At 33.0% G+C, this 136,497-nt stretch overlaps 11 protein-coding genes and 2 long non-coding RNA genes across 26 annotated transcripts; 7 read left to right on the top strand and 6 right to left on the bottom strand.

Annotated features, from left to right (window-relative positions):
- Nucleotides 1–28,335: 28,335 nt before the first annotated feature.
- On the top strand, nucleotides 28,336–30,105 carry LOC123899443 (flotillin-like protein 4). Its single transcript, XM_045950570.1, has 2 exons — nucleotides 28,336–29,360; nucleotides 29,473–30,105. Exons 1-2 carry the CDS (start codon nucleotides 28,434–28,436, stop codon nucleotides 29,977–29,979), a joined length of 1,434 nt encoding a protein of 477 aa, XP_045806526.1. The 5' UTR covers nucleotides 28,336–28,433; the 3' UTR covers nucleotides 29,980–30,105.
- A 1,331-nt stretch (nucleotides 30,106–31,436) lies between these two features.
- LOC123899442 (flotillin-like protein 3) lies at nucleotides 31,437–33,902 on the top strand. The gene is made up of 2 exons (XM_045950569.1): nucleotides 31,437–32,707; nucleotides 33,283–33,902. The coding sequence occupies exons 1-2, from the start codon at nucleotides 31,781–31,783 to the stop codon at nucleotides 33,799–33,801; spliced, it is 1,446 nt and encodes a 481-aa protein (XP_045806525.1). The 5' UTR covers nucleotides 31,437–31,780; the 3' UTR covers nucleotides 33,802–33,902.
- A 1,014-nt stretch (nucleotides 33,903–34,916) lies between these two features.
- Nucleotides 34,917–39,278, top strand: LOC123895736 (flotillin-like protein 4). The gene is made up of 4 exons (XM_045946228.1): nucleotides 34,917–35,255; nucleotides 35,780–36,275; nucleotides 37,296–38,248; nucleotides 38,769–39,278. Exons 1-4 carry the CDS (start codon nucleotides 34,917–34,919, stop codon nucleotides 39,276–39,278), a joined length of 2,298 nt encoding a protein of 765 aa, XP_045802184.1.
- Nucleotides 39,279–40,151: 873 nt separating this feature from the next.
- Nucleotides 40,152–49,380, bottom strand: LOC123897470 (neurochondrin). Of its 2 annotated transcripts, XR_006805027.1 has the most exons (20): nucleotides 49,132–49,372; nucleotides 48,200–48,295; nucleotides 47,921–48,107; nucleotides 47,677–47,839; nucleotides 47,323–47,459; nucleotides 47,072–47,175; nucleotides 46,864–46,959; nucleotides 46,417–46,510; nucleotides 45,511–45,631; nucleotides 45,230–45,429; nucleotides 44,362–44,453; nucleotides 44,228–44,283; nucleotides 43,441–43,530; nucleotides 43,249–43,348; nucleotides 42,895–42,996; nucleotides 42,736–42,808; nucleotides 42,440–42,603; nucleotides 41,555–41,597; nucleotides 40,613–40,720; nucleotides 40,152–40,440 (listed from the first exon to the last, which is right to left on the bottom strand). XR_006805027.1 is itself a non-coding variant. In XM_045948124.1 (19 exons), the coding sequence occupies exons 2-19, from the start codon at nucleotides 48,200–48,202 to the stop codon at nucleotides 40,665–40,667; spliced, it is 1,881 nt and encodes a 626-aa protein (XP_045804080.1). In that variant the 5' UTR covers nucleotides 48,203–48,295; nucleotides 49,132–49,380; the 3' UTR covers nucleotides 40,152–40,664. The 2 variants fall into 2 exon arrangements, 1 of the variants encoding a protein (XP_045804080.1); XM_045948124.1 differs by having other exon boundaries at nucleotides 40,152–40,720; nucleotides 49,132–49,380.
- A 3,868-nt stretch (nucleotides 49,381–53,248) lies between these two features.
- LOC123897274 (homeobox protein knotted-1-like 3) lies at nucleotides 53,249–57,455 on the bottom strand. Of its 3 annotated transcripts, none has more exons than XM_045947852.1 (6): nucleotides 56,049–57,455; nucleotides 55,610–55,730; nucleotides 54,396–54,595; nucleotides 53,994–54,125; nucleotides 53,652–53,788; nucleotides 53,249–53,556 (listed from the first exon to the last, which is right to left on the bottom strand). In XM_045947852.1, exons 1-6 carry the CDS (start codon nucleotides 56,619–56,621, stop codon nucleotides 53,541–53,543), a joined length of 1,179 nt encoding a protein of 392 aa, XP_045803808.1. In that variant the 5' UTR covers nucleotides 56,622–57,455; the 3' UTR covers nucleotides 53,249–53,540. The 3 variants fall into 3 exon arrangements, with proteins under 3 accessions (XP_045803808.1, XP_045803809.1, XP_045803807.1); XM_045947853.1 differs by having other exon boundaries at nucleotides 53,249–53,548; nucleotides 56,049–57,231; XM_045947851.1 differs by having other exon boundaries at nucleotides 53,249–53,562; nucleotides 56,049–57,028.
- Nucleotides 57,456–72,169: 14,714 nt separating this feature from the next.
- Nucleotides 72,170–77,085, bottom strand: LOC123898391. 2 transcript variants are annotated; one of them, XM_045949325.1, is made up of 5 exons: nucleotides 76,188–77,085; nucleotides 73,503–73,565; nucleotides 73,244–73,306; nucleotides 73,080–73,148; nucleotides 72,170–72,985 (listed from the first exon to the last, which is right to left on the bottom strand). In XM_045949325.1, the coding sequence occupies exons 1-5, from the start codon at nucleotides 76,485–76,487 to the stop codon at nucleotides 72,755–72,757; spliced, it is 726 nt and encodes a 241-aa protein (XP_045805281.1). In that variant the 5' UTR covers nucleotides 76,488–77,085; the 3' UTR covers nucleotides 72,170–72,754. The 2 variants fall into 2 exon arrangements, with proteins under 2 accessions (XP_045805281.1, XP_045805283.1); XM_045949327.1 differs by lacking the exon at nucleotides 76,188–77,085 and adding an exon at nucleotides 74,056–74,242.
- A 16,693-nt stretch (nucleotides 77,086–93,778) lies between these two features.
- LOC123898488 (probable receptor-like protein kinase At1g80640) lies at nucleotides 93,779–106,332 on the top strand. 2 transcript variants are annotated; one of them, XM_045949459.1, is made up of 9 exons: nucleotides 93,779–93,975; nucleotides 94,085–94,338; nucleotides 94,573–94,769; nucleotides 94,939–95,035; nucleotides 95,180–95,279; nucleotides 96,073–96,194; nucleotides 96,278–96,367; nucleotides 96,468–96,528; nucleotides 105,902–106,332. In XM_045949459.1, the coding sequence occupies exons 1-9, from the start codon at nucleotides 93,852–93,854 to the stop codon at nucleotides 106,006–106,008; spliced, it is 1,152 nt and encodes a 383-aa protein (XP_045805415.1). In that variant the 5' UTR covers nucleotides 93,779–93,851; the 3' UTR covers nucleotides 106,009–106,332. The 2 variants fall into 2 exon arrangements, with proteins under 2 accessions (XP_045805415.1, XP_045805416.1); XM_045949460.1 differs by lacking the exon at nucleotides 105,902–106,332 and having other exon boundaries at nucleotides 96,076–96,194; nucleotides 96,468–97,254.
- LOC123898489 (60S ribosomal protein L39-3) lies at nucleotides 98,030–98,666 on the bottom strand. The gene is made up of 3 exons (XM_045949461.1): nucleotides 98,548–98,666; nucleotides 98,352–98,455; nucleotides 98,030–98,271 (listed from the first exon to the last, which is right to left on the bottom strand). The coding sequence occupies exons 1-3, from the start codon at nucleotides 98,548–98,550 to the stop codon at nucleotides 98,223–98,225; spliced, it is 156 nt and encodes a 51-aa protein (XP_045805417.1). The 5' UTR covers nucleotides 98,551–98,666; the 3' UTR covers nucleotides 98,030–98,222.
- LOC123898490 lies at nucleotides 102,656–104,887 on the top strand. Of its 7 annotated transcripts, none has more exons than XR_006805322.1 (8): nucleotides 102,656–102,774; nucleotides 102,856–102,971; nucleotides 103,126–103,199; nucleotides 103,678–103,770; nucleotides 103,861–103,956; nucleotides 104,040–104,099; nucleotides 104,250–104,363; nucleotides 104,475–104,887. It is a non-coding gene; the product is annotated as an uncharacterized LOC123898490 (long non-coding RNA). The 7 variants fall into 7 exon arrangements; XR_006805326.1 differs by having other exon boundaries at nucleotides 102,849–102,971; nucleotides 104,250–104,336; XR_006805327.1 differs by having other exon boundaries at nucleotides 102,849–102,971; nucleotides 104,250–104,336; nucleotides 104,459–104,887.
- On the top strand, nucleotides 105,472–105,882 carry LOC123898491. Its single transcript, XR_006805328.1, has 3 exons — nucleotides 105,472–105,565; nucleotides 105,649–105,745; nucleotides 105,865–105,882. It is a non-coding gene; the product is annotated as an uncharacterized LOC123898491 (long non-coding RNA).
- A 913-nt stretch (nucleotides 106,333–107,245) lies between the features above and the next one.
- LOC123897921 (60S ribosomal protein L39-3) lies at nucleotides 107,246–107,876 on the bottom strand. The gene is made up of 3 exons (XM_045948739.1): nucleotides 107,765–107,876; nucleotides 107,568–107,671; nucleotides 107,246–107,487 (listed from the first exon to the last, which is right to left on the bottom strand). The coding sequence occupies exons 1-3, from the start codon at nucleotides 107,765–107,767 to the stop codon at nucleotides 107,439–107,441; spliced, it is 156 nt and encodes a 51-aa protein (XP_045804695.1). The 5' UTR covers nucleotides 107,768–107,876; the 3' UTR covers nucleotides 107,246–107,438.
- A 9,879-nt stretch (nucleotides 107,877–117,755) lies between these two features.
- LOC123895735 (protein PPLZ02-like) lies at nucleotides 117,756–120,040 on the top strand. The gene is made up of 3 exons (XM_045946227.1): nucleotides 117,756–117,812; nucleotides 118,655–118,962; nucleotides 119,139–120,040. The coding sequence occupies exons 1-3, from the start codon at nucleotides 117,756–117,758 to the stop codon at nucleotides 119,632–119,634; spliced, it is 861 nt and encodes a 286-aa protein (XP_045802183.1). The 3' UTR covers nucleotides 119,635–120,040.
- Nucleotides 120,041–128,297: 8,257 nt separating this feature from the next.
- On the bottom strand, nucleotides 128,298–134,718 carry LOC123896561 (uridine kinase-like protein 4). 3 transcript variants are annotated; one of them, XM_045946935.1, is made up of 15 exons: nucleotides 134,575–134,718; nucleotides 133,055–133,212; nucleotides 132,445–132,536; nucleotides 132,216–132,285; nucleotides 131,872–131,984; nucleotides 131,518–131,614; nucleotides 131,114–131,193; nucleotides 130,791–130,985; nucleotides 130,596–130,679; nucleotides 130,458–130,518; nucleotides 130,281–130,341; nucleotides 129,782–129,875; nucleotides 129,621–129,693; nucleotides 128,706–128,788; nucleotides 128,298–128,568 (listed from the first exon to the last, which is right to left on the bottom strand). In XM_045946935.1, exons 2-15 carry the CDS (start codon nucleotides 133,200–133,202, stop codon nucleotides 128,395–128,397), a joined length of 1,425 nt encoding a protein of 474 aa, XP_045802891.1. In that variant the 5' UTR covers nucleotides 133,203–133,212; nucleotides 134,575–134,718; the 3' UTR covers nucleotides 128,298–128,394. The 3 variants fall into 3 exon arrangements, with proteins under 3 accessions (XP_045802891.1, XP_045802893.1, XP_045802892.1); XM_045946937.1 differs by lacking the exon at nucleotides 134,575–134,718 and adding an exon at nucleotides 134,370–134,572; XM_045946936.1 differs by lacking the exon at nucleotides 134,575–134,718 and adding an exon at nucleotides 133,390–133,452.
- Nucleotides 134,719–136,497: the final 1,779 nt, after the last annotated feature.

Genomic DNA, 136,497 nt, shown 5'->3' with positions numbered 1-136,497 from the left:
TTTTGACGTATGTTGTTACATAAGAGCTGGCTTCTGTGGCTGTTGAGTAAGAGGACGTGACCTTGGGTCAAAGTCATATTGGGCCGAGCTCGACGTTGAAACCAGTCATGAACAATTCTAGTAGTTATTGTGATGGAAATAATAAAATAAAACAATTCTAATAGTCATTGAAATTAAAAGGTAAAATAAATAAATTCTACTTAAAAATTCAAATTTATCAATGCACTGTAGCATGGAAACTTAACCTAGAAATAGAAACTCAATTTATATTTAAAGAAATTCATCTTATTGAGGTTTTTCAATTCGTTCAGCTAACTAATTTATCGAGGATATTTGTCCAGACGAACTTTTGATTCTTTGAGTTAATTAAATTTAATTTCATCACACGACATGAATTTAAATTTTGTTGTTGACAATCACATAAAATTAAATGTCCAGTCAAACATTAAAACTTTCTAAGGATTCTAAGGTGCTTTTTCTTTCTTTATTATGTTAGGGTAAGGACATTAGTTAAGGTAACATAAAAGTAGTATTTCCTCATTCTCATATATATATATATATATATAAGCAAAAATAGCTTTTTTAGATTCATCGAAAAAATGATGTATTCAGTCTATATTTTAGACTAAATACATTTATTTTCTAATGAATCTAAAAAAAACTACTTTTGCTTATATATGAGGCCGGATGGAGTAAATTATAAGGTCTTGCTAACGAGTGTCATCGGGGCATTCTTTAAACATTTCATTTAAAAAAATAATTTATTTAAAAAATGAAACATTTTAATTTTCAATGTGTTGATTTCACACGTTTTCATAAAAAAACCAACAAACTTACTATTTAAGATGCTTAAAAAATATCCCTAGGGACACTGTTTAACTTCGACATATGGATGATTGAGAGCAAGGATCCTCTCAATTTTTTCCCTCAATTTTTCTCAATTTGTACATCTTAACCATCGACCAACTTTACTTTACTTTACTTTTCTAATTAAAATATTATCACATGTTTTTGATCCAATAATCTAGATACAAACATTATTTCCTCAATTTTATTTATAATGAAATTCTCGAGGATTGACATAATAGAGTACATAACATGGACACACCTTCAAAACAAAAAGGGTCATCTTGAACATAAATTAGTCATTAGAGTTAAAAAATGAAAATGAAAATTTAGAAGGACAAAAACATTTCATTTTTATTTTTAGGAATTAATTAATATCATAATTCATTATATTTTAGAACTTTTTTTTTTTCAACCCTTTTATTTATTTTCTTAGATTAGGTTTATGACCCAGGTTTTTTATTTTTCTTAAAAAGGTTTTAATATATTTTTTCTCTCTATAAAAAAACTTTTATTTTCGTTCCCCATAAAAAAATTGGTGAATTTTCTTTTCTCTGCACGTAGTCTTAGTCTCTGTTATTAAATTAATGTACATTTTTTTAGTGTTTTTTATGCGTAGCCTGGGTATAGTTAGAAGATATGATTTTAAAATTTGATTTCTATGCTGCGATTTTCGTTATTTTTAAATGAAATTTTTGACATTTAAATATCATTTTTAATTTAACTCATGTTAAAATTTCTAAATTTTGCCAAAATCATGTGGTAGATACTTAAGACCATTAACAATTTAGTCATATTTTTAGACAGTGCGAATGAAAAAACATTTATTGTGTGATATTTTTTCTTTATGGAGAATGTTAACTTATGCTCTTAAGGGCACATATTAAGAAGATAAATGTGGAAAAAATTTATTGAACTTGTGGTATATTCAATTCTCTAAACATTAAATGTTTTCTATCATTAAATGCTCTATTTCTATTTTTAGGTCGCTTAACATGTGCCCTTAGGGCACAAGTTAACATAACCCTTTCTTTATTTCATCTGATCTGTATTGTACCCATAGAATAGAATCTGAGAATATTGGAGTTAGGAACCCCTGGTACAGCCTGGGTGTACTTGTTGTTGGTTCAGTTCTGACTTGATTGCAAAATAGAAAGAAGTCTTTGATCTATATTAGTTGGTGAGACCAAAATTAAATATGAACCAACAATATGTTCCTCAATCAATGCGTACGAGATTGGACTTTCAAATTATTTCATCTCCACACCCGTGATGGTAGGGGTGTATGACAGATGGGTTAGGTTAAATTGTGTGTTATGTATATATAATTCAATCTTAATATTAGCCCTAACCAATTTTTTTATCCCAATCCTCATTAATCCAACCAAAGAAAGCTTGAGGTTCATATGATATATTTACAAAGTACATTTACAAATAGCAATAATATTTACCGTAAAAAAAAAAATAGCAATAATATTGACATAAAAATATATTTACAAATTTATTTGCCATAATTTAGATAAATTAAGGAGGGAATGTATTATGTATCATCACATTCACAACATGCAATGCAACTACTATGTTGTGGATTACAAGTTTCAAATTCAATTAGAGGAGAATAAATTTTGACATAAGATATATGAATATTCTACTCTTAGGACATATAACGTGATCCTTTTGTATTATTAAAAGCAAATTTTTAATTTTAGATAACTTAATATGTACTTTTAAGACATATATTAACATGATCATAACAATCTAATATTATATAGTCAAATATATGAGCCAGTAAAAAAAGAAGTGTACATGAGACAAATTACGAGAATGAGTTCATCTACTAACAATTATGTGAGGGGATAATTAAGGCTATATGAAATAGGATGAGTTCATTACAGATGAGAATGAGATGAGGGGCTACTATAATTATGTTGCCTTTATCTTAGCTAATTAGATCCCGTATTTTTTGTGTGAAGGAGAGCAAGATGAGATTTGACTTTATCTTTTTTTAGAATATTTGAATCATAATTATAACATGTGATGTTGCCTCAAAATATAAAAGAAAAAAAAAAAAAAACAGTTTAGTGCTGTTTAGACAAAAGTGGGTCGATGGATAGCTGTGGCTGTGTAACCATCGCACTAGCATCAAGTGTGACAAGCATCCACATCAAGAAACCAAAATAGCCCCGCATTTTATCGATCGTTTGTTGGTTCGGTGGTGATTAACGTGAATTTGGTAGGAAGAACTACAGTTCAATCCCTGTAACTGCGACCGGGAGAGGGTCAGAACCACTTGATATCAGAACTGACACCCGAACCAGATTAGACGGTCCAATGAATGAGATATCAGTGTTGAAAACTAAAGAAAAATACCCCACATTTTGCTTAATTTGGCTAATCTATAACGGGTTCATAAAGTACCCTCTCATATTGGAGTATTTTTCAAGATCACTAATGTTTGGTATGAAAAATGCAAAAAGAAAAGAAGATAATTAATCCGTACAAGATATGATGTATCCTTCGTTTGCTACATCATGCTTTAAAGGCTGTCTGTCTTCTTAAGCCAGCTAGTTGGTTCATATCTTGAAAACATTAGGTTTAATACTAACTACAAACAATCCATCATGATTTTGCTTGATCAAATTAAATAAGGTTGGGTAACCAATCCTTGTTGTTGTTGGATTGAATCATCCGGGAAACAACTTAAGCACTTCTTCTTTTTTATTTTTATAAATAATTAAATATAACAAATGATAAAAATATTTTTGTAAAAGTATAAATGAATGTAAATTGATAAAACGTTAGTTTAAGATATAGTAAAAAAAAAGATTATGATTTTTTTAAAAAAAAAGTAAATATAGTGAAATCTAAAAATTAAGTAAAATCTGAAATTTAGATTAAAAAATTATAAAACTACAAAAGTTAATTGAAATTTCAAATATTTAAAATTAATTTTATAATTTTGCCACAAGGATGTCCAATTTTTTTAGTTCAATTGGCGTAAATGCCGAAATTGCTAAGTTAGATCTCATGATCAGAGTTCAAACTCCGGTCCTTCATTTTGTGTGTGTGAGATTAATTTGTTTGTGTAAAAAATAAAAAATTTGCCACAAGGATTTTATTTTATTTTTTATAAAAGTAAAAGGTTATATGATTTCAAAATAAGAAAAAATTAGATTCTCGATGAATCTAAAAATTAAGTACTCACTTTTTTTTTATTTTAAGAAAATGTACTCACTCTCTAGTTTTTAATATAAGAAAAAAAATATTACATTTTAGATTCATTTAGTATCTAATATACTTGGTTTATAATATTGACAATGACAAATATATTAGACTCTCAATGAATCTAAAAAATAAAAACTTTCTTATTAAATTCTGGTGAGAGTATTTTTTATTTTATTTTTGAGTACAACTAGTGAGAGTATTTAATCTATTATTTATATATTTAGGAGTTTCTCTCTCATAGTCTTATTCCTATGTGGCACCATTTCCTTGATCCATGTCTTACGTGGCATTCTAATATTTCTCCAATTCCTATGTGGCTAACTATGAAGGCCTTTGCAATTTCTCTAATACATGATGATATCATTTTACTTAGAATCTTTGGCTAATTTGAAAATTCAATCATTTCTCAATTATTGTTTATAAATCGTATTTAATGTTAATTCAAAAATAATTATTCAAAAGGAAACAATTGAATACATTTTAATTTTTTTTTTTTAATAACATTACCAATTCTCTTTAATTTCTCTTTACAATCATTATGAATTATTCTTATTATATTTTTTTTGACCAATCCATTTTTATAATCTTTTTATTCACATTTGATTTTTTTCATAAAAATTAAAATTCGAAATTTACTTTTAAATAAAAAAATTAATGTTTATTTTTCAATAATATTTAAATGATGTTGTAAATAACATAAAGTGTATCCATTTCAAACAAATAAAATAAAATAAATTAATATAATATTATAATATCATAATATTATAATAGTATAATATTAATTATAATATTAATATTAATAAGGCATAATCCTATGGAGATAAGAAAAAACGAAAATAATTAATATGTGATTGAATGGTACATTATTGTTCATTTGTGGCTTTCAATTTGTGTGATTTTGTTTCTAATTTCAAATTCAATTGTATAAATTGATGAGTATTAATTCACAATTACTTTTTTAGGTTTACAGCATGCATAAAATAAGGGGCTAATTATTTTGGGGGTAATTATTTTGATATCTTATATTTTTAGCTATAAATAGTGCAGATTCTCACACATCTCACACCAATTTTGAATCACGGTTGAGTTTTTCAAAAGTTTTCTTTAAATTCTATTTTTTTTCTCTTTGGGTCGTTGCCATTTTGTTGATAGTGTGTTTCTGAAGTTGTTGCAAAGTTATCAATATTAAGAACAGTTTCGTTATAATTTGTAATTTGCTTCATATTATTTTTAATTGTTATTGTAGTGAGTTTGTCATTTAATTTGTTGGTTTCAGAATCATGTAAAAGGTTGATAATATTCCTTATTATGCTATCTATTAAGAAGTTCGCTAGATCATTAGTTCTACATAAGTATATTTATTGATGTTATTATTGATGTTATTTCGCCATTGAGAGAATTCCAACGGAAGGATTCCATTCCCGGTTATATCAATTTTCAGGAATTCCATTCGCTGTTTCATCACGTCTTTCAAATCATCATTGATGACGTTAGTCATTACATGGAAATAAAGACCATTTTCAAGTGTTTTTAGAGGTTTTTGACCTAAATCATGAAGAAGAAGACATTGATTTGAAGCTACATGCGAAGAAAGATAGCAAATGAAAATTGGTGGATTTTATAGCATTTTTACGCCTGGGGCGGAATTCTTTGCGCCTGGGGCGGAAATTTCACTGAAGAAGCTGGTTTGCTCACTGTTTTGCCGTTTCAGGCGAAATTCTTGTGCCTGAAACGTAACTTTTTACGCCTGGGGCGGAAATTCTGTGCCTCAGGCGGAAAACGTTACTTTTGATCATTTTTATAAAAGGGAAACATCAGATCTGGATCATTATCGAATTTTTACGCAAAAGAACAGCTGTTGGAGCGATTTTGGAGGATCAAGAGCGACCAAGCAAGGATTCCAGTGTGGAAACACATCAAGATTCTTCTTGTAATCATGCTTTCTTTCATTTTATTTGATGTAATTTCTGAATTTGCAATGTCTAGCTAAATTCTCATGATTGGTCCTTAGGTGATTCTAATTACTTTTGATCTTGAATTATGTGATTGTCATATGATATGATTAATGAATTACGAAGTTAGTTTCTATTGATTGTTCTTTGTGCTTAATGCTTTGTATGAATTCGCGACTTATATGATGATTGCAATGATTGGTTTTACTATGACGATAGGAATAAATCATCGATCTAGGAACGATTAATCAATTAACTTTCACTTAAGACATTTCGGATTGTTAATTGAGATTAAAAGATTAAAGTTTTTCTTCCTCACATGATCATAGGTCTTACTAAGACATTAGGGATTGATGATCATGAGAGAGGATTATGTTACCAAGACATTGGGCATAATCAATTATGTTTTAATCAAATCATGAAACTAATTTGACTAATTCGTTATCATACATGAAATTACCAAGAGAAATAGTAATTAGATGACCCAAAAAGGACCAATCGCTTTTCTTACATCAATCTAAACACCAAAGCAATTCCAAAGTTTAAAAATTTGAACTTGAAACCAAACAAGAACCCCCTTTTTACAATTTATGTCAATTTACATGAGTATGTCTTCAAATTACAATTGATTTAGAACAATCCCTGCGGAGAGAACGATTTTATTATACTACTTGACGACTATTTGTATACTTGCAAATTATTCATCAAGTTTTTGGCGCCGTTGCCGGGGATTGTTGATTAAATCAACAAGGCAATTGAGTCATACTTTTAAATTTTATTGTTTTATTGATTAAGTTTTTGTTTATTTTAATTATAAATATATAAAAAAAAAATATATAAGTTCTGAATTTTATTTTCATTTTCATTCTTGTGTAGTGCAGTTGCTTCTTAAGGTATTTTCTGGTTGTTTATGCAAGGTAGGAGAGTAGCAAGAGAACTAATCTTTGATCCTGAAATAGAGAAAACAGCTAAAGCAAACAGAAAAGCAGTTCGGTTAGCCCGAGAGGTTGCCCGGTTAGCAGGTGTTGCACAAGAAAGTTGTGAAGAAGTGGTTTCTAGTCCAGACACATCGGACAACGAAGCCAACATCATGGCTGGAAATCCACCACCGCCTCCACCGGTTGTGCCTGAAAGGACATTAGGTGACTATGGCCAAAGAAACAACGGAGAGCTTGCCAATCTGGGTTTTCAACCAAGGAATCATGTGTCATTTGATATCAAGAATTCAGTGCTCAGCGCCCTCAAAGAGAATCAATACTCAGGGGCAGAAACACAATGCCCAAATCTCCACCTGGAGCATTTCTATGAAGCTTGTGACTATACAGACCCACCAGGAGTATCTGAATCAGATAAAAGATTAAGGCTTTTCAAGTATTCGTTAACTGGAAGAGCTAAAGACTGGCTGGACACAATACCACCTAACACCATCACTACTTGGCAAGAGCTAGAGATGAAATTCATGGATAGGTACTTTCCAATTCACAAGTATCTTGAAAGAAGAGCTGACATTACAAGTTTTGAGCAAGGAGACTCCGAAACATTGTATGATGCCTGGGAAAGATTCAAACTGTGCCTGAAGAAGTGTCCTAAGCATGGGCTCGATAGTCATACTCAAATGCAGCATTTCACACAAGGATTGAGAGCTCAAACTAGAATGTTTCTAGATGCATCGGCAGGTGAATCTTTGAAAAATAAAAATCAAACTCAAGCTAGAGAGTTGGTGGAATCCATGGCTCAAAATGAATACAGAGTTGAAAATGATCGTGGTGCAAAGAAGAAGGCAGGCATGATAGAGCTTGATACTCAAACTGCTCTTTTGGCCCAATCTACATTGATGAATTCTCAAATGGCAGCTGTGTTGAAACACCTCACTAGCACTCCTAATGCCCAAATGCCAGTCATGGCAGCTAATGAAGTGAAATGTGATTTTTGTGGACAAGGGCATGCTAATGGCCAATGTTTTCCTGAGGGGTCAGAAGAGGCAAAGTACCTAGCCAACTTCAAAAGGAACAACCCAAAGTATGATCCATATTCAAACACTTATAACCCAGGTTGGAGAGATCATCCAAACTTTGGTTGGGGAGGAAATCAAAACTCAAATCAATCTCAACAACAATCTTCTTCACAAAACTCTCAATAAAGGAGACCTTCTCAATTAGAGGACACACTTACTCAATTCATAAAGGTGACTCAAGGGAACTTCGAAGCTATGAAGGTCAGCCAAGATCAAATGAAAGCCAACCAAGATATTGCCAACAAGAATCATGAAGCTTCAATTAAGAACTTGGAAACTCAAGTTGGGCAATTGTCAAGGCAATTCGCGGCTACTCAAAATAATGGTTTTGAAGGTTCTACAAAGGATAATCCGAGGAATGAAAGTTGCAAGGCGATTAATTTGAGAAATAGAGTGGTTCCTTCACCTGAGATTGTAACGAAGAAAAAGAGTGAGTCTAGTGTTGAGGGAGTGAAAGAAAATGAGACTGAGGGAGAAGTTGAGAATGAGTTAGAGAAAATGATTGAGAGTGAGAAAGAGGAGTTAGTTGAAGAGGAGAAAGATAAAAAAATTGAAAAAGAGAATGATGAGAAGTTAGTTGAAAAGAGAGGCAAGGGTGTAGAGGAGAAAGAAAGTTCTGTCCATGCCAAATTGCCATATCCGCGCAAGAAAAAGGCAAAGGCTAATGATCACCAACAATTCAAAAAGTTTATGAAGATGCTTCATGATCTCCAAATTAACATTCCTTTTGCTGAAGTGTTGGAACAGATGCCTGTCTATGCCAAATTCATGAAAGAACTTATGACAAAGAAGCGGAAACCTCTTGATGATGATACAGTAGAGATGACAGAGGAATGTAGTGCCATAATCCAAAAGAAACTTCCTCAAAAGAAGAAGGATCCTGGAAGTTTTACCATACCATGTTCAATAGGTAACATCTCCGTTGGTCGAGCTCTATGTGATTTAGGAGCTAGCATCAACCTAATGCCATTGTCAATGATGAAGAAGATACCCGGAGCTGTTGCAAAACCCACAAAGATGCAGCTCTCTTTAGCTGATCGTCTATTGTACATCCCTACGGCGTACTTCATGATGTGTTGGTAAGAGTTGCTGAGTTTGTTTTTCCAGCTGATTTCGTCATCCTTGATATGGAAGATGATGCAGATGTAGAACCATTGCTGTTGGGTAGACCATTTCTTGCTACCGGGAGAGCGTTGATTGATGTGGAAATGGGAGAGCTTATGTTAAGGACACATGGAGAACAAGTGATGTTTAACGTGTTCAAAGCCATGAAGCATCATGATGATGAGCCACAATGTTACAAGGTTGACGTGATTGAGGAAGTGGTAGAAGATGTCTTAGTGGAAGAAACACCATCCTTACCATTAGAAAGAGTAATTGTTAATTCCATTGATGATTTGGAAGAGGAATGGGACAAGGAGATTGAAATTTGTCTCCGTCAACTTGAAGCATGTAAAGAAGAAGAAGCACAAAAAGATTTTGAAAATGTGTATGCTGTGGAAGAGAAAGCTAGTGGTAAGGAGGACTTAAAAGTTACTATTCCGGAGTTGAAAGAGCTTCCCCCTCACTTAAAATATGTTTTCTTGGGAGAAGATGCTTCACAACCGGCAATCATAAGTAGCAGGTTGAGTTCTTTGGAAGCAAAGAAGCTAACTAGAGTCTTGCGAGAAAATAAAGAAGCCATGGGTTGGAGCATCTCTGATTTGAAAGGGATTAGTCCCGGATTCTGTATGCATAAAATAAAAATGGAAGATGAATACAAACCTGTGGTGCAACCTCAAAGAAGACTAAATCCAACCATGAAAGAAGTGGTGAAGAAAGAGGTTCTTAAACTTCTAGAAGCTGGTATGATTTATCCAATCTCGGATAGTGCTTGGGTAAGTCCTGTCCATGTGGTCCCGAAAAAGGGTGGTATGACAGTCGTGAGAAACGAAAAAAATGAACTGATACCCACTCGCACCGTCACTGGGTGGCGGATGTGTATAGACTACAGGCGGTTGAATTCAGCAACAAGGAAGGACCATTTTCCTCTTCCATTCATGGACCAAATGTTAGAAAGGCTTGCAGGGCAGGCGTATTATTGCTTTTTGGATGGATATTCCGGGTACAATCAGATTGTTGTAGACCCGGCTGATCAAGAAAAGACGGCGTTCACATGCCCATTCGGAGTATTTGCTTACCGGAGGATGCCGTTTGGTCTATGCAATGCACCAGCTACTTTTCAGCGGTGTATGTTATCCATTTTTGCCGATATGATGGAAAATTCAATTGAGGTATTTATGGATGATTTCTCTGTTTTTGGAAAATCTTTTGATCATTGCTTAGCTAATTTGAATGCTGTTTTGAAAAGATGCATAAGTACCAATTTAGTCTTGAATTGGGAAAAATGTCATTTTATGGTTAAAGAAGGAATTGTGCTTGGACACAAAATCTCTTCAAAAGGCATTCAAGTTGACCAAGCAAAAATAGAGGTTATTAAGGATTTGCCTCCTCCCGTGAATGTTAAGGGAGTGAGAAGCTTCTTAGGACATGCCGGTTTCTATCGGCGTTTCATAAAAGACTTTTCCAAGATAGCAAAGCCCTTAAGCAACCTCCTAGTGAAGGAAAATGAATTTAAATTTGATGATGAATGTTTGAATGCTTTTGTTGTGATTAAAGAAAAGTTGGTCACCGCGCCCATAATCGTTGCACCTAATTGGGATCTCCCTTTTGAATTAATGTGTGATGCAAGTGATTATGCGGTTGGAGCGGTGCTTGGCCAACGACATGCGAAATTTTTCCATGCTATATATTATGCAAGCAAGGTTTTGAATGAAAACCAAATCAATTACACAACTACTGAAAAAGAGTTGCTTGCAATAGTATTTGCTTTGGAAAAATTTCGCTCTTATCTGATTGGATCGAAAGTTGTTGTTTTTTCAGATCACTCGGCACTTAAGTACCTCCTCACAAAAGGCGACTCAAAGCCTAGACTCTTGAGGTGGGTACTACTTTTGCAGGAATTCGATTTGGAGATAAAAGACAAGAAAGGTGTGGAGAATGTGGTCGCGGACCATTTGTCAAGGTTAGAAAATCCAATGGTGACCACAAAAGAGAAGTGCATTAATGAAGAGTTCCCGGATGAAAAATTGTTGATGGTTTCTAAAAGGCCTTGGTTTGCTGACATGGCTAATTTCAAAGCGGGAAATGAAATTCCGGAGGACTATTCCTATCAACAAAAGAAGAAATTCTTTAGAGATGCTAACTTCTATTTTTGGGATGACCCATACCTATTTAAGGTGGGGCAAGATGGCTTGATCCGTAGATGTGTTGATGAGGAAGAGGCACAAAGCATAATGTGGCATTGCCACAGTTCTCCATATGGTGGTCATCACAGTGGTCCACGAACAGCAGCAAAGGTGCTTCAAAGTGGTTTCTTTTGGCCGACACTGTTTGCAGATTGTGTAGAGTTTGCTAGAAGATGTGATAATTGCCAGAGGACCGGCAATGTTTCAAAGCGGGATGAGATGCCTCTAAACCAACTGCTCGAAGTAGAACCTTTCGATTGTTGGGGGATTGATTTCATGGGACCTTTCCCATCTTCACGGTCTAATCTTCATATATTGGTGTGTGTAGATTATGTTACAAAATGGGTGGAAGCTATTCCTTGCCAAGCGAATGATTCTCATACCGTGGTGAAGTTCCTTAAAGAAAATATTTTTACTCGGTTTGGGGTTCCTAGAATTCTCATTAGTGATGGAGGCAAACATTTTTGTAACAAATACTTGGAGAATGTCTTGGAGAAATACAATGTCAAGCACAAGGTGGCCACTCCATACCATCCTCAGACAAGTGGACAAGTTGAAGTATCTAACCGGCAATTGAAACAAATTCTGGAGAAAACGGTTTCTACTTCAAGGAAAGACTGGTCAATGAAGCTTAATGATACACTTTGGGCTTATAGAACCGCATTCAAGACACACTTGGGGTTCTCTCCGTACCAACTAGTTTATGGCAAATCATGTCACCTACCGGTTGAGCTAGAACACAAGGCATATTGGGCTGTGAAATTTTTAAATTTTGATGCAGGTCTTGCGGGTGAGAAAAGATTGCTTAAGCTGAACGAACTTGAAGAATGGAGGATGCAAGCATATGAAAATGCCGTGATTTTTAAAGCAAGGACAAAGAAGTATCATGATAAAGGGTTGGTAAGAAAGGAGTTTAAGAAAGGACAGCAAGTCTTGTTGTTCAATTCTCGTTTAAGGTTATTCCCGGGTAAGCTGATGTCTCGGTGGTCTGGTCCGTTTGTCATTAAGGAAGTTTTTCCACACGGGGCTGTGGAAATTTTTACACCAGGAGAGGAGGAGAAATCTTTCAAAGTAAATGGACAAAGACTCAAGTTTTATAAGGGAGGAGATTTTAATCGCCACAAGGTGGCAGTACTTTTCAAAGACCCTTGAGGTTTCGAGACCGTCAAGCTAATGACGCTAAAAGTAGCGCTGCTTGGGAGGCAACCCAAGGTTTTATTTAACCGTAATAGTTTTTCTTTTGATTTTTTGTGTTTTGCAGGTCAAATTGAAAAAAAGAGGAGTGTGAAAAGTGTACAACCAGGAAATTACGTTTGGGGCGTAAAAAATGGAGCCTGGGGCGTAAAAAAATACTGAAGAAAGTGGCTGTCACTTATTTTTCCGTTTGGGGCGGAAGGGTTTACGCCTAGGGCGTAAAAATTCTGAAGAATTTTGGGTGCTCTCTGTTTTGCCGTTTGGGGCGGAAAAAAGTGTCGTTTGGGGCGGAAATTTATACTGAAAAAAATGGTGCTCTCTGTTTTGCCGTTTGGGGCGGAAAAAGCTGTGTTTGGGGCGGAAATTTTCGTTTTAGGCGTAAACAAACATGAAACCCTCATTCTTTCTCTCAAACTTCATCTTCTTCAACAAACCTTATCCTTTCTCACAAAACTTCATCTCCTTCCTCACACAAATCCTCCATTAACAACCATCCAAACCTTCAAACCCAACACAAATCCTTCATTAAAACAACAACCACAACAAATTCACCCATTATCTTTCACCAATTCTACCCTCAAATCCCAAACCCCTCTTGAACCAAAACTTCCCAAATCTTTCAAAACCCCATTAAAACAACAACCTCTCTCACACCCATAACACCAAACCCACGAAAATTTTTCCATCCAACTCTATTCTTCAAAACCCATCATCAACAACAACCAATTCTTCAAATTTTTCCAAAACCCAAAATCAAAAACCCTTCAAAACCCTACACGAAAATTCACCCAAAAACACCATAAATCTTCATCTTTTCCATCAATCACCCATAAACCATTACCTTTCTCAATCTTTACCTTTCTCACCATGAAGAACATATTCAAAAAATCCTCAAAAGACAAAGAAGTTGAAGTTGGGTCTTCAAAATCAAGGTCAAAGGTGGTGAAGAAAAAGAGAGTGGCCCGAACTCCTACACCGTCACCTTCGCCTTCTCCTCCACCATCACCGCCTAGAGAGCAATCACCACCTCCTCCAACGCCGGTTGTGACTGAAATTCCTCGGTCACGTTTTGTTCGTCCAACGGCCTACAATCGGTACCAGACTCTCAAAAGTAAGGACTTCAAACCTGAAAAGCGTCTCACGGATGAAGTGTTAGCATTTCCCTTAATTGAAGCAGAATTCCGCAACAGGCATTGGTATGAATTTAATTTCTGTCTTCGGTCTGGAAATCGTACTTTAGCATTAGAATTTTTGAGTAATGCATGGCGAGTGAAAAATTTGTCACCACGGATTGCTAAAGTACGCGGGGTAGATGTAGACTACTCCCCGGAAGCTATAAATAGGATATTTCATTTTAATGTTCCTGAATTCTGTGTTCTGAAACATCGACGTGAGAATAGGGCAACCATGGCATCAGATAAGCGTGAGGCTTTAAAATCTCAGCTGACTGCACCCGGAAGTGTATGGGTGAGACCATCTAGACAGCTCCCACCCCAGCGGTTTAAAACCGCTCATTTGTTGGATATTCCACGGATTTGGGCTGAATTTTGGATAAACAACGTGGAGCCAAGTGGGAACAATTCTGAGATTCCTATGGATATAGGGCTAGCACTTCAAGCTATCTTGCTAGGTGAAGACATAGATTTGGGAACAATTCTGAGTGATGATTTGTCTGCAATTATCCAGAAAGATCCCGGGTCATATAGTCTGACACATCTCTGTTTGATCACTAAACTGTGTCTTGATCAAAATGTTGCTGCTTTTGATGATGATCAAATAGAAGAACCTAGGAAAGTCACTACGGCTTTTGTGAGAGATGTGAGAAGGAAAACTTTTGGGAAGACATTCATTCCATTTGCTGATGTGGATGATGTGATGGATTACACGGTTGAGGGAGGAGGTGAAGAAAGGGAGGAGAATGTTGAACATATGATGCACCATGACATACCACAAGGTCCGGAAATGGAGAGTTTTCCAGCTCCGCAATTTGATGCGAATATTCTTGCGGATATGGTGTGGAAGATGGACATGAGCACTCAACAGGGCATTGATATGGCGGACCACTATGACACTTCATCCGCCTTATGGCAAGAATACATGCGTTACCGAGAGCAAGTCCCGACATATTTCTATCCAAGATATCCAATAATGCATGATTTTGATGAAGCTCACAATCATAGAATTAGGAGCATGGCGGCTACACATGAAATGAACCGTGCTACCTACATTCGCCAAAGGAGGGCAGCTGGCCTTCCAGATGAAGGAGGGTCTTCATCAATGCAATTTCCTGGAAATCTGCCTCGTTTTGATCATGATCATAACATGCCTGAGCAGGATTGAGGTTTTGTGCCATTCACCTTTACTGTCCTTCTCCTCTATAAATTCTTTTTGGCCTGTGTATTATGATTCTTTTGTTTAATTTGTTGCATGCTTGATGTTGGTCTATAATAAGTACTTGAGCTAGTCGTTTTGTTTTCTTTGAATGTTTTAGTCTTTTTGAAAACCTCACACTATTGAAATTTGTTTGGCTATCATCTTAGATTCAAAATTGTTGACCAAATGTGTGATATGAATTTGTGATGTTTTTGATTGTTTCGGATGCATCATAGTGATGATTTAGGCAAGGCTTAGGGACTCTCACAAATATTGACCATAGTTTAATTCAGCAAAAACTGTGAGATTTTGAGCCCAAACACTGATTTCTTTTGATGATTATGAGAATTCCACAATTAGCTATGTCTCTAGAATTTGCGCATGTTCTCTTTAATTGATTTATTGTTGTGATGTACACACGAGGCAAGTTGTTTGGTACCTTGAGCCTGTTCTAGCCACCCTTATCATTGCTTATCCTTTGTTTAACCCCTTTTGAGCTTAAAGAAAAATGTTTGTTTGTTATCTGACCCAAGTTATCAAAATAATATAAAAAAAAAATGATTTTCTTGGAGAATTAGATACCTTTAGTGGTTTTTGCACAATGCATGTCACTAAGTTTGGGGTTGCTTTTGGAATTAGCAACAACTTAAGTTTGGGGTGGGTATACTAGAGAACTAAAAAAAATTTATGAAAGAAAAATTCAGAAGTTCACCAAGAAAAGAAGTATCGAAAAAAAAAAAAAGAGAAGAAAAATAAAAAATATATAATCATGGTGATCTTCTTGAAAACAAAAAGGAACTCCTTGAAAGAAAAATTTGTGAAAGAAAATTGTTCTCTAGTATCAATTCTTACAAAGTAGGGTGGGGTGTTGTATCTATTCAATTCAGTGGTATCTGACTTCAAGTTTTTTTACTCACTTACCAAAAAAGCCACCATCCACCTTTTAACCAGGCCACGTTATAACCTTTAAAAAGTCCTCTAATGTGTGTGCTCATGACATGGTAATTGATTTTTGAGAATGTCTGCAAATTTATAGTAGTCTAGTTATGATGTGTTGATTGAGTGATTATATTACCCTTAAACAGGAGAGTCGGTGAGGGTGTGAAGAGATTAAGTATGGTCAATCTTTGTTTGATGCTCTTTGTTTTGCTTAAATTTGAAACTGTGTGTATTTGAATCATGACGAAATTGATCATTGAAATGTTATGCAAATTAAGTCTAACTTGATTGAGTTTGAGTTTGTTTAGCCAGATGGATTGAGGTAGTGTTTTGTTTTCCTAGAGATTGAGATATTCCTTGAGGACAAGGAAAAGTTCAAGTTTGGGGTTGTGATGACGTTAGTCATTACATGGAAATAAAGACCATTTTCAAGTGTTTTTAGAGGTTTTTGACCTAAATCATGAAGAAGAAGACATTGATTTGAAGCTACATGCGAAGAAAGATAGCAAATGAAAATTGGTGGATTTTATAGCATTTTTACGCCTGGGGCGGAATTCTTTGCGCCTGGGGCGGAAATTTCACTGAAGAAGCTGGTTTGCTCACTGTTTTGCCGTTTCAGGCGAAATTCTTGTGCCTGAAACGTAACTTCTTACGCCTGGGGCGGAAATTCTGTGCCTCAGGCGGAAAACGTTACTTTTGATCATTTTTATAAAAGGGAAACATCAGATTTGGATCATTATCGAATTTTTACGCAAAAGAACAGCTGTTGGAGCGATTTTGGAGGATCAAGAGCGACCAAGCAAGGATTCCAGTGTGGAAACACATCAAGATTCTTCTTGTAATCATGCTTTCTTTCATTTTATTTGATGTAATTTCTGAATTTGCAATGTCTAGCTAAATTCTCATGATTGGTCCTTAGGTGATTCTAATTACTTTTGATCTTGAATTATGTGATTGTCATATGATATGATTAATGAATTACGAAGTTAGTTTCTATTGATTGTTCTTTGTGCTTAATGCTTTGTATGAATTCGCGACTTATATGATGATTGCAATGATTGGTTTTACTATGACGATAGGAATAAATCATCGATCTAGGAACGATTAATCAATTAACTTTCACTTAAGACATTTCAGATTGTTAATTGAGATTAAAAGATTAAAGTTTTTCTTCCTCACATGATCATAGGTCTTACTAAGACATTAGGGATTGATGATCATGAGAGAGGATTATGTTACCAAGACATTGGGCATAATCAATTATGTTTTAATCAAATCATGAAACTAATTTGACTAATTCGTTATCATACATGAAATTACCAAGAGAAATAGTAATTAGATGACCCAAAAAGGACCAATCGCTTTTCTTACATCAATCTAAACACCAAAGCAATTCCAAAGTTTAAAAATTTGAACTTGAAACCAAACAAGAACCCCCTTTTTACAATTTATGTCAATTTACATGAGTATGTCTTCAAATTACAATTGATTTAGAACAATCCCTGCGGAGAGAACGATTTTATTATACTACTTGACGACTATTTGTATACTTGCAAATTATTCATCAATCATCATCCACAAGACGCACAATGTCGCCATCTTCATCAACATAGCTCATAATGAATTTTGCATTAGCAGTAAAATTGAAAGCAGAACATATCTTAGCCCTGAAATCAACCATGCTAATTTCCATTTGATTATTTACACTGAACCGCCTGAAGCAATTTCCAAATTTCGCCTGTACAAAAATAACAAGTGACATGATATCAAGTAGTCTACTATATTTATAAAAAATAATGTGATATTGCTTATGAAATTAATTTCTACATTGATGGTGAATTTTTTTTTACACAAATTGTATGATATTTTGAATTAGTTGTCAATTGCATAATAATTGTATATAATAAAAATAATATTTCTATTTTGAATAATTGTATACTATTATTGCACCGAAAGAAACAATAAACATATAATTTTTTTGGTAATTAATAGTCATAATAATACTTTCTGTAGCAAAAAAAAAATAGTAATCATAATAATAATAATAATAATTTTATATACACGTTTTTTTTCTTCTGATAGTAATAATAATTTGTCAGTGGAATAATATTAATTTAATTTAATAGTAAATTGATGGACATTCTATGATGAATTAAATTTAATCCGTTTTTTGTTTTCGACAGGGAATTCAATTGAAAGACGGGAAGAAATGCATCACATTCTCACAAAATGAAAGTTGGAATATCAATAAAAATGTATATATGAGCTAAAATGTGGCCTATATGTTTAATTGTTGGATATAGTAAGAAATTGATCAAATGATGTATTTTCTCAATAGTGTTAAGTTTATCTTTATCTTATCTTTTTTTTTCTATTGTAAGTTTTCTTTTATGTTTTAGTTTTGAACAAGGTGATCTATATTATACTGGATTTTGTTTTTGAAAATTGCAACGGATTGAGTAATTAGGTGTTCATATGTTATATTACAAACATTTTAATTTTTGTACCAAAAGGTGAAGAAATATTTTAGTTACACATAATTTACAATTTTGCAGGAGACTAAATGTTTAAAAATTTCATCATTCTTGTGTTGTGAACAATGTAATGGGTTAAGTGATGGTGGAAGTGCAGTCTCTTTGAAATAGTTGTTATTGGTGAATTTATTTGTGGTGTCAAATATGGACTAATCTCGCCATTTTAGGGTAGATTGAAATTCTAGCATTTATTGTTTATAAAAAAAAATCTGGCATTTATTTATTGTTGAAATAGATTATGAGTTTTGAAGATTCTATAGATTTCTTTTATTCCCACATATGAGAATATTTTTCCACGCGGGGACGTGAGAGTAAATTCCCAGAAGAAAGCGAAGGTCTTCAATAGAGAGATGACGATTAAGAATAGATGCATAATACCCGTTAGATTAATTTTGCGTAGTAATTTTCTTTTTCTTTTTTGCAAAAAATAAAAGAACAAATATACAAGGACATATCTGTATATGTCCTTGCAGAGACCGATGAAACGGGGAAAAAATAACATGTAGTTTAAGTGGAATATCATTTTCCATTCCGCCATTCCTCTTTAAAATTTCCAAAATTGATAACAATATTTTTCATATTTAAATAAATTATTACATTAAATGTAAAATTAATTGAGTTTAATTGTTGTGCATCGTTGGTGTAATTTTTTTTTACACATGCATCTAATGACGCGTTGCCACATCATTTAATGAATGTGATACGTCATTGTTTTTAATTACTATATATGATGTGTCGGTATATTATTGGATGCATGTGCAAAATAACTTTACATCGACGATGCATATAAATTAAATTCAAATTAATTTTACAAATGATTAAAAAATCACAAAATATTTTTTCTGACTCAATAATTAAAAAATAACAAAATATTAAAAGTTTAATTATTCATATTTTTCATTGAACATTAACCCGTGCGAATGCACGGGTAAGTTATACTAGTATTTATTAAGGTTCCATTTGAATATATCATTTGTTTGTAAAAAATATATATATTTGACCGTCAAATATATATTTTTTTTACAAACAAATGATATATTCAAATCAAACCTTAATAAATAATCATTTATTTGATGATTTTAATGGCCATGCATTTTAGTTTTGTGGAATACGGAGTATATGGTTACATACTTCCATTTATCTACGAAGGTAAAATAAATAAATAAAACAAACAACCACAAAAAATGAGAACTTAAAGTGTGGAATCTGTACAGTGTACACCAAATAATTTTGCCTTCAAATTTGACAAGTTATTATATGAGAACTTTTCCTTTTGACACGGTTGATAAGAAATTTGAGAGTAATAGTCTTCGTTTGGAATGCAGGTGAAAGAGATTGACGACTGAGTAATAATTTCTATGGAGAAGGAAAAATGGTCAAAGTAAACGCACGTGCGCCTTTGCCCCTTTAATAAGGAAGCAGATTTCACGCAGTAATATTCCACACAGTTTTCACGCAGTTCTGAATGTGGACCGTCCGATCTGTTATGTATGGTTGTGATTGTTTTGATGAATTTTACATCTGATTTGATCAGAACCGTCTGATCAACAAGCAATGGCCAAGATTGAAACTGCATGAAAACTGTGTGGTTTTATAACTGTAGCAAATCCAGATCCGAAAATATGAGGTCTCCGAGACTGGTGTTTGACACTAACCAACCTCGTTTCTCTCAATAGGGTTGGGAATAGGCCACGCGGCCTACAGGGGTTTTCGGCCTGGCCTGTATAAGCCTGGCCTGGCCTGATCTGGTTATTAAAAATGCCAGACTTAGGCTTTGAAAACGGTCTGTTTATATAAATAGGTCAGGCTTAGGCTTCTAAAAAGGCCTACGAAGCCTGATAGGCCGGCTTGTTTATAATAATTATTATTTATATAATATTATTATTTATATCTTATAAAAAAATATTATTTATAATAATTATTATTTTTCGTAATCGTATTTGTTATTTTATTAGTTTTTAATTGTTGTGTTAATCATATTATTAGCTTTTTTCTTAATGTTGTAGAAATTATAAAAATTTAAATGTGAACTTTTTAAGGCCTGTTTAGCCTATTTAAAAAAACTATATAGAGAAGTTTTAATGCAACACAGACTTTTAAACAGGCTACAAGGCTAGGCCAGGCTTTTAAAAGGCTCAGGCCAGACCAAAAACAATAACATTTGATAGGCCGCAGGCCAGGCCTGAAAAAAAATCGTATGTCAGGCTTAGGCCTGTCAAGGCCTGGCCTGGCCTGTTCCCAACCCTATCTCTCAATATCTACTACCCCACCATTACCAAATACCAGGAAAAATTTAATCAAACCATTAAGATTAAATTAACATTTTCTTCATGTATTGCTAAAAACAATCATGATGTAGCTGTAAATTCTCCTTTATGGGATACATTTTGTTCTTGTTCTAAAGAGCTGATGGTGAAATTTATGAACAATAATGGTCCGTTTGGTTGAAAAAAATAAAGTGGGAAGAAAAAAAAAAGGAAAATCTAAGAAAGAATTTAAATTAAATCTTAGTTCAAATTTATTTTTTTATTTTCATATTTCTTTCTCCATTTCTTTCTCTCGGACCAAAAGTGTTGAAAATGAAAATTACATGTTAAAACACGTACTCTAGCATATTAACTATTATTACAATATATGTGTCTTATTAGTTGGGAACTTGGGAGAAAATAATTCACTTTGTGTGTCCTATAAGATATTCAATATAAATTAGTGATCGCTGGTCTGGTAGAGATGAAAACCTCATACTTATACTATTATGGTAACCCAAAAATCGACTCAACTTAGTGATCAACATGTTGGTTTGGGTTTGGTGATCATATCATAAGACAATAAATATTTTAAAATCCAAAAATATTATATAATTAAATAATATTTCATTTAATGTAAATTTCAACATCAGATCAATTTTCTATAATTTAAAATTTTACTAGTAACATTTTAAATAGATTGACATGTTTTTAGTTTAAAAACATAAAACATCAATTGATTGAGCTGAAATGATTAATAAGTTTTACAAATGAGTGAATTATTTGAAATCATTCAAATTTTATTCTTAGTTGAATAATTTTAGTCATACTTCACTTGTTTTATAGACGTACTTTAGATTTTCAACACGGCTTCTTCTTAAAAATTGGACCCATACAAGTGGACAAATGTACGCCAACAAGTGACAAACGTAAAATGTTGATGACGAGTGAAGAACTATTTTGGATATTTTTAGGGTTCTAAAGTAAAATTAATACATCGAATTTTGTTTAACATTTTTATGTTTTACAAAATTTTTAACTAAAAGTTAGAATTATACTTTACCTCCAAAAAATGTTTTAGCTGCAAAACATATTTTATAAAAATCATTTATACATCTCATAAGAGAAATTGTACTTTAACATAATCCCAATTTTCTAACAAAATTCATTGAAAATCTAGACCAATAAAAAACATTCATTGGAATTTTGGAATTGAATTCTCGCCTAAGTACGGCCACAACAACACAGAGAAGATTTGAACTCATTCCAGTTTTATTTATAAGTAAAAGTTATTTTTTAAATTAATTAAAAAATCAATATATCTAGTCGTCTATACCTAAGTTAGATATATTAATTGTTCAATAAATTTAAATGTAATTTTTGCGAGGAATACTCCAAAATAGAGAGACTACGGAGTACGGAGGGAAGAGGCCCCAAAACGGTGCAAAGTTAATTGATTGGACTCGTTATCCAAAGTAATTTATGTCCCGCATTTGACTTCAATGCAAACTTTGTGTCATTTATTGTTCCCTCTTTTCCTTATCTTTCCTTCATTTTAAAATGAGTAATTACTCCAGGAGAAACTCTTGCCTAGGCACATACCCAACACTTGATATTTGAGCACATTCAATAAAAATTTAACACCACGTTCATTTTATTTTTCATTAAAAAATTAAAGAAAAAAAATGAAGAGAGAGAACATGAACCGCCCAGAACCCACAACAACCACACAAACTTTCAATTTTCTCCATTGTTGCTCCACACTACCATACACAACACCTCTTCAATTGCATAGTTTTGTATGGTTGTGGTTTGGCTTTGCATCTCTTGTAAAAGTACATCACATCTTGTGCTTGCTTCTTATTAATTCAATTATTAGCCTTTTTCAAAAAAAGAAACACAACATCTCAGCAATAGCACAAACAAGAAGCTCGTTTCCTCTTCTTTTCAATACTCCTTCCGGTCCTTTTTATAAGGAATAATTTGGAAAAAAAAATTGGTCCTTTTTATAAGAAACAATCATTAAATTTATTCTTACAATCCCATTTTTACCCTTATTAAATTGTATTCATTCCAAAGTTATGCATTAATTAGAGTGATATATTCCCTAAGGATAAATTAATACACCAAGGTTAGTTTTGGAATAGATTGTAAAATTTTAGAATTTTTATTAAGAAAGATAAGGTTTCTTGGTATGTGTGTTTTTTCCAAATTGTTCCTTATAATAAGGACCGGAGGGAGTATTATTTATTTGTTTGTTTTATTTTACTTTTTATTGAATGGGTTTAATTTTTCTTTAAAATAAATAATCACATAAAACTTAAACCAACACCATCTGTTTCAAAACACCATCTTCTACTTCTCTGAAATTTTTACTTTTTCTTCAGTGTGATAAACTGCAAGATGAAGAATTGACATGGACTTGAAAATAAATTGAAAAACTGTTATTCTTTGTCGGTGACACTATCACTGATGAAAGAATCGAAATTGGTTCGGTGGAGAAGAGGAAGGACAGAGAAAGGAAGACCGTCGGGGAAGAAGAATTTTTCATTTTTTTTCAAGTTAAATATAAGATGTCATGTTCTTATTGGATGTGCCCAAATATTAAGTGTTGGGTTTGTTCCCAAGGAAGAGTTTCTCTTACTCCGGATGCTAAACAATTCATCTTTCTTTTCGGTCTTTTCTTTCATGATCTTCGTCATGCGCTCATCTTTTTAACATCTTTTTAAGATATTGAATGCATAATTTTTAAGATAATTTTTTTTATTGACATGCGTAACTCATGTTTAGGACACTGTTTAGTATTTTCCTAAGCAAAAAAACATTTTTAAGGTTCATTGAAGAAATAGTGTATCTGATCTATATATTATTGACCAGATACATTATTTTTTCAATCAACTTTAAAAAATAAATTTTTACTTTATAATAGTGATAAGAGGAAGTACATTGCTATTTACACCTAGCAGGAAACTTTTGTAACTTAATCTTCACTGTAAAAAACAATATCAAATAAAAATATACTAGCAATTAGAAGATCCACTTAGCGATTCGAGTTATAGAAATTTGAAAGGCTAAATAAATGGACACCCACATTCATAAATCATAATATTATTTTCTTTTTATATTTCATCGATTCAAAAATATAAATAAAAATTGGTCAAAATTAATTAATGTATTTGATGCAAATTTTAAACCAAGTACATCAATTTTCTTTAATTCGTTTTTGCTTATATTTAATGACAGTGAACTCACATTCATAACACATTCAATGAGTTATTTATATATTTAAATTATTTTGTTCTAATACATTCAAAGAGTTATAAGTAAATGTTTTAACATTTAGTCCCATAAGTCCTAGCTCAACCGACAAAAAATGCCGAAATTGTTAGGCCGGACGTCGTGACCTGGGTTCGAATCCGGGATCTTACAATTAATTATGTGAGTTTAATTTCAGTGGATTTACCACTTCATCTAAGACAATTTTTTTTTTAACATTTAATACATCAACTTTAAATGTTTAAGGAAAATGTTAACATGTGCACATATAACACATGTTAAGGAATCAAAAATAGAAATTATGCTTTAGAATTTGTGCATTTTAACCTTTCAATCATTAAATTTTTTGTATCATTAAATGTTGAATTTCTATATTAAGATACCTTAACATGTGCTCTATATGCTCATGTTAACAAGACCATGTTTAATATGGTCAATGATTTTAACCAAGAAAAAAACTGGTCAATGATTCAAAAGAAAAAAAAGTTAATATGGTCAAGGTACAGTCTCCCCATGTATAAATAATGGACATCTATAGCTATAGGAGTATGTTATATGTACAAGATGACCACTACAAGAATATGCGCTCTCACAATAGTATTTTTATTGGCTTTCTTCATCCTCACATCAGGTTTGAAACCAATAATTTAATTGACTAAATTATTTGTGCATTATGTTGTAATGTTTAACTTTAAATAAATTTACACAAATGGAAAATAAAGTTGACTTGGTTGTTAAGCACCTCTCGTTTGATTCTGTTCTAGTCTCATTTTTCTAGGGTTTATACCCTCTTTGTTATAAAAAAAATAAAAAATTGGCTTAGTGGCTGGCTGTGGTGAAAAACTTGATTAGAAGTTAAGTGATAATGAGGTCACGAGGTTGAACCCCATTTCCAACATAATATTAATTATTAACATTGGTCTTACTTCTACTTGTATTATTTGTGTATGCAGGTATGGTTATAAAATTAGAAGGTAATCACCAGAAAGAATGTAAATCTAATGAAGATTGTGAAGCTGGATGCGAGACTGAGCAACTTCCCCGTTGTATGCGTGGGAGGTGTTGGTGTTATTTTACACCCCCACCATCTTCTGTTAATAATTTTCTAGTCTAATATCTCCAAATGCAACTTTTAGTGATTTTCTGTGGTAGTTGAAAGTTGACAACTAATGTCACTTTAATTAATAATAATACTAAAGATTGCAAATTTATAAATTAAATAATGTGATGCAATCATAGTGCATGGATATAGAAATAATATTTTGGGGCCAATCTATTAATTCATAAAATTAAGAAAAAAATCTGTTATTAAAATAATCAATAAATCTATTTTTTAATCAATTATTAAATAAGTTTAAAAAAAATTGTAAAATAAAAAAGTTTTAAAAATTGATATATTTTCATAGATGAATTTTTTCTGAATGAATATTTTAATAGATGAATTGAATGTATATCCATCCATTTAAAATATAATAATGGATTAATTAAATGAATCATATGTTTATCGATGAATGCATCAAATAGAATTATTTTAATAAAATTTTAATGGATTGTAAGGGATTAATAAATTATTTTGATCTATCCATTATAATTCAAATTCAAACCGATCTAATTTTTCAATTTACCCTAATAAACTAGTTTAAAGACCCGTGCATTCACACGGGTCTGAGAATTTTGGTCCACCTCTCATTTTTAAGTCATCTATACTTCTATACTAATAATAAAGGGAATATTCAAATTTTGGTGTAGCATTTTTTTGTAATTTCCATAATACCCATAACAGTTTTTTTTTTTTTACTTTCTTCTTAACTTCCACATTTTTTTAACTTCTATTTTAGTAACTTCTTCTCTCAAATAAAAAGTAACTTCTATACTTTTTATTTTCATCAAATTATTTACATTTTTTAACACATTTTATTTTCATAAAATTGGGCCACACAGTAGTTTATTATAATGTGAATATTTATTTGACATGTCAAATGATTAAATTCAAATTGTTAATGATTTTTATCGATGACGAATTATTTGAGAGAACCCACGAATTCAACGCCAAATGATTGAACTCTCTTTAGAACAAATAATTCAAAAAAATTTAAATCGTTCAATTACTAAAAAAAAAATATCTTAATTAAATTTTACTTATCTCTTCTGATTCAACTCCAAATTACGAACCTTATGAATAGAAGAGTTAATACAAAAGTAGAAATTGCATTGTAATTAGCGTATAAGGCATTGCTATTTGCACATGCATGGTTAAAAATAAGTGAATTGTTTAAAGTCATTCCCTATCCAGGGGCCTAGGGGACAACGAGAAACCGTTTGTGAAAAACTTGTTCAGCAAGTTAGAGGCAACCTCATCGATTTTCATTGCTTCCATTATTTTTAAACGGTCAAAATCAGTTAATATTAATATTTTTTTAGTTCCAACCGTGCATTAACATAAGAACAATATATTCTCGAGAGCATGGTTCAGGATATTTTATATAATATATAGGGATTTGGGATTCGAACTTAGTATTCGTACTTTTTCATCTTAAATAGCAAAATTCTAACTATTAAATTATCTGACAAAAAAAAATCATAAGAATAATGTTATTTAGTAAGAATAATTTAAGCAAGAAATAAAAGAATCTACGAAAATAGAAAATTAAAATTTATAATTTATTGATCTGAACCATCTGATCAGTAATCAATGGCCAAAATTAAAATTGTATGTTATTTTACTGAAGCGAATCCTGATCCAGTTAAGAAAGTGACATTCTTCTTTTTGTGATATTCAAATGTGACCATAATGAATGAGCAGCTCATTTCATCAAGAAAAAATAAGAAAGAATGAATAGTTAAGTATCTTAAAATCCTCACAATTTCAACGAAATTTAACCTTCATTTTAAGAAAGGCAAAGCAAACGCCAAACAAGTAATAAAAAAAAGGTTTAAATGCATTTTTGGTCCCCCTATTTTCAAAAAAATGAAGTTTTGGTCCCCTTATTTTAAAAACCAACTTTTTAGTCCCCCTATTTTCATTTTTTTTTTTAGTTTTGATCCCCCATCCTATTTTGGGGTTAATTTTGTTGATGTGGCCTTGTAACTAATGATATGGCAACATTCATGTGGACAAATTTAATATCCATGTCATTATTATATATTTTTAAATTCAATAAAACTTTATTTATAAAATATTTTAATTGTTAGAATTATATATTCAACTGAAATAATAATTGTTAAATCTTATAAAATATGAAATTTGAAACCCTAATTATCAAACCTTCAACTAGTAGAATTTTATTCACCGGCGGAGAGAATCCTTCCTTATGGATTTCACTAATCATATGGTTTCCATTCAAACTCAACAATTTTTGGATTTTTAAAAACGTAAAGAAATTAGAGATGATTTTGTGTTTCAATAGAAATTACTCATACTCTTTAAACTATCTATAACTTTGGATGAGTTGGATGATGATGAAAGTTGAAGGTTCTTGAAACACAAAACTTGCTTTCAATATGCAATTGTTTGATATGAATCGAAGAGGATCATGTCCATGTTGTGATTGTTTGTTTTTTCTTAGGTTTAATAAATTAGAGGTTGTGAATTTTTGGATTTTTTATTTTAATGAACTTTCTTAGATTTAATTAAATTATTTTATAAAATAAGTTTTATTGAATTAAAAACAAATAATGACATGGATATTAAATTTGTCAACGTGGACGCTGATATGCATTAGCGACAATGCTACATCAACAAAATTAGCCTTAAAATGGAATGGGGATCAAAACTAAAAAAAAATTAAAATTGGGGGACCAAAACTTCATTATTTTAAAAATAGGGGATCAAAAGTGTATTTAAACCCTCTACCAAAAAAAAAAAGTGTATTTAAACCTAAAAAAAAAAGTAAATGCGACGAGTTGGTCAACAATTTACAAATGGTACAGAGTTACAAGTAATCCAATTGGCAATATCTTGGAAATGCCTCCAAAAAAATGCCAAACAAGCGGAGGAAAAATTACGACACCCCTTCTCCTAAAACAATGATGAAAGACAAAAATTATTATACATTTGATGAGATGACATCTTTTATTTCTTCACCACAAGTATTCGGCCCACTGGACCGTTTAATCTGGTTTTAAGATTAGTTCTGACATTAGCTGATTTAAGTCGCACTCGATCGTAGTTGGTGATCGAACCATATTCTTTCTATCAAATTCAGCGTCAATGACCACTAACCAACTAATGATTGATTGATGGGGATGACTTCTATTTTTTCTTCTAAACTATGGTTTCCCGAAAATAACTCCAATGAGATAAAATTATAACATTTTGCATTACACTTTCGCTCTACTTTCCTTTATCGTTGTTGCGTCTAAATAATTAATTCTATACATTTGTTTAATGTTAAACTAATATTATACTTATAAGTTATATCTATATAAACCCCCTACCAAATACCTTAGGCTAGAAGGAATAAAACAATTACTTCATTAGTTTCTTTCACAAGTGTTTGCTCTCTATTGTCTTTTTCTTGGATTTTGAAAATCAAATCAAAATCACAATGTATTGGGTGGCAAAAGCATCAGAATACCTTGTGATAACCGGAGTCGGAGTCAAAGACATAAAACTCGCAAAAAAAGCATGGGTTCTCCCCGGTCAATCCTGCACCATTTTCGACCTCTCACCGGTAAACTACACCTTCGAAGTTCAAGCAATGAGTGCCGAAAAACTCCCTTTCGTTCTCCCTGCCGTTTTCACAATCGGTCCTCGTGTTGATGATCACGAAAGTCTCCTCAAATACGCCAAATTAATCACACCACATGATAAACTCTCCCATCATGTTAAAGAACTTGTTCAAGGAATTATTGAAGGCGAGACACGTGTCCTCGCTGCTTCGATGACGATGGAAGAGGTTTTCAAAGGAACAAAAGAGTTTAAACAAGAAGTATTCGGAAAAGTTCAACTCGAACTAAACCAATTCGGTTTATTGATTTACAATGCAAATGTTAAACAATTGGTTGATGTTCCAGGTCACGAGTATTTCTCATATTTGGGACAAAAGACACAAATGGAAGCAGCGAATCAAGCTAGAGTTGATGTGGCAGAAGCTAGGATGAAAGGTGAAATTGGTTCAAAATTGAGGGAAGGACAAACACTGCAAAACGCAGCGAAAATTGATGCAGAGACGAAGGTTATTGCGATGCAGAGGGCTGGAGAGGGTGATAAGGAGGGAATTAAAGTGAGGACTGCAGTGAAAGTTTTTGAAAATCAGAGAGAAGCTGAAGTGGCTGAGGCTAATTCTGAGTTGGCTAAGAAGAAAGCGGCTTGGACTAAAGCGGCTCAAGTGGCTGAAGTTGAGGCTACTAAAGCCGTGGCTCTTAGAGAAGCCGAGTTGCAAGGTGAGGTTGAGAGGATGAATGCTTTGACTACTACTGAGAAGCTTAAAGCTGAGTTTCTTAGCAAAGCTAGTGTTGAATATGAAACCAAGGTTGGTTTAGTCCATGCAAATATATATAACTTTTTCAACTTTTCTCATTTCTGTATATAACTAATTAAATGGATCACTCTTTGGTGATTCAAATTCTTGATGGTACGTGCAGGTACAAGAAGCAAATTGGGACCTATACAAGAAACAAAAGGATGCAGAAGCAATTCTGTATGAGAAGAAGGCAGAGGCAGAAGCACAGATAGCATTGGCAGATGCAACATTTTATGCTCGTAAACAAGCTGCTGAAGCAGAATTATATGCAAAGACAAAAGAGGCAGAGGGGATTGTGACACTTGGAAATGCTCAAGGAGTGTATGTAAGTACAATTCTCAAAGCACTTGGAGGAAACTATTATGCTCTAAGAGACTATTTGATGATAAATGGTGGCATGTATCAAGAAATTGCCAAGATTAATGCTGAAGCAATACGCGGACTTGAGCCTAAGATTAGTATTTGGAGTAATGGTGGTGATAGTGGTGGTGGAATAACTGAAGGGGGTATGAAAGAAGTTGCTGGTGTGTACAAGATGTTACCACCTCTGTTTAAGACTGTCCATGAACAAACTGGCATGTTGCCTCCTGCTTGGATGGGAACCTTATCCGACAAAAATTCTAATTAGGAGTATGCAAAGTTTCAGAAAATAAAGGAGGATGCATGTATATGTGAAGTAAAAGTTGGTTAAAAATTTGTTGTGGATACCCCAAATTATCAAGGAATAGTGTAAACTTCGCCTATGTTTATACTACGCGGTACCTTTTATTGTGTGATACATGTTTGATACACTATTATAGTTTCAGGTTCAAAATCTTATATTATATGCTAATTTAATTTACATTTTTACATGTTTTATTTTGCAGCATGCACACTCATCTTATGGAAAACAAGAGCTATACTATGTCTTTCATTATCATGTTTTGAAGAGTTGTACTATATAAAGTATAAACATTAAAATACAGACATTGTATGTGACGTAATATATATGTGACATGTTTATCTATATTTTTCTCTTACTTTTATCTTTGATGAGGTATGCTATTTGAACACAATTCTGATTAACAAGTATTTGACACAGTATCAAATATAAGAGAGAAAAAGAGTGTACACGCAAATTGAGACAGAAAATATATTATTTAAAAAATAAAAATAGTATACCAACCGTATATTTGTTGGGTTTGTGTTTCAAACTTGTGTCTATGAAACATTTCTGTTTATCTTTTACATTTAATATATGGAATATTTTGAGTATCTCTTAAAATTTTGTTATTTATTTGTTGTGAAATCACCGAACTAGCTTGTAGAAAATGAAATTAACTTTTTTTAATAAAAAAACTTTTAATTAGCTACGGTTAATCAGAGGTGATTTTTTGTGGGGAATTATTCGCAAGCATTTTAGCCACGGTTATAAGCGTGGTAAAACTATGTTTAGGAACTCTGGTGCATCGTCTTGCCACGGTCAACCCGTGGCTAATAGCATATATAGAAACTATTTACTTTTATTTTATGCAAACAAATCCTTAATTAAGTGGACTTATGAAAAGAATTTATGACATGAAAGAGTTTTGAAAATAACTTGTCAAGTAAAAATTGGTTATTTTTCAAAAAGAATTTTGAAGTTATAAGGCGTACACGCGAAAGAGATTGACTAGATTATAAAGTCAAAATTTGTAGTCGGGTGTGCGAAATCGGACTGCTTTAATTTAATCGTTCTGTGCAAGAAAACATTTTTGTGTTACAATTATAAATCTTTAATTTAACCATTCTGTGCAAGAAAACATTTTCGTGTTACAATTATAAAGTACAACTAACGAGTGTAAACGGTCTACGCGAATTATATTCCGGTCTCTTGTCTTTAAAAATTAATTAAAAACAATTTATTTTCTTAGTTTCACAATCAAATTAATTCATTCGTCTTAGATAAATGTGACAATAGATAACGATATTTGACAAATTGGTCTATGTGGAATCGACAATCTTTTATACTATAACTGATATTTCGGTGCACTTGCAAACCTATCAATTACCCTCCTCCGTTGTTTCTGCAAATTTATGCATTTTTCCTATTTAAATGAGATGTATTTATAGCATAGAAAGAAAAATATTTGGATGAGTGATTTTAGGCCTAAACTTACCCTAAATCACTACTCTCCCTTAGATCAAGAAGGAGAGAAAAAGTGGCGACGGCTAAAATTAGAAGAGGAGGAGAAGAAAATGCTCGAAAGAGATCTTCAAAATTAATACTGTAACTAACACTACGATTCATGCTATTTTTTCTCAATAAAACTCGCTATTATTTTGCTCACGTTCCCTTTATTATCGGTTAATAAACTCTCCTCTACATAAACCCTACTACCTTAGTCCATGTAACGCAGTAATTTCACAACGTTTCATTTCTTATTCTAAGCTTTCCAAAATCAACAACAATGTACAAGGTAGCTAAGGCATCAGAATTCCTTGCCATAACCGGAGTCGGAATCACAGACATCAAGCTTGCAAAGAAAGCATGGATTCTCCCCGGTCAATCATGCACTGTCTTTGACCTCTCACCGGTAAACTACACCTTCCAAGTTCAAGCTATGAGCGCTGAAAAACTCCCTTTTGTTCTCCCTGCCGTCTTCACTATCGGTCCACGAGCTGACGATCGGGAAAGCCTTCTTAAATACGCCAAACTCATCTCAGCACATGATAAACACTCCAATCATGTCAATGAACTCGTTCAAGGAATCATTGAAGGCGAGACACGTGTCCTTGCTGCTTCAATGACGATGGAAGAGGTTTTCAAAGGAACTAAAGAGTTTAAACAAGAAGTATTCGAGAAGGTTCAACTCGAATTAAATCAATTTGGTTTATTGATTTACAATGCGAATGTTAAGCAATTGGTGGATGTGCCGGGTCACGAGTATTTCTCATATCTGGGGCAAAAGACACAAATGGAAGCGGCAAATCAAGCTAGGGTTGACGTGTCAGAAGCCAAGATGAAAGGTGAGATTGGTTCGAAGTTGAGGGAAGGCCAAACGCGGCAAAATGCAGCTAAAATTGATGCCGAGACGAAAGTTATATCGCTTCAGAGGGCTGGAGAGAGTGATAAGGAAGGAATTAAAGTGAGGACTGAAGTGAAAGTTTTTGAGAATAAGAGAGAGGCTGAGGTGGCTGAGGCTAATTCTGAATTGGCTAGGAAGAAAGCGGCTTGGGCTAAGGCGGCTCAAGTGGCCGAAGTTGAGGCTGCTAAAGCTGTGGCTCTTAGAGAAGCCGAGTTGCAAGGGGAAGTTGAGAGAATGAATGCTTTGACTACTACCGAGAAACTAAAAGCTGAGTTCCTTAGCAAAGCTAGTGTCCAATATGAAACCAAGGTTAGTCTATATGCAAATATATATAACTTGTTAGTTGTTATAATGTTATGTTAGTTTTTTTCCTTGCAACCTGCACCTCCAACTTCTTAACCTTTAACTCAATTAGCTTAACTAGAGAGATTAAATCACTATATTGTTGTGATTAGACAAATTAAATTTACTCAGGTGTTTAGTTTCCCATTTAAGTTTAACCTACTGTTTCACACTGAAATTCAATGGGTGGGGGAAGATTAATCCAGGGCGTTTTAATATTTTAGACGAAACTTTTTAGGCGCCATGAAGAGTAATCTTTCAACCAGGTGGACTCTCGAGAAACATGCAACAAAACTTTTGATATATGTGTACATTAGTTAACAAAACTTCACTACCTACTTGATTTTGTCGCCATAAACTTTTTATATGCGGTAGTGAAGTAGCATTCTTTAAATAAGTAGACTACTTAATTAAGTCTCTTGATTTTGTCGCCATAAAAGTTTTATAGAGTATGTAACAGTATTTTACAACATTGGCGATTGGTAATAATTGGATATCATTACAAAATTACTATAATGGATCAATTGTTTTGGTGATTTTAGGTACAAGAAGCAAACTGGGAGCTGTACAAGAAACAAAAGGAGGCAGAAGCAGTTCTGTTTGAGAAGAAGGCAGAGGCAGAAGCACAGATAGCATTGGCAGATGCTACATTTTATGCTCGCAAGCAAACAGCTGAAGCAGAGTTATATGCAAAGAAAAAGGAGGCAGAGGGAATTATGACACTTGGACAAGCTCAGGGAGTGTATGTAAGTACACTTTTCAATGCACTTGGAGGAAACTATTATGCTCTAAGGGACTATTTGATGATTAATGGTGGCATGTATCAAGAAATTGCAAAGATTAATGCTGAAGCAATACGCGGACTTGAGCCTAAGATTAGTATTTGGAGTAATGGTGGTGATAGTGGTGGTGGAATAACCGAAGGGGGTATGAAAGAAGTTGCTGGTGTGTACAAGATGTTACCACCTCTGTTTAAGACTGTCCATGAGCAAACTGGGATGCTGCCTCCTGCTTGGATGGGAACCTTCTCTGACAAGAAAACCTCTGACAGGAAAACTTAATTAGGAGGATGCAACTTTTAGGATTAAGTACTACCTTTTATTGTGTTTTACATGAGTTTGATTTACTGGTCTTTTATTAGTTTTAGGTTCAAAATTTTATATGCAGGTTCAAATTCTTATATTATATGCAATGCAGGTTTTATTTACATTGTTACATGCTTGGTGTTACCTATGAATTGAATTTTGTTGCATGTAACGCTCCACCTTGAATTTGAGAGGTTAGTCGGAATCTATATTAATATTAAAATTTGAGATGTGACGCCCGGCAGCCATAGTGAACTCAGGTGGTGCTTCCGGTGGCTGTGATGAACAGGCGAGGCGAGAGAGATGATCAATTTAGAAAAAGAAATAAAAATGAACTAATAATGGAGTATTAAGTAACAGTAATATACATATGGGTATGTATTGTATGAAACTATTTGTGTGCAAATATCTGCCATGAATAAGGAATTTTGTTACATGTAAGGTCCACCTTGTTGGGTCATGGGGGGCAACGAACCATTCGCATTAGTCTCAGAGCAGCTATACAAGTGAGTTTGACACCACACAGATTTATGAATCCTCTCACTTATAAGTGTTCAGCATCCAATTTTCTAAGCAATGTGAGACTCAACTCACCTCACACTTATCACAATAATCTCCTCTTCAAATGTAAGTCCTATAATTCATTATGCTCCCCATATCAAACGAATTCAAAAAATCAATTTTAAATACTTCTATACATAAATAATAATTTTGTAATAGTTATATTTTCTTCCTGTCTCATTTATAAGCTGATCATTTGAAAGTAACTGACCAATATTTATACTTAGTGTAGCTAAACAATATTTTTGAGAAATCTCATCCATATTAGACAAATTAAAAAAAAATATTAAAAACATACATTTTTTTTTATAGACAAATTGTTAGTATATTAGGATTAAAATAATAATACACTATCAAATGCATACATAAATTAGTGTAGCTAACCAACATCCTCAATTAAGATGACAGCTTTGTATGATAAAATAGTGAATTTTGTTGAGAATTTTTTTATGGCAAAATAGTGAATTGTCTCTAAAAAGGTGGATTTTGACCTTTTGGATCAATTAACATGTATTAATGACCAACTTTGTATGGACCACATTTTAACCACAAAAATTGATGCAGAGACGAAAGTTATATCTCTCCAGAGAGCTGGAGAGAGTGATAAGGAAGGAATTAAAGTGAGGACTGAAGTGAAAGTTTTTGAGAATAAGAGAGAGGCTGAGGTGGCTGAGGCTAATTCTGAGTTAGCTAAGAAGAAAGCGGCTTGGACAAAGGCGGCTCAAGTGGCCGAAGTTGAGGCTGCTAAAGCTGTGGCTCTTAGAGAAGCTGAGTTGCAAGGGGAGGTTGAGAGAATGAATGCTTTGACTACTACCGAGAAACTTAAAGCTGAGTTCCTTAGCAAAGCTAGTGTCCAATATGAAACCAAGGTTAGTCTATATGCAAATATATACATATATATAACTTGTTACAATATTATGTTCGTTTTTCTCCTTGTCAGAACTTGGACCTCCAACTCCTTAAACTTTAGTTCAATTAGCTTAACCAGGGAAATTAAACTACTATAATTGCTGTGATTAGACAAATTAAATTTACTCGGGTGTTTAGATTCTCATTTAAGTTTAACCAACTGTTTCACACTCAAATTCAATGGATTGTAGAAGATTAATCTAGGGCATTTTAATATTTTAGCGACTAATTAGAGGAGACAAAACTTTTCTGGTGCCGCGAAGAGTAATCTCTCAACCAGGTGGACTCTCGTGAAACATGCAACAAAACTTTTGATATATGTGTACATTAGTTAACAAAACTTCACTACCTAATTCATTTACTTGATTTTGTCACCATAAACTTTTTATATAGATTATGTAACAGTATTTTACAACATTGGTGATTGGTAATTTGGTGTCATTACAAAATTACTGTAATGGATCAATTGTTTTGGTGATTTTAGGTACAAGAAGCAAACTGGGAGCTGTACAAGAAACAAAAGGAGGCAGAAGCAGTTCTGTTTGAGAAGAAGGCAGAGGCAGAAGCACAGATAGCATTGGCAGATGCTACATTTTATGCTCGCAAGCAAACAGCTGAAGCAGAGTTATATGCAAAGAAAAAGGAGGCAGAGGGAATTATGACACTTGGACAAGCTCAGGGAGTGTATGTAAATACACTTTTCAATGCACTTGGAGGAAACTATTATGCTCTAAGGGACTATTTGATGATTAATGGTGGCATGTATCAAGAAATTGCCAAGATTAATGCTGAAGCAATACGCGGACTTGAGCCAAAGATTAGTATTTGGAGTAATGGTGGTGATAGTGGTGGTGGAATAACTGAAGGTGGTATGAAAGAGGTTGCTGGTGTGTACAAGATGTTGCCACCTCTCTTTAAGACTGTTCATGAACAAACTGGCATGTTGCCTCCTGCTTGGATGGGAACCTTCTCTGACAAGAAAACTTAATTTGGAGGATGCAAACTAATTTTAGGAATAAAGTACTAACCTTTTATTGTGTGGTACATGTGTCTGATTTACTGGTCTTTTATTAGTTTCAGGTTCAAAAAAATGTTTGCAAGTTTTATTTACAATATTGTGACATACTTGGTTTTTTATTTACATTGTTACATATGTGTTGGTCAATAATACAGCTAAAGAAGAAATATAAACAAGTCAACACAAGAATATAACTTGTAAACTCTAAGACTAAAATGAAAAAAAGAAAAAAACTACAATCATTGTCTACACCGACAACTAGAGAATTATTACTATGTGAAGTTTTTTACAACGTATGGATTTCTCTCATTCTCACCGCAATACCTCGGTACAACCATACTCTCAAAAAACAAATATTTATACTAAGTCAAATATAAATTTAAAGTGCTACTAACCGGGTGCATAACCTAGGTCCGATATATACCTAGGTCCGATATATATCTTTGGTCTCCTCTTACTTCACCGTACTAACAATGTGCATAAAATTGGTGTTGTATTTATTTTAAAATATGTTGTATTCTTTGCTTCTTAACTTTCTTTTTCTTATACACCTAATATATTCTTATTGATCATATCATATGGACATCAATGGCTGGTATTTTGCTGCATAAATATTGATTGTAGACGGACCACTTTTGTACTGTAACTAGCAATAGCCAAAACATTAAAATTTGCAAATGCATGGTCAGAATTAAGTAAATTGCATCAAATCCTTTCTATCAATATCATAGTAACCATGAAAAAAAGACAAAATATATATATTGGAACCGTCGACCCAAATTTTTTCTTTTGGACAAGAATTTTATTTTTTTTGTCAAGTGGAAATTTCTCTTACTTCCTAAAACAACTCCATTGAGATCCGATAAAATTATAACTATCTTACTATTATTATGCTCACACTCTTGCTCTAGTTTCCTGACAAATTATATATAACCCTTAATCTTAATCAGTATTTGATTTTCAATTTTCTTATAACCAGAGTCACTGCGTCCAAGATCTAAATCAACAATGTATAGAGTAGCAAATGCATCAGAATACCTTGTGATAACCGGAATCGGAATCGACGACATAAAACTCGCAAAGGAAGCATGGGTTCTCCCCGGCCAATCATGGTCCCGCTTCGACCTTTCTCCGGTAAACTACACCTTCCAAGTTCAAGCTATGAGCGCCGAAAAACTTCCTTTTGTTCTCCCTGCTGTTTTCACTATCGGCCCTCGTGTTGATGATCACGAAAGCCTTCTCAAATACGCGAAACTCATCTCATCATACGATAAAAACTCCAATCACGTTAATGAACTTGTTCAAGGAATCATTGAAGGCGAGACACGTGTCCTCGCTGCATCCATGACGATGGAAGAGGTTTTCAGAGGAACAAAAGAGTTTAAAAGAGAAGTATTTGACAAGGTTCAACTCGAATTAAATCAATTTGGGTTATTGATTTACAATGCGAATGTTAAGCAATTAGTAGATGTGCCAGGTCACGAGTATTTCTCATACTTGGGGCAAAAGACGCAAATGGAAGCGGCAAATCAAGCTAGGGTTGACGTGTCAGAAGCTAAGATGAAAGGTGAGATTGGTTCGAAGTTGAGGGAAGGCCAAACACGGCAAAATGCAGCGAAAATGGATGCAGAGACGAAAGTTATATCGCTGCAGAGGGCTGGAGAGAGTGATAAGGAAGGAATTAAAGTGAGGACTGAAGTGAAGGTTTTTGAGAATAAGAGAGAGGCTGAGGTGGCTGAGGCTAATTCTGAATTGGCTAGGAAGAAAGCGGCTTGGACTAAGGCGGCTCAAGTGGCTGAAGTTGAGGCTGCTAAAGCCGTGGCTCTTAGAGAAGCTGAGTTGCAAGGTGAGGTTGAGAGGATGAATGCTTTGACTACTACTGAGAAGCTTAAAGCTGAGTTTCTTAGCAAAGCTAGTGTTGAATATGAAACCAAGGTTAGTCTATGCAAATAAATAATTCATTCATATTACTCTTATACAAAAAAAATTATTAGCAACAAGGTTAATATATTTTTGATAGGAAAGTAAACAGCCCTGATTAGATAGAGTTTTTGGCATATATGTTATGACTATGAGACTAATATCTACTCAAGTTTCAAGTTCCTTGTCCGTTGCAAGTTTAAATATAAAGTGATTTAGTGCTTTCGAAAAGGAACATAGATGTTGGAGTGATAAAGAGATTATGAGTTCAACTCTTCTAACTAACATATATATCTTTTAAAAGAATTAAACTATTTGTGTTACGCTCAACGAGTGTCTAACAATACATGAATACTTCAATATTTTAAAGATTAATTAGAGGACACAATTTTTTGAGAACCAATGTAACAGTATTCTAGTCTTTAAAATACTTTATTCAATTGATTATGTTATATGGAGTAGGCACTTTGCAATCTGTAAATAAACTTTTGACATGAAACAGTTAATTAACACTTAATTCATATGGTGATTGTAGGTACAAGAGGCAAATTGGGAGCTATACAAGAAACAAAAAGAGGCAGAAGCAACTCTGTTTGAGAAGAAGGCAGAGGCAGAGTCACAGATAGCATTGGCAGATGCAACATTTTATGCTCGCAAACAAACAGCTGAAGCAGAGTTATATGCAAAGAAAAAAGAGGCAGAAGGGATTGTTACACTTGCACAAGCTCAAGGAGTATATGTAAATACACTTCTCAAAGCACTTGGAGGCAACTATACAGCTCTAAGGGATTACATGATGATAAATGGTGGCATGTTTCAAGAAATTGCTAAGATTAATGCTGAGGCAATACGTGGACTTGAACCTAAGATTAGTATTTGGAATAATGGTGGTGATAATGGTGGGAAATTAAGTGAAGATGCCATGGGTATGAAGGAATTTGCTAATGTGTACAAGATGTTGCCACCTCTGTTTAAGACTGTCAATGAGCAAACTGGCATGTTGCCTCCTGCTTGGATGGGAACCTTATCTGGCAAAAACCCTTAATTAGGCGGATGCAAGTATTAGGCTTAGTAGTACTAGTACCTTTTATTTTAATTCGTTAGTAGGTATCTTTCTGGTCAAGTAGTTTAGTGGCTAGAAATTTCACTCTTAAGATGAATAAATGAGGTGTATGAGGTTCAAATCTTTAAGGCAAATTAGTTGGTATCTTTTATCACCACCATTTGCCAAATTTATCAAACTCAGTTTAATGTCTAGAGATAGACACAAGTGATCGATTAGTGTGACTTATTTTAATAAGTGGATCTCACTCATTATTAGTTGCCCTAATTTTTCACTTGTGTATATCTTTCATAAATGGACAATATATAGCAGGTAAATAAATAGAGCAAATTCAAACTCCTTTTATTAAAGGGCACAGTTGTCTTATTCACTAATCTTTTGTAGTTGAAATTCAAAATCTTATATTCCAATTTTATTTTTATATGTTTGGCATTACAATTGAGAAGATTAGTCTCTTGAGGTGATGAGATCCACTAACAGTTAATTTCTTATAACATATATTGTTTTTGTACCAATCAACCAAAGATAAAAAATCCTTTATCAAATAGCTAAGAAATCTAAATATTTATTTGTTAAGAAGTCTCACATCGGATGTGAATTCTGAACAAGAGTTTATAAGTAAGAGGCGATCCCCACCTTACAAGCTGATGATTTTGTAGAGTTGAGTTAGACTCAACCCCCGATTCTAAGACTATTGCTTGTGTTATAGGTAGTATCCGTATTTAATGGAAAAACAAAGCCACAAAATAGGATGACAACCCCACATTCCACTCTTGAAAAACCATTAGGCCACTTGAGAAGAATTGTGTACAAAGACAACAAATCCACCAGAAGTTGTTTGATAACAAAAGCACGTGTGGAACGAGTGCGTCAAAGGCATATAAGGGTAATCTTAACTAGTGTTATAATTAAAGACATTTCTTTCTTTGTCGGAACAATTCAGTACAAAAAATTAACAAAATAATAAACGCTACAATACATACATGATATTAACGAAGGTCGGTCAATTGTGCTTATGTCTCCAACTTATAACAGCTGCAGTTCCACTTTATTACTGGTGAAAGGTTAAGGTTTCCACTTGCATTTAAAATTCCATTTTGTTATCACTCGTTCCGTTCGTCGGACACTGCCCACTTGTAAGTACCTATGAGCCATACCCAACGCTTCTCATAAAAACTTACTTCTTTAGACTTTTTAAACAATGTCCTTAGAAGGCTCATTAGTTTTTTTCCAATTATAAGAGATATTTACACTAACAACAAATTAAAGTAAGCTCTTTACAAACCAATATCACGTAAAGAAATTATAAATGATACCTTGAAAGTTAAAGTATCCAGATACAACTAATACAGATTAAGAAAATCAAAATCATATTTTGATTGCCTTTCTGATGTGGGGGTACCTATGAGCCCATCGAGAGAAACCTGCACAACAATGAAGAGTTTTATATATATATATATGGTGAATTCTAAGGTGAGGGTTCTGTTAAGTCCCTCACCGGTGTACCACTCAAATTGACCATTAGATTAAGAAAGTCTACATGATTTTTTTTTGTCATTATCACACTGGATCATATTTTCCCTCTCCTTTAGCAGAACACGCCTCTCCCATTCTTCTTTCACTTCCTCTTCTCCATCACAACAACAACCACCACTATCCCCATACCAAACAGAAATGAAATGAACAGAGAAACACACAAATTGTTGCACTTTTCACTAAACAACTATTAGATTGGTCCATATAAAAAATATCTGGAAGGGGTTAGAAAATGAACGATTACATGGAGAAAAAAAAATTGTGCTTTTGTTTATTTGTTAACTTATTAAATGAAAATCAAAAGTTCAATTAAATGATTTAATTATATAACCTACTTCAACATAGTGAAATTAAGAAAATAGTAAAATAGGAAAATGGTGGTATTCCTTCAACAGGGGATGGATTGGATAAAAGAAAGAGGGAGGAGGAGGGCACTTGAACTAGGGAAGGAGAAGAGAGAAGAAAGAAAAAAGGATCCAGTGTGATGTGGTGCATAATAGTTTATTTAATCTAATGGTTGTTAAACATGGTTCACCGTGAGGGACTTACTTGATACCTCACCCTAGAAGCAACCTATATATATATATATATATATATATATATATATATATATATATATATATATATATATATATATATATATATATATATATATATATATATATATATTGACTTTCAGAAAGTGTTTAAAGCTCTAATAACTAAAATGCATAGACATTCACCAGCATAGATAATCTCATGTAGATCCATATCCGTTTTATCATCCTGCAATAGATAAAAACAAACAACCAAGTATTTAAGTACTTGTGAAATTAAATTACAAATAACTAACCACTGAAACATAAAATTTCTAAGTAGACTACAAGAAGTGATCAATGGGGAAATCTAGTAAGCTTTCAGAAGGGCTATTTAGTATTGAAGAGTACGTAAATTCCAACTGTAGAAAATGCTATGGAAATTATGTCAAAACAAATGTGGTAACATGATTTATTGCGGTGCTTTTACTCATTGATAATATATTTATTTATCAATTCTTAAATTATAGCACGCTTTAGTGAGGAGTTTAATCCATATCACATATAAAATGTTTTCTTAAGCTTATTACATTATAAATAATGCTTTTTAGCATATGAGATGCTAGAGTTCAAAAATACCAAGAGAGAAACAGCAATTCAATTGAAATAATCAAGTTAAGAACAGGAATGAGCAATCAGGTATCTTCAATCATTGATTCATTGTTAAAACATTAGGTCACACTTCGTATGTGATGCAAAAATAGAAAGTGAGGTAGAAGGATTTTCAAAATTAAAGGATAATATCAAGTTTACCACATTAACTGTTGTCTATATGGAGTAAAAAGTTGCACTGCTTAAAAATTGACTAAACATACAAATATGCACATCAAAGATGGTGTTGGAATGAACATATGATCACACTAGATAGATAAGATAATGAAGGAAGGTAGTTTCAATACCAATCAATATTACAGAGAAATATAGAAGGGAAGTGATACTACTGAAGCAAAAATAAATCATTTTTAATGCCCATTCCTACCAATATTGTGCAACAAAATCTACTGAAACAATTCAATGGTATAATTTGTGCACCTGTTCTGATGAAGCAAGACATCTTGCAATCAGCTGATAAAGACTGCTAAGAGTGCCATGGTTGAAATCAGGATGGTTTAAAAGAGCCTCTTCCGATGTATAATCAAATATCAGTGCACAAATGCTTGACGCCATCATGATACTTTGCATGTCCTTAGTATTTTCTGCAAACCATGTTTCAGTAACTAAAATTTAAAACAACTGATTTACTCCATAATTTCAATTCAAATATCTTATCATATATGATAGTGCAAAATGAAAACACTAATTCCGGCGGCTGCTACAAAGTATGGTACCTGACCAATAAGCCGATGCTTTAAGAAGATCAACAAAAGCTGATTCATCTAACTTCAACTGCACTTCGTCTTTCTACAGTCCAAAAGATGCAGCTTGTGTCAGGACTTGGCATAAATAATACAACATCACAAGGCTGGTTATTACAATGAGAACATCACCTTCAGTAGAAGATTCAATATTGTATCACATGCCAGGAATACAACATTATCCTCAACCATAAAACCATTTGAGCCAATTAATTTACAGAGGCAATCTAAAACCTGCAAATAGGCCGATTATAGTTAGCCAAACAAAATAAAAACTGTAAGTAATGTTAATAAATGATACTGTCGCAATAAATGCAAAATTTGTGTTAGAATGTAAACAACACAAAATAAGTAATCGATATCATTTAGTTTATTTATTCGTAAAGGTCCTCCTTTAAGTTAAAATGCAGTTATAAACCGACAAAGATAAAAGACAGGAAGAAACAAAGAATAAAATATAAATATTGAAACCAAAGAATAACTTACAGCCTTGAGTCCACCACACGAAACCAGAGCTTTGCACCCTTCCACTTCCATAGTAATTTGACACAACAAAGGTAGCAGAAAGCAGACAGAGTTGAAGGGCCTGTAATAAAGTATTTATCTAAGCAAAAGCTACTCAAGCCCCAAAATACACATTGAGCAAAGACTTACGAATAACTATCTATTTAAAGATACCTTTGCTCATCTGCACCTTCAATAGAAAGCATATACCCTAAAAGATCTTGAACCTTTTCCTTGCATGCAACCGGTGCTTCTGCAAGATAGCTGAAGCAAATACATAGCAATAGCTCATAAATCATAATGTTTCCTTTAAAAGTTGCAGACAGAGCAGTAAAAAACACCAAGTTTCAACCCTCATAACATATCATAAGCATCAAACATAGGAGAATGTTGTCGCAGAGAACAATATATGTATAAAGTGATAGTGATATAAATCCTTTCATAATGACCTATAAGCCTCAAATTCTTGACATGCTATTAAGGCCTGAATTGCTCTTGTATGAAAAGTATGTGGAATATAAAGCAAACTTCAACAACACCTAATATAAGCTTCTAGAATAGTTAATCCATGATATAAACCACCTCTTCTCTAGGGGATGGGCATGGAGAATGAAGAAACGCCAAAGTATTTAAAATTAGCTAAGATTTTCATAGTTTACAATTATCTTTTGGAAAATAGATGAAATTTGCATTTTTCCTTTCCTGGTGCAACAATTTTTAGATAGAATAACAAAAGCTTAGTCGAAGCATGAACAATATGCATGTTAAAATGCCTATCAACGTTGCAACTTCCATACAACATCGGGTGCTACATTAATAAATTATATGAAAAATGTCTTTGACACAATATTGGAGTTAAATCATTCAAAAGGGAATAATGAGATGTCAATATATAACCTCGCACCAATCCATCCAGTGTTGAAGTACAAGTAATGCAAAAAGGCGATATAGAAGACCATACCTCCCAATAATTCGCACTGAAGCAAGTAAATCATCCCCTTTCCTTTGGCTATGTTCCTGTAAATTTCACCATTATAAATTGATGAGATATATTCAACGTTAAAATTATCTTAAATAACTAATTATCAGAATTACCTTTGCATCTTCTAAATACTCTAGGACAACAGCAATTGTCTCATTAAGTTGTAGAATCAGCTTTGTCAATGTGCCTTCATCGAGGAGGTTATCTATAAAGCAGTAGTAATGAAAATACATTATATCCAATTCAAAAGAACAAGCCCACCATTTCCAACAGTGTCAAAATACACATCAAAATCAAATGCGAGATGAGAGTCACATTTCAAACAATCAAGATTGCAATAAAAGAGATTACAACATAGTTAACACTAATTAAAAAAAGTATAAACAGTTTGACCAAAAGCTGCACAATATTAAGCATCACCCCAGATAACATGAAAAGAAGAAGAAAAAACTGAACACCATTATCACACTTAGAGTATATGGATAGGATTAGTGAGACTTTTACTAAGTTTGTTCCCTTTTCTGTTGGTTCAATTTTGCTTTGTGGATACTGCTATTTTCCCCATTCCTTTTGCTTTTCCTATATAAGAGGTTAACCCTCTTCTTCCCTTTGTACATTACACTTTTGTGATGATCAAATAATATTCGGCATATTCAGTATATTAGTTCCTGCTTCAATAACCATCCCCCCTGGCTCCAGCCTTACTCCAGTTTCTATTTGGCTCAAAATATGAAAGAACCGCATAGATTGAAACTGTTAGAATATCAAGAAATATTACATAACATCTTATCACATCACAGCAATACACAGAAGAGTATTTTTCATAGTCTCAATTTTTCAACAGTAAGATAAACAAATGAAGCCCAGATAGACTGAATTTGAGCACATGGACCATTTCCAGCATTATTATCTTTCCTAAAAGTAGAAGAAAAAAATACATAATTTAAAGGCCAAGTGATTTGTATTTCATTGAATATATACCATCATTTTCGCCAACATTTGAAATGAGTTTTATTATCTTCTCAACCAAAGAGAAGGCAACAGCCACGTTTCGTTGCTTAAGAGAATATGCATCAACAGTGGCTGGAGTATCTTGAGGCGCTTCGTATTTTAAATAGGCCAACTCATTCAGAAGAACAGCAATTTCAACCCTCGATTGCTCCAAGACAAGCAACAGACACCTAAAATCACAACATGTGAGAAAAAGTAACAGGCACTCAGTGCACGGACTTAAAAGTTAGCATTTAACAATCAAATCTTACATGTCAGCTGGAGTTGGATCTTGTGTGTCATTACTGCTTACTTGGCTAATCAACCAAACTTCTCCAAATATGGAAACCATAGACTCAGCTAAAACGAGAGCCTGAAGCCTTTCAGAAGGAGCTGCGTTTGAATGGAAAATAAAGCAAATAATCTAGTTTAGTGTTTCCTCATTTTAGCTTAAACATTGCAGTATACAAGCGCAGAATATCTGCATAAATTTTCATGAGTGCACAGAGAATGTGCTATTCATTTACTACGTGATCTTGAAACCAACTTTCGAGACTTGAAAACATAAGTTCTCCTGTAACTAATTGCGCAAAGTGTCATAGTCAGAGAAGAATAAGAGGATCACTTACTGAAAGAGACACCACAGCAGTACTTAGTATGAATGACTAATTTTTAACTAAAGATGGGGATCACTTTCACTAATGGTGTTTTTGCGTGTCTTTTTTGTTCATAAAAATAATAAGGCTCAAGTTAACTGCACTTTTGGCCCCCCAAGTTTCACAATTATGTGATTTTAACCCCCTAAGTTTAAAATGAGCGATTTTGGCCCCTCAACTTCATCCCCTTTCTAATTTACCACCCCCTCAATCAGATTTATTTTTACCAAACTTAAATTACAAAGTTTTTTTAGTTTTTACGCATGGCTACTTCTAATTGGACAGAGTGGAAAATAAAAGTTACTTCATAAAATTACAACCTTTTCTTGCTAACATAACAAAACTTGCAGATATAGAACCTATCATTATGCAAGAGCACGCCAGTGGTATACACCTTTATCAGTTAAGAGACAATGGTAGATTTCCAACTTTAAGAATTTAGCAAGGGAACAAAGAGAAACCGAGAATAAAAGGTAAAATAGTATAATGAATATAATAATTCAACAAATTCTCTGAACATACCAACACGATTCTGCAAAATGGCCATGATACCAACACGGATATTGTGTGACCAGCTATCTTGAGGCCGTAATTGGAGGGCTTTAAGAAGTTGTGACTGAAAATACCAATAACTGGAAGTTAATTGCATGGCAAATGAATCAAAGTGTACATAATCACACCAGGAGGACCGGCTTTCAAACCATAAATAGGTATACAAAACAAACAAAAAACTTAGGTGAGAATATTTAAACAATCAAATGCCCTAGACCTGCGTCACCAAAGAAATTACACAAATACAGAAAACACGATCCAATCTCTTATCCAAAATCAACATGATAACTATTTAGCAAAGACAGCAGCCTCAAATATACCAAATTAACGGAGCTTTCTTTAATAAGCAAGTTATAATTCCATCATAATATTGCAACCATATGACCGAAAATAACAGATTAAGATAATATTACATACCAAATCTGTTGAAGAAAGAATGGAATTAAGGAGGTGGAGAGCTTCGAATTTCCAGGAATTATGCAAGATAGCGAACAGCCTTGCTAATGCAGCTACCTGTAGAGAGTTACGGCAATAGAAATTTATATAATATGAAGTAAGATGACAAAACCAAAATGAGAACACAAACTTTGAAATACAATTATAAATATTTTAAAAGTGCACTCACAATAACTGAGAGCTCAGATGAGTAATCATTCTGGATTGTGTCTAATGATATCCTGCTCAGGACCAATTGCAAAAGTTTAATAGATATTTCCACCAGATGCGAACCTGCACAATGTTCGAATGTTGTGAATTATATGATGCATAGACAAAAACATGGGAACAGAAATTCACTATTCATATGCTTGTAGACATATTTGCAACAGTTATATGGTTACTAAAAAACTATCAAGGCGAAGCAGACAAATATCATACCATCTTGTAGAGAAGGCAACTGAGAAGCTAGTATCTTGATGCCTCCAGAATCATAAAATCTCGTTATTCCATTTTCTGAAGCAGTTGATACCAAGTATAAAAACTCGCAACATTCTTCAAAAAGAGGTGAGCCAGATCTAAACAAGAATTTGACAAAAATTATAAAAAAAATGAAAGACTGTTCATAATATACATAGCTAATCTATCATTTAAGTAACGACCACCTACAAATAATGCAGCCAAGGTAATTAAGTTGATTCACTCAGTCCCTTTTAATATAGGTGGGATCATGAAAATTGAGGGGGGGAATTAGACTTAAGTCGAGTAATGTGAAAGAAAAGAAAAACTCCATACTGGGTGGACATTACTTCCAATATTAGTGGGATTTTGGAATTCATGTCTTCTGAGGATGCAATCTCTGGAACACGACAAAGGGCAGCAAGAACTGTAACTGACAGGCTCAAATATGCATCCCGGTTGTTGTCCCCATCACTGGATATGGTTCCGTTTCCCATACCTTTTCAGTAGAAGATAATGTCAATAATATATTACAAATTGAATACGGCGGGAAATCGGTAGTTAATGGAAGAGAAAGTACCTGTTCTGAGCAGCCGATCAAGGAAGCGAGAACCAACAGCGTCGTAAACCCTGCGGAGTGAAGAGTGATCGTCAGGTATGCAGAACTTGGTGACCAGAAGAAGCCCAGCGAGACGCTGTTCATCTCGCTCCCCTTTCAGTAGTTTCAAGCACGCCTCAAGATTCAGATTCTGATCTTGTTGTGCTTCCTTCACAAATGGCATTCAAATATTAAATATCAAAAGCAGCGGGAAAAGAAGAGGAATCAAAGTAGAGAAAGAATGAATGAGAGACTATTCACCATTGAAAGGCTTAGGCCTGCACTGCAGAGAACTAAACAGAACTGTCAACTTCTTCACAAGGCTATCGGCTTTGCGGCTTTCTTGAATATCACAAACTGAAAAAAACATAAAGCGACAGATGCATGCAGGTATGTCAATATTATCAATCCAATATGCACTATGCCAATAGATTAAAAAAATCAGATTCTTCTAGTTTTAGACAGTGCCAGACATTAAGGACTATTAGGTTGCAGGAAGGTGTAAAGATGAAAGTCACAGAAACTATCTTTAGCAAAAGTCCCATCTATCTAACTCTAACAAAAATAGATACAATTATGGGCCTGTTATGATAAAGAGCTTATTTGCAGCTTATAACATTATAAGCACTCACAGTACATGCATATTAAGCTTACATAAGCTATTTTTATAGCAAAAGATAAAATAAAGATAAATTGTTTTTATATATGCTATGAGCTATTTTCATAAACTATATTGGAGAACTTATGAAAATTGTTGCAAACTATTTTTATAAATTCTCTCAGACAGTCTCAAAAAACTTATGTCGGAAATAAGCTCAAATAAGTCAATCACTCAATCCAAACAGCCCTATATCTATCTATAGTTATCAATTAAAGTAAAATTTTAGAATAAAATATCCAACCGAGGAATTAACCTCGTTGAGGCATTTTGACAAACACCTTATGAGTACAACTATTAAACAATAACACAAACATTACAGTTGTCTTCCTACAATCCAAGAGTAACTACAATTGAAATTAGTGAATCAGAGAATTCAAAGTTCAGAAAATCAAATATGATATTTAACATCATCTTTAGTTAGTTTTTTACCAAACCAAGCCCCCACTTGAACAACTAATGCAAAAGTGGGCTAAAACGAGCATTGGACAGCAAAATTTGGATGGTTTTTCAGTAACGGGATATAACTCCTTACCTCAGACGGTGGCAAGTTATGGAGGCTTCTCGTTGTCAATACTCAACGGAACTCAAAACACCAACAAGACTACAACGTAATCGCCTTCAAGTAGCTGTGTGTAGCACCTTCGCGTGTAGAAAACAAAACAAAATACCGCCAATAACTTGTTCGCTTTTTTTTTACGTCAAAAATATCGGTTTTCTCTATAAATTAAATTATTGATTTTAACTTTTTTATGGTTAATGATCTTTATTCGAGGGTGTCTTTGGACTAAAGTTAGTCAAAATATATTTATGGCTTAAATATTATTTTGCTTATCGTACATATGCGAGTTTTTGGTTTTAGTTCTTGTATTATATTTTTTTTTATTTTAATTCTGTATGTGTAAATCTTGTTAATTTTCGTCCCTCACTTTAAAAAATAATTGCGTTTGTAGCTAATTAGCTACCAATTAGCTGCGAATTAGCTACAATCGCAAATGGAAGGGACGAAAATCAACAAGATTTACACATACAGAGACTAAAACAAAAAAAAAATGATACAAGGACTAAAACCAAAAAAACGTGTACATACAGGAACCAATGTAATATTTAAGCATATATTTATTGGTTTTTATGTTTTTTCTCTTTTTTCAATTTTTTTTCTCTTAAATTTAACACACAATAAACGGTGAATCGTTCAAGATAACATGAGTTTGATTTTTGAATGGAAAAAATAATAGTATCGTTTGCATTATGAAGCATGGTTGAAATTTCCTTAAGCAGAAGAAAAAAAAACCACGAGTGTAGTTGAAATTTCCTAAAGTATTACTATGCTTTAAGGGTGGCGACCGCCCCTTTCTTCATACATGTAGTTCCGCCTTGTTTTTCTAGTTACTTTAATTTGAAATTTATGTAATTATTGTTTATTAAAATAATAAAATGTTGTGTTTAGCTTATGTCCCTCGTTCTAGTGCCAAGTATGCTAACATTGCGTTTCTAAGGTATTGTTCGTTTTTTTTTTTTTTTTTTTTTTTTTTGAAGCAAAAATATAGATAGATTCAAAAAAAACCAGTTTTGTACAAGGTGATCAGCCAGGATCCAACCATCAAACGGACAAGGAAAACAAAAGAGAAAGCTAAACTAAATAAGCAAATGAGCAATATGCTCCCTAAGTTTAGGACTTCTCCAACCTCTATAAACTATAGTGTTGATAATATCTTCATCTATGTTTGTATTATATACTTGATTACCAAAACAAACATCATTCCTATATTTCCACAATGTGTAAACTGTTTCAGCAGCCGCACTTTTGAGCAGTTGGGCCTTCCACCCTTTTCCTTTGCTAGATCTAGTGATCCATCTTAATTCCTCATTCCACTCCATGGGGACATGATCGACTTTCAACCACCTGAGAACCTTATGCCAGATATTTTTCAACTCAATACAGCCAAAGAAAAGGTGGTTAATAGTTTCATCATTGTGACAGAAACAACACTTCAGGTTGACTATCACACCAAATTTCTGAAGCCTATCTTTGGTTGCCAGCCTGCAATGACACGCTAGCCAGAAAACAAAAAGCGCTCTAGGCCGAGCCATATTTTGATACATAGTTTGTCTCCAACCTACCACAGCATAATCCACTCTCAACATTTGATAAACTTTCCTTGTGATAATCTTACCCTTCATGTTGTTCCACCCCTGTACCTGTTGGAGCGAGTCCCTTTGCTGAAGGATAGCTTTAAGAATCCATGAAGAATTCTGCTTTACAGGCATAGTCATCAAGTTGTCCTGCTTAATATAGTAACTATGGATCCATCGAATCCATAAGCTGTCAGCCTTGTTATTTATGTTCCAAAGCAGTTTAGTCAGGTTAGCACGGTTCCATTCTTCAAGAGATATCAAGTTTAGCCCGCCTTTGGCCTTAGGAGCACAAACATGATCCCAAGAAACAAGAGATTTTCTAGTAATCACAGCCCCACCAGACCACAAAAAAGAACGGCAGATTGCATTAATTTTATGAATTACCTTTTTTGGGAGCGGTAGGCATTGCATCCAATAGTTTGCTACTGCAAAGGTCACACTAGCAATCAGTTGAAGTCAAGGTATTGTTCGTTTTAGACCTTTGTGCCCTCATAAATTTTATCTTTTGTACAAAACGTCTTATTTGGTTGGATAGTGCCGGTGTTGTTTATAAACTATTCTTACTTTCAATATTGTGTTGAATCTTGTGATTTGTGATCGAAAGAAAAGACTCCAATAAAAATAGTTAATCAAATTATCATATTGATAAATTTAAGAAGTTTTCTCTCCCGACCCCCCTTATTTCTTTTCTACCCCCCAAAAATCTCATTTTGCCCCTTGCAGTATGAAAAATTTTTGCCAACAAACTTCGGTTTATATAAACCGAAGTTTTTAAACATGGAAAAAAAATTCGGTTTATATAAACCGAAATAACATATACCCCCCAAAAAGAAGGAAAATTTATGTGAAAATTCGTGTAGAGCTACCTGTGGTAAATTTATCATATCTCTCTGAATATAGGTCGTATGCTAATGATTTTTAATCCAGTGTAAAGAAGACAAAATTTACTACAAAATTGACACCGGAATTATTAAATTTCATTAAGTATAGTATGAGAAAATCTACCTACAAGTTTGAGAAAAGTTTCTGCAAAATGTTGTAGAGATACCTGTGGTAAATTTATCATAGCTCTCTGAATATAAGTCGTATGCTAATAATTTTTTATCCAGTGTAAAGAAGACAAAATTTACTACAAGATGGACACCGGAATTGTTAAATTTCATTAAGTATAGTATGAAAAAATCTACCTACAAGTTTGAGAAAAGTTTATGCTCTGTTTCTGTACCAGTACCCATTATTTCGTCAAACTGAACCAATTGGATAGTTAACCCTAAAAAAAAAATTATATTTGTATTCTTGACACCCTAAGCTTTCCAACGAGTGGTCATTTACTCAAATCGGACATCGTTTAGTATTTCAAATAAATTGTGGAAGTTGAGAGTCTCATGCAGAATTTATGCAGGAAAGCTGGAAAAAAATTTGGAACACAATATTTCGGTTTATATAAACCGAAATTTTTTAGCATGACAAAAAAATTCGGTTCGTATAAACCGAAGTACCCCCCAAGGGCAAAAACGGAAATTCAGGGGTAGAAAAGAAATGAGGGGGGTCAGGAGAGAAACCATCTAAATTTAATGGATACCTCACACTTATAACCTCAATACAAGTAGAGCTGCCAAAATGGGCTACTCCAAATGGGCCGGCCCGTCAAGCCCGATTTTTCTCGGATTCGGGCCTTGAAAATTCTAGCCCGAATTATTTCCGGACTTTTTAGTCCGGTCCGATTAAAATATGGGCTAGCCGAATGGGCCATGGGCGGCCCGCAAGCCCGAAAAATTAAAATTAAAAAAATTAAAATTAAAACTAAATATAAATAATTTGTTTTTGATGATTTGAACTTAGTTCGTAATATAAATTATAAAACATCGTCCGCTACTTAACTAGCGGATGAGTAAAAATAAGGCACCCGAGAAATTCGTAGGTAGCGGATAAGTTAAAATAGGGTGCGCGAGAAACTCGTAAGTAGCGGATGACGAAAATAGGGCGCGCGAGAAAGTCGTAGGTAACAGATGAGTAAAAATATGACGCGCAAGAAACTCGTAAGTAGCGGATGAGAAAAAATATAGAGCCCGAGAAACTCATAGGTAGCGGATGAGTAAAAAATAAGGCGCGCGAAAATTATTGATCATATTTATAATGTTAAGTTTGAGCACTAAATATAAAATAAAAAATAAAAAAATAAACTGGGCGGCCCGAAAGCCCGGCAACCCGTACCGGGCCGGACTCGGGCACTAATTTTGGTAGCCCGTTTTTTATCCCGGCCCGATGAAGCCCGAATTTGGCCAGGCCGCCCGTTTTGACAACTCTAAATACAAGAATAAAAAATATAGATATGCCTCTTCAAAACACTTGAACTCAACATACCTTACTAAGAGAAGAAAAAAATCACCAAAAACTAAAAATATATAAAATTTATGTTTAATTCCTTAAGACACTATAGTGAAAATTTGTCAGAAAATAAAAAAGAGAACTATAATAAAATAAAAAATAATAAAAAAGAAATCAAACCATGCTAATTCAATTTGTTATATAGATTAATAAATAAAATTAAGAACTACAGTACTTTAAGAAACATCTTATTTCTAGAGATAAATATATATTTAAACTTTTTGTTGCATCCTAGGTGCTGCTGCTGCTGCGGGCAGGCCTTCAAAGCTTCCTCATCTCTGTTTTCAACTCTGTTCTTTAATCAGAAGCAAAATGTGATTCTTTTTTCACCTATCATTTACTTTGTTGGATCTGCTGCCATCATGAGGGATTGGTTCTCAGGTTTGCCACCATTTACATGTACTAACTACCAGCACTTTAATCACCTGCATTACTTTTTCTATTTTAAGATTGGTGCAAAGTTCATGCAAAATTTAAGACCATGAAAATGACTAATTTTTAATTAGGAAAAAATCAATAGATAGATACCTCTTGCGCTTGCTCTTCAAGACATTAGAAGTTGAAGGATTGCTGTGCCAGTTTCTCTTCCTTTGATTGATAAACCAATTATTTATCTGTTTCAATTGCAAACCTGTTTCTTGCACCAACCTTGCCTTATCCTCCTCCTAAAAGCCACAACACATATTAAACTAATAATACCAAGTGCACTATGTTTGATCATAGACAAATGTGCAAGGGTAACTATGTTGATATTCCTTAAAATTCATTCAAATTTGTTTGAGAAAATATCAATGTTAAGCAAACTATGTGTTGAATCATGTAAAGAATTTCGTAAAAAAAAATAGTAAAGGGTTGATGTTGAGTTCTTACTGTAGGGTAAGGCCACTTTGAATGTGATTGCCACCAATCTTTAAGGACTGAAGTTGTATCGCCAGGAAGTTTCCCAGCTCGTCTCTTGCGTAAAATTTCCTCTCTTATGTCCACAATTTTCTCTTTATAACCCTACATAGTCAAAAGAATTTTGAGGTCCATTCAGAGATCAAACTCCGAATCAGATGATTAAGAAACTCAAATATTTACTACTTGTGTCACCATGCTGGTACACACTACACTTTTTATTACCAAAAAAACAATTGTGGAAATAATCCTACAAGATTTTCACTGGATAGTAAAAAATGTGTTGAAGAGTATATGTATATTAATTAATAATTGTAATACAGTTTAGTACCTTTCCTATTCAACAACATTTAATGTAATCCATTAGTGCCGTACCTGTTTCAATTCATGCTTTAATTCATGTCTTACACGTTCCATGAGGGACCTCTCATTCTCTGTTAGAACAAGAGGACCAAATCCTCCCATGCTGTTATCTGAACCATCCATACCACCATCAAACAGATTAACATCGCTGTCCACTTGCTCATCTTCGTCCTCGGACATTGTTGCTCCTGTACCTTCCCCGGGTGAAACTCCTGTTACTCATGTGAAAAAAAAAATCACTTAAATTAGCACTCATAAAATTAGACACAAGAGCTGTGTATGTGCTTTTGCTGTTTATTGTGCACAATAAGTTAGGTAATCTAGCAAAAAAGGTTTGTGACTACATTCATAGTGCATAATAGTTTGGCATAATACACATGCTAAAAGCATGGACAATTCTGTCCAAAAAAAAGCAAGGACAGCTGGGCCATACAGTATAACTAAAATGTCTTCAATACACTTGGAACACAACCAAACAAACAATTCAAATTTCCCAAACCCAAAGAATTCATACGGGACAAGGAAGAGACTTTTAATTCCTGTAGCCATGTTCCTCCTTGACTATCAATTATTAGAAGCTTGATTATTGTTATTGTTCCACTAAACTTTGCATATTAAGTAAATAATTGACCTTGTAAGTTGTAAGAACTAATTAACAACATCTGCAATGGTAGAATTTTAAAGAACGCCAACTTTAAGTTTTTACAATAAGTACATGTATGCCTATTAAATTTTATGATGCTCATTAAAAATTTACTCATATGAGAATATTCGTCACTGAGTTATTTAACTAACAAATACTATCATCTCTTCCATATCTCTCCTAAAATACGCAGCTCTCATTAAATCTATAAAACACAAAATTATACAAACAAAAATTATATTTTATTATTAAGAAACCTAAGTAATTAGATATATTTGTTCGAAGTGTATATATTGACTTACAGTGAGATTGACAAAATCAAAGTGTGTGACCAAAATTGTCAAAAACTACACTTTGGAACTTAACAAAATCACGGTGTCACGGTAGTTTTGCCAAACTCGCACTCAATCTGAACATGGTCTAAGAAAATTTGAAAATTAGATTACATCACTGCAGGTATAATTCCTGATTTGGAGAACTTAAGTACTCTGAATCTGAGTTAATTGAAAGAAGAAACTCTCCTAATTATGTTAAAAATGTAACAAAGACTATAATAAGAAGAAGAAGATTATATATATTGCACCTGTTAGACTTTGTAAAGACTGTTCAATCTCCCAACAAGCCATTACTGCTTCCATTGCATGGACCCGGACATGTTGTTGAAGCTGTTCTTTGAACGAACAAAGCAACAAAACATAGTGCGACTGCAACAATATCAATAACCATAATTTCAAAATCATAATAGTACAACACAAAATAAATTCCTCCACTGACCAAACTGTCACAAAAAAATAAAATAAATAAAGAACTATAATTACTTACATTCCACCATAAAAAACTAAAATAACTAATCAAAAAATTAGTATAAGTTAATTAAGGATATAACTAAAATTAGAAAGTAGTAAAAATCAAGTAAAATTAGAATAAGCTCAAAAGGTTAAATTCGGACTATTAATCCAGAGTTCGGCTACGATGTAAGTAAAGTCTGATCGATATAATCGAGAAATAAATGTAATAGATACCATGAAATGGTCGAGTTGTTTGTTATCATCATCAAGCATGCCCTGTCCAAAGGCAGAGTACTTGGCAACAACACTCTGTGACTCTGCCAGCTGAGCGTCGATTCTCGGCAACTGGTCAACAGGCGTGGCGATTCTCAAACACGCCACGTGTGCTGATAGAAGTTGTTCGTAAAGCGGATGAGCCATTATTTCACCTTTGTATTTCGCTTTCTGCCAGTTCATAACTCCTTCCTCCGCCGCTGTTTCGCCGCTTTCCGTTGTCTTTAGTCCATCTCCAGCGATGTTATCGATGACTTCGCTTTGATTACGGTGTAGGATCGGACGGGATAACCATTGACCGGAGGATTGGGAGCCAGCAGCAGCAGCGCCGGTTGTGTCAAGGTTGAGGAAATTGGTACTGTTGTTTGTTGCGGTTGTTGTTGTAGCGTTGACGTTGGTTTCGAGGTTTCGAAGAAGAGCGTTGTTGAGCCAATTAGGTGCTGTTTGGAAAGAGTTGTGAGGATCGGAGGTTGGTTGTTGTTGTTGTTGGTCTGTGAAATGATGGAGTGGGTGGTCTTGGTTGTGATAAGCCATAGTGTTACTGTGATGTGACTCGGGACTTAAGCGGTAGCTATAATAATATTCATGGAATTGAAGAATAGAAAGGAAAAGAGAGAAAGTGTGTGTGTTGTGGGATTAGGAAGATGAAGGGAGAGAAAGGGAGGGAGGGAGGGAGGGAACAGAGGTTGTTGTGAGTTACTACAGCTGTGAGAAAAGAACAACTTATAGTATCTTGATGAAAGAAAGGTTGTAAAGGTTAAAAAAGAGGTTGGAGAGAAAATACAATGAGGCGGTTTTTCTATTTCTGACAAGTCAAGTCAATACTAATTTTTTAGTAGTAAACTAATATTTTGAATTTTAAAGCTGTAATTGGAATTTAGATTTATCATTGTTATTGTGTCATGCAGTAAGTAATTGCTCTGGAAAAATGGTTGACATTTTACACCGTCTAGATCCTCTTTTGTCATTTCTCTCATCTATATTGATTTTAGTCGTTCATCAATTAGTTTATGTTATTGATTGCTATAGTGGATTTAAATCAATTACTCATATTTGTCTAGGACTTTTTTTATGAACTACAAAATTAATTTATTGAATAATAAGATGAAACAAAGTATAAGTAGTACTAAATTCCCCAACAAAAATAAAGTACGAGTAGTAACACCTAACAATAAAATAGCAAATTTATCTAAGCAAACAATCAATCATTGGGAGTGAAAACCCGTCATAGAACATACAAGGATATCCCAATTTCTTTGCCAAGAGTCACTCCCAAGAGAGCCTTTTTATAGAATCCACCACTTCCAACACTGAAGAATGTCACCAAAAATCATTATGTTTCTCGCCTTTCAAATCGACTAAAGAGTCGCATGCCATACTAACAAAAGATCTTTTCCACCCTTTTTACTTCTAAGCGAGCAAAAACTTTTAAGAACTACTAACAAGTCTCCCATAAGCGTGAACAAGACACCGAACCGATCAAAAAAACACATACTAAATGGAGCTCGAAAAGTGACATTTGACAAAAAGATGATCTTCAGTTTCTACATCTTGTCGGCACCAAACACACACCTTTGATCCTCCTCTTTGACTATAACCCCCATAAGGTTAAGGTTTCGCTTTGATGGAAGACGACCCCAGAGCATTTGCCAGGAAAAAATAATCACCTTTGATAGAGCATAAGTGCATAACTATCCCACAACCTTAGCAACCACTTCCCCTTTTCCCCCTTCCAATCCGAATGAGGAGATCCCAACAACACTAAAAAGTTATAAATCCCTTTTACTAAAAAAGAACCTCCAACACCGATATTACCACTCCCCCTCACCAACCTCCACGGAGCCCAACCCAGACAAATCTTTCCACCGTAACGAAGAGGAATTTGGAATGTTTGTGCAGGACTATCAAATGGCTGGAGAAGATCAAGTTTCGTATAAAACTATTGAACCATGTATTCAGAGTTGTTGAATCGCATGTAGCTAATCGATATTTACGTCTATGGGAAACTGTGTGAATTCACTATTGTAGTGAATTTAGAGGTTCCAAATATAGTTGCCGGAGGAACTCAAATGTTTCGAGATTTTGTATAAAACACATGTGAACTATTATTGCATGACGATTAAAGTGTCGCATAAGTCGACACGATTCAAAAAAAATATCTAGTTGAAAAAAATTGACGGAAGAACCAATGCAACCGATTTATTTTTGGACGGAACAAGTCCGGTCAACTGATTTATATGGTACAAATCTTGGATTATGATTCCAAAATGAAATATAAAAACATTTATTCTTCTACTAATCCATAATCCTATAAATAAATTTATGTAGTATAATATTTTGGTATATATATATATATATTTATTTTTTTTGAAAACTTGGTATTCGGCTCTGAGACCGACGCGTATAAATAAATTTATGTATTATAATATTTTGGTATATGATTTGATACGTAGCTAGAGTGGTAGCCACTGAGGAGAAGTCACAGGTGGATTGGACCACTTGGAAGAAAGGAAAGGGGGGACCATCCAAGTGAAGCACGCGCCTAAAATAGCTGATGAGGTCTATCTATCTATGTGGCGTGTATGTGGGGACCACCGTTATTTTTGACTTCACTTAACTGCCGCCGGCCCAATCAATGTGGACGGAGCCTGCACACATGTGGTCCCATCCCTTTCTGGGCCCATTATATGGGGTCCATTACTCTTTTGGACAAAATATTGTTTTTTCTTCACAAAATGCTTAACGAGTGTGCTTTATTTTTAAATTAAATATCAAAATATTTTCTTCAAAGTTGTATTTTCTTGCTTTCAAAGTTTAAAATTTTTTTTTACAAAGCCAAAAGAGAAAAAAACAAAAGCCAAAAGGGAGGAATGAGAGAAGCAAAAGAAACACAAAAAATAATAATAACAACAACATTGTTGTTGTTATAACTTTAGTGTTACAAAACCACCGCCGGCCCTAAAACTCTTTTTGATTTTCTTCTTCTTCTCTCACCCATAGAGGGGTGGTTTTAGGTCAATTTTTGGCCTAAAATCACCCCTTTACATTTTTTTCTTCTTGCTTTTTAATACAAATAAGTGATTTTCACATAGTTTAAGTCTTATAGTTTTGTTTTCATCTTTGCGATTTTATCCTTTGTTTTGATTTTCAGTATTGTTGTCCCGTCTTAGTGCGGAGTATTGTTGTCCCGTCTTTGTGCGGTGTTCATTTGTTTCAGGTTTGAAGATTAAGGTTGATCCAGTGCAGATCCAATCAATGACTTTTGTACCATCAACGCTACAGATCCGGCGACATGAATGTTCCGGAAACTTCAATATAGTCAAATATGTAGGCTTTTGCAATATGCCGTTTGATGCTATTAACACGGATGCTGTGAGTTTGTTCGCAGATTCATCCTTTTTGTTTTTAGCGATTTTGATTTGTATTGTATCGATGTACTCTTATCAATTTGAATAAATGAATATCTTTTATTTAGTCACAAAAAAAAAAGTTTAAAATTTTTTATTTTTGTCAAAAAAAAATTAAAATTTTATTTATTTTTTTTGTATACCAAAATTAAATTTTTTTTAACACAAAATTCTTTTTTTTTTCAATTAAATGCTTTCAAGATATTTGTTTGTAAGACTTTTTTTTCGAAGAGAAAATGTTCATTGTTCATGCCAATTTGTCTCCTCTTACGACAATTTCTCTTGCGGCCCTATCTTATTCTCCATCTTCTTCATTTGTTAGTTTTTCTAGATATTTTTAAGATAGGTTTTCATAATCATACGACCGCCGACTACATGAGACAAAAGATTCTTAAGATGTGAAAATGGTATATATTTTAATTTAAGGTGTATTAATATTTAAAATCCGTTCAAAATATTGACAACATAAATCATATATTTTAGATTGGTATAAGGTTCAATCCACATTTATCTTGGGATTTATTTTCATAAAGGCACAATTCAATAGCACTTTTCCCTCAACTTTGTATCCTTTTTGGCTCATAACAACTTGTAACAACTAAACGATTCATAACACTTTCCAACTGGCCATCTAAACTCAACATTAATGGGTTATGTCCCTAACGATTTTCTTATACCGCACAATGATTTCTTTTCGGTGTCTATTTAAACAAATCTTCAAAACAAAGCAAGGTCCACAATTTATAACCCCAAAATATCTCTCGCTATTTGCTCCCTTGTTGGTTTGAGCCTTAGGGCCCGTTTGGTGCACAGGATAAGAGACAGGATAGGATAACTATATCATATCCTGTCTCAATCCAGTGTTTGGTGACACAACAGGATATGATAAGTTAATCCTGAAGCTTATCCTATCATGTTTCTCTAGTTAAAATCCTTATCCTGAATTTGAGCTGGGTTACCAGCATGATAGGATAAGAAAAAAAAATCGTTGATTTATTCTATAAAATATATTTTAAAATAAAAAATTGAAAATTAATAAAATAATTTGATAGTAAATTAATAATAAAATAATTAATTTTTAAATATATATGTGATTTTCTCACAAGGGTAATTTTGTAATTTAAATAATCTAAAAAATCAAAATTCTCCTAAAATTACAATATTTTAAATTAAAATAATTATTAAAAAATTGCAAAATAAGAATATTAATTTAAATTTAATAACAACTTAAATATAATTCTTTTGCAATGGTAGTTTTATTATTTACATATATCATATATTTATTTAGCTTATCTAACATGTATAATTGAGTTATTTATTTGATCATGATTCATATAAAAAACTTAATTTGTTTATTTTCTCATGATTTGTATTTAAAATTTAAAGTTATTTGATTACTTTTTCTTTTTGTACAATTACTTATTTATATTTTTATTTATAAAATTCAAAGTATTACAATATAATTTTTAACAAATAACAATTGTTTTACGAGGGTAATTTTGTCATTTAAATATGTTATGTATCTTATCATATTGGTATGAACAAATATGTATTAAAAATATGATATAATAGTTATCATGTTTGTTATCCTGTGTGCACCAAACACAGGATAGGATAACTGAGGATAACTGTTATCCTGCTGATATCCTATCCTATCACTATCCTGTTGTATATCCTATCCTGTCACTATCCTATCCTGCGCACCAAACGGGCCCTTAGAGTATTTGTAGGATGTTGGTCCAACTAACTTTATTAGATATAATGACCTATGTCACATTAAGTGGCATCGTGACTTGTCCATATCGATGTCATATTACCCGAACCATAAAACCAATTTGATACTAATTAAAAATTTGCATTTTATCTGTGTTGGACTTGTGTCATCTAAACCCTAAAACTAATTAGCACTTATAAAGTGTCTACACATAAAAAAATTAAATTTTTAACCGACATCAACTTATACAAGTCACGATGTCACTTTGATAAGTGGTACTCCCTCCGATCCTATATATAAGAGAAGTTTTACTTTTTAGATTCATTTGTAAAATGAATGTATCTAGACTATATTATAATTTATATACATTCATTTTACAATAAACCTAAAAAGTAAAACTTCTCTTATATATAGAACCGGAGTGAGTATAATACTTATGTTTTAGATTTTGCGTGACATGAAATAAACTAATATAAGCCATGATGTCACTTAATTGGCAAGTCAACACCTTCAGTAAAACTACTATTTTATGGGTGAAATATTTTGACCCGGTATTAAATAATTGAGGAAATAATTTTTTTTTTTATGCAATTGAGGAAATAATTTGATATTCAAAAATAGTGATTCAGTCTATCAAATTTGGACAAAGAAAAGCTACTTACAGTAGAAACTCTTTAAATTAATACTCGGTAAATTAATAAACTATCTAAAATAATAAATTTGTTCGGTCCCGACTTGGGCCAATGTAAAACATTGAAAAACTCGATAAAATAATAAGATAATAATTTTTCGGGAGATCCCTTTATAATTTTCGGTCCCAAGAAAATCATAAATTAATAATTCATAGAAACTGAAAAAAAAATATTACACTCTATTGAAATATGATTCAATAGTTGTCTGTTTCCAATGCATATGAACACAGTAGTTACTAATTTACGTTGAGTCTCAAGGTTCGCTGTAACGTAATTCTAAGAGGCATAGACTAATTTGTCTTTTTGTTTGGTATGTACAATATAATTACTTAAAAACTCTTTAAATTAATAATTATTAATTTATCAATAAATTAATAACTCTCTAAATTAATAAATTTCTTCGGTCCTGACATTATTAATTTAAAAAGTTTCTAACGTAGTTCTTAAGAATAGCGTAATTGAAAACTTGCACGGCTTTATGATCACCTTATCGACAGAATGAAGGGATGGAATGTAGACTATGGACAAACAAGTGGTTGTTATCACAAATTAACTTTGAATCAATCATGTTACCGACTCAAAGAACTATAACTAAATTTTCAAAGAGTGTGTGTTTGTGGTTATGTGTGAGAATCGGAACAAATGAATGTTGGAAGTGTCTTAACTCAAGTTTAGGCGTGAAAATGGCGCAGCCCTAGCCATGATATGTGGTGGCCTTGTTAGATTACGACTGTTTATTGGATTTATCCATATTTTTCTTAAAGTTGATATAATCTTTTGTTCTTATTACATACTCATTCTTCGTGAATTCTTTTTTAGTTCCTATATACTTTGTGGCGGAAAACTATTGTTGTTGTCAAATTTGTGATATATTACATACCGAGAATGAATTCTCTCTATTTGTTTTTCCTCATGTTTTTCAATTTGTTTAATCATCACTTTTTAATTCACATTTTTCTCCTTTTCATTTTTTTCTCTCCACTCAAATCAATGGCTAAAAAAAATTATCCTAACCAAATTAACACGAGAGAATCCTGTGTACATGACCCATTATTCTTGGTTACAAGATATAAATCTTTTAGGCAAGCTCAGACCTATTAAATTTTCTTTTTTTTTTTTGTTAAATAATTTGGTGTCTAGAAATTTCATCCTTAAGGTGAATAAGTGGAATGATCGGGATTCAAACTTTGCCCCCCTACATATATATAATACAATGTTCCCGTCAACTGAACTAAGTTCACATGACTAAACTGATATATTAAGTAATCCCTAAAGTTTTTGTAATTCTTAAATTTAGTCCTTAAAACAAATGAAGTGGAAAATCAGTTAATTTAGTTCATAAAATCTTAAAATAACAGCTAAATTGAAAGATTTTATATATTTTAGGACTACTTATTGTATTTATATACTCCTTCTAGTCTTTATTATAAGAGAAGATGCACTTTTTAGGTTTATTGTAAAATTAATGTATCTGGACAATATTATAGTCTAGATACATTAGTTTTACAATGAACCAGAAAACTAAAATTTCTCTTATATTAAGAATCGGGAGAGTAGTTTAAAGACTAAGTTGAGAGGATACTAAATTAGAGACTAAATTGATCGATTGGGTTGGCTTTGTGGTGTACTACTTGGATTTTAGCAGTGTGCTCCTTTCTAGATTTTTATATTCAAATCTTTTAAAATATTAAATTTTTTGCGTAGAACCAGCCTACAATTAATTTTATTCTGATTCAATTGGACTATCGTTAGCGCAGACGGTGAGATTGAGTTCTAGAATTTTTTTATTATTTTAGATATTGAGTTTAAAAAAAATTGACGGTTTATTTTTATATTTTGAAAAAACACGAGTTTTAAGACAATTTTACTATATTAGGTTCATTATCTAGTGGCTTAAGATAGTTAGCGTTTTCCTATTTGAAAAATAATAATTATTGTGCCATGCCATGATGAGTTGTTTCATATATAACGAATTGAAGGTCCCCCCCCTCTATCGACCATATTATCATGTTCCTTTGCCACCCTTCACCTGCCTTCAAATTAGGCTTTCATGAACTTCAGGACCACAAAAGCACTGTTTCCTTCCTACCCAACTCTAGTATCATGCATGAGATTCGAGAATGAATACTCTCGATCAATTGTTTTCCTCTCATATTTCTCAAGTATTATTAATTTTACCGTTGATTGAAAAAGGTAAAATGAGTTTTTAATATAACAAATGAGAGTAAAAATGTTCAATATCGATCAATTGTTCACATGTTAAAAATGTTCACTAGAGTTTGACCTCGAGATAAAGTAAAATTTGACTAAGAATTGTCCACACCAATTCTCTCGAACGATTCGTCCTAAGAGAAACTCATTAACCATTATGCTCAAAATTGTTTCTAATAGTGCTTTTATAGCTACAAAATGTCCTACTATAAAAGACCTAATCATGTTCAATAGACCAGCTAGCTTTTGAAGTGCTATAATAGATGTGTGGGTGTGCAGTGATTTATGTTGCGCTTTTTTTAGCAGTTGTTTCAATAGGTGCTATTAATAGTTAATCATTAATAGTGTTTCATGTACAAAACGCCAACTTAAAAAGGTCTTTGAGAGTTGAGAGTTGAGACAAGGTTTTGGATGACAAACTTTGCTTAATGCATAAATTGTAGCCTTTTTTTGGATCAAAATATTTTAATAGCGCCTGGCAAGAACTGAGCTATATCAAAAGCCAACATCTAATTACAACGCTTGCTAAATAAGGGGTTAAGATTCCCTACCTTCAATTTTTCTACATTTACTAGTACTCCATCCGCCCTTATTTATAAGCAAAAGTTATTTTTTAGATTCATTGAAAAATCAATGTATTTAGCATGTATCCAAGCTAGATACATTGATTTTTCAATGAATATTAAAAGTAATTTTTGCTTATAAATAAGGTCGGAGAGAGTATTATTGAATGTGTTTTTAGTCTTCTTTTTTTTAATACTTCATATTTCTCTTTCTATTTTGTTTTTTATTGAAATTTAATTTTCACTAAATGTAGGTGAATTTAGGAAATACAGATGTAGAGAATTTAAATCCCTAAACAAGAGATATAAAGAGATGGAAATAAATTTTATAAAGTTGGATTCCCGTGCATTTATATGCAGTTGAGAAAAGAGTGTTTATTTGAGAAAGAGAGAAGACAACAATTTTAAAAAATAAATATAAAAAAACTGATTTTGTCATATTTGCACATTACTTAGGAACGGGAGGAAATTTCAAGTGCGGTGGATCCTAATCCATAAAGAGATGTCTAGAAAATGTTCAAATTCTTTGATGGTGGACATTTAGTAAAGCGCCATCAGACCATGGCTAACATGAGTTGATGTCGCGCATCTCATACACACTTAGCTTCGGATAAATATTATCTTCAATTACTTTTTAGATTAGATTATTGTTTGCCTTTAAACCAATCCAAATGAAAGCTATAAAACTCTTCTATTTTCCACATTTGTAAAGAATTAGTCGCAATCTCCTATCTAAGAGCGCAAATATGACTTAGTTACATAGGGGAATCAGATACTCTCCCATGAGGTTTTTACTATAGAGAATCAAGTAAAAATCTTGATCAATCAGAGTTTTTTACTTAGTCACCTGCTTACAAAAAAAAATACACTACATTATTATTGTAGTAAAGTGCGAGGTGAATTAAGTTTCGCATGGTTGAACATTTTATTAATGAAAGGACACAGTGCCTTATGATTTTGGATAAAGATGTGTCATTCAACTCATTTGTGAAGTTGCTTTGAATTCAATGTGAATTATCCATCAACTACCTTCTTATGATCCAAAAATAATTCACGATGACAAAAACACGTGTGCGGATGCACGGGTAAATTGCTAGTTATATAGGAAATAAGAGTTTGAGTTTCTATATGTGTAACAATAGTGAATAGTGACACCAACTAGAATAAGTAAGGGGGACCAAAAGTCCCTACCAAGGCAATGTAGGTGATATGATAGATGAGGAAAGAAAAAATCGTCAGAGGTGCATATATTTGATTGATTATACGAGTAAAGTTTTGCATTCAGACACAGATATGTAGTATAAATGGTCGATGGAACAATTTTAATGTCAATGCTCATGTTTTGTCACACCAATGCTTTTCATTTTAATCTCTTTTTTTTTTTTGTTGCTTGTGCATTGTTTGTGGAATCAAATAAAATACAATGAACATTAGAAGAGTATGATTTCTTTGTAAAGAACAATAAGGTGGTCATGAAATATTGCCTTTCATGCAATGGTAGGGTTTGTAATATTGTATATTAGAATCTCACTTGTAATGAAAATGAAAGGTGGTATTGAACCATGAGTTTGACAATTCAAAGTAGTGAAAGAACACTGGCTTGTCAGTTTAATTTACATAGTTTTTATATATCTATATAGTCACTGTTTTATTGATGAAATAGGATTGGAGTAATGTAATTATTAACTAGGACAATGAAAAAACTATTGGTATGCTGGTCACTTAGTTATATATTTTCAGAAAAATAAAATCACAACAAAATATATGATTCTTTACAACTAACTATTCTGGCATTTTATACCTCAAGTTTTATCTGAAAAGATAAATAAGGGGTAGTAGATGACTCACAATGATGGATCGATGGAAGAAATGCTTCGAGCTGGAGGTCGGAATCCGAGCGTTGGAGAAGGGAGTAATGCATACCTTAGGAGGTGATGAAGGTTGTACATATAGGAAAATGGATGTGACATTGGGCTGATAAATATGACATTGAGTTTAGTTCAACTCAAAAGTTTGGTCCAGAACACATACTTTTAAGAATAAAATAAAATTGATTAGACATACTACCATATAATGTATGTATATGATATATAATAGAGTTAAATATATTTTTCATTTTAATAATATTTGTTACAAAATTTTATTTTTAGTAGTTTTGGTCTCTTTTCTTAAGTGAACATATATTTTAAATAATTTTTTTAGACATATTTAGAACATTTAAAAACATTAAAAATATAAGCTCAAAATTAAATTTAGAGATTCAACTTTATATTATTTTTGTCTTGAAGTTTAGCGTTTAAAAAAAATTCTATTTAATTCATTCATTGTTAAACAATTTTAAATTTTTATTGAAGAACTTGTTATAATATTTTTTTAGGAAATACAATAGTATTCTGTCAAAATAAATAATAAAATCCAAATAGTAGTACTGGTTTAAACTATTATAGATGTAATACGATTTATGACCTTTTGGGTATGTGAACATCACATTAACAGTGAATGAAACAGAACCATGTGGAAAAAACAGAATAGGCATTAGTTTTATTATATAAAATAAAAATAAATAACAGAGTGGGCAGCTCATATATATGTAACTACTAGTATAATATATAGAGTTAATAATTGTCCACAACTCTTAGCTTAATTGACGAAAACTGCCGAAATTATTAGCCTATTAGGCCATATGTTATGATTAGGGTTCAAACACCGACTCTTTCATTTGTGTATGTAACTCTATGATGTTTGGTTCTTACTCACACAATTAGTTTAACTTAAAAAATGATAATTAACATATTTTAAATAATGTGATATATGATATAATGATGTGGAATTATCGACTTTGATGAAGTTGTAAGAAAATCTCTTAAAAATTAAATTTCAACTTAAAAAATTAACTTTTAATAATTTAATTATCGACGTGATTCTATATATTAAGTTGTATGTGGTGTCATTTAAAATCAAATTTTTTAGTCTAAAAATGATATTAAACTTCTAAAATTTTATAATTGAAGAGTCCGATTTTGTAAATGAATAAAAACATATGATCAAAATTGCAATTAAACTTTGATATAAGAAAAATATTAACATGAAATTGCCTTTTTCCTCAAGGTGACCGTGTGTCCTCAATTGTTTAAGCAAAACTCTAATACGACAAAAATTGATGGTTGAGGAAACCTTAAATCCTCTCATGCATATGCATATGCATAGTTTAGGACTTGGGATCAACTAGACATATTCAATCGCTCTCAAAGTGTGTGTGCCAAAGTACCATTTTTCTATATATTCTTTTAGGTCACTTTCTTTCTTTGATTTTAGTTACGAATGTCATGCCATGTTTCCATTCTCCCTAGTACCACAAAGCCTCCCCGTGACATCTACCCTTATCAAAAGTTACCATCAAGGTTTATAAATGTAACGAGGACAACAAAATAGTCTAGTCTATAACAAGTTTATTTGGACAAGGAGTGGAGAATGAGTTTAATTGAGAAGAATTTTAATCAAAGCTAGGATGCTTTAAGCATTCTATCAATACTATTATATGGAGATGTTTAGGATTATATATATGCCAACTTGAAAGTTCACTAAGCATGGCCACTATAGTGTAAATGAATTTAGTGGACAATAGAGAACTCTAAATGCAAAGGAATTGTCTAAAAAAATTGAGTTAAAAAATTTCCCAAAGGGTAAAGGTGTTTCTTTGGAGGACGGCGAGATGATGTTTATCAACGAGACAATGACTTAAAAAAAAAAAAGAAGTTATTTATTTGGATAGATGTGTTCATTGTTAAGGTAAACTATAAGAATCATTATGTAGGAAGGCCTAAGACATTTGGGAGAAAGCGAGTCTTTAGCCTATAATCAATGGACCGATAGACATGACAAATAAGTTTGTTTTTGTATGTTTTTTTTGCTAGAGATGTTATCACAGAATCAAGTCCACATGTCTACAATGGCTCTTTGGTGTATTAGGAAAAGAAGGAAACGAAAAATTGTGGGAGGATGTCTAGAGGTTTGTCCATCGGTTTCGTTTCAATTGGTGCGGTTTCGTTTCAATTGGCGCGAGATGATTTGTCCATCGGTTTCGTTTCAATTTTTAAGGAGCAAAACTGGGGATACGACATCCCCCTACCCCGTGATGCCAAAGCTTGGGAGATTGAAGCGAGCAATAATCTCGTTAAAGTTTAAATGCATTTCGCCAAATCCCTAAAGTTTCACATAAATTTGATGGGACTAGTGTGAATCTCTATCAATTAGGAATGAATATGTAATAAGAAGTACTATGTTCCTCTGTCCGTCTCATTATAAATGTTTCATTTTTAATATTTTCAATGTCTCAAAACAATTGTCACTTTAAAAACACTAATAAAACATTAATTATTTTTCCACTACTCTACTAACTACAATCAATAATGATGTTTTAGTAAATAGAACTCATTTTCTCTTTGAAATAAACAAATCTAATAATTTTCTTAAGAAGTGCACACACTCAAATATGATATTTTTTTATAAGACGAGAGAGTAGTAGTAGAAGAACAAGAAATAAGAAAAAAGAACAAGTAAGCGAACCATCAAACCAAACAACACCCAAATCCGTTAATTCAATTCGTTATTGGTCCACGATAAAAGTTACATGATCTTCCTTAGGTGTTATATAAAGCCTATATTTCAATATGGCTTCTCTTCCCCATGTTTCTTTTTCCTCCCAAATTTTCAATTTTGCCTTGAATAAAAACTTCGGAACATGATTTTTGAATTTTTCCCAAATTTGAACTAGGAAAAACACGTTTCAAAAATTTTATTCAAGAACAAAAATCGAAATTTGGGACGAAAAAGACTAGGAAAAAAAATTCTATTTCCAATTCCACTTTTATGCCACCCAATAAGAACTTCTCAAGGTTGAAATCATAATAACAATGTTGTCATACAGTCATTTTATAGTAGTATTCTCTTCGATCACTATTATAAATAATTTGACTTTTTTAATATATTAAAAGACTGATATATTTAAGTCTGTGAGTCTGTGACCGTAATCATTGAACTCCTCATTGTTTCTAGATTTCCAAAATGCCTAACATATTTAACCCTAAATCCACTAAAAATTTACTAAAAGTAACTACAGAGTGATACGGTGTTTAGCAATTTAAGAGGGAAAAAAATGGTATTTGCTAACAAGTGTCTCCGGAACACTCGTTAACCGTATTTTTTTTTGTAAACTGAATATAACTACTCAAAGCAATCCATCGCATGTTCTTCGCGGTGTTCTTACATGTTAAAAGGCATTATTTACGTAAAATACATAGTCTATGAGAGTCAAAATAAAAAGAATTGTTATCCCTATGGAACACATTTTTGAAGAAAAAAAAAACTTTACATAGAAGAAAGATAAAATGTTGAACGAGATGGAACTAGAGGATCGAGATCCTGTCCCATGAGAATTCCACCGAAGGAAGTCTAATGTGAATTTGTATAATTGAAATCCCCTTCAATTGACTTTGACTGCAGGAGTGCATGCGGTAAACAAGATGAAAGACCGAGATCTTACTGGAGAAAAATTTGGAGACGTTTATAATATATTTGAATTAGTATTTATTATAATTTTTTGAAAGATAGTATTTATTATACTGAACTTTATGAAATACATAAAATTATAAAACTGACTTTTAATTTACCAACATTTGTCATTATACTATTGTCAAAAAAAAAAAAAAAATTTTTTGTCATTATACATTTTCGTTTTGACCAAAACTAGCCTTTAATTAATACTTTTTTTTTACTAAAAATAAAGGATATTCATTCATTCAAACTGATAGAGTACATCGATGTAATACAAATTCAAATTTGCTAAAAATAAAAAGGATGAATCTGCAAACAAACTCACATCATCCATGTTAATAGCATAAAACGGCAAATTACATAAGCCTACATATATAACTATATTGAAGTGTCTGAAATGTCCATGCCCCCAGATCTGCAGCGTTGAAGACACAAAAGTCGACATTGGATAGATTTGTACTTGATCAGATCTAATCATTCAACCTGAAACAAATGAACACCGCACAAAGACGGGAAAACAAAATACACCGCACAGAGACGGCACAACAGAATACACCGCACAAGGACGGGATAACAAATAACACAAAACCAAACAAATATGTGAAAAATCACACTTATTAAATAACGAGAAAGAAAAAACAATTTGGAGGGGTGATTTTAGGTCAAGATTTGACCTGAAATCACCCCTCTTTGATAAACTAAGAAGAAGAAAAAAGGTGACGGCTAGGGTTAGAACTTAGGAGATAGCCTTTAATTAATACTAGTAGTCCTCTTTGTTGATTATATGCTTCATTCTTTTTGGTCCATTTCACATTGTATGAAGGAGGCTTCTTCTAACTTACTATATGTGAACATCTTTGTAGTTGAGGTCACAAAAGTAATCGCCAAAGTAACAACAATGCACGTGAGAAAGAAACCCGAGAGGTTTAGGCACAGTTTTATTGACTTGGTATTTGTCGCATGAAAACCAGGGCATAATAGAGGGCTTTTGACCAGATTAGATTAGATGAAAGTTAGTGAGTTACCACTAAAAGTACTTCTTAATCTCATTTTTGCTTTGCCGTAAGCTTTTTGTTTGGTGAGGGACCATAAAATGTACTGAGAACAAATGAAAATTAGCAATAGCAATATCAAATGCCAACCAAGAACCGATGAAAAAATTGCAGAATACAGCTAAAGTAAATGAAAAGATAATAAAAAAAAACTTATCTGCTGAAGCAGGGTAAGGGTTAACAGGCTTTCTTACATAAATAAATTAAAACTGACATGGAGAACATGGCCTCTAATCTTAGCACATGATTTGTTTAAATTTTACAAACGTTTCCCCCAATTGATGTAATGAAATAGTAGTAGGGAGTAAGAACCGGTACTAAATATGTTTCAATTTTGTCCTGATCCATACGTTTTGATGTGAACTTTTCATAATACCAACAATACCCTTAATTTTTTTTATTAAAAAAAAAAAAAATTATTAACAAATTCACCATAACATAAGACACATATATTTTTTTTAGCTGCAAAAAAAATTTATTAACAAACTGACCATAATATAAGACATATTTTTTTTTGACATAAGTTAGACCAGGCTGGCGCGCTAGTTATAAATAATATAGAATCCTATAGTGAATCAACAGTTCAAAATTTTCAGAAATTTCTCAAGATACATGTTGAAGTAGACATTTACAGTCACCAATGACCTAACCTCTGAGGCATTTATCTCATGGTACCAGTTGAGAGAAAAATGATGCAAAAAAGAATAAATGTCTCAAGACTCAACTGAACTCGTTCATTTTCCTTAATTTTTGTCAAACATCATCCCATTCATGGAATAATGAAAACAACAAGTATGACAGTAAGCTTACTTCAAGGGATGACATTGGTTTTCTATGGCATTTCGAGTGATTTTCAAGCATCATTCTATTATAAGCAACTTATCCAAGTGTTCTATTGTAGAATTCTCCTTTAAAATAGTAAACATACATAAATGTATTACATGTAAGGGCCTTCCTCATCCATATTGTCAAGGGTAAAAAGTCTTATAGAAAACATATGGCCCAATATTTGTGTCACATTTGACTTTAAAAAGAGGCATGAGCTTCAAGTAAACACGTTCTCAGACCAAGAAACATCCTCATTCTCAGAACAATTTGCAGAGTGAAGGTGCAACCGATTGAAATTGCAACTTGTAAATAAATTTAAAGGACATTATAAAGGAATCCAGGAAGATTTTAACCAACAAAAGAATGGTACATTGGTACTTATCTTACATGAATCGGAGGAACATGCAACTCTAGTATATCTCTACTCTACAGCCTTTTACGGCTAGCACTACCCAAGAATATTTCCTCTTTTACGGCTGCCGTTTGTTTCCCTTCACAACACTTGGTAGTTGTATCAAGAAACGTTTCTCATGCACGATGCTGTCGATTGGTTAATATTGGAGGGAGTCTTCAAAATGCTCTCTATCAGCCTATACATTGTCCAGAGTGATTGTTTCAAAAGTCCTGCCAAACAATGTAGGTCTATCTCAAATCATACCATCATCAGATGGCATCATATTTAGATCTGGTATCATGAAAAAACTTTCTCCAGTGGACTCGATCTTGTTTGGCCTAGATTCCGATGGTTGTGAACGGGTATTATCTTGAGTGGGGACCTCGGAAGCTACTATTCTCTGGTGGGGTTGACCAGCAACCGTACCCTGTAGTTCAATGGAAGTTGAACTTGGCTTGTTATGAGATTTTGATCCAAAACCAAGCTGAGAATACACACAAAAAACTGGGGTAAGTACCAAACAAAATGGACATCATAAGGGCAATCCAATATGATTCAATTTTGAATTTTTAATATACCTTCATCCTCTTCAAGCTCTCATTTGTATTTCTCATTACCTCAAAATTTGCATTTTTAGTTGCTATCTCCTGCAAAACAATATCAATATATTAATAGTCAAGCATGAAGCATGTCATCTTAAACATATGCCCAAAATATATATATACCATGATCAGAAAATTACCTTCTCCAAAACTATTCTTTCCTTTAACAGGGAACTCTCCTCTTCCTTCAATTCTGTAAAGGACTGGAGAATGGCAAAAACAATCAGTATTTATTTAACTTTCTTATAACATATACAAGCAATGGCTTCTCAACCAAGTTGAATAGTCGCTTTTGAAAAGAAAAAAAAATCTAAAGTAGAAAATGAGGTGGCTCTTCATTGAAAAAAAAAAAAAAGAGAAAAAAACAAAGCCAGAAGCAACCAACCAAAGTAGCTTTACCTTTTTTTTTCTGCACCTTTTGGTAGAGGCTGAGTTGCTAGTGTATCCACTTGTAGCAGTAGCCTGAAAAAACAAATCCAGTTTCAGTAATTAAGCGTGTGTTTGGTTCTGCGGCGGAGAGAATTGATTTTGGCAGAATTGATTCTGTAAAATTGATTCTGGCCAAAATTAATTTTAAGCTGAAGTGGTTTATGTTTGGATATATTCATGAAAAAGTGAGTTGAACAAAAAATTTGAGTGTAAAAATCAATTCTAGAATCAGAAGCTACGATTTCTAGCTTCAAGTAGAATCAATTCTGGAGGCAGAATCAATTCTACTTTTGAGAAACCAAACAAGTCAGAATCAATTCTACACGTCCAGAATCAATTCTGGATGCTCCAGAATTGAAACCAAACATACACTAAGTAACATAATAATAATGACATACAGTGAATGTTGATAAAAAAATTAGATTTAGAAAAGGCTAAAGTCATGTGAATGAAGATTAAGTAAACTGAGAAGAATCATACAAATTTAATAGAACAGCAAAACAGAAAAGAAGTGGAGTCAGACCGAATATGTCAGCATAACCCAAGGTAAAGGTACAATTGAAGCTGTGATCCAGCTAAAAATATCAGAAATAATCTTATAAGAAAGTTGCTCAACTAACTGCTTCATGCTTGCTTGCTACTTATATACTATAACATATAGTATTATATCCAATTAAAAAAATATTATATCAATTTAAAAAAAAATTAAAATTAAAATCAACATGATTTACCACTACATACATCATACATGGATGATGGATCTGTTTACTTTATTATACTCCATTGGAACACGTCTCATATGAACGACAAGACAATGAAGCCCATACCCTCCACTTTCAGGCCCACGTATACACAAATACAACCCATTGATTATTCTTTTCTTTCTTTCTTTATTATTATTATAGTTGAAAAAGAAATTGCATCCACGTAGGACAGCCCAGCTGGCATTACTAGAGGCACACGATAACACGTGATCATCTTATTTGGAATGCTCACGTGACTTGGATCCCATAAGCTAGCTACTCTCTCTCGATCTCCAATTTCATTCAATTTAAATATAATATAACAAATAAATAAATTTAATTTTCGTAGCTTATTATTTATTTTTGGGGATAAGCTTATAAATAGAAAAACAAAATGAGGCAGCGCGCTGCATGCTTCTACCGACTGGAGTAGGGCCAAACAAAGGCCGCAGATTCTGCTTTGTGCTGATTGCTTGTCTCTTCCAATTGCATACCCAACCAAATCCAAAACTAGCGTTATAGAGTTTTAACTTCCTAATATTTAACACACCAACTTCAACTACCTTCACTCTCATTCCCGTGATACTCATACATCTTATAATAACTACTACCACAACACATAATAGATGTATCTCGAGATGAATCGTTTCGGTTTAAAAACGAATTCAATTGAACAATTCTTGATCAGACTTCTTTCGACCAAAACACGTGAGAGTTAACAATAGAAAGTGCAATCTTAATTTTAAATGCTTTTGTGGTTAACTTTATTTACAATTTAAAATCAAATATTGCTGGATCTGTATTAAATTCTCATCACCTTTTAACATAATTTCATTTAAATTACCGAATCCTTATCCTTAATTAATAAAAAACGAATCAAAAACATAGCAGCGAGAAAAGATAAACCCATGCCTAATATTAACCACCTCCAGTCAGGTATTGTAATTTGTAGTCACGAAGCAATCCTTAAACATTCGCACTGCACCCATCCCTATCTTAAGGGACCCACCAACCAACCATTACTAACATCAATTTACCAAAACACCCTCCTCCATCTTCTACACCCAAATTTATTTATTTATTTTTTTAAAAAACGAATCTGAAAATTCTTCACATTTGCAATTTCCTTATTGACTCAAAGTGGGCGGAGAAAGTGGTGGCGGAAGCGGTCATATTACAAATTAAAAAAAAAAAAAAAAAAAATCAACTGTCAAAGTAGAAAAGTTAATTCGCGGAATCTTAATCGGACAAAGGAAGGGTGTTTTCGTCAATCAACAATTAATTAAGTACTAGTAACACCAAAGTGCTTTCCTCTTCCATTACAGTGCTGACCTCACGCCAAATCCAGATGCCAACAACATCCAGGGGCATTTCCGTCACCACAATATCATCATTTCATAATTAAAAAAATTAAAATCAAAATTTGTAAATAAAAGTGGTAAAAGAAAAGAGTAATGAAAGATACAAGTTCTTAACATAAAATTCCCGCAATAAAAAGGAAAAAGAAAAAAAAAAAAAAAAAGATAGTAAGTATCAAACGGTTTCAGTGAGTGCATGATTTTTATTTTCTTCTAAAAAAATAAACGGAAAATAAAATGGCAAATTGACAGATTTTGCCGTCAGTATCCATCCGGTGTCAGTGGAAAAACGAAAACGAAATGCGCGATTGGAAAAACGAGAAAAGTAAAGAGATCAAGGACAGAACCGTCAAAACTAAAAGAAGCTTCGTTCCAAAGCAAAAATATCTGACACACGCGAAACCGTTTCAACCGCCGGAGCCACATCGCTCCAAGGCGGAGTTAAACGCCGTACACAGATTTCTCAGTCAAACAACAGAAAAAACAGATTTCAGATGAAGAGAAAGAGATTGATGTAGATAGTGATGAAGAGGGAAAGTAAGAATTAATAGAACCTTGGATCTGGCGGCGTTATGGTAACGGCTGGAATCTTCATAACCGTCGGCGGTGACAGATGGAGAAGCACCGCCGCTCCAAGAGAGAGGAGTCGTTGGACTGCATCTAGTTGAAACAGCACGGTCACAGCGAGAAATAGAAGCGTTTAGTCTCGATCTTGAGCGCGGTTGTTTGTGTCCCCATGAAAACGGTAATCCTTGAGATTTGGTGGCGACGCGGTGCTTGAGCCGTAAGAGAAGCTCGACGACAACCGTGTCGTCTTTGATTGCCGCTCTCATCCAGTCGTCGTTGAGTGTCATGTTGTTGTTGGTGGTGGTCGGCGTTGGTGGATAACAGTCATGTAAGAGAGAAGAGAAGAGAAGAGAATCTGTTGTAGTTGTGGTTGTGGCGTTTGTGTGTTGGGTGAAAAAGATGAAGAGAGGGTAGAGGATAGGTTTATATAGAGATAGATAATAAATTGAGATTGTGAATTGTGATAAATAAATAAATAAATAAATAAATAAAATGAAAATGAAAATAATAATGGTAAGTAGTAATAATAGAAAAATGGGAAAGAGGGGTAGGGATATTATGTGGCGGTGAAGAAGAATGATGATGGAATAGATTCGAGTAATTGTTTGTTGTTTGTTTGTTTGTTTCGTCGTTCCTAGTAGTTACTATTACTAAAGCTTATAAAGGCGCAAGAGTTTTGTTGTGTCGTCGTAGTAGAGAGTAGGGTCGGGTCTTAATCCTTTGCGCTCTTTCTCATTCTCTTTCGGATATGGGACCCACTTAGACTTGTGCCATTTTCATTTGAGGCCAAAAACAACCCTTCCCTTACATATTGAAAAGAAGAAAGAAAAAAACTTACAATAATTAGGGAGGGCTTATACGGATGCTTGTATTATTGGAGCTTTTAATACGAGTTTTACGTTATAAGCTCTTATGTATAATAAGCTATTTATGTTTGGATATGTTCGTTAAAAAATACTTATATAAATTGACGATATTTCAATTTAGTTTCTTCAAAAAAAAAATATTTATATAAATTGTTGATAAATTTTTTTTAAAAAAAAGTGGGGTACTAAGTATGAAGAAAAAAAAATGACCGTAAAAAAACAAGAAGATAAGTTTAAGATTGACTCAAAAAATAAAATTCTAAAAAATGTGTTAATATTGTGTAAAATGGATCGAGCAGAATCATTTTTCATAAGCTCCATGTTAAGCTCAACGATAAGCATATTATGAAAGCTTATTAAAATATGACATAAGTAGTTTATGAAATTGTGATAAGCACTTTTGATTAGTTTACCCAAACACTAATATAACGACTTATATCAGTAGATAAACCAACATAAACTTAAACTAAGTCATTCCAAACGGGACCTTGTACATTCTTAGCAAACGACAAATTCTTTTTCTTGGGAGTAGGTGGCGGATTGAGAGTGGTGATAATATTCGTGTTATGTATGACTCCTGGCTGCATAGGATTGATAATAGATGGGTGTCCTCGCCTCAACCAGCAGGTGTATATCAGCTGTTTGTTAAAGATTTGTTACACGACAATTATAAAGCGTGGAATACAGCTAAGGTTCATAGCTTGTTTTAGGAGATGTAATGGATAGAATTCTTGCAACACCACTTGTTGGCTCAGTCAGAGAGGATAAAGTGGTCTGGGAGGAGGAAAAAATGGGTGTTATTCAGTGAAATCTGGTTATAAGTTAGCTATTTGTTATATTATACGGAGTGATAAGCATCATGTGGCCGGTAACTGGAATGATATATGGAAGGCTCAAGCCCTACATAAAGCACGTCATTTACTTTGGCGTTTATGTAGAGGATGTCTCCCAACTTGTTATCGATTGTTACAAAGGTGAGTAGAGTGTACTCTCAACTGTCCCATGTGTGACGAGGAGATTGAGGATGATCTTCACGTGTTCTTTAACTGTTCAGTAGCTTGTGACAGTTGGTGTGCAGCTGGTCTTTCTTCGGTCTTAAATAACGTGTACCAACATATTACTGCTATGGATCGTATTTTCACTTTGTGCAGCAACGAGAATAATGATATTGTTGGAAGAGTGACTATGTTACTATGGAGCATTTGGCACAATCGTAATGATAAAATTTGGAATGACAATATCCAGATGTCGAGCCAAATCGAAAGACGTGCCTTTGATGCTTGGAATAATTTGTACTCAGTTCATAATCTACAGATTAACAGAGTGAGTATGACTATAGAACCAGATCTATTACGGTGGGTAAAATCAAATCCCGGTTGGGTAAAATGCAACGTTGATGTTGCTTTCGTTATTGGCTCTGGAAAAACCTCGTTGGGATTGTGTTTTCGAGATAGTAATGGTCAGTTCATGGCTGGTATGACGCAATGTCAGCAGTCTGTGATGTTAACTTTAGAGGGAGAAGCATGGACATTACTTTTAGCTATGAAAGAAGCTAGACATAGAGGATGAGATCGAGTCCAATTCGAAAGTGATTCGAAGATGTTGGTTGATGCTATTCACATGAAGCATAGAGGCAATTCTGAGTTTCTTTCAATTGTTCATGATATTGTTATTTTTATATCGTCTTTTCTAAACTTTGAGGTTAAGTTTGTTAGGAGACAAGCAAATTTGGTTGCTCATACTCTTGCTAGGGTGGCCAATTCTTGGGCTAGCTTCCATAGATTTGAGATTATTCCCTTATGTATTGAACATTTAATAGTTAATGAAATGCATTAAGTTTGTTTGATTAAAAAAATGCATTTTTAGCGTTCTATTTTTTCAAAAAATATTAATTATTAAAGTTGGTCTCACATTTTAAAAATCAATTTTTTGACTTTCAACTTTATTTTATTTTCATAAAAAAATTGTTTATTTTATTTTTTGGTCAATTTTTATGACGTAGCATTGTCACATTGAAAATTCATGTTAGAAAAAATATACTCAATAAACACAGACACAATAAATAAGGTTACATCATAGAAAAATGATATGATGACCCAATTTTATTTTATTCTAAAAAAAATAATATGCAAGACAAAAAAATGGTTTTTTTTTATATAATAAAAAAATGATTTTTAAAATACAGAGACTATAATTATTTTTTTTCTAAAATAAGAAGAATGCATTTAAGTTAATTATTAATCTTTTTGTTAATATATATCTTGGCACATCTTTTTTCTGGACTGATCCCTGGGTGGACGGGATACCTTTGTGTGAGTGGTTTAGGAGGTTGTTTGACTTGGCAGAGAACAAACCGGCTTCAGTGGCTGAGATGTTCTTGTTAGGGTGTGGGGGCAGGAGAGGAGGCGTGAGTGTGGCGGCGTCAGTTAAGGGCATGTGAGGAGGAGATGTTGGGGAGTGTCAGACCTTACTTCCTAATATTTCCTTGCAGGATCATCTTCAGGATAGGTGGCAGTGGCGGCCTGATTCGAATATAGGCTACATTGTCCGTGGTGCATACCAGCTCTTGGCAGCTCAGGATACGGTTACTTTGGATGCGGCGGCAGGCCTCATCTGGCATCCTCAGTCCCTCTGAAGGTGTCCATTTTTGCTTGGAGACTTTTGCGGGACAGGTTACCTACTAGAGCAAACCTGGTCTCTCGACGTATCTTATCCTCGGCGACTCATTTTTGTGTTTCAGGTTGTGGAGAGGTTGAATCGGCTCAACACTTGTTCCTCTCTTGCAGCACTTTTGGTGGCTTCGGTCTCTTATTAGCTTATGGATTGACTCTTCATCGGTGATAGCTTAGACCCTTTCAGATCATTTTGTTCAGTTCACTACATCAGCGGGTGGTCTCCGAGCACAACGTTTCTTCATGCAACTCATATGACTTGCTTGTGTGTGGGTTGTATGGAATGAACGTAACTAAAGATTGTTTAGCGGCTCAACAAATTCTTTACATCAGATATTGGACAAGATTAAGATTTTCTCCTATAGGTGGTTGAAAGCGACGAGTAGCACTTTAGCTTTAATCTGCCATAGTTGGTGATCTAGGTGGTTGAAAGCGACGAGTAACACTTTAGCTTTGTATTGTTTTTTGTATTGTGACTCTCTTGTAACATTATTTAGTCTCTTTTAGCACATCTTGTGATGAAGGGATTCTTTTATATATATCTATCTTATTTTGGCCTGTTCAAAAAAAAAAAAGGTTGCTTTTTAATATATATCTCATTATGATTTGTTCAAAAAAAAATTATTATTTTTTCCCAAAAAGAGGAGTAACAAAAAGCTAGCTCCTCTTATAAAAAAAAAGCTAGCTCCTTAAAAGGTATTGTTGTGGATTGGGCCTGAGGCCCAATATACGAGGTCTTCGCTCGCCCAAAAACATCGAACTCGACCTATCTCGTTATAGGCCCAAAGTCACATCTCTCTGCTCAACGGTCAAGGAAGCTGACATTTTATAACGGTCGACATCAAAATGATTGATATTCACTGTCAATCATGATTTTTCAGTCATTATTCCGATAGCCATTAATGGTGAGAACATTCGATTTCACTTGTTAGAGACATGATTGAGTCAAGGGAGATCATGGTATATAAGTGACACCGAAAGAAAATTCAGACGATATGTTCACCAAATGATTGCCTAGATCAAGGTTCAAGCATTGCTTGGACTTGATCAATTTTGTTGAATAGTAGATTGAGCATGGAGAGAGCAGTCAGGTGATTAATGGTTTGAAGTCAATGTGGAGAATTGTGAGGATTAACTTAAACTCAAGAAGATTCAAGTTTGTTAGCTTTAAGGGTGAACCATGCATGTCCAGAATGCACCGATGCATGAGGACCCGAAAGAAATTTGAACGGTGCATGCTGTGAATGAACCGATGCATGACACGAAAGTTGGAACCTGAAGGAAAAAATGAACTGGTTGTGCAAAAAGAACCCGTTCATGGGGCTCAGATTTTGTGAAAATTTGTTTTGATTATAATTCAAATTAAAGTATATATGTTCTTGCTTTTAAGGCTTTTATTTTTTCTATAACTAGAGACTCCTTTATGGATAGAAAAATAAGTATTTGAGCCCAACATACAAATTAGGGTTTAGAGAATTCTCTCAGCAACAAGGGGTTGAGATTGAATCATCATTGGATCCACCTTGAAGAAACATTATATCAAATTGAGTCTCCTGGTCACGAGAAGAGATTCTGGACAAACATAGAGGTAGGCTTGAAGAATGACTTTTGTAATTCATTGGGAATCTTGTGCAATGTTACTCTTTTGAATTAGTGTAAATGCAGGGTTGGTCTCTCCCCTAGACGTAGGTTATTATTCGATCGAATTGAGTAAACAATATCGTATGATTTTTCTCCTGTTCTCTTTCTCCTTTACTTGTTTATTTTGTTTCTGGTTATTAATTAACTCTATTTGGTAAAAAAAAAACTATAAGATAACTGATAGCTGAAAAGTTAACTTATAACTGAAAAATTAGTAAAATAAAATTAAAGTCTTTGACAAATTTAGTTGTTGTAAATACAAAATGAGATAAAAGTACATGGTTAGTAAGTAATTATTATATTAAAAAAAATAAAGAAATAATAAATGAAAATAAAAAAGGTAAAAATTGAATTAAAAAATAAACCCACATGGGGTTAGTCTAGTAGTGTTGGCTTGGATCCTTGAAGTATGCTCCTCTCAAGGTGTAAATTTCGGTGGGCTAAGTCCATACAGAGTAAACTCTGGCTTTAAATGGGGCCCCACAAGTGGACGGTGAAATTTGTCTCATTGAATTAATCGGTCTTAGAGCCGGATACTAATTTTTTTTTTAAAAAAAAAAAACAAAACAATGCAAGCGTAATATTTTAAATTTGAATAATTAAGTTTCAATGATTTAATATGCACAGTTATATAGTAAATCGTAAAGTTATATAGTAATTTCAATGAAATATGCATAGTTTTCTATGTTGATCGCATCCATCTCTAACATACTTTCCAAATTTGAAGATTTTCCCCAAAGTTCATAGTTTCATTCAATCCCATAGGTTCGAAAAATCAATCTTAATCCCCGATGGCCATCACCTAGTAAATGAACATCTTCGTTAAGTTCATAGTTTCTTTCACTAAGGTTTAATCTATAAATTTTTTTTTTTTTTTAAAAAAACTATGTACTTTGCAGAATTTGGTATTTTAAATTTATTTTTATAAGTACTATTTTTTTAGTACAATATAAGTACTAGATTTTTAAAGTCCTACCAATAATTTTGTTTTAGATCTCAACACGTATTGAGCCGATCCTTTGAGAAGCAACATCATTTGATGGATAAACAATTGAACCACGCAAAATGAGAAGCAATAGAGGAATACTTAGTTAGACGCAACTACAAATAATACTTAGTTAGAAGCAATAGAAGAATACTTAGTTAGACGCAACATCAATTGGTGTCGTTTGTAATAATGACCCTCTTCATCAATTTGCAACGGTTCCTATAAAAACAACTCTTCAATCAATACAATGTAAGATAAGATACACAACTTTAATCATAAAAAATCTCTCACTCTTTGATTTCTTAATCACTCGAGCATCCAAATTTCTGTAGGTACTATCTGTCAGATCGATCTCAATTCTCAACATAACTTGTTTGAGCTCAATCATTTGTTCTCAATCATGTAAGATCAATTCATTTTTTTAATCAAAGGCCTTGACCAAATGTCAATAAGACCTAACTCAACAACAATGTCAATATTTCAAAAATAAACATCTTCACTCGAGTTTGAACTCAAATCTCACAGTTGCATTTATAAATTTAAGCGGTGTTTGTTATTTTATGTATAGACAAAAAAATATTATCCAACTCAGTTTGGAAAACAATAACATCTAAACTATCTTAAATATATATATATATATATATATATATATCACATCTCCGGTTGTGTTCTCTACAACAATGATTAACTCTAACATATAAAAGCATGAAAATATAACTCATATATGTCGATATCCGACCGAACCCGCCTTTAAAGAAAAAAAAAAAACTTGAATCAAATGAGTTTAGATTTGTATTTTTTTTTATTTCAAAATTAAGAGGCAAAACAAATAACATAAACACCAATAACGAAGATATGATATGAGGCATGTAAAACAATAATTTATCCTTTTATGAGTATTTTTCTTTATGACTGAGCACAGACCCACAAAATGACTCAAAATCGATATAACCGACAATGTTAGTGTGTATGCAGCAAGCAAGCTCATTGGCGAGCTAGGCACGCGTGTGAGCCAACCGCAGCTGCCAAGGCCTGCACGCGCGTTGGTTACTTGTAGGCCAAGTTAGTTGGTTAAGTTTGTTAGTTTGTTGATTAGTTTGTTGTAAACACTTTGTATGAACTATATAAGGCCTTGCCTATGATGAATAAAGATTAGAGATTGCATTTGCCTTAACATTTGGTATCAGTTTACCTCCAAAACGATCCAATCCTTTGATTCCTAACCGCAGTTACAAAGATTTATCGTTTTTTCGTTTCTTGCTTGAAGATTCCATGGCGGAATCAAGCAGTTACCTGCAACCATCCATCCCTCGCTTTGATGGACATTATGATCACTGGTCGATGCTAATGGAAAATCTGCTGAGATCCAAAGAGTATTGGAATCTCATTGAAGATGGTGTGTTTGTTGCTCCTGCTGGAGCATCGCAAGAACAAATTCAACGTGCACATGAGAGCAAATTGAATGATTTGAAGGCGAAGAACTTCCTATTTCAAGCCATTGATAGATCAATCCTTGAAACCATTCTTGCAAGAGGTACAGCCAAAGAGATATGGGACTCAATGCGACAGAAGTATCAAGGATCCACCAAAGTGAAGAGAGCACAACTTCAAGCTTTGAGGAAGGATTTTGAAACCCTCAACATGAAGATTGGTGAATCCATTGAGGAATATTTCTCAAGAACTCTGTGCATTGCAAACAAGATGAGTAGTCATGGAGAGACTGTGACACAGTCTATGATTGTTGAAAAGATCTTGAGATCTTTGACATCTAGATTCAACTATGTTGCTTGTTCAATAGAAGAATCTAATGATACAACAACCATGACAGTTGATGAGCTGCAGAGCAGTTTACTTGTTCAAGAACAAAGAATGAGGAGTCAGAAAGATGAGCAAGAACAGATCCTCAAGGTCTCTAATGGTGGAAGAGGCTACAATGGTGGTAGAGGTGAAGGTTCTTACAGCAGAGGTCGTGGTAGGGCTAGAGGAAGAGGGGGAAGAGGTGCTAGCATTAATAAAGAATCAGTAGAATGCTATAAATGTCACAAACTTGGTCACTATCAAGCTGATTGCCCAAGTTGGGAAGAAGATCATGCCAACTATGCACAATTTGATGAAACAAAAGAAATTCTTTTGATGGCTCAAGAAACTGCAGTCAACAACTCAATTGAGTCTGATGATAAGTTGGAATTGTGGTTCTTGGATTCAGGTTGTAGCAACCACATGGTGGGAAACAAGAACTGGTTGTTTGATTTTGATGATACATTCAAAGACTCAGTGAAATTGGGTGATGACTCAAAAATGGCTGTTGAAGGTAAGGGTAATTTGAAGCTGTACATTAAGGGTTTTGTTCAAACTCTCACAAGTGTGTATTATTTGCCTGGATTGAAGAACAACCTATTGAGTATTGGTCAGTTGCAGCAAAAGAATTTGACAATTATATTCAAAGATGATGCCTGCAAAGTGTTTCATGATGAAAAGGGCTTGATCATGGCCACAACAATGACTTTCAATAGAATGTTTGTGATCAAAGCACCTGTCATAGTCCCTCAATGTATGAAGATCTCAGGAGCTGATGACTCTACCCTATGGCACCAGAGATATGGCCACTTGAGCTTCAAAGGTATGAATATACTGACTCAAAAGCAAATGGTTATTGGTTTACCTAAGTTGAAGGAATCAAATGAAAAATGTACAAACTGTATGAAAGGTAAACAACAAAAACAATCTGCACCTAAGAAAAGTTCATGGAGAGCTAGCACAAAGTTAGAACTGGTTCATTCTGATATATGTGGACCAATTAGCCCTGAGTCAAATGGAAAGAAAAGATATTTCATTACCTTTACAGATGACATGAGCAGAAAGACATGGATTTACTTCATGTATGAGAAATCTGAGGCTCTAACCATGTTTAAGAAGTTCAAAGCATTAGTTGAGAATGAATGTAAGCAAGCCATTCAATGCCTTAGAACAGATAGGGGAGGTGAGTATACTTCATCTGTTTTCAATGAGTTTTGTGACAGTCATGGCATAAGAAGACAGCTTATAGCAGCCTACACTCCACATCAGAATGGAGTCTCTGAGAGGAAGAATAGAACCATTATGAATATGGTTAGATGTATGATCAGTGAAAAGAATGTTCCAAAAAGTTTTTGGCCTGAAGCTGTGAATTGGGCTGCTCACATACTCAACAGATCTCCCACTTTTGCAGTCAAAGATGTGACTCCTGAAGAAGCTTGGAGTGGGATTAAACCATCTGTAAGCCATTTCAAAGTGTTTGGATGTATTGCTTATGTACATGTTCCAGATAACTTGAGAAAGAAGTTAGATGACAAAAGTACAGTCTGCATTCACTTAGGCTTAAGTGAAGAATCTAAGGCTTACAAGTTGTATGATCCAGTTAAAAGGAGAATTGTTGTCAGCAAAGATGTCAAGTTTGATGAAAGCAAACAGTGGAACTGGGATGAGAAGAATTCTGAGAATTCCAACAAGATGAAACAGATAGTTGACTGTGATGATGTTGAAATCCCTTCCACAAGTCATGCAAATCAGACAGACAATGATGCTGAAGAACAAGCCAGCAATTCTCAGAGTGAAGATATGGATCTAGTTGTGTCTGATTCAGAAGAGGAAGATGGAAACAATGAGAATCCATTGGGCAAAAGAGTTTCAAAGAGGCCTGACTACTTGAATGATTATGAAACAGGTGACATTGAGATTGGAGAAAGCAGCAACAGCCAAGCTTTTTTCAGTCCAAGTGAAGATCCTATATCATACAATGATGCTGCAAAGCATGATGTCTGGAGGCAAGCCATGGATAATGAAATTACAGCTATTGAAAGTAATGATACTTGGGAATTAACACATCTTCCTTCTGGAGCTAAGAAAATTGGAGTCAAATGGATCTATAAAACAAAGTATAATGAACAGGGAAAGATAGATAAATACAAGGCAAGATTGGTGGCAAAGGGATATACTCAGCAGCAGGGCATTGATTACAATGAAGTCTTTGCTCCTGTGGCTAGATGGGATACTATTAGAACCTTGTTGGCCATAGCTGCAGCTAGAAATTGGTGTGTATTTCAACTTGATGTGAAAAGTGCTTTCTTACATGGTGAGCTGGATGAGGAAGTGTATGTTGAACAACCTTTAGGCTATCAGAAAGCAGGGAAAGATATGATTTACAAGTTGAAAAAGTCTCTCTATGGATTGAAGCAAGCCCCTAGAGCTTGGTATAGCAAAATAGAAGCCTATTTTTGCAAGGAAGGCTTCATGAAGTGTGCTCATGAACACACTCTCTTTGTAAAGAAAGAAGCAGAAAGTAAAGTAATCATTGTGAGTTTGTATGTTGATGATCTGATTTTTACTGGTAATGACCAAAAACTGTTTGATGAATTCAAAATATCCATGGAAAAGAACTTTGCTATGACTGATTTGGGAAAAATGAGGTACTTCCTTGGAGTTGAAGTAAAGCAGACCAAAGAAGGAATTTTCATGTCCCAACAAAAGTATGCTTGTGAAATTCTCAAGAGGTTCAACATGGAAAACTGTAATGGTGTGTGCAATCCAATTGTGCCAGGCAACAAATTGGTTAAAGATGAGGATGGAATAACTTGTGATGCTACCAATTACAAACAGATGGTTGGTTGTCTGATGTATATGCTTACTACTAGACCAGATTTGGCTTTCTCAGTTTGCCTAGTTGCAAGGTTTATGGAGAGGCCAACTGAGATCCATGTTGCTGCAGTCAAAAGAATCCTCAGATATTTGAAGGGTACCATTAGCCATGGTCTGTGGTATGGAAAAGGAAATGGTGAAGAATTATCTGGCTGGTCAGATTCTGATTATGCAGGTGATTTAGATGATAGGAAAAGCACATCAGGTTATGTGTTTATGATTGGTTCAAAGGTAGTGTCATGGTCCTCAAAGAAGCAACCAATTGTAACACTATCCACCACTGAGGCAGAGTTTATAGCAGCAGCCAACTGTGCCTGTCAAGCAATTTGGTTGTCTAGGCTCCTTGCTCACATCTGTGCAGGCAAAGAGGAATGCATCACCATATTCTGTGATAATAGCTCTTCAATTAAGCTGTCAAGGAATCCAGTGATGCATGGAAGAAGCAAGCACATAGATGTCAGGTTTCACTTTCTTAGGGATCTAACCAAGGATGGGAAGGTTCAACTGCTGCATTGCTCATCCTTTGAGCAAGTTGCTGATATCATGACTAAGGCTTTGAGCCTTGATGTTTTTTGTAGGTTCAGAGATGTATTGGGCCTGTGTAAGATTGAAGATGTAAACTGAATCTCTGTACAGAATGCAGTTTAGGAGAGGCTATGTTAGTGTGTATGCAGCAAGCAAGCTCATTGGCGAGCTAGGCACGCGTGTGAGCCAACCGCAGCTGCCAAGGCCTGCGCGCGCGTTGGTTACTTGTAGGCCAAGTTAGTTGGTTAAGTTTGTTAGTTTGTTGATTAGTTTGTTGTAAACACTTTGTATGAACTATATAAGGCCTTGCCTATGATGAATAAAGATTAGAGATTGCATTTGCCTTAACAGACAACACATTGAAGCATCTGGTCAGATGTGGGTCGGGTATCGGGTCAGCAATTGTGAAAAATTGGGCATGAACGGTTGCATACAAGCGGGTGCTGGTCTATAAATTATATCTCTTCGTAACTGAAATCAACCAAACAATCATTAAGATGCAAATTAATTTTTTTTCTTCTCTCCATCTATTTTAATCTCGTATACTATTCACTTTTTTATTTTTACCCATCTTTGATATAAGAGAGAAATGTTATATTTTACAAACTTATAATATGTTGATCTATTTTAATTTATATGTCTCTTCTACTTGATATATTATTTTCTTTAAATATACATATTTGAAACAAAGTAAGTGCATCTCAACATCTTTGTTTTTTTATTTAGTTCTTCTATCATATGTTACATTATGTACGAGATATTGAACTATTTGAAAATTAGAAATTTTTGGACAATAAAATTTTAGATATAAACAAAGTTTCAACTTAACCCGTAATAACCGACCAGTTATGTCCGTGACATGTACGGGCCGACACTCGAACAAGTTGGTCATTTACCGTTTAAAAGTTAAACAAAAAATATGGAATCAACTTAAAATAAAGATAAGAGACCAAAAGTATAATGTGTTAGAGTGGAAGAGGGTGATAGAGATGAGAGAAAGAGATTATCAAAAGCATTGATTTTATTATTGACTTTGGTACAATTTATAGAGTTACAAATTGTACAATTACTTAACAAACAAGCTAACTAACTCTAACTGACATAGTTAGTTAGCAACTAACCAACAATACACAAAGTAGTTATAACTAACTGTTACAACTAACTAACATCAAATACTAACTTGAAAAGCAAGTAACAAACACAATACAAACAGTGAAGACAAATGTGGTGACAGATGCTCCAACATCTGTTGCAGCATTTGGAGGGATTGAATTGCTTTCTCAACACTCCCCTTCAATTCAATTTCTCTGTCTTCACAACGCCTAACATGCTCCTTAGCTCCTTGAACCTATCAGCCCTCAGTGGCTTGGTAAGGATATCTGCAATTTGAATTTCTGTCCTGCAATGCATCACATTCAGTTTGCCTTTGCTGACTTGGTCTCTTAGAAAGTGATACTTGGTTTCAATGTGCTTTGACCTTCCATGTGCAATGGGGTTCTTTGCCAAGCTGATTGCAGATTTATTGTCAACATTCAATCTCATAGGCTTCACATAGTTGATCTTCAATTCTTCTAGTAAGGATTCAAGCCAAACTGCTTGACAAGCTGCTTGTGCTGCTGCTACATACTCAGCCTCACAACTAGATAATGCCACTATGTTCTGCTTCTTTGAAGACCATGAGATGGGTGAATTTCTGAACCTGAACCAGTAACCTGATGTGCTCCTTCTATCATCTTTGTCTCCACACCAGTCAGAGTCTGAGAAACCTTCAAGTTCAATTTGAGTTTCACTGTTGCTTGTTGGAAAAGCTAGACCATAATCCTGTGTACCCTTCAGGTATCTTAGGATCCTTTTTGCTGCAATCAAGTGAGAAGTTTTAGGCTTACTCATGAACCTACTTACTGAGCCCACTGCATAGTTAATGTCTGGTCTTGTATTGCAGATGAACCTCAAGCTGCCAACTACCTGCTTGAACAAAGTAGCATCTACTGCTTGTTCATCTTCATTTTTTGACAATTTTAAATTTGCATCCATTGGAGTTTCAGCTGCTTTGCAATTCTCCATTTGAAATCTCTTTAATACATCTTCAATGTATTTTCTCTGATGCAATACAATACCATCTGAAGCATAGTGAAATTCTAATCCAAGGAAGTAATTTAGTTTGCCCAAGTCACTCATTTCAAACTCACTTTTCAATCTCCCCTTGAATTTCTCAATGCTAGTTGTGCTGTGACCTGTAATCAGCAAATCATCTACATACAGGCAAATGACAATAGCATCTGAGATATCACTTCCCTTCATGTATACACCAAATTCAACAGTGCACTTCACAAAACCTTCCTTTTGCAGAAATTCATCAATCCTTTTATTCCAAGCTCTTGGAGCTTGTTTAAGGCCATATAAAGCTTTGTTAAGCTTATACACTTTGTTCTTTTCTGATGCAATTTCAAACCCAGGTGGTTGCAGTACATAAACCTCTTCTTCCAATGGACCATTGAGAAAAGCAGATTTTACATCCATATGGTATAGTGACCAATTGTATGAACTGGCTATTGCAATCACTAACCTGATAGTTTCCATTCTTGCTACTGGTGCATACACCTCAGTGTAATCAATTCCTTCTTGCTGAAGAAATCCTCTTGCAACCAACCTTGCCTTGTGTTTCACTATCTTGCCATCTGGATCCTTTTTCAATTTGAACACCCATTTCACACTAATAGCTTTTTTTGTGGAGGTAGCTCAACCAATTTCCATGTGTGATTCTTTTCAATTGAATGGAGTTCTTCTTTCATTGCTGCATTCCACTTTGAACTTACTACAGCTTCTTTCCAGTTAATTGGCTCAGCATCTGCCATGAATGCTAAATGTACCAAGTCACCATCTTCATTCACTGCACTATCTGAGGTGATTTCATGATCATTAAGCCTGACAGAGGGAAATTTGTTTCTAGTTGATCTCCTTGGAGCTTGAGCAGGCACTGATGATAGTTGAATTCTATCATCATCATCACTTGATGTATGCATATCTTCTTCATGATGTGTGCCTTGATTTTGATTATCTACTGGTTGATGTGTGATTGCAGCATCATTCACTCCATCTTCCAGTTGCATTGTGACTTGTTTGTTTGCTTCTGAGCTCCATTTCCATTGTGATTTTTCATCAACAATCACATCTCTGCTAATCACAACTTTCTTATTGTTGGGATTATACATTCTGTAGGCACCTGTAGCATCATATCCAATGAGAATCAGCTTTTCACTTTTATCATCTAGCTTTCTTCTTTTCTCATCTGGAATATGTCTGTAACACAGTGAACCAAAGATTCTTAAGTGTTTCACACTTGGTTTGTGACCTGTCCATAATTCCTCTGGTGTGTTATCCTTCAATCTCTTTGTAGGACACCTGTTCAACACATATGCTGCAGTGTTGACAGCTTCACCCCAATAGCACTTTGGTAAACCTTTACCCTTCAACATACATCTAGCCATATTGAGCAGAGTTCTATTCCTTCTTTCTGCTAAACCATTATGTTGAGGTGTGTAGGGAGCTGTTACCTCATGAATGATACCTTTCTGAGTACAGTAAGTTTGAAATTCCTTAGAATTGTACTCTCCACCTCCATCAGTTCTGAGTACCTTGAGCTTATGTTCACTTTGTCTTTCAGCTAGTACACAGAAATTCTTGAACATTGAAAATACTTCACTCTTTTCTTTCAGCAGATAAATCCAGACTTTTCTGGTGAATTCATCAACACAAGTCATAAAATATCTGCTACCTCCTAGAGTTGGAACTTCAATTGGTCCACACACATCAGAATGGACTACATCAAGTGGTTGTTTTGACCTAGAGTACACTGAACTCTTAAATGAATTCCTGGGTTGCTTGCTTACAAAGCAACCTTCACACAACTTCTCTGGTGTGTGAATCAGTGGTAACCCTACAACCATCTTCTTATTACACAAGTGATTCAAACTTTTAAAGTTCAAATGTCCATACCTGTAATGCCACAGCCATTTCTCATCTTCAGTGATCAAACTTGAAAAACACTGAAATGCAGAAGCTTGAAGATTTACTCTGAATGTTCTATTCTTTGACAATGGAGCTTTCAGAATCAACTTGTTCTTAGGGTCAAATACTTCAATGCTGTGATCTTTTGTGGAATAATTGAACCCTTTCTCAAGTAACTGTCCAAGGCTCAACAGGTTGTGCTTCATAGATGGTACATACAGCACATCAGTGACAAAAGTGTGATTACCATTCTTCCTCTGAACCATCACTTTGCCTTTGCCTTCTACTGATACAGTGCTGTCATCTGCAAACTTCACTTTGCTTTTGAAATTTTCATCAAATTCCAATAACCAATCTCTATGACCTGTCATATGGTTTGAGCAGCCAGTGTCAAGGTACCATAGCTTTGAGGTATCATTCTCTGAGTTCGAAGTCACCATCATCAAAACACCATCTGAATCTGAATCATTGTGTCTTGCATGATTTGCCTCATTCTCTTGCTTCTTCTTTCCCTTGCTTCTGCACTCAGAAGCATAATGACCCCACTTATCACAACTATAACATTGAATCTTGCTCTTATCACCTTTCTTTCCACCATTCTTGGTTTTATTCTTTGAAGATTCAGAATGATCCTCCTCACCATTATGATGATTCTGATCATGACTGCCATCACTCTTTCCCTTATTCTTATTCCATTTATTCTTTCCCTTACCATTCTTGTTCCAAGAACCTCCATTCTTTGCATACAAAGCCTGATCTTGATTTGCCTTGTTATCTTTCCTTTCTTTCCTTTCTTGAAGCCTCTGTTCATGTGCCTCAAGTGAACTATGCAGTTCATTCACAGTCATTGTGGAAAGATCTTTGGATTCTTCAATTGCTACCACTATGTGATCGAATTGAGGGTTTAATGTTCTGAGAACCTTCTCAATTACTTGCTGATCGGATACAGTTTCACCATAGTTTTTCATTGAATTAACCAAAGTCTGCAATCTAGTAAAATACTCACCAATGGATTCCTTATCCATCATGCCTAGCAATTCATATTGCCTTCGAAGGTGTTGAAGCTTCACTTTCTTGACTTTATCTCCACCACCATGAGCATTACTGAGTATATCCCAAGCTGCCTTAGCTGTTCTAGCACCAGAAATCTTCTCAAAATTCGATGAATCTACACATTGATGAATCAAGAACAGAGCCTTACTATCTTTTTTCTTCACTTCTCTGAATGCCGTTTGTTGAGCTTCAGTCGCATTTGCTGCAAGAGGCTCAAACCTAGTACTGATGATTTCTTCAACTTCTTGATAGGTAAAGATGACATTCATCTTCACACACCATTGATCCCAATTCTTTCCATCTAGAATCGGAAGATTTGCAGGCAAAGAATTACTGTTATTGTTCATCGTGATGAATCAATGAACAATGGAACAAGAAAGAACGAATTTTCTGTGTAAAGGGAATGGAATTGATCGAAAACCTAAAGGCTAACTGATACCACTTGTTAGAGTGGAAGAGGGTGATAGAGATGAGAGAAAGAGATTATCAAAAGCATTGATTTTATTATTGACTTTGGTACAATTTATAGAGTTACAAATTGTACAATTACTTAACAAACAAGCTAACTAACTCTAACTGACATAGTTAGTTAGCAACTAACCAACAATACACAAAGTAGTTATAACTAACTGTTACAACTAACTAACATCAAATACTAACTTGAAAAGCAAGTAACAAACACAATACAAACAGTGAAGACAAATGTGGTGACAGATGCTCCAACATCTGTTGCAGCATTTGGAGGGATTGAATTGCTTTCTCAACATAATGAAGCTGTAAAAAAATTTAAAGTATCAATATATTCAATCGGAGAGAGAAAAGTACATAATAAAGATTAAAGATCAACTCCATGTATTTTCCTTTCTTTCTTCGGATGGTAAAAAAATCACCAAATAGAAAGAAAAACAAATCATAAAAATAAAAATAAATTAAAATAAGTTTTTGTTTGCATCAACTCACATGTTTGGCATGCGCTTGGACTACCTTACCATAAGTAAAGTAATAACATTAATTTTCTGTCTATCCACAATTGACCAATTTTCCCTACTACAAAAAGAAATAAATAAACTATTGAATAAAAAAATGAATAAATTATAGTATATATATAAGGACATTAACATAACTAAAACAAAAATAGAGACAGAGTGAGTGTTCAAAGCTCAAAAAGAAGCTTTGACAACAATTCTCTTACTTTGAATCATTGTTAAGAGAAGAAAAACAAAAATGAAACTTATTCTTATGCTTTTCATGGTGCTTCTCCTTCTTCTTATATTGAGTTTCATATGTATATGGATTTACCACAACAATTATTCATCAAAATCTAAAAGAAAAAATGTTCAAAACATAGGTATTTTATTTAATTATTTATTTTACACTGTTCCATTACTGAGTTTCATGTTTTTGGTATTACTGTTTAAGAATTCTGTTTTGTTTGTTCTGTTTTTGAATATACCAAGATTCAGAGAAAGGGAACACACCAACACAAATTTTGAGTAAATTCAGTTCCATTGAGTTGGTTGGTATGAAGAAAGGAATTGTTCCAATAATTGATTACAAACAAATAGAAAAATCAACCAATAGTTTTGAGGAAAATAACATCTTGGGTGTTGGAGGTTTTGGTTGTGTTTACAAGGCACACTTTGATGAAAATTTGGATGTTGCTGTCAAGAAACTACATTGTCAAACTCAAAATGCTGAGACAGAATTTGAGGTAATCATTCATTCATTAATTTCATTTGTTGCTTCTCTTCAAGCTCAAAACGCCGAGACAAAAAGGTTTAGCGTCGCAACTTGTTGCCTGTTTACCTTTCGTTCATGTGTAATTATTTTGGATATATATATATATATATATATATATATATATATATATATATATATTATCAAATTAACTAGGAAAAAAACTCCCAATGAATAAAGTTTATGTTGTATTGTATTGAATTTGCAGAATGAGGTGGAATTGTTAAGTAAAATTCAACATCCAAATGTAATTTCTTTATTGGGATGTAGCATTAATGGAGACATGAGGTTTATTGTGTATGAGTTAATGCAAAATGAATCCTTGGAAGCTCAATTACATGGACCATCTCAAGGCTCAAGATTGACTTGGTATATGAGAATGAAGATTGCTCTTGACACAGCAAGGTCAATTTCCTTAGTAGATCCTTCATACTTTTCATTGTGTCTCTTGAAGTTTTTTGATCTAACCAAAATTATGATAAAGACATAATATAAACTAATTATGATTCTTCTTTTAAGCAGAAATCATGTATCTTAGTTTTACAAATAAAACTTTTTTTTTTATGATGACCAGAGGATTAGAATATCTACATGAGCATTGTTACCCTCCAGTGATTCATAGAGATATGAAATCTTCCAACATTCTTTTAGATGCAAACTTCAATGCCAAGGTAAAAATAAAAAATAAAAAATTGCTATAAATTTTCTCTTTTCATATATGATTTTTCTTTCCTGCATAATTTATTTTATTCACTAAAGTTTGTTTATCTTTATCTATTTGCTTGCACCCATGTAATTATTGGCGGTGGATTCAGCTCTCTGATTTTGGTCTAGCTATAATTGATGGGTCCCAAAAGAAGAACATGAAGCTTTCAGGAACATTGGGGTACGTAGCCCCAGAATATCTTTTAGATGGTAATGCCAACTAAACTTGTAATTATTAATATTATTTCAATGCATATGCATTAGTGTGACATGTTGCTACATGTTTAATGTGTTACTACTTGTTAGCTAACCTCTCCTAACAAATCATATCTTAGATATTGTTTCTTTTGGACCCCTTATTGAATTAAATTACGTCATAAGTTTAAAGCGGTTTTAATTTTCAAAATATATGATCTGTGTATTTTGTCTTTATCTTGGGGATATACCTGCTCTACACATTATTTAAACTGACTATGTTATGGGTAACATTATAAAATCTAACACGCTAAAATTTGATACATATAAGTGACAAAAAAGTAGTACCAAAATGTGCCAAACAATATATCCAGAAGATTGGAATTGAGATTTGAGTTGAGCAAGTTGGAAAATGATAGTTGTCCAAAAAATGAGAAACAGTGAAAACTTGTGATAATTTGAAGGTTGGGTGGTTGGTCTAATATGATTCTAATTTTTAGAGACTCTTTTGGAGATTAGTCACACAAGCACTTAGGCAATACTGATACATCAATACCGATAATAATTTAATGAAGTTAATTCAATATTACATGTGTTATTTCATGCCGGTGTCGTACAATAGATATGTGTATGATCAATAGTGTCCATGCTACATATGATATTATGCATTGAAATATAGATGAAAAGGATCATTTCTCCAATATTATGGAGAGTTTACTTTGGTCCATATATGTGACAATGTGCAACTCATATGAACCAGAACATTTAGAATCACTTATTGAAGATATTATACAATTCAATTATATAGCAGGGAAATTGACTGATAAAAGTGATGTGTATGGTTATGGGGTTGTGCTCCTGGAGCTCCTGTTAGGGAGGAAGCCTGTGGAAAAACTGGCACAAGCTCAGTGTCAATCCCTTGTCACATGGGTATATATGGGCTGCATCTAAATCAAATTAAATAGAATTGCACCCCCTAGTATGGAGGATGACTTAACTATTTATACATGCAGGCCATGCCTCAGCTCACAGACAGATCTAAACTTCCAAACATTGTGGATCCAATGATAAAGGATACAATGGATCTCAAGCACTTATACCAGGTTTGTCATCAAGGAATTCATTCTCAGAGAGTTTGCACTTATACCTAGTTTACAATTTTGTCACTAAAAATTAAATGCAAGCATGTCATATTGTTTGTAGGTTGCTGCAGTAGCTGTGCTGTGTGTGCAACCAGAACCAAGTTACCGGCCATTAATCAAAGATGTTCTTCACTCACTTATCCCTCTTGTTCCTGTTGAGCTCGGAGGAACACTCAGAGTGTCGCAGTTTATTTCTCAAGACACTCCACTTGTGAGTTCTAGCCAGTGATTGCAATAGAGAATCCAGCACATGTTTTGTGATCGTGAGGCAACACCAGTTAGTTTTACGAAAGAAACGAAATTAAAGACAGATTAGACTGTAAGCCACATTGTTTGGGTCATAGTCACAGGTATAGCAACAATATAGAGTATAGACATATCAACTCCAAGACTTTAGATTGGTTTAAACGTACGGGGAGAGTAAGAAGACATTTTGTATTGTTTATACCAAAAGTAAAAAAATAGATTAATTTCATTTTTTTGCTTATCAATTTGATTGTTGGGGGTCACTAAAACCATGAGAATATTAATAACACAAGTGAATAAGGGTAATTCTGCAAGTGAATTGTTCAAAATAAGTTTTTTTATTTGATGAAAGGTTTTATCAAATTCATTCATTTAAGCAGAAAGTTAAAAATGAATTTCCGATCATTTAATTTCAATGACCAAACTGAATTGAAAAATTTCCATGAACAAAATGAATTGAAATATTTCATACTACTTTGATAAAAACAACCTATATAGGTTCAACATTAAAGGTTAAAAATTGACCACAGATTAGTGTAGCTTCTGGTTATAACAAAAAACAGATAAATTTAAACTGACATAACTTAATTGGGTAACCAAATTTTCAAGAAGATGCATTCGGTATCACACTCAAATAACCAAATTGGTTACTTGATTTGCTAACATATTAACAGCATAGCCTGAAATCTGGACAATAGCAATAGGGAACTGCAACAAAAGACAGCAACAATCTTGTCCTAAAACCCCACAAGTCCCTAATTCAATACTTTTTAGCAATCTTAGTAAGAAATCTCAACAATAGATTAGACTAAAAAATGCCAATTCAATAAAATCCCAGAAGACTCAAGCATATGACTCGAGTTGACATAACTAGCATGGAAAACTACACTGAATTGTGAAGCAAGATGCAAGAAGAAACACAAGTAACCAGATACAACAATTTTAAAACCAGTCATTCACATGAATGACGTGTTTTGAGTTCTATCATGGAAGCAAAAGATTTATAAACAACAAATGAGTAAACGCAAATTTGGGTTCAATGGCAAGTTAAAAAACTTGGCAACAATCAGCTGATTATCAGCATGCACCAAAAATCACAAACCAAACTATGTATCTAATGACCAATGACAAAACTTAAGCAAATATATAACCAGGGAAAGAAAAAAGAATTGCCACCATATGGTTAAATTAGGATTTCATATCTAACTTATGTTTGGTTGGGTATGACTAGCATAATCCAAACATACACTTAATAATCTTCAGAGAAATGAAATTGAGTCATAATGGAAAGGTACCACTATATTGATAGTTGGAACTTGGAATAAGATAAATTCTAAACAAATTCAATTCAACATAACAATTAAACACGATACAGAATGCAAAGAATCCCAATTGCTTCATAAAAGGTGTAGAACACCATTAATTAACTACAATAAGTTTCTCACACACTGTCACATAGATCCAAAATATGACATTACAATTCCAAAACTTGATTTCTGTCTGAAATTAAACAAAAGCAAAGAAAACCCTAACGAATTACATAAAGGGAAAAACGCAACAAAGTAATAACCTAGAATCCGAGCTTGGTGCGGCGCCAGTGACGACGCTTAGCGTTGTACCTAAAATCCAAAAACAGAACAATCAACCATAGAAGAAAAATGAAAACTAACTAACGAAACAGAAATTGAAAGAGATTTACCTGATGGTGTTGTCAGTCCTCATACGGATCCAGTAAGGGATGGGTCTATTCTGCCTCATCTTCTTCGCCAATTTCTTCTTGATCATGAAGGTTTTGTGTGACGGCTACACGAAAATAACAAAACAAATCAGAAAATGATAACGGAATTGAAATCTCGTGAAAACAGAAAGTTGGAGATTGAAGATTGGGAGTGTACCATTTTCGCTTCGCCTGGGTGAGATCGACCGATGGAACCGCTTGAAAAACCTAATCTGAAACCCTAACTCTATTTTCAACTCTTTTATAGCTTTGTTTTAATTTGTTGGGGGTTTTTTGTCCAATACAATATTTTTTTTTTCCTGTTATGGGCTCAGTCTATTGACCCATTTTGCATTCACAATCTAAAATATTCTTCTTCATATCCCACAAATTATATTCTTACCCCAAATTTCTTCTTCGCTTATTTTAAACTATATTTACAAAAAAAATAATTTTTTTTTGAACAAAATAAATAAATAAATTATTATTGTCGTTAATCAACACCCATCCATGCACAAGGTCGAATTCGAAGTGACTAAGCTTCGAAAAATATAAAGTGAACAAAAAAATATAATATGCAGACTTGATTGATGAGTTTTCATAAAAAACTGTTAGAAGAGATTATTTTTTTAAGTAGCTAAAATATATTTTGTTATTATTGATTAGTATAAGAATATTTTGTAAAAAAAAAAAGTATATTTTCAATGTAATCCTTATTTTATTTACTTTTTTCATAAAAAAAAAAACTTAAGTAAGGATTATTTTTTTAAAAAAATTATTTGCATTGTTTTAATAAGTAAATTATTTCTAATATTTGGGTTCGAGCCCCAAATAGTCGAGGTCGGTCCGGGTTAAAAAGTAGGTGTTGGCATCTAGTATGTGGCATCAATTTATCTTAGAATTTTGGAAAATGTAGGTAATCGGTGGTTATCGTGCAAAACAGTTAAAGAATCAATATCAAACTCCACATTTTGAAAATTGAGACATCTAGCATGCTTATGCTAAATAAACATTACCATAACCTGTATTTAATAAAAGAGTAATCAGTCAATTTAGGGGGATGTATTCAATTAGGATTTTAATGAATTTTAAAAGACTTTTTTATGATGATAAAATCTTGTGGTATTCAATTAGGATTTTAAAAGACTTTAAAAAAGTCTAGTGGTATTCAATTAGAATTTTAAAAGACTTTAAAAAAGTCCAGGGCCGGCCCTGTGGGTGTGCAAGGTGAGCCACCGCGCAGGGCCTCAAACATTTAGGGGCCTCCGATCGTTTATATCGGTTTATTAAAAAATTTATATATGTAAAAAAAATTAATGACTTTGTTACTACAAAAAATATTTTATTAATCAAGAAAAAGAAAATTTAATAGACACACTCTTAATTTTATAAGTAACTTGCGGTTGATTGTAAAAAACGAAGCAACATTACAAAAAAGTTTTTTTTATGTAAAGTTGATAATGATAATAGATTGAAGATGTATTTTAATGTTATTGATTAAAATATGTCAGTTTTACATGTTATTTACTATGATGACTATTTTTTATATTATTTACAATTTAAATAGAGAATGACTTTTTTTAAAAAAAGAAATTATATTTTTATTAAAGATCCATTTTTAATTTTCAAACAGGGCCTCCAAATACTCGGGACCGGCCCTGAAAAAGTCTAGTGGTATTCAATCAAGACTCTTTACAACTTACAAAAAGTCTTGTGGTATTCAAAAGTATTTTAATTTTGATGGATTGTTTAAAAAATAGGATTTTAATGGATTTTGATGGACTTTTTAGTGAATTTTGAGCTACAAAAAGTCTTTCCTCATATCATGAGATTTTGATGGATTCTCATTTTTTTTTATTTCTTTCACTTTTCCTCATGTTTCTATGTTTCCTGATTATCTCATGTTTTTTATAATCGTTTATATTTTCTCTCTATCTCTCTATCACGTTTCCTCTTCATGGTTGTCCTGCTATCATAGATAGTGTCACGATTCATTATAGGATATAGACATTGAAAATATATACAACAACAACATGTTTCAACAACAGCAACAACAAACCTTGTTCGTCATTTTTTTTGACCATTTCTATCAATTTGGTTCAAGCTAGCTAGTTTACAATGAGCTATACTTATGGGCGGTGATATATGCATCGGACAAGACTTGAAGCTGTGTAGTGATAAATTGTTTTTTTGTTTATTCATTGATTTTTTTTGTAGAATTTTATTCATTGATTTTTTTATTATATTAATGATTGTTGATTTTTTTTAAGGAATGATTAATTTTCATTGATTGATTCATTATTATTTTAGAAGGAATTTATATCGAATTTATTGACTTATTTAAATCTTAAAAGTCTATAAAGTACTTCAAAATCTCAAAAGTCTGTGTCATAAAGTCTCACAAATTATTGTGTTAAAGAATCTTGATTGAAAAAGTCATTCAAAAAAGTCTTCTAAAATCTCATAAAATCAATACAATCTCACAAATTCTTCAAGATTTTTTTTGCTAAAATTGTCTTGTGAAATCTTAATCCAATACACCCCCCTTAGTCCCTAAACTATCACTCTCTCACCAACTTAGTCCCTAAACTATTAAAAATAACTAAAAGGTCCCTAATCTATTTTTCATCCGTCAATTTGGTCCTTAAACTATCAATCTCTCACCAACTTAGACCCTAAACTATTAAAAACAACTAAAAGGTCCCTAACCTATTTTTCATCCGTCAATTTAGTCCTTAAACTATCACTCTCTCACCAACTTAATTCCTAAACAATTAAAAACAACTAAAAGGTCCCTAATCTATTTTTCATCCGTCAATTTAATCATCGGTTAACTTGCCTATAAAACCCTAAAATATTATCACCCTTTCTTCTTCCATGTGCTTCAACGAAAACAACCTCTAGTCTTCGAACTCAATTCATTCTTTCAGAATAATCATTTAGAACGAAAGAGATCTTTAGTATGAAAAAAAGTGACAATTGTCGGTTTTTTTTTTTTAACACAGAATATTTTTTGCCTTAATTAGTCTATTGGTCCCTTAAAGACATTTTAGGTTTTACAATGGTCCCTTAAAGAAAAAAAAAGGTCCGGATTGGTCCCTTAAAGAAAAAAAAAAGTCTGAATTGGTCCATTAAAAACATATATTTTTACCATATTAATCATTTCAGTTAAATTTTAACTTCCAACTATATGTGACAATGTGCAACTCATATGAACCAGAACATTTAGAATCACTTATTGAAGATATTATACAATTCAATTATATTGCGGGGAAATTTACTGATAAAAGTGATGTGTATGGTTATGGGGTTGTGCTCCTGGAGCTCCTGTTAGGGAGGAAGCCTGTGGAAAAACTGGCACAAGCTCAGTGTCAATCCCTTGTCACAGAAATTTTTTTTTTCTACCCCAGCAATCTTCACTCTACCCCAGCATATTTTTCAAAATACTCAGTATACCCTTATAAAAAATTAGTATATTTTAATAATTTTTTTTTGTCATATTATACTGTTTCGGTAGACTGTTTCATCCTCCCAAAAAACTGTTTCGATAAATATTTATCTTTACCGGTACACTTTTTAAAAAGTGTTTCGGTTTGTTAATATTTATCTTGACATATAGCTACCGCAAAATTCTATTGGTAAACTCTGTTGGTAATCCTAGTTTCTCACTCTGGACCTCCTCCCGCAACTAGGCATGACAATAAAACTCATACCCGCGGGTACCCGTCCAAACCATACCCGTTTTGACGGGGAAAACCTGAGTTGACTTGGTTCGGGTTCGGGTTTGGGTTTTCCCCGATTTCAAAAGATGGGTTTGGGGTGGGTAATTGGTACATTGATACCCACCCCGAATCCGTCCCCGAACCCGTCCCGCTTATACTAAAAATTAGATTTCATCTCTTTTAAATTAGAAACGTTTAAATGATCTCTTAAATTATATTCATATATTTATTTTTTATTTTTAATTTGAGTATTAAACAAACTATTTTTGTCTATTTTTTTCTTTATTTAAAAAAATATTGTTGAGAGAAAATAATTTTGGACATTTAACTTTTTTTTTTAATAAAAAAATACTAAAATACAATCTAAATTCATGTGGAAAGAGGCGTAAGGGGATACCCGAAACCCGATGGGAATACCCGATTCCCATTGGGTATGAGTTTGAGGTTATCATTTTTATCCCCGCTAAAATTCGTGATGGGTTTGGGGAAACACGAACTTTATTGGTTTGGGTTTGTGGAGGGCAAAACCCGTCCCCGCCCCGCCGCGCCCCATTGTCATGCCTACCCGCAACTGCCGAATTCAGACTCATCAAACAAGGCGTCCAAGATGTTGCCACTCGTCTTCTAAGCGACGCTACTCCCTTCGATAATTGTTCTCGATCGCTCCCCTTACAATTTTACTGGTTAGGTTTCGCCTATTTATTTAATTTTTTTATTCGATTTCTATGACATGATTCAAAGGATTGAAATCTGGTAGGTGTCAGGCAAGATTTCACAGATTAGGGTTCAAGCAAGAAGATTGAAATCTCTAATCGGAGGATGGGTGTCATAATCAAGTACCTTGAGTTACAACCTGGTGCTAAAATCCAAGTCAATCGTGGTATGGATGCTACCCTAATTTTCCCAATAGATTTGTGGCTCTCTTAATTGTGGTTAGGTTAAGATTCCTATGAATTAGTATGGATTTCAAATTCAGGCTAACTTGGGGTAATTTGGCAATGCTTCTCACTTGTACAATCAACGTTTTGTTTCAGATGCATATAGATGATTTTAGTGGCTCTGTTTCTGGTGTATAATCGGCCAACATGAAAGGCATCTTCTTGACAAGGTATGGTTTATACCTTTTTATTTAACATCTATCATTTTGCTTTTAATAATTTGTTTATTTGAATGCACTCTTAACAACTTATTCTTTGGTGTTTTGTGAATATGTAAGTGTCCTTGAGGAACAAAATATGCATATGGCATGTGGCTGCCTAAAGAATAAGCACGTCCATGTGAGTACATTGGCCAATTGTGCATAATATATACATCCCTGATTGTTTTAAAACCTATCATAATCTTTTAGTATTGTTCATGTTTATTGTGTTTGTGGCTAATTTTTGCATCTTAATCTATTCACTGTCTAAATTATATAAGATGATTTATATAAGATTATATTATTAGATAGCTTATAATGTTATGCATCTATAGAATGCCTTATTTCCTCGTTGAGGAATAAATGGTTTATGTTTTGTCTAGTTGTTTTGAATTTTTAATTAGGCATGCCTAATTTCATATTATAACACTATTGTGATATGTTTCAGCTTGGAGCCGGGTAATTCCTTTTGCACCAATTCTCTATGATTGTAAATTCAATTCTTCAGAGGTTTGGGATGTGTGAATAGATGCACAATCTAGTAAGTATACCTATCTATTTATCCTTTAGATAACTTGGTGCTTATTTTTCTTTTTATGGCATGTCTTACAATGTGTGATATGATTTGTAGGCCTTTTCTTGTTAAGGAGACTGACAAGCTTATTCGATTGGAGGCAACTATGAGAATCATTTTTCTGTTTTGTTGAGGTTCTTTAAGTTTTTAATGGTAATGAAAAATCTGCACTCTTTGTGTTTTCATTATTAGTTCTCAAGGCCTTACCTAAATTGTGTTAACCTTATTTGATACAGAATTTCAAAGGAACAATTTGTCAAAGGGAGCTTGATTATAGTTTTTTTTACCACTTTAAGGTTGGACTTTTAAATGTATTGGATATCTTTTGTCTTGGTTTATTGTTGATTTTATTCAGTTCATTTGAACAATTACAAACATGTTTTGAATCTTTTCTATGCTCAAATTTGAAGAACCTAAATGAATGTCATTTGTGTCCTGTTATGCAGAATGAGAAATAACAATTTAAAGCTTGAGAAGGCGCATACATTTGGGATTGTTGTAAAGCATTGGCTCTTGGATCATCCGGTGTACTTGTAGCTCTTGGATCATCCGGTGTACTTGTAAGTATGTGCACATTTTCTTACCCTTATAAACAAATCGTATTTAAGAAGTAATATATGATGAATACGCAATACTATTTTCTAATAAGTAGCAGGTTTTGATCCAAACAGGTTGATGAATTGGTAACCATCGCCAGGTTCTCTTAATACTTCAGTTATGGTTATTGTTTAATGTTCACCTAAGATGTGCATAATGTCAATTTGTGTGCCATTGTAAAATTTTCCTTCCTTTTGGCTAAGTTGAGTTTCCAACTTGTATTCTTTTATTTTCAATAGGTTCTAGATGTTTCTGGTCCCTGAGCAAACCAATTTTCTAAGTCCAGACTATTGAAGATGGAAGAGGAATGAAGATTAGAGACTTTTTTCTTTTTCTTGACAGAACAAATTTGTAAATTTAGTGGATATCATTTTATGTCTTTAAATACATTATATTACTCTTAGCTTGATATTTATAACTATATGTAATTTGACATACTTGTAAGACTAGTTAGTTCTTAAATATAATTTAAAGTTTTCTTTTATTTCACTTTTTGAAGCATTTTATTTTATCTAATAAATAATTTAAATCATATGTCAAACAAAAAAAAAAAATCCAAACTTATACCAACGGACAAATCCGTGGGTATAGCTCTCACCCTAGTCCAACACCAAAAAAGCTGGAGCTATATAGGCTATAGCGACGGCATTTTGCTGTGGGTATAGCGAGATAAAGTGAACGGAACAAAATGTCTGTGGGTATTGGTTTTACCGCCTATACCTACGGATCTTGGACCTTTACCAACAGATATTTTCCGTAGCTATATGTCAAGTATCTTGATGTGTCCGGACACTCTAGAAAAAGTGTTCCGGTAATCAAAATAAATTTTATAAAAATTTCATACCGGAACACTTTTTAAAAAGTGTACCGGTAAAGATAAATACTTACCGGAACACTTTTTTGGGAGGATGAAACAGTCTACCGGAACAGTATAATACGACAAAAAAAAATTATTAAAATATACTAATTTTTTTATAAGGGTATACTGGGTATTTTTCAAAATATGTTGGGGTAGAGTGAAGATTGTTGGGGTAGGAAAAAAAAATTTCTGTGACAAGGGATTGACACTGAGCTTGTGCCAGTTTTTCCACAGGCTTCCTCCCTAACAGGAGCTCCAGGAGCACAACCCCATAACCATACACATCACTTTTTCCTTGTCACATGGGTATATATGGGCTGCATCTAAATCAAATTAAATAGAATTGCACCCCCTAGTATGGAGGATGACTTAACTATTTATACATGCAGGCCATGCCTCAGCTCACAGACAGATCTAAACTTCCAAACATTGTGGATCCAAATTCCAATGATAAAGGATACAATGGATCTCAAGCACTTATACCAGGTTTGTCATCAAGGAATTCATTCTCAGAGAGTTTGCATTTCGTATAATAAACAATTGAAGTGGCTAGTTTACAATTTTGTCACTAAAAATTAAATGCAAGCATGTCATATTGTTTGTAGGTTGCTGCAGTAGCTGTGCACCGGCCATTAATCAAAGATGTTCTTCACTCACTTATCCCTCTTGTTCCTGTTGAGCTCGGAGGAACACTCAGAGTGTCGCAGTTTATTTCTCAAGACACTCCACCTGTGAGTTCTAGCCAGTGATGGCAATAGAGAATCCAGCACATGTTGTGATCGTGAGGCAACACCAGTTAGTTTTACGAAAGAAACGAAATTAAAGACAGATTAGACTGTAAGCCACATTGTTTGGGTCATAGTCACAGGTACAGCAACAATATAGAGTATAGACATATCAACTCCAAGACTTTAGATCGGTTTAAACGTACGGGGAGAGTAAGAAGACGTTTCGTATTGTTTATACCAAAAGTAAAAAAATAGATTAATTTCATTTTTTGCTTATCAATTTGATTGTTGGGGGTCACTAAAACCATGAGAATATTAATAACCCAAGTGAATAAGGGTAATTCTGCAAGTGAAATGTTCAAAATAAGTTTTTTTATTTGATGAAAGGTTTTATCAAATTCATTCATTTAAGCAGAAAGTTAAAAATGAATTTCCGATCATTTAATTTCAATGACCAAACTGAATTGAAAAATTTCCATGAACAAAATGAATTGAAATATTTCATACTACTTTATATACTTTGATAAAAACAACCTATATAGGTTCAACATTAAAGGTTAAAAATTGACCACAGATTAGTGTAGCTTCTGGTTATAACAAAAAACAGATAAATTTAAACTGACAATACTTAATCGGGTAACCAATTTTCAAGAAGATGCATTCGGTATCACACTCAAATAACCAAATTGGTTACTTGATTTGCTAACATATTAACAGCATAGCCTGAAATCTGGACAATAGCAATAGGGAACTGCAACAAAAGACAGCAACAATCTTGTCCTAAAACCCCACAAGTCCCTAATTCAATACTTTTTAGCAATCTTAGTAAGAAATCTCAACAATAGATTAGACTAAAAAATGTCAATTCAATAAAACCCCAGAAGACTCAAGCATATGACTCGAGTTGACATAACTAGCGCGGCAAACTACACTGAATTGTGAAGCAAGATGCAAGAAGAAACACAAGTAACCAGATGAATGACGTGTTTTGAGTTCTATCATGGAAGCAAAAGATTTATAAACAACAAATGAGTAAACGCAAATTTGGGTTCAATGGCAAGTTAAAAAAAGGAGGCAATAAACTTTACACAATGTTAAAACTTGGCAACAATCAGCTTATTATCAGCATGCACCAAAAATCACAAACCAAACTATCTAATGACAAAACTTATGCAAATATATAACCATTGATAGTTGGAATAACCGAATAAGATAAATTCTAAACAAATTCAACATAAGAATTAAACACGATACAGAATGCAAAGAATCCCAATTGCTTCATAAAAGGTGTAGAACACCATTAATTAACTACAATAAGTTTCTCACACACTGTCACATAGATCCAAAATATGACATTACAATTCCAAAACTTGATTTCTGTCTGAAATTAAACAAAAGCAAAGAAAACCCTAACGAATTACATAAAGGGAAAAACGCAACAAAGTAATAACCTAGAATCCGAGCTTGGTGCGGCGCCAGTGACGACGCTTAGCGTTGTACCTAAAATCCAAAAACAGAACAATCAACCATAGAAGAAAAATGAAAACTAACTAACGAAACAGAAATTGAAAGAGATTTACCTGATGGTGTTGTCAGTCCTCATACGGATCCAGTAAGGGATGGGTCTATTCTGCCTCATCTTCTTCGCCAATTTCTTCTTGATCATGAAGGTCTTGTGTGACGGCTACACAGAAAATAACAAATCAAATTAGAAAATGATAACAGAATTGAAATCTCGTGAAAACAGAAAGTTGGAAATTGAAGATTGGGAGTGTACCATTTTCGCTTCGCCTGAGTTCGACGGCTGGAACGCTTGAAAACCCTAATCTGGGAATCCTAACTTTATTTTCAACTCTTTTATAGCTTTGTTTTGTTGGGTTTTTTTGTCCAATACAATGTTTTCTTTTTTCCTGTTATGGGCTCAGTCTATTGACCCATTTTGCATTCACAATCTAAAATATTCTTCTTCATATCCTCAAATTGTATTCTTACCCCACGTTTCTTCTTCGTTTATTTTAAACTATATTTACAAAAAAAAAAAAATTATTGTCGTTAATCAACACCCATCCATGCACAAGGTGGAATTCAAAGTGACTAAGGTTCGAAAAATATAAAGTGAACAAAAAAAATATAATATGCGGACTTGATTGATGAGTTTTCATAAAAACTGTTAGAAGAGATTATTTTTTTAAGTAGCTAAAATGTATTTTGTTAAGTTATTTTTTTCAGCCATAACATAATCACGAGCTTTGCCTCATAATGATATAATTCGGATTACTTGTGTTGGTATTTCAAGTGTGAGTTGAGTTCCACATCAGATGAAACAGTGAATATGAATGATTTATAAGTTATATTTCTCAGCCATAACATAATCAATTTTGTTATATTTCTCAGCCATAACATAAGTAGCTAAAACAGTGAATATGAATGATTTTAGCTTCATTTTAGCAATGTTAAGTTATATTTCTCAGCCATAACATAATCACGAGCTTTGCCTCATAATGATATAATTCGGATTACTTGTGTTGGTATTTCAAGTGTGAGTTGAGTTCCACATCAGATGAAACAGTGAATATGAATGATTTATAAGTGAGAGGACCCATCACCCCCCAATAAACCTAACACCTTATGAAGTTGTTTAATTGTTTAAGGTCTGATGTGATGATCCCCCGGACCCCCTCAAAACCCAACAACTTGCACTAGGCCTCTCAATTCTTAAATTCATCCATATGCTGATCTTTATTATGCCACTCCAATTCACCTCTAACTTTCCACCCACATCAAATTAACACCAGTTAAATTTCAAAATAATTTAATTATAAGTTGTAATTTAACTGCATAAATTTCAAAGTAACTTTGTCATATTTAGTTTCTTTATAGCTTATTCTTTCTTCATAAAAAATTTAACTTGGAAGAGCATATACATTGCTATTTGCTAAGTTTTGTAGTATTGATATGTTTAATGTATTTTGTTGGCTATGATTTATTTCTTCTATTTAATATAAAGCAAAATGGCACAGGGAATGCCACTCCTACATTAATGTGATCTATCACAAATCACCATACTCCCTCTGTCCCAAAATATAAAGGAAAATTGGTCAACTAAAGTTAATGTATTTAATCCAAATTTTTAACCAAATATATTAATTTTTTTTGATCAATTTTTTCTTTTATTTTGGGACGAAGGGAGTACATAATAAAAAAGTGCACACATATTGATGTGTAGAAACATGTTGTCAAAGGCTTCTGCTTTTGTTCAATTCGGCTGCAGATGTTGGTATGTAATGTATCACTAAATTGATCATTTTCATCACCATCAACTAATGCAGGCTAAAAGTGATTAAAATAAACCATTTAATTGATTGCAGCAAGTTTGCCCACTTGCTGATTGTAACCATCTTAACTTAAAATAAATCATTTCTAGAATCTCATTTAAAAAAAAATGTTTTGTATTAATGAGGGCCGGCCAAAAAGATGTTTTCTCTTTAGGCCCCCCATGGTTCTTTTTTCTCCCTGAAATTTATTTTTTTGCCCTTCAATAAAAACTTCGGTTGCTACGAACCGAATTTTTCTTGCCTTGAAAAAAAAATTCGGTTTCTGTTAACCGAATTTTTCCTGAATTTGAACTAGAAAAAACTTCGGTTTCTGCGAACCGAAGTTTTTAGCAAGGGCAAAATTGGAATATTTGGGAGTATAAAAGATACATGGGAGGCCTAGAGAGAAAACATCGGCAAAAAAAAACACCTGTAGCCCACAATAGGGCTTGGACAACAATATTAAAGCCCATTTATAATCCCAGACTTCTTAGTTAGGGCCAAAAAAAGTGAGCCTGACATGGCCCAGTCTGATAGGAGCCGGCGAGATTTACTTCCGCCACCCTACAAGTTTGTCGTGCGTCCTACGTATTTTCCGTTTTACTCTTCCGCAACTTAAGTAGCGGACGTTATAAGAATGATTTTTTTTGAAAAATGTCGTCTACTACTTAAGTAGCGGATGTTATAAAAAAAAAATATGGTAGAATGTTTCGCTACTTAAGTAGCATACAGGAGTATTTTTGTAATTTTGTAGGACGCACGAGAAAAAGAGTAGGGTGAAAAAATAAAATCTCTTAACTGGGTAACCCACTTTGCCAACTCTACCGATCACACTGTCAAACCCACAATCTTATTCAATTGTTTGTGTACTCTGGATATTTTGACGGGACAATACAAGCTGAAATTCAAATAAAAAAGTGTAAAATATTTTTATAGATGTATCCAATTAAATTATGAAAAATAGATATTTATTTGTAGAGATATTTTATAAACTAAATTAAGAAATTGAATTCATAAATTTATTTGATTGGTTGCATGTAAAAGTTTTGTATTGTCGTTGTATACAAATTAAATCTTAAAAAAAAAAAAACAAACTAACAAAAAACATCTAAATAAAACTATATTATAAAAATATAAATTGTATAAGTAAAAATTTATGAATTTAATTTATATGCACCGTGAGTGTAAAGTTATTTTATACATACGTCCAATAATATATCGACACATCATGTATGGTAATTAAAAACAGATGATGTGTTACGTTCATTAAATGATGTGACAACGCGTCATTGAATGTATGTGTAAAAAGTCTTTACACCGACAGTGCACAATAATTCAAAATTTATAGATGTCAAAATTTTAAAATAAAAGTACTTTGATAAAAATATTATTAACTTTGATTAATTTATATATGAAATGTTCATGAGTCGGTTGTTGTTTGTTGTAAAAAGAGAGGATTAGGATCTGCTTCCTCTTCAGCGATTTCTCTCATGTTTTTTTCCTACCTTCATTTCGGTCATTCACTCATATTTTTCTCTCTTTTCTGCACTATATTTTTTTTTTCTTTATTGATCAATAACCGTTAGAAAACTGAACACAAAATACCGGAGAGGATCCAATTTCAAAAGAGTATGAGTAACAACAGAAAGAGGGAATAGTACTTCCATCATCATCCAATAAGAAACCTTGCCCCCTTAAAATCATTGATCAATTTTCAAACTCAACTGGCTAGCAATTAAGACTGGCGGGGAATTTAGACCCTTTCTTCTCTCTCACCCAACCCAAAACATCAATCAAGTCACAATGACTATAGCTAATTTACACAAACTTCCTAAATTATCGCCACCAAACCTATTCTCAAAATTTTGCCCGTTATGTAAACTTTGTAAAGCCAATTTTTAAGAACATGTCTCCAAGGACAAATAGTGGAACAACCCTTCCATAGTTACAACTTACAAGACTATGGTCAGTTGGTCACAAATCTTAGATACAAGTAAAATGTACAGTTAATTTTTTGGTAGTACAATAACATGTCCGCGATTATGTGCGAATTATCTCTATTTAGCGAATTCTCTTTGGAAGAGCCTCTGATACATCTTAGAATTAGGAGTTGATCCAACTCAATTTTACAAAATTAATTTGTAAGGTAAAAATAATTTTTGCTTATAAATTTATGTTCAAACTATCTCGTGTGAGGCTCTTAATACATAATCCCACAATAATACTAGTAATAGGTAAGTTGAAACTATGTCTCATGGTTTCTATTACCAAAATCTACTTAGGATTTTGAATAGACCATTTTGGCATGCAATTCAAACCCTCGTCTAATAATCTCCATTTACATGACAAAAAAGTAACTGCTTATAACTTTGTAATTATCTGTTTAACTTTATAGCGATTTTGACATGCATGAAGAAGGTCTTTACAATAGTAAATGCAAATTTAACATAATATTGTTATTTAATACACAAACCAAACCCTCCAAGTCTTGGCATTTTGCAGTTTTGTACTGTATTGCATGTGCATAATTTTGACTAATTTCCGTGGGGACAAAAACTACATTCAATGTCCAACCAAATGTCTTGCAATAGGGTAGACAAGAAATACACCTCCATAAATAAAACAATTTGGTACCATGCTAACGACATTACTAAAATCAATTGATTAATCTACAACATACAAGAGAATTTAGTCTCGTCGTTTCTTTATAAAGAATAAGATAAGATTCTAAACAAATTATGTATGATACATATATATTGGAGTTGTTGGAGTTAATTTTAATAAGATTGTTGTTAGTGAATTGTTTAGAACAGTTAAGTTAGAACATGCACGTGGTAAGTTGCATATGCTTCTTCATGATATAAAGGACGGATCTAGGGAGGGCATATATAGTTTAGCTAACTATTTAGATTAAAAATTAAAACTAAATTTAATAATATTTTGTCTGTTTTTCAATATTTGATATTTGTTCTAGTAGACCTTAAAATCACACGTTGCTTGAAAATCAAGATTAATGATAGTTTATATACAACACTTGTACTTTTCAATTCAACGAGACTTCGTTTACAAAAATAAAATATTGTGGTCGTTCATATGCAACACAAAACAGACAATACCTCAAATATGATGTGTCATGACGTACTTAAGTCTGAAACATAAGCAACTCAACTGTTAGTTTATATATGTTATGGGCAAGACCCAACAATTCTAAAATGGTCCGGATCCATTATTTTTGTCATAAGCCCAAAACATATGTCGACTCTTCAGCAAGGCACACATCGCCAAGACAGAGACTCAATCACACCGCCAAGAGACGAGGTAGTCATGAAAAAATAGGGATCTATCCAAAGAGTTTGGTCTTCCTACCTTATCCGATAAGGGTGATACCTAGTTACACCAAAGGGGAGATAGGTCCGGAAAAATGGAGGCACCTGAGACACCTTTTACTACTTTCTCCACTAGCTCCACTATTTTCTCCATTATTCCTATGACATGCCGATATATAAGACATCATACACATAAGAAAAAATATCCAAATGTTTCATTGATATTTAAATTAACAATGATTTTCAAACATAGAAAAGAATATAAATGAAACATCTTTTATGAGATGATGGAAATTTACGGATAAATTGACCATGGGGAAAGGTCACATCATTTCTTGATTCATCTTCACGGTTCACTCTTCATTTTCTAACTAATAAAACCGCGTCAAGACTCACGGATCAAAATCATTCACATGTTTATGGATAGCAACTTCAACTCTTGGAAAGCTTATCTTTGACCTATAAATTTTACGAACTAATTGCAATTTGGTAACAAACTAGAATTCGTGACTCATGAGTAGAACAGAACAATTTGTATATTTCATTTCCAGCTATTTTATTTCGTAAATGAATTTTTTTTCCAAAGAATTCATAGGTAGGAACCAGTTGTGAACCTCATCTAGATTCAATGTAAAAGCTAACAAAAATAGAATTTTGACATTTCTTGAGGAACAAGAGTAAAAATTTCACCTAAGTCAGGGGACAAAGTTAACTCAATTCCATAATATGACACTTGTAAGAAGAAATTTTGCAGGCCGACCAAACATGTTTTATAGCAAACATTGGGATGAGAGATGAGACACTATTAAGGCTAATAAAAGGAAAATTATGGACTTTTTTAGGTTTAGTGAATTTTTAAGTGATACTACTAGTACTGTGGTAGAATAACAAAATAAAAGTAATTCTTTTTAGGCCTGATCAACAAATAATGTTAAAAAATGGGGACTATAAAATAAGGACTTTTATGCTTATAGTAGTAAAGTATTTTACCGATCGTTAGTTGGTTCAGTGGTGATTGATGTTGGACTTAGTAGTTAGAGAGAACCATGGTTTGATCTCCTGCAACTGTGATCGAGAGAGGGGAGCTGGAACCACTTGATACTATAACTAATCCCCGAACCAGATTAAATGGTCCAGTAGACCAGATACTGATAGTGAAAAAAAATTGTTTTGGTGGTGAAAAACTTAATTAGAGTAAATGTTGAACATGTTTTAACAACGAGCTTATAGTTTGCAATTTTTTAACCATGGTGGAGGTGACCCATGATTGTTCATTTTGAGATGTATTAAGTGTGAATTAAAATTTTATATTGGATTAATGAGTTGATGTTGAACAACATATAAATAAGATGATCCATAATTTACTCTATGCCTAAGAGTTTTGGATGATAATGTGATGTTAAAGTCAATTATGTGATTGTTCGTAGTTCAATGTTTTGATCCAACTTAGTGAAATTTTCCCTCACAACCCATCAGTAGTAGTATCAGAGCCTCATTCAACTTGATGGGGAGGTCAACACATTGGATAAAAGAGTTGATGTTGATCGAACAACATATAAGTGAGATAATCTATAAACATAATGTCTTAAAGTTTCAATTAAAAATATAATATTAATTGTGTGATTACTCATAACTCAATATATTGATCCAATTTAATGAGACTCTGATGGTCAAAACTCTCAAATATACACACTATATAGATTTTTTTTTGACAGTCACTATATAGAATCAATTCTTGTAGAAAGAGGGAATGCATTGCTTTCAAAAGCAAGTGCACTGAAAAATAACAAGCTCACTTGTAGCATGAGTACTCCTAAAATGGTGAAGTACCCGTACTGGGTACGTATTAGTACCGGATACTCCATGATACTCGTATGATACGCACCGATTCCATACTCATTTTTATTTAGTTGATTTATGATGATAAATACGGAAAAAACATATTGACTGTTGAAAAATCTCTTAAAATATTATAATTTTTTATTATATTTCAATTATCTCTTATTTTTTATGAAAATAGTTGAGTTGGTAGACAAAAAAAAAAAAAACTTCAAAACATGATAATAATAATAATAATTCACTTAAAAATAATTTTTCTAATATTTTATACTAATATACCTTAAATTTTCTAAAAATATCATATTTATCTCTACTCTTCTTCTCTCCGCTTCATATTTATCTTTTCTCTTATTTAGATTAGTTTCATATCAACATTTCAATTTTTTTTTATAAATGACATTTGTGGAATGGGGATATAGGTAAATGTTGGCATATTCATTCAGCAATAACACCTTAGGAAGAAAACAAACTAATCAAAGAAAAGACAAAATGACATAGAGGAATGTCGCATATGTACATGCATGTGTTGGTTCAATTTAGTACTCATATAAAATCAAATAACATAATGTGCTTAATTTATTACTAGTTTGATGAAGGAAATCCCATGTTATGTACTTATCCACAAGCCACACCTTTGTCATCATATACTAATAGTAATATATGTATTTTGTAGTTAGATTCAATGGATTATGAACATTGTTGCCATGTGAATGAAAATATATAGTCCACACATGACACGGACATGATGGGTGTCATGTAGTACTCAACAAAACCATGGGAGGTTTAGATTATTTGCTCAAACAAAACAACCCTGAAGATAGATTAATTAGTAGTAGAATACAAATTAATTAGTTGATTAAGTAGTTATAAACACTGCTTTTGCTCCCATCACCCATGTTATGACATGGGACCCATTTCACGCGGATGTAATTATGTGGGTCATAACAAGTTTATATATTTATTTAACTTTTTTGACATTTTGTGCATACAATTTGATGTTAGCTGGAAACCAAAATAAAACTTCCATTTAGGAAAAAATAAAATAAAATAAATGCAAATATTTTGATACACATCTTATTTAAATATGTATCGATATATTGTTAAAGTGATTAATTTTATTGATCAGGAAATAGTATTTAACAAATAGTATTGAACCTATTAAAATTATATGTCTCGGTAGATGTACTATTTATATATCAAAATAAGATGTGTATCGAAGAATTCACCAAAAATAAAATGAAAAGAGACATAGATAGGGATGTTTTTATAAAAGTTCATAATCTTTCAGTCTTTGGCTTACATGTTACATGTTCTTTTGTCTCCCCTTCTATTCATTTTTCCTCTTTCTTTTTTATATTGTCATTGCTATTTTTATTTTTCCTTAATTAGGTTTAGAAAGAAACAAAAAGCAAATGTTGAATAGTTTTACCTTCCATTCCTTATAGACATTAGACAGTTATGTAAGCCAACATAAAACTGTGCTAAAAAAGTTCTTCTACAAAAGTGATTGTTCATGAAGAAAATAACAGCATAACATGGGCCTTTAATTGGCCTTTTCCTTTCTTTTTCAAGTATTTTAGTTATCAGAATTTTGAGTTTCAAATTACTCTCATAGACGCAAATAATAAAATAATAGACTTTTTTTTTTCTCTTCATAAGCCACGTATCATCTGTGTGCAATTATAGAGACTAATTTTTCGAGTCTTGTGAAACTCAAATGGACGACAAACATTCCTTAACAGTTTTAGCAATGTTGCATGCCTAAGTCAGAAATCGAATCCATGACATTACTTAAGCTAGAAGAGACATGCGTCATTTCATCAAAGCATTTTGGGTAATAGAATCCATTTTAATAAGTGAATTCCCTATTAAGTTTCACTAATTTTTCACCCGTGTCTATTTCTTTCATAAATTAATAATAAATAGAGTATAAATTTCGGATTCAAACTCCAACTCTTACGTATTATAATGTTTCTATTAACTTAACTATTTTAGTATTCTTGTTTTATATTAAAAAAATATTATAACATTGACCATAATCTTAATTCATTGAGGCTACACGTGGAACACAAACTGGAGACTTTCACTCTTTGCAAAAATGGACCCATAATTGATTTTATTCAAATTCAAACAAATAAGAAGGTATTATTAATTAATACTCCCTTCGGTCCTATATATAAGAACAAATTTGATTTTTAGATTCATTGTAAAATTGATGTATATAGACTATAATATCATTTAAATGCATCAATTTTACAATGAATTTAAAAATCAAACTTTTTCTTATATATAGGAACAGAGAGAGTAGTAGTTTCATATATGGGACTGATCATAGATGGGATGGGAGTGACCAAATTTTGTTGTCAATTAATTAAACACATAGAAAGGGATCTTCTCTGTAATCTCAGACAAAAAATAATATAATGTAATAGTAATTCTCAAAGTTAACTGCTTCATTTTTTAGCAGATAAAATAGGGAATAATATTTTACTTTTTTGCCTATAGTATTTTTTTCTCTTTGAATGTTTTTAGGATTTTATTTTATATATTGAGTAGGATTTTTTTATTCATTTAGCATTACCCTATAGTATGGTGTGCACATGGATGTATATAGTAAGGGATTTGAATTCACTGCATTCACACAAATACGTAGTGTCGGATGCAATGTGTAGGAATAAGATAAAACAATTCACATTTCGACTTTGTGTTTTGAATCCATTCTCAAAAGTCAGAAATGTTGTGGATTGTGTGATTTTGATATATGACGATTTAAATTATGTGATTGCATCAAATATTTGATCCAGCGAAAAAATAAAATTTGATTAACATCGTCTACTACCAAGTACCAACCAAGTCTCATATGCAATGTTTTTAGGACGGATTGACTATTTCAACCGATTGACCTAGAAACTAGCCGGTATGCAGGTTGGTTAACCACGAGTTATTCTTAGTCTAGGGAAATCGTATTGAATTGGGTTGAACCACAGTTAATTCAACTGTTTCATAGCTGGTCTAATTTTTAAAACACTGGTCATATGCTTATCTTTTCACTTTAAGCACAAACCTATTTTTCCTATAGTCATGATATAATGCAATCATGCAGTCAGCATGTTGCAGATTTTACGATTGAAATCATATTGTACATAATTAAAGCCCAAAAAACAAATAAAACCTAATATAATAGATCGAATAACTGAGATCATCTTACAATCACTTTTTTACTACAGGAAATTAAATTCAGCTAACTACGTCATTAAGTTGTACATTGCATTTGCATGTAAACAAGTCCATGACAGAAAATGCTAGTAGAAGTTCAACTGCTTTGTGGAATAAGAAGCCACCCAATGTCTAATTGTCTATAAATAGTCCCAATTACCGATCAATACTTTATCTCATATGTTGATATTATGATATGATAATAGTGAACAAGATTTATCAAATGATTTGATAGGTTAGGGTAATTATAAGATGGTCCAAGAATCTTTGATTTTAATCAATATGGCCCAACTTGCAATTGACCCTAATATAAATCCAATTTTAAACAGTATGATCATCAATGTTTAAACAAAGAATTATTGCAACAGAGGATCGTTATCAATGTCTAAAACATTATATTGTCTGTTTAAAAGTAACATAGAAGCTCAAAATCAACTTGATCTATAAAAATATTTTCATTAAGGCAATTGATATTTTTTATATATATTTGAGAAGGATATGCAATATGTTCAAAGATCTTGTGGATCAAACTTCACACATACAAAAGAATACTACAAACCAGTCATTATCCACAAATTGTTTCCAAAGGATCAGTTTTCACATGAGAAGAATCTATGGATTGATCTTAATAATAACTTTGATAAATTTTATACTTTTTGTGTCCCGTGTATATTTTGAAAGACATGTGAACTATTATTTCTTGAAACACTTTTTTTCTTAAATTAGATATCTTCTGCGCCCAATTATAGAGACTGATCCCTCGAACTTTGTGGATCTAAAAATGACAAATTTTTCTTAAGAGTTTGAACACTGCTTCTTGTCCAAGCTAAAAATCGAACCCAGAACCTTATTAAACTAGAAGAGATCCGTGTCATCTCATTTACTTGGGTGTTATTTCTTGAAACACTTATTCAAATAATCATGGTTTGCAAATTGCAATACACCAAGTTATTATTATAGTTAAATAAATAGGTAAAGAAAAATAAGTTAAGGCCTAAAGAAAAAAACTTAGTGGGACCCTCCTTCCTTATTAAATTGTTGCTAGATCCATTAGAAAAAAGTGCTACATTTGACACAAACCCAACTACAAAAACCCATCACCCCTCCTTCTCCAACACCTCCTCTTGGTTTCACAATAGAACTCTTTATCATAGCTCAAAAACACTTTCTGAAAAGAATACATTTCTTTTCCTAAACATGGCCAGACCACAACAGCGTTACCGAGGCGTCCGACAAAGGCATTGGGGCTCTTGGGTGTCCGAAATTCGCCACCCCATTTTGTAAGTCAACAATAATCTTTAGTCAAATTTTACTTAAATTTTTTGTCGAACTCTGATTTACCAGAACCTCTTCTTATAGGAAGTTAGAGGGTTAAGACTTAAGACCACACATTACATATATGTGTGCACATATTACATGTCTTTAATTAATGATGTTTATTTTTCATTATGTGCAGAAAAACAAGAATTTGGCTTGGAACATTTGAAACAGCAGAGGATGCAGCAAGAGCATATGATGAAGCTGCAAGACTAATGTGTGGTACAAGAGCAAGAACAAATTTCCCTTACAATCCAAATGTGTCTCAATCATCATCTTCCAAGCTTCTCTCAGCAACTTTAACTGCTAAACTTCATAGATGCTACATGGCTTCATTGCAAATCACTAGACCAATTTCTCTGCAACAGCCTCAGAAAGAATCTTCACAAAGTGTCATGAATTCCACAAACAATGTTCCTTTGAAAAACAGTGAAGAAATTGACACTACAATGAGACATGAAAATGTGAATGAATCAGAAGGAAATTGGGTTTTCAAGAAAGTTAAAGTTGAAAATTCTCAGCAATTTATTAAGCCTCTTGAAGAAGATCATAATCACATTGAACAAATGATTCAAGAATTGCTTCATTATGGGTCTATTGAACTTTGCTCTATTATTCCATCACAAGCTCATTGATTCATCAACACTTTTATTTTTTCCCTTCAAGTCTTTGACTTTTTTTTCTTCACCACAACTAGTATCCGGCCCACTAGATCGTTTAATCTGATTCGGAAGATCAGTTCTGGCATGAAGCGGTTTCAACCCCTTCTCTCAAGTCTTTGACTTTGAGTAGTATTTCACATTCTTATTATGCTAATTTTAACTAATTAATATTATTAATATTAATGCTTTAGGCATTTAGCTAGTGTCCTTTTTTGGTCCTAGATATTTTATCTAAGTGACCTATTATTGGACAATGTTGTTATTATGTACATCCAATATTATGTTGTCATATCTATGATATTATTATTATTATTTTCCATGTTTCTCGGCTCTTGCTTCTAAGATTATGACTCTTGCAATTTGCATTCCTAGTTGTAGAATCAATGCCTCAGTTTCTTGTCTGTAATGTAAGGGAGGTTTGTCAAAAGACACGGCTAGAACACTTTATTTCAAAGATTGTAGAGTTTTATGCACTGCCATTGCTCTTAAATTCTGACACAAGTGTTTGAAAAAAAATGATAATTTGAGTTTGAATTTCATTGCTATAGGACAAAATTAATATACTACATCCTCCCATTCTATAAACTTGCAACTTTCATAGGTAATAAATAAAACATTTTGGTCTTTTATTTTACGAATTTCAAACTTTAAATTTATAATTTTATTTCTTTGTTTGCTTTCAATTATAAATATATCTATGCGACTATGCCATAAAAGAAAATTATATATTTGAAGTTTGGAAAATCATATAAAAACATGGATGAAAGAGAAAGAAAACTAAAATGACGTAAAAAAAGACATGAGAAACTAAAATGACGTAAAAAAAATATAAGATTAAATCGTTACTTGAAATTAAGTTAAGTACTAAAGATGTAATTTTGCCATGATTTAAACTCCTTAAACAAGAAGTTCGATTTTGATCCTTGACTCATGTGTTCCACTAAAAAAACAGTATAAACTTTGTGCTTATAATATGGTAAAAAAAAAACTGCAGTGTAGTAATTTTATATAAAAATATGTTAAGTTCTGATATCTCATTTTTCAAAACACTTCACAAAATTAATCACTTGAGTATAACTCAATAATAATAATAATAATAATAATAATGTATTTAGTAATTTAAATTTTAAAATGGACTTCCTATTTAGGTAGGAGTATTTATTCTAATATATGTGCCTTTTTCATGTAATTTGAAAGAATAACAGTACAACAAATTAAAAATTTAAAAGACCTGTTTGTCGGCTAAAAAATTTAACTTATATATTTGACTTATGCTTAAAGGTATAATTTGTAGTATTTTACTTCACCCATCATTTTTACACTCAAATTTGTTGGGTAAATTCACATTTACGGATATGTATCTAATCCAAACACAAACTATTTTACATTCGGTACATTTTTAACTAAAATTAATTTTGTGTCACATAAGAACCAAACATGCATGCACTTTAGAGGTTTGCTATTTGAAAGATTTCCCCTATGAAATTTGGCAAATAATGGTAAACATAGGAAATTATTTTGAGCAAATAGAGTCATTATTATTTGAGACCCTTTGAGTTTGAGGATCATAAGATTCATAAGTCATGACATAGGAATAGGATTGTCAATTATTTTTTTGAAGTGAATGGGCGTGAACAAGATAATTTTGACTTGCTACACGAAAGATATGATTATGGTTACAGTCTAGGATGAAAATTTGAGAAAAAAAAAGGATATCCTTTTTGCTTTGTTTGCTTTAAAGAGAGAAAGAATGGACACTGAATAAGATTGAGTGGATATTCTAATGATTTAAGGGCCCATTTTTGTAACACAAAGAGGCTTTTAAGGTTCATTTTCATAGCTCCTTTTTTCTCTAAATCATACCTCTCTGCCTCTCATGCACGCTTCCTTTTATATATATTTTTTCCTCTCACATTAATGCATCAAAGTTCAAGACATATGTTACTTTCAGAAATTCATAGTATCTTGACGAAGAATTTCATGGCCCGTGCTAGCTGATCAGTTTGCCATATCATGGCTTACTTTCATATTTTTATTTACTTATTTTAATTTTAGTTTCAATGAGTTTAACGGTAAAACTCACACAAAAATGAGACAAACATAAATGTTCTCATTTTCAAAGAAAAAGTATTTAATGTCATATCTTAATTGGTTTAAAGGGTAAGAAATTTTGTTACATTAAGTAGTTGGTCAAAGATTCTATCATTGACTCTGGCATATAGAAAAATTTGGTTATGAAAGGAGAATCATCGTGTGTGCCCTACAGATTCTTCGGCGGAGGTTACTCAACACTTATACCTACATAGTAAAAAAATTGTAAATAGTGTATTTAATGTGTTTATAAAAGTATAATTATATTTAAGGAAAGGACTAAATTTTACTATATTGCTTCATAGCATTAGATTAGAAAAATGGTGATTCTTCCTTCAGCATCATTGAGAAAACTGCATCAACTTGTTCAAAGTTTAATTTCGCGCAATTCGACAACACATTCTTCTTCTTCTGTTGTCCGTCCAGCCCATTCCAACGGGTTTGCGAAGCATCAACGTGAGGGCGTTGTTACAGAAGGGGTCACACGAAATCCGCCTTCAAATTTTATCTCTGGAAAATTACAGGCAAGTTCTATCTCTTCGGCTGGAGATATTCTTTGTTGTAGCTCAATCAATTCTTCCGATATTCGCAATTGTAACAAAATCTTTTTAAAGAAATATGACCGGGAAGTTGCTTCTAAAGTATGGAATGGAGCTTTAGAATTAGGGGTTGAGGTGACCTCGTTGGCTGTGGAGAAAGCTAAAGAGTTGAAGACAAAAGGAAATTCAGAGGAGGAGTGCATTCAAGAAATTCAGGCTAATGAAAAGAGGGATGCAGAAGAAAGATTTAGAAGGGAGCAACAACAATCTCTCCATCAATGAAGATCGTCTCTTTGAATATGAGAGGGTGGGGTGGAAGTGCTAAACAGCGGCAGTTGAGTTCGTTTCTTCAAAAAGGTGTTTTCGTTGTTTGTTTACTTCAAGAAACAAAGAAAGCGATGATTTTCTCATTCACAACCTATGGGGGGCACAAAGATGTTAACTGGGTGCTTTCGAAATAATATTGTATTTAGAGGAGATTGAGTTAATGTATCTTTTTTAGTGAACAAAATTATTTACATTTCTTGATTTTGGTTTTTAGGCCGATTAGGGAATAATGCTAATTTAGCATTTTCTGACTGGTGTAACAATCATTTAGTCTGTCTAAGGTGATTTTATTTGAATTGTAAAAGATGAGTACTCTTTCTACTCCTTATAATTCAATTTTTTGCTTATAAAAAAAAAATTAGAAAAATGGTCAAATTTGTTTGACTATAGACCTAATAAAAAAAAAGTATCAAAAAACAGTTATGGTTCATACAATTATAAAATATACTGTAACATATAAAGAACAACAAGAGAAACATAATTTAAAACCAATTCAAAAGAAAATAAAATATAAAAATCATTTCAAAGGGTCAAACTTAAAGTAGCAATATTAAAGAAGAAAGCCAACTCTAGTACCTTTTGCTGTTACTAGTACACTTAGAGGAATTCATTATCTTTACCACAATCTTTGAAACACACCTAAGACACTAAGAGAAGCATGAAAACGATAGTGATATCAATATCACTGAATCATTTTGGTAATCCTAACCTAAGAGAAGAGAGTCAGTGTCATCAGTCTGGAAAATCTTGTTTTTGATTGGTGAAAATTTGATAATCCTATGTATTTAAAAAGTGAATATGTCATTTTCATGTACTAAAATTTACTGCAAATTCAATCATCTTTTGACCAAGTAAACTGTGAAATTTGTGGGATCATCTTTCATAATCTCATATTAGCTTCATTAACTTCAGATCTTATTCAGTTCAACATAATAATTAGCCAATTCTAGATTCCATTATTTATAGAAGCATTCTTATATAGTTATATCCATAATAATTATAGCCTATAGAGCAACAAACCGTATATAGCAAAAATTCAAAATTGATCAACTAACCGACTAAACTTAGGTTTGGTATTACGGTGGATAAGTTAGAATTTAGGTGATCCACTGTAATTTCACAGAAGCTACACTTTTGTAGCTTTTGAAAAATTAGATGAATTACATGCCACAACAATTTTTTCAAAATAAATTTTTCTTGCTGCATAACCAAATACACGCCACAACAATGGACATGATTTACTTTTATTATGCTTCAATTTTTTCTTGGTTACTAGTAAGTTAGGTACTCTCCCAAGAATGTTAAAGTGTGTTGGTTGTATTTATTTATTTTTCTCATTACCAATATCCGGCCACTAGACCGCCTAATTTAGTTCGGGGTCAGTTCTAATATTAAATGGTTTCAACCATCTCCCGATCGCAGTTGCATGAAATCGAACTGTGGTCCTTCCTATCAAGTTCAGCGTCAATCACCACACTGGACCAACTAACTATCGGTTGTATCTTTTCTTTGGTATGTTTATGCATATATTTTAAGTATAACAGTTACAAATTAACCAATAATTCAGAATTTAGATTTATTTAATGATATCTATATATAGTGTGTTTTGGTGTTCAATCTCTATCAGTGAAACTTCATGATTATTATCACCTGTTTGGGAATTGATTTTGCCCCCCACAACCATCAAATAATAAAGTAGTAATTTAGTCTCATTATTTTGTTTTCCTTTTGAATCACTAAAGTTGGTTAAATCATGGCATTTTATAGTGAGTTTTTCATCATTAATAGTTTGAATCTTGTGACACAGAGGAGAACTTTATACCTGCCCTCCACATTTTCCATATTAGTGTACAAATGACAAATGCAAATCATGTTACTAAATTGGACTTAAATTCGTGAGAGATGAATAGAGAAAGAAAAGAAAAGGGTTAAATGCTTTATTTATGGCATGCATTTTGTTTTATCTAGGAATTCCTATTGATTAACCTTGGTTAATTATGAGTGGATGAGCTCATGCTTGAATTACACACATGATGATCACACTTTGACTTAAAAAAATTGTACTAGTGTATACCTTTTATATATGTCTACTTTCTTTTTTTTGTCAAGTTATATGTCTACTCTACTAATATTAATAGATATTTTGGTAAGCTACTTATATATCAAGGTTGAAGTTCGAATATAGAATTTTTCACTTATTCATTTTAAGAGATGTGATCGCTAAATTATTTTACCAAATAAGAAGAAAAAAACTCGTGTAATATTTAACTAAGATATTGGGCAAATAGTTAATGAGCTTCACTAAATAATGGGTTGTTTATGAGAACCATGTTCGAATCCTTAGTGGAACAATTTCTTGACTAGATAGACTTTCTATCTTTGTTTAGACTAGTTCTACACTTTCTTGATTTGATGAATAGTGAATATGTATAGAATATAATTTTACAAGTTGTGGCCTAGCTTTGAGGTAAAGTAAAAAAGAAAAAAAAGAATTAAAGTTTTTTACAATTAATGAATTTTGGCATTCACGCATTTAGGATATTGAAGATTGTTCGGTCAAGATCAAATGTCTTAAGAAAATATAGGTTTAATTTAGATAATTCTATCTTCATCAAACAACCACTGATATTCGACTATATGAATATGGAGAATATCCAACTACATGAGAACAAGATCCTAGAAAACCTTAAGAGGAAAGTAAAAGTGTTTCTCAATTTAATTTCATGGTACAAAATTTCATTAGAAAGAATTCCATAAAGTTGAAAACAATGTGTGTGGATGTTAGTATTGTTAAAAGAAAGGCATGTGAAGGAGTCAAGGTTGTGTGATCCTCCTTAGAATAAAAAAGCAGTCAAAACCAATCATGTTGCAACCAATCATGTATGGTTTATATGTAGAATGCTTGAAATTGCAAAGGGAGAGACAATTATACAAGACATATTGACATCCCCCACTCCCAAAATCACATTAGCAAGATTATTTAGATTCTCTAAAAAGACTATTATTTATTTTTCAATTGATTTGGATCATATAGGTCATATAAATCCAAAAGGGGAAAATGTCTTGTTGGAAGAGATTTTTTTTAAAAAAAAGTTTGGTGGCCTACTCACCTAAAAGCCAAAAATATTCAAAGAGCAGTTTTGGAGCATAAGAAATTTTTAAATTAGTTGAGTCGAAAATGATATTTCGATATTTTTTGTGCATGTGAAATAAAATAATATTTTTTCTCTATATCCTCTAATTTTTGTGAATGTGAGTCCATATAATTTGAAGTTCAACCAAAAATTAAATAAAAACTAACTAAAAACTATTTTCTTGTAGAAATTAAATTCAAATTCTCATGAATTATTCGTCTTTACAAGAAGCTCGGTAAAATAGTATATTTAGTTATTTTCCTTTTTAGCATGAAACAAGACAAGCAACACACCATAATAAACTTCAACATACCATGACATTTGGTTTTAGTTTTTAGTAGCACAAGACATGTCTCGAATTTCCGATACTTGTCTTTCTCCATATTTTTTTTCATATGGTTGGTTGAGTGCATGTGTAGGCTTTGATCCACATGGTCTCAAACTACCCTTCTCTTAATCTAAGCAAGCAAACAAGGTCACTTGGGTCCACTTAATTATATGCACTATAGTGTTAATTATGAGTTATGACAAGAAAAACAAAATAAATATTTAGTTTATACTTCCTACGTTCTAAAATAAGTGTTACATTTTGGTTGTATGTACTATTCATAGAAGTTATTTTGATCATATTTTTTTATTAATATATAAAGACAAATATTATCATATAAGATTAGTTAGATTTGTCTCGATTAATATTTTTAGAATATCAATTTTTCATAATTTTTAATAATGCATAATTAAATATATTAATGATCAAAATTGTGTATTGACAAATGTGCAATAAGCAGATGCAACACTTATTTTGGGATAGAATGAGTATATTTTAAATGTAACATTAATCATTTTATTTTCTGTGTCAAAAAAAATTAATCATTTTATTTTAAATATACTTTAATATTAGAGTTTAATTGTTGTGCACCGTCGGTGTAAAGATTCTTTACACATACATCCAATGATGCGTTGCCACATCATTTAATGAATGTGACACATCATGTGTTTTTAAATATCATACATGATGTGTCAGTATATTATTGGATGCATGTGTAAAATAATTTTACACTGACGGTGCATATAAATTAATGAAATAAGGAATTTGTCATTTAGACGATAAAAAATAATGAGTTTGATAGAGGTACACTGACAGTGTAAAATAGTTTTAGACGATAAAAAATTATCAATTTGTCATTTCATATTTTTCATTTTATTTAAAATGTCACCATTTTATAGGGACCAAAAACATATTTAACCCAAAATAAATTTAGAATTTTATTTTTAATTTAGAAATTTTCGTATTACAAAGTTGAATTAAAGTGAAGATTCATTTTGGTACTTCGCAACTTTCTGATAGTCTAATTCAGTTTTTGACAAAAATAAAACTGAAATGTGTCTCGACATTTTCATATCAGGGACAAATTAGTCCATTTATTATAAAGAACCAGAGATTAATTTGTTTTTAGTATAAAAATGTTATAAGCTAATTTGTGTTTTTTGTTTTGTGAGGACTATATTGGGTCGTTAGAAAAATGTGAGGACTAAAATGAGTCTTTACTCCTTTAATTAAAGAAATAAGCAAAACACAAATAGTATATGAAGTTTAAATTGAATAATAGAAATAATACACAATATATTAATTTTTCCTCATATTAAATATGACTTTAGAGTCATGCATCTTAAACACCAATTGCAATTAACTGATTACATACATGACACCGCCCCAGACGCCCAAAAAGGCTTCGATCAAACAAAAAAGCTAACTTGAAATAATCCTGACCATCCAATTGTAATACTTCTGTGGAACCAAATCAAGCGGTCCAAATTTATTTGATCTAGGCCATATCATGTTGCCACGTGGCCCTTATTTAAAATCATAAAAATAAAAAAAATAAAAACAAGACGGAAGAAAGTCGAGTCTTCTTCAACCTCTCTTTCTCTCTGTCTCACATTCATTTTTGCTTATATTTTGGGACGGAGGAAGTATAAAGTTACTATCTATAGTACACTAACAAGAGCCTTGAGGGCACATGTTAGCTTTTCCCATATAGGAAAAAGTGAATGTGTAAATCAAATTTTCAATGTATCTAAAAAATGAATTTCTTCTTATATTAAGAATTGAAGGGAGTATTGTGGAACAAATTTGGTTGTTTTATTAGTAGTGTTCTTTTTTTGGACGCAATCAGAGTATGTTTTATACTCCCTCCGTCTCTTAATATAAATCCCCATCTAAATTTTTCACGCATGTTAAGAAAAGTTGGTAGTGTAATAAATGTATATTTTTTGGGTATTACAATTACTAAATTGTTATTTGTGAAAAGATGTATTTATAGTTTATTTTTCGTATTTCGATGCAAAGTAGGATTATGTTTGGAAAATGTTTTATATTTAGAGATAAATTTTTTAAAAGTGTACTTATAATTAGGGACGGAGAGAATACTAAATTAAACTTATAATTTTTTCTGCTGTTTTATATTGTTCAGAAAATTCAAGTTTTATTAGGCCAAAATGTCATCATCGGTTGCGGAGGGAAATGTAAGCAAATTGCAACACATAGAAAGTTCATAATATTACATGTAAGCAAATTGCAACACATACAAAGTTTCATTGTGATTACTCCAATATAGAACATTTTGTGGAATTTGGTTTCATTATTGTGAAATAACCGTCACTTGTTCATCATCATCGGTTCCAAAGTACCGATCTCCAAACTCGCCCATGCCCGGTATGACACGAAAATCTTCGTTCAAACCAATCTCTATCTCAGATGTCACTATTTTAATTCTTGGGAAACTTTTGCAGACCACATGAACACCTTTAGGAGCCTGAATAAGACGAGAAGATAAGTAAATGTAACATCAAAAGAGCATAAAAAGAAAGGAAAGAAGCAAGAGAAAAACAATCACACTGCAAAGGGTGAGAAGAAAATAGACATGGAGGAATTAAATTATTAGTAACTTACAGATATGAGATTAAGAAATATAATGTTGGACTCCGGTACACCCTTTTGTATAAGTAAAGAAATCGCTTGAACAGCCGAATTACCTAGAAGTGAAAATTTTCTATGGTTAATCAAAATGAGTTATCACAAAAACTCTACCAGAATGCAGAAGAAAAATACACATAGATTTACATAGTTCACCCAAGATGCGACCTACACCAACATTCAGTCAAAGAGTTTAACCGAGTGTCTAAGTAATTTGCAGTGATACCACGAGTAACATCATAACCCTAATTAAACTTATTTCACAAGGAATACAACAGAAAACACGTCTGGTCTATACGGCTACTGGCTTCGTTGATGCACCCCAAGCCCTCCGCTTCAAACACAAACCTCCCATTTTTCTCTTTTAAATGTATCGGCTCATGTTACAATTTGGGTCGACCCCATTAACATAATTCACAGCATCTCAACATAATTAGTGCAATCACAAAGACCAAATATCAAACTTCTAAGTCCACTTTCATTATGCTACCTAGTGTCTTAACAATAACATTAAGTGCATGTTTAGATTCACTTATGAGAGAACTAAAAGTGATTCTGAAGACTTGAGTTTAGTATGTTTGGTGGTTCTCGTTTAGAATTGTTTTTGGCTCTACAATTGATTCTAACTTGAAGCTAGGATTGGTAGTTTTTGTCTCCAAACATGATTTTTACACTCAAATTTATTGTATTATTGACTTTCACGTGAACATGCCCAAATATAAATTATTTTACCTTAAATTCAATTTAAAAAGGACCAATTTTACAAAAGAATTAAATCAAAATCATTTTTTGTCACCGTATAGCCAAACCGAAACTTAAGCTGTAGTAGGCTGCAGGCACTTGTAACTTCAGAACAACAACAAAGAGGATAAAGAAGAGACTATCACAAACCTGTGCCGAGGATAGGGTCCAACAGTAACACATGCCTTTCTGAGATATCATTCGGCAACTTTTCATATATTAGCTAATCATTTGATCAAAAGATAAGAAGTCAGTGACTGAAAAATGAAATATATAGATATGTACCAAAGCATAGATATAGATGGACAAACCTGTTGACCGTTGTCACCTTCTCTGTGGATCAGAATTTTCCCAATCTTAATACCTTTGCAGCATGCTCTTAAGGCATTTTCCATACTCTCCCCACTGAAATTAGCAGAATATTAATATAACAGAAAGACACTTAAGGCCATGTTTGGATAAACAACTTAATTAAGCATTTATAGCATAAGCATGTATCATATAAGTGTTTATGTAGAAACTATTTCGATACCAAAAGATAAAATAAATTCAAACTGTTTTTATATAAGCTATAAGCTGTTTTCATAAACTATTCAGGAGAGCTTATGAAAGTAAGCTAAAAAACAGTATTGAACATGTCATGAGTTGTTTCGATAAGCTCTTCTAAACAGTTTTTTCACAAGTGTTTATGCTAATAGATGAGCTTAAATAAGTCAATCCAAACAGGCCCTTAGTCAATACTTGGAAGTAGGATGAAAATATTTAATCAAATGTCGATGTAATTTGAAATTAGGGCTACTAAACTAATACCTTCTGATGACAGAGACACCACACAACCTCTTACAAAAATCCACACCAGTGTATACAGAACCTGCATTTGAAAAAAAGCATAAAAAATTACAATGAATTGAAGAAGACAATCGCATAAGAGACAGCTTTTGTTGCGATTAAGATATCAAAAATCAAGTACGAAAAGGAAAAGATTACCGGTGGGAGTGACTACTTGCTTTTCTGTAAATGGAAGATGTCCCAAACCATGTTCTACAACCTGCTCAAGCGCATAATTAAAGAAAATGTCACATCACCACCAAATTAAGAAAGTGAAAATGAAACATATTTACTTACCAAACGAATCAAACGGTCAGCATAAAATACAAAATCATGCTTTGTTATCTGAGCATCACGTATAAGGGTATGCATGCCCCGTATCTGCATATAAGCAATTATCATGATGATTCAACCATTATTATAACAGAAATCAAAGCTTGGAGCTTAAGGAAGGATAATTGAGAACTTTAATAAATTGTAATAAAAGGAAACCTGAAAAGTTGACTGAATGACGTATAAATTTGGATATATTTTACACAGGTCATGCTGACCAAGCTTTGTGCGGATATGCTGAACAATCAAATCAACAGCTACATGATTATCTCCTCCACGAGGTATGATTATATCGGCATACTTTTTTGTTGGAAGAATAAAGTCGTCAAAAGCTGGCTTCACAAATTTTGAATACTGCAACAAGTGCAACACAAGAATCAGCAGCCGAAATCCATTTAATTGAAGGAATTGACCATCACAATATCATAAAGAATGTGTTAGCTTCAAAATCAATCCTTAATGATATGGTTTTAAATTGCTACCTGATCAAGAATTGCTCCAATATCCCGATCCTTCTCACTGGTATCACGTCTAATCCTTCTTGCCAAACGAACATCAGCATCTGCACTGAACATTTTAAAATGTAAAGTGACAGCTTAATTTAGTATTTCAACAATGACACGGAAAATCTACCGGATTATAAAACAACAAGAAGGTACAAAGGTAAAATCTCGGTATATAAAGATTCGACAAATAAACGAAAGAAATAACCAATGTGAAGATAGAGCGTCAAAATGTCATATAATCATAGTAACACCCCCTCCGAAAAAGAATTTATTTTAAGTAATACAGAACAGTATACCAGTTCCACAAGATAAAATAAAATTAATCTAACAAAAGATTCCATATAAATTAACAAATTCTGAGTTGAAGGAAACAAAAGGACCTGTGTCAACAAATATTTTCATATTCATCAACTCCCGAACGCGTGGATCGTGAAAAACAAGGATGCCTTCCAAAATTATAACATCTGAAGGGTTCACCTGAAGACACATTAAAGCAAAATAAAATGAAATGGTAGTGAGACAAGCTTTGTTACAAAATTTAGTCTAAATACACATTTAGATTATGATATCATCATTGATTCATTATTTTATACTTGTGATACGTACTAAAAAAGAGAGGTATTCTTTTGCATGATATTTGCAACTTAAAAATTGGAATTTCAATCTTATGTTGTTAATCATTTTAAAAACACGGGGTTAAAACTGCTAAAAAAATTAAAGTTCCAAAGATATACCCTTCTTAAGGCATCACTTTTGTAACTCTTAAAATCATACTTTGGAAGATCTACAGCTTCACCATGCTTCAACTTATCCATAACACGAAGCAATTCCTCGGTATCAAAAGCATCTGATGATAAATCAAGAAAATTCATATGGTTATTAAGAAAGTAAACTTATCCTGCTCTTAGCCTATCAATTTTCAGGATATTATCTGTTATAACTGGTAATTCACTGAGTCGAATTACTTTTTTTATTCACAAGAAATGGTTGGGTTCCGCTAGTGAGCTACACCACACCAGAGTACAAAATGTTGAACAAACTGCTAGTGAGTCAAACTATGAAGTGTAATTGTACTAACCAGGATGATCAAAGTTGTAATCTTGTACTCTTGCTCGTTCCTCCTCGGTCAAGTTATTGTAAAAAGAATCCTGTCATATGTTATATATAGTTAACTTATTAAGCATAATGTATCGATATAAGTACAGCCGATTGATTGTGCCCTCATTGATCAATTTGAGCTGCAAAAAATAAGTATTAATATTTTCTTGATTTGACCAAAATATGTATGCATAGAAAGAATTTGTTACCTGATTAACAAGCACAACTCGTTGGTCATGAAGCTGTTGAACGATCATATCACAAACTGTTTTTTTGCCAGATGCTGCACCCCCAGCAACACCTGAAAAAATAGATAAATAAATTAGAATCGTCGAGATAACAGAAAAAATGATGCTACAACTCATGATGCATCCACAACAAACCAGACTTGGGATCTGATAATGTGCGATAAATGTGGAGGAAGCTCTACTCTATAAACATGACATGATATATAAGTCGACAGAAGTGAAATGATAATATGATGCTGGAACTCATACCTACGTATTAAATGCTAACTAATTTAATATCGCGTTAATTTTTAATAAGAGAAGTGTGATTTCTTTTCACAGCAAGCGTGAATTCTGACATGTTTATGTCACTTTTCTTGCTACATAAATCTACTAGTTATCTATTTGCTACATGAGTCGAACAAAACCAAAACCATTTAATTATGGTTTCTAGCACCTCACAATTCCTAGCACCAAAACCATCAAGATAGTACAAACACAAAGCAAAGTCCGTCCACCACTGACGGACACAAATAGGAAGTCGTCAATGACTTTACTAGTACATTTGCGGCTTTGCCGTAAGAAAACACACCTATGATGAAAGGTTGATTGTACATGTCAGTTGCCGATGTTGTTGGTTGTTCTGTGTTAGCCTCTCTTTTCTCAAAACCATCCATGTGAAATCCAGAAAAATGAACTTCAGAAGAAGATCCCATTAAATCCACAGCTGACTTACCCATTAATGAATACCTGGAAAAATAACAATAAATTAAAAATAACAGATTGATATATATATATATATATATATATATATATATATATATATATATATATATATATATATATATTATAAAAAAATATTAAAGAAACGACAGTAAACATATTCGTTATGGATATGGAGGGCTTATGCAGGACTTTGAAGGATACCACAATCTAAAAGCATTTGAATCACATCTTGCAAATATGTGTTTAATTGGATCAAGTCAAAATGTCAGATAACCGATTATCCCAAAAGCTTAAGCTGTTAGGATAGAGCCACATCAATGGTTTTATATTATTTCTAACACACCCCCTCACGCAAGAGCTCACTTGGGCTTGAAGCGTGGATAATGCATATGTACACCTACCATATGCTTAAATTCCACTTTTTAATTAGAAAGTGAGGGAAGCGGGGATCGAACTCTAGACCACTTAGTCATAGAGGCTCTGATACCATGTCAGATAACCGATTATCCCAAAAGCTTAAGCTGTTAGGATAGAGCCACATCAATGGTTTTATATTATTTCTAACACAAAATATTTATTTATTCAACCCTTCAGCACTTTTAGTCATCGCTCAATTTTATTATAAAAAGATTAGGAATATTCTTATGCTGATCAACACATGCATTGACTAAACCAGCTTAAAGTAGCATATTTTTCCTTTGTCTTACCACCAGAGTCATTGCAGATTGAGATTAAAATTAAAATAAAGCTGCTAAAAGCATACCAAGCGAATAATGCTAAAAAGGGTTGCTAAGACCTAGCAGAAACATTTTCTCAAATCTCCCCAAAAGCCTATAACTAAACTAATTCCTCTAGACCGTGTTTGGCTCAAGTGGTTAACCAGCTTCATTTAAGGTCGAATCAATCATGTGCACACGAGTTCCATCCCTCTCTAGAACAATCCTTGGCTAAGATTTACTTAGCTCCTAGTTGAACTCCGAATTATTACGAAAATAAAACTAATACCTCTAAATTCTTCAAGCAAAACAAAAATTCATTCTCCAATTTCATTTCCAATTATATATGAAAAACAGTTATTTTGAATTAAACATCTATAGAGAGAAAAAGAAACCAAACATCTTCAAACATGGAAATGCAATTTGCACCCAAAATAGAAACAAAGAAACTAACTTTAAACTCACCCATTTCATTTCATCACTGTACAAATAAGAAACCACATCCCAATTACAAAACAATCAAATGGGTTTTCCAAAAGTAAATCTAGATCCAATAAAAAGAAGAAAAAATTGCATCTTTGATTAAAATTTAATTCTACACAAAAAACCAAGCAATGCACTGAAAAAGATGGTTGAACTAAGTAGTGATAAGCTGAGATGAAAAAGGTACCTTGTTGTTAGCACAAGAAATTGAGTGTGATAGAAAGAAGTGCACAGAAATTGAAGAAGGTGAGAATTTTCAATCAAAGATAGAGTCTCTAGAGTACAGTAGTTAATATGTCAACAAAACATTCAATGGTGAAACATCATGTGTATGTAGACGGATTTGGGTTCGGTCCGGTCAGCAATTTAGTGACTGCAGTGCAATCGGCCACGTCCAGACCGTCTGATTAAGATCAGACAGTCCAAAATTTAAGATCAATTTTATAATTAAAATCTAATCTTAAAATCTAAGCGTCTGATTTTGATCGGACGGTCTAGATTTAGTGACTGCAGTGCAGTCAACTGCACAGAATCCAAATCCGTATGTAGACGCCTTAGTTTTGTTTTGTTTTGTTTTGTCGTGGTTTGGTTTATATAAACGGATACTAAAAACTTTCTCCACCTAAAATATTAGAATACGGATTGCTTTAAAATTAAATATAAATTTTGAGTTTATTTTCCAAAAATATATGATTAATAAGTCCGAGTCAAAACTTAATCCAATAACAACCCTGATTCGATTCCTGTAACTGCGATCGGAAAAGAATTGTAACTACTTGATGTTAGAACTTAAGAGGAAAAAAAAAACTTAGTTCAATAACGAGAAATTTGAGTAGTATGCTAGAGTCTAGAGATCATTCATTCGATCATCAGCTCCACCATAAACAAAACAAAAAAAAATATTAACTCAATTGACAAAAAATATCAAAATTGTTAGGCCGAACATCATGACCAGAGTTTGAATCATGACTCCTCTACTTTTATGTGAATTTATAATGGCTTGTGATTTCATCAATCTAAAAGAAATATTAATTTAAGGGTAAAAACTAAAATTGCTTATAGAATAATTAATTTTTTTTTTTACATTAAAGCCAGTGAGAATCGAACCTAAAACTTCATGTATACTATCCAAAATTTTCACCCCTAAATCAAATCTAGCGGCTTTTGTGAAATAATTTTGTTAGGATTGAGTAGTTTTTTTATAGGAATAAAGAATAAAATTATAAAAAAAAAATGAAAAATATATGTAGCATGTGTCTTTTTAATCAAAATCTGTACATTCAAATTTACATTTTTTTTGAGAATCTATTTTATCAAAACCTCTATCTATCCATACATGGAATGGAACCAAACATAGATTTATCACTACTGTGCGTACTTGGACTTTAATGGATACGGTCGTTGTACGTGTCGGCATGTGCTTAAAAGTTGATAAGAATCTTTTCTAATCCACCGTGGCGCTGAATCAGATATGGGGCCCACTTACTTCTCTAACTTATTCGGTCAAGTTTGGATCTATACTCCCAACTCAGCCCAAACTGTTGATGCTGCTTTTTTGGCCCAAAGTAAGAAAGTTGGTTCAAATTCAAACAAATTAAGAAAGTTTTCAGAATAAAAACTAATATCAAACTCAATAAGTTTTGTTCCATATCTTAAAAAAAATAAATGGAACATGTTGTTCTTCTTTATTGTAATGATCTCTTTGGTGTTAATGGGACTCAGGAGAAGACAATATTGTTATGTATGATCATTTGAACTCTTTTAAAAAGATTTATAGCATCAGATGCTAGAAAGAGAAAAGTGTCATATATAAATAGTCAGGGATGGATCTGGCGGGAGTAGACAGTGGCCAAGGCCCCCCTCCCCTCCATCTCTTACATATAAATATACATATATTATACTTATATATTATATATTATATGTTTCACTCCAACTCTAATAGTATATATACTTAGTATTAGTATATTATATAATTTATATTCATATAAATATAGCTCAGTCAATAGGAATATTGCATGTAATATTAACTTATGTTCAAAGGTTTAATTTCGGACTCATGCGTATGAAAAAAATTCAGTTGAGAGAGAATAACTTCGTACTTATAATATGA

The sequence above is a fragment of the Trifolium pratense genome, linkage group LG7, assembly GCF_020283565.1.
Source record: "Trifolium pratense cultivar HEN17-A07 linkage group LG7, ARS_RC_1.1, whole genome shotgun sequence".
NCBI lineage: Eukaryota > Viridiplantae > Streptophyta > Magnoliopsida > Fabales > Fabaceae > Trifolium > Trifolium pratense.
The sequence above is the reverse complement of the archived record's forward strand: the minus strand, read 5'-3'. Positions and strand labels throughout refer to the sequence as shown.

What these genes read in the sequence shown, in the direction of transcription:
- LOC123898488 (XM_045949459.1), top strand. Translation starts at nt 93,852, where the DNA reads ATGAAACTTATTCTTATGCTTTTCATGGTGCTTCTCCTTCTTCTTATA. An exon ending in ATGCTGAGACAGAATTTGAG is followed by an intron (nt 94,339 to 94,572) that starts GTAATCATTCAT and finishes TTGAATTTGCAG; the next exon opens with AATGAGGTGGAATTGTTAAG. An exon ending in TTACCGGCCATTAATCAAAG is followed by an intron (nt 96,529 to 105,901) that starts ATGTTCTTCACT and finishes CATTAATCAAAG; the next exon opens with ATGTTCTTCACTCACTTATC.
- LOC123898489 (XM_045949461.1), bottom strand. An exon ending in AGGACTGACAACACCATCAG is followed by an intron (nt 98,272 to 98,351) that starts GTAAATCTCTTT and finishes TTTGGATTTTAG; the next exon opens with GTACAACGCTAAGCGTCGTC.
- LOC123899442 (XM_045950569.1), top strand. Translation starts at nt 31,781, where the DNA reads ATGTACAAGGTAGCTAAGGCATCAGAATTCCTTGCCATAACCGGAGTC. An exon ending in GTGTCCAATATGAAACCAAG is followed by an intron (nt 32,708 to 33,282) that starts GTTAGTCTATAT and finishes TGGTGATTTTAG; the next exon opens with GTACAAGAAGCAAACTGGGA.
- LOC123897470 (XM_045948124.1), bottom strand. An exon ending in GAAGGTGCAGATGAGCAAAG is followed by an intron (nt 43,349 to 43,440) that starts GTATCTTTAAAT and finishes ACTTTATTACAG; the next exon opens with GCCCTTCAACTCTGTCTGCT. An exon ending in AGCATCGGCTTATTGGTCAG is followed by an intron (nt 42,604 to 42,735) that starts GTACCATACTTT and finishes CATGGTTTGCAG; the next exon opens with AAAATACTAAGGACATGCAA.
- LOC123895735 (XM_045946227.1), top strand. Translation starts at nt 117,756, where the DNA reads ATGACAGAAAATGCTAGTAGAAGTTCAACTGCTTTGTGGAATAAGAAG. An exon ending in GGAATAAGAAGCCACCCAAT is followed by an intron (nt 117,813 to 118,654) that starts GTCTAATTGTCT and finishes TTAAATAAATAG; the next exon opens with GTAAAGAAAAATAAGTTAAG. An exon ending in GAAATTCGCCACCCCATTTT is followed by an intron (nt 118,963 to 119,138) that starts GTAAGTCAACAA and finishes CATTATGTGCAG; the next exon opens with AAAAACAAGAATTTGGCTTG.
- LOC123895736 (XM_045946228.1), top strand. Translation starts at nt 34,917, where the DNA reads ATGGACCACATTTTAACCACAAAAATTGATGCAGAGACGAAAGTTATA. An exon ending in GTGTCCAATATGAAACCAAG is followed by an intron (nt 35,256 to 35,779) that starts GTTAGTCTATAT and finishes TGGTGATTTTAG; the next exon opens with GTACAAGAAGCAAACTGGGA. An exon ending in GGGAACCTTCTCTGACAAGA is followed by an intron (nt 36,276 to 37,295) that starts AAACTTAATTTG and finishes TATAACCAGAGT; the next exon opens with CACTGCGTCCAAGATCTAAA.
- LOC123899443 (XM_045950570.1), top strand. Translation starts at nt 28,434, where the DNA reads ATGTATTGGGTGGCAAAAGCATCAGAATACCTTGTGATAACCGGAGTC. An exon ending in GTGTTGAATATGAAACCAAG is followed by an intron (nt 29,361 to 29,472) that starts GTTGGTTTAGTC and finishes TGGTACGTGCAG; the next exon opens with GTACAAGAAGCAAATTGGGA.
- LOC123897274 (XM_045947851.1), bottom strand. Translation starts at nt 56,621, where the DNA reads ATGGCTTATCACAACCAAGACCACCCACTCCATCATTTCACAGACCAA. An exon ending in AACAACTCGACCATTTCATG is followed by an intron (nt 55,731 to 56,048) that starts GTATCTATTACA and finishes ATATTGTTGCAG; the next exon opens with TCGCACTATGTTTTGTTGCT. An exon ending in TAAAGCATGAATTGAAACAG is followed by an intron (nt 54,126 to 54,395) that starts GTACGGCACTAA and finishes TTGACTATGTAG; the next exon opens with GGTTATAAAGAGAAAATTGT.
- LOC123897921 (XM_045948739.1), bottom strand. An exon ending in AGGACTGACAACACCATCAG is followed by an intron (nt 107,488 to 107,567) that starts GTAAATCTCTTT and finishes TTTGGATTTTAG; the next exon opens with GTACAACGCTAAGCGTCGTC.
- LOC123898391 (XM_045949325.1), bottom strand. Translation starts at nt 76,487, where the DNA reads ATGACACTCAACGACGACTGGATGAGAGCGGCAATCAAAGACGACACG. An exon ending in AAAGGTGCAGAAAAAAAAAG is followed by an intron (nt 73,307 to 73,502) that starts GTAAAGCTACTT and finishes GCCATTCTCCAG; the next exon opens with TCCTTTACAGAATTGAAGGA. An exon ending in AGAGCTTGAAGAGGATGAAG is followed by an intron (nt 72,986 to 73,079) that starts GTATATTAAAAA and finishes GTGTATTCTCAG; the next exon opens with CTTGGTTTTGGATCAAAATC.
- LOC123896561 (XM_045946935.1), bottom strand. Translation starts at nt 133,202, where the DNA reads ATGGGTAAGTCAGCTGTGGATTTAATGGGATCTTCTTCTGAAGTTCAT. An exon ending in AAGGTGACAACGGTCAACAG is followed by an intron (nt 129,694 to 129,781) that starts GTTTGTCCATCT and finishes TCAAATGATTAG; the next exon opens with CTAATATATGAAAAGTTGCC. An exon ending in TATTTCTTAATCTCATATCT is followed by an intron (nt 128,569 to 128,705) that starts GTAAGTTACTAA and finishes CGTCTTATTCAG; the next exon opens with GCTCCTAAAGGTGTTCATGT.